Source organism: Monomorium pharaonis, chromosome 7 (genome assembly GCF_013373865.1).
Source record: "Monomorium pharaonis isolate MP-MQ-018 chromosome 7, ASM1337386v2, whole genome shotgun sequence".
Classification (NCBI taxonomy): Eukaryota; Metazoa; Arthropoda; class Insecta; order Hymenoptera; family Formicidae; genus Monomorium; species Monomorium pharaonis.
Window position 1 is genome coordinate 2727425 of NC_050473.1, and position 121896 is coordinate 2849320.

At 38.1% G+C, this 121896-nt stretch overlaps 7 protein-coding genes across 22 annotated transcripts; 5 read left to right on the top strand and 2 right to left on the bottom strand.

Moving 5' to 3' along the window:
- Positions 1–45375: 45375 nt before the first annotated feature.
- On the bottom strand, positions 45376–56108 carry LOC105829547. Its single transcript, XM_012668508.3, has 13 exons — positions 52436–56108; positions 51855–52043; positions 51349–51584; positions 50865–51076; positions 50714–50790; positions 50406–50602; positions 50165–50325; positions 49689–49857; positions 49432–49625; positions 49228–49357; positions 48978–49167; positions 48748–48890; positions 45376–48447 (listed from the first exon to the last, which is right to left on the bottom strand). Exons 1-13 carry the CDS (start codon positions 53703–53705, stop codon positions 46399–46401), a joined length of 5217 nt encoding a protein of 1738 aa, XP_012523962.1. The 5' UTR covers positions 53706–56108; the 3' UTR covers positions 45376–46398.
- Positions 56109–56845: 737 nt separating this feature from the next.
- Positions 56846–63741, top strand: LOC105829545 (probable cytochrome P450 6a13). Of its 9 annotated transcripts, none has more exons than XM_012668498.3 (6): positions 56846–58323; positions 59715–60115; positions 60229–60805; positions 60868–61089; positions 61211–61462; positions 62652–63739. In XM_012668498.3, the coding sequence occupies exons 1-6, from the start codon at positions 58305–58307 to the stop codon at positions 62816–62818; spliced, it is 1638 nt and encodes a 545-aa protein (XP_012523952.1). In that variant the 5' UTR covers positions 56846–58304; the 3' UTR covers positions 62819–63739. The 9 variants fall into 9 exon arrangements, with proteins under 9 accessions (XP_012523952.1, XP_012523954.1, XP_012523953.1 ...); XM_012668500.3 differs by having other exon boundaries at positions 56847–58323; positions 59736–60115; XM_012668499.3 differs by having other exon boundaries at positions 56847–58314.
- Positions 63742–63857: 116 nt separating this feature from the next.
- On the top strand, positions 63858–76971 carry LOC105829544 (phosphatidylinositol 4-phosphate 3-kinase C2 domain-containing subunit beta). 6 transcript variants are annotated; one of them, XM_012668490.2, is made up of 26 exons: positions 63858–64881; positions 65015–65262; positions 65423–65626; positions 65882–66119; positions 66262–66303; positions 66586–66838; positions 66973–67193; positions 67262–67370; positions 67441–67599; positions 67683–67912; positions 67993–68092; positions 68190–68609; positions 68683–68884; positions 68959–69132; positions 69267–69533; positions 69610–69798; positions 69881–70112; positions 70256–70402; positions 70483–70731; positions 70827–71263; positions 71389–71545; positions 72486–72721; positions 72857–73057; positions 74909–75105; positions 75445–75695; positions 75846–76971. In XM_012668490.2, exons 2-26 carry the CDS (start codon positions 65015–65017, stop codon positions 76017–76019), a joined length of 5337 nt encoding a protein of 1778 aa, XP_012523944.1. In that variant the 5' UTR covers positions 63858–64881; the 3' UTR covers positions 76020–76971. The 6 variants fall into 6 exon arrangements, with proteins under 6 accessions (XP_012523944.1, XP_012523948.1, XP_012523950.1 ...); XM_012668494.2 differs by having other exon boundaries at positions 69881–70106; positions 75846–76019; XM_012668496.2 differs by lacking the exon at positions 66262–66303 and having other exon boundaries at positions 75846–76019.
- LOC105829546 lies at positions 73329–74902 on the bottom strand. Of its 3 annotated transcripts, none has more exons than XM_012668507.3 (3): positions 74510–74884; positions 74275–74314; positions 73329–73911 (listed from the first exon to the last, which is right to left on the bottom strand). In XM_012668507.3, exon 3 carries the CDS (start codon positions 73883–73885, stop codon positions 73448–73450), a length of 438 nt encoding a protein of 145 aa, XP_012523961.1. In that variant the 5' UTR covers positions 73886–73911; positions 74275–74314; positions 74510–74884; the 3' UTR covers positions 73329–73447. The 3 variants fall into 3 exon arrangements, 2 of the variants coding, with proteins under 2 accessions (XP_012523961.1, XP_012523960.1); XM_012668506.3 differs by lacking the exon at positions 74510–74884 and adding an exon at positions 74068–74148 and having other exon boundaries at positions 74275–74503; XR_001138510.2 differs by lacking the exon at positions 73329–73911 and adding an exon at positions 74068–74148 and having other exon boundaries at positions 74510–74902.
- A 2620-nt stretch (positions 76972–79591) lies between the features above and the next one.
- Positions 79592–102539, top strand: LOC105829550 (homeotic protein antennapedia). Its single transcript, XM_012668511.3, has 3 exons — positions 79592–89360; positions 99242–99387; positions 99468–102539. Exons 1-3 carry the CDS (start codon positions 87968–87970, stop codon positions 99840–99842), a joined length of 1914 nt encoding a protein of 637 aa, XP_012523965.1. The 5' UTR covers positions 79592–87967; the 3' UTR covers positions 99843–102539.
- An 8198-nt stretch (positions 102540–110737) lies between these two features.
- LOC105829548 (transmembrane protease serine 11D) lies at positions 110738–115514 on the top strand. Its single transcript, XM_012668509.3, has 6 exons — positions 110738–111604; positions 112434–112659; positions 112862–113027; positions 113229–113873; positions 114247–114617; positions 114955–115514. Exons 2-6 carry the CDS (start codon positions 112450–112452, stop codon positions 115222–115224), a joined length of 1662 nt encoding a protein of 553 aa, XP_012523963.2. The 5' UTR covers positions 110738–111604; positions 112434–112449; the 3' UTR covers positions 115225–115514.
- Positions 115515–115856: 342 nt separating this feature from the next.
- LOC118644153 (CLIP domain-containing serine protease B15-like) lies at positions 115857–120773 on the top strand. The gene is made up of 7 exons (XM_036289257.1): positions 115857–116458; positions 116533–116619; positions 117659–117875; positions 118397–118556; positions 118917–119363; positions 119460–119824; positions 120162–120773. The coding sequence occupies exons 1-7, from the start codon at positions 116379–116381 to the stop codon at positions 120429–120431; spliced, it is 1626 nt and encodes a 541-aa protein (XP_036145150.1). The 5' UTR covers positions 115857–116378; the 3' UTR covers positions 120432–120773.
- The last annotated feature ends 1123 nt before the right edge of the window (positions 120774–121896 follow it).

Genomic DNA, 121896 nt, shown 5'->3' on the forward strand with positions numbered 1-121896 from the left:
CGAATCCTTTATAAATGTTTCCTTCGCTCTCGACAAACAATGCCCATTTTTTTTTGTGCGCAATAACAATCGGGCTCGCGCCTTTGTCTCCCGCGCTCTCGCGCGGCTCGAATCGCGAGGAGGGAACAAATGCGAGTTAATAAAATGTCTGAACTGCATTAGATACATATTTCCCGGTTTTCCCGGCCTCGCCCTCTCGCTCGGTTCGCCCCTGTCTTCCGTTTCCTCTCGCGTCCCTTTGGCCCCCCATCTCCTCCGCGGTCCTTTGCCTTTGAGCCGCCATAGCAGTTCAATTGTCCACGAGAGGCGGGAGAAAGATTCTATTAAAAGTTGACGGGGACGACGACGACGACGACGACGACGACGACGACGACGACGGAGGATCCGGACTTGTGAGTTTTAATGCACTCGTTATAATCGGCCCTCTTACCGCGAAATGCCTAGCGAGCGCGCGCGCGCGCGCGCCTTCGTTCGTTACCCTTCAGCGTTTCTATCCTCCGCCAGCCTTTCTCCCTCCTTCCCTATTCATCCCCCTCGGTAACTTTCGTCCCTACACTTGCCGCGCCTTCTCGCGCGCGTCCTCATAAATTGGGAAAATAATTTGCTGTTTTAAGAAGCGGCGCGACTCCTGCCGCTCTCTCACCCTCCTATCCCGCGCCGCCATCTCCGCCCACGGCGCTAAACGCGAATCTTCCTTTTTAAGTACAGCAGCCTCACAGCGGCCGGACATTCGCCTCGTTTTCGTCGCGATGCATTTGACGCCGCTGCTGTCACCGACGTCGTTCCCGTCGCTCCGCTTTTAGCGTAAGGCGCCGTTTTCATCGCTCGTCTCGTCGGGTAACTAATTTTCATAATCTTCGGCCGCGCGAGAAAGTCGCCTGGGAGAGAGGGACTTGTGCGACGGATGGCTCGTCTTTTTATCCGAGTTCTTAAAGTTTAATTAAATTTTAATTTATCAATAGCCGTCCACGGCCCCCAGCAAGACTGATGGATTTATTCTTAATACTAACGGGATTTTCTCTTACTTTTTGTTAAAAGATGTGTTAATGCTGTATCTTAATCTACCTGCTGTACGCATAAAAGAATTAAATAATCTATCTATCTTTAAGAAAAATTGTAAAAATTTGCTTCCATCAAGTACTTGTTCTACGAACTTTATTGCACAGGCTATAGTATCGAAAGTGCAGAACTGTTAATTTAAAATTTATATGCAATTAATTTGATCAATAAGTATATTTTTTGCCCCAATTGCTTAATTTTACATAATTCTGAATAATGCAGATCTCTTGACGTTCAGCACAAAGCGGCGAAATTCGCTAATTGAAAAGCTTATCCGTATCTGATCGCGCAACTGTTGAGTTACGACGTTGTAAAAAAGTAGCGAATAAATTTTCAACTTGCAAGAACAACGGGATCTCAAACCAAACCGGGGAGGGGGGGAAAATACACCGACAGCGGGGCAGAAGGACGAGGAACGGCGGTGAGGTAGCTTAATAATACAATCTGAGCATCATTAGCCGCGGTAATGGTGTGAACTTTTAATTAGTTGTGCAGTTTCATTCGGAAACACTTGCCCCAGCAGCGAATCCATTGTGTTTTTATTCATGACCCGTGAGATAGGCAACGCAGTACTATCTTCTCTCTCGAATCGTTGGACTTGGAATCCACCTCATCTCAACCCCGCGCTAACCAGAAAACCCTAAGGGAGGGCAGGAAAACTTTAACTTTCTTTCGCCTTCCCTGTCGGGGAGAATTCTAAGAACGAAATGTTATGTATTTGTCCATTAACACCCATGTACCCTCCGACAATCGACTTGATATCTTGACGACTTAATCAAGGAACGAAAGATTCGTATTTCGAATACAAAGCAGTTAAAAAAAATTGATTGAGTACGATTGTATTAATATTTAATATGATATTTGTTAAAGAAGTTCTTTACATTATTAACATTAAAAACTGTTGAAAATATTACAAAAACTTTTATGTATATTACACATAGAAAAATATCGTTCTACTGCTAAGAAAAGCGATTACTCTTAATTTTACTTTTCTTCTAAGCAACTCTTCTTTTCTTTTAGGTAAGTTATTTCTTACAAAGAATATCCTTCATAATCTTGAAATATACTCGTCACCAATTTTTGTTTTAATTTAGTATTTTTGATTAAAATATTAAATTTGTCAGAATTCAAAATATATTTTGAATAATTTTGGTGCTAGATTTGTGTATTATGAACTTATTTAATACTTCAAACAAGTAATATTTATTAAAATACAATGTATATTTTTTGTGTGTAGTACAATTGTCATTCGACTTACCACATAGAAAGAGAGGATATCAGGAAATTTATTAATTGACAATAATAACTGAAGGGTACAATTCTTATAAAAGGGAAAACACGCTAGAAATCGACAGGACAGGAGAAAGGCTGAATGGAATAATTTCTGTTTTATTTCCCATTAATTTTATCAGGAAAGGTATCTTAAAAGCTGCAATTTATTTCGGCGGACATTAAGCCGCTTCACTCGCGATCGTTCGGCAAACCAAATACTCATAAATATTCTCTCATTTGCGATGAAAGGAGTAGACACTTTAACGTGCTCGTCGCAGCGATCGGTCAGAGCAGGCAGGCATACCCTCCCTAGATAATGGTAGAGATCCTTAAAAGGATTCGGTTTACTAATCCCTTCACGATCCGCCTATAAACTCAAACACTCTTCGCCTCAAACCACTGTGGGTCATTCAATAGAACCGACGGCATAAAACGGATTTGGATGGCTTTAATTACTCAGCTCTCGACCGGCGATGTAAATGACGGCCATTAAATCGCTTAGTCCGATGTTTACCCCGAAACCGCTAAAATGCGGGCGATGGAGCCCGAGAAACGACTGTGGCCGCATGTTAAACGAGTGTTTTTTATGCCGCGGGGGCATTACGATGCGTCGATAATCGTGCGCATTTCAATCGAGTATCCGCGCAATGTATGCGAGTGGAAATCAGCATTTCGAAATCTTGCGTGCGCAAGCTCGGCAAATTAGATTCAATGCTGTTATTGAAAATGTCGCAGTTTCGCGAGAATAATTGAAACGATAGCAGGCGGGATTATCTGCGCGCTAAAGTAATTGACTATGTTAGCGATCAGCGACAGCATCAAGTGTAATCGCATTTTAATAAACTCGCTTTATTTGCTTGTACAAGAGCCGCGCGGTAGCCTCCGCACGAGCGTTTGACAGAAGCAATCCTAGAAATAACAGCAAACGACTCGAGTGCCAATTCCGCTTGATTAAAGCGTTGCGGGATATTCCGCCGTGCAAAATTGGTTATTCGCGAGACGGCGCGCGCGGCAGCGTATTTTGCAAAAAAACACGCAGAAAAAAAATGGCCCGCCGTTTGCTTATAAACATGCAAATCGTGGGCGGCAGAGCGAAATTTTCATTACGCATCCCCCTCGTGCGTTCTCCCGGTTTCGCTTCGCGGCTCGTCGCCGGTTTTTGTCTCTCACGCGCTAAATTCATCGATGGTTATCACCGTTCATCCGTTTTCCTTTCCATTCCGCGTATATAGGACTCTCTGCGCCGAGAGTCGCATTCGCTATCAAATTCCGATCGTGCCTTTCTAATCCGTATTTTTCGGGGAAGGTGTGAATGAATTTTACTTTCCCGTTGAAATTTCACCGGCACAGTTGCAAAAAGTTTTCGGGGGGGCTTTATATAATGCACTTTATATAAATTAGATTGCCACGTCTCTGATTTCTTTTTCCTCGTCGTTTCGCCTGTCCGGTGTGAGACGCGATCGCGAAAATTCGAACGCCCAGAAGCCGCGCGATATATTTCTTCGGCGTTCACGTCGATTTGGCGGGTCGCGTGATTGAATTCCCAAGTTTCAGAAAATGACGGCGACCCTTTATCCGGGGGTCTCGCCTCGGATGAACCTCCAAATGGTGGTAGATTATAGTGTCACGTGGTCCACAGGTTCCTCGGTATGGGCGAGGGGAGCCAGATATATTGTCTGTCGCACGCATCGCGTACGCGCGTATACGGACCTGGGACCGACGAGCGTAACGCCGACGCGACAGATTGGCCGGGATAAATTAATTTCATTTACCGGTGATTTAGACGATCCGCGATGTTGAAGGGAGCGCCATTTGACATCCTCCACGCTCGCAACGTCGCGCCGGGGCGCGACTACGAATGGATGCCCTTAGCGTGTCTCGGGCATCGTTGTGCAGTAAGTTAGGCGAACATTAACCACAATCTCTCTCAGTGGCAGTCTGGCAGTTGATCCCGAAATATTGAGAATAAGTAATTTTATTTCGAATTTTTCAACTTCTAACAATTGTCATACGCTATTAAAATTATTATGTGCTAACAGTTCTAACGATTCTTACTATTTCTGATAATTTTTTTTTTTCTGTTGCGAAAAGATCTCTTTAAAGATATTTTAAAGATTACTATATTGTTCTAAATTCGAAATTCTATTTCATTATCTCGAGGAGATATATTTTGAAGCATTTATTGAATTGCGCGCAACGGACAGCGCTACATTCATCCCTCATCTATGGATTAACAAGCGTTTACAGGCGATTAAGTTCGAGTAATGGAAGTACTTGCAAGAAACTTGAGGAACAACGACCTTGACCATAAGCACGCTTGGCCGAACATTACATTCATCATCCGATGGCAGCGGAAATGTGTTGGCTAGCGGTATCCCGCAACTTTCCGGCTCCTCTGTTCCGGTTTTAATACAATTACGGCAAAATCTAATATCCCACGAGAACCGGGCGCTTAATACAAAGGATGCGAGAGCATCGTCGTAAGCGAAACGAGGATTTACGCGTCAGGAATAGTAAGCGGCAAGAGTGTTTCACAATGGATGGGTGAAGAAGCGACGGGAAAACAAAGCTAGATTATAAATTACGGCTTAAATTACGCGTAGTTTTAACAGCACGCGAGTCTACGTCGAGAAACGATCAATACCACCGTATACGGTGATTTGTATTTAACGCGAATCTCCGCTCCAATTTCAATAAGTAATTCCAATCGTACAGTTTTAATAATTACAAGCCAAAAAGATATTGAATTATACAACGTTATATTAACGACAAATATATCGCAAAAGCGATTACTACATAATGTTATGTCCGAAACATCATCGTATACCGACCAATAATAATTGCATTCCACTCCACAGCCTGTAAAGCTCAATCAACTGAAAAGCAATTTCCGATTTTGAGGTCAACATTATAACAATTATCATCGTAACGATATACGTCATATTTTTCTTCTCATATAAATGCGCCCTTCGTCGGAACACGAAGGAAAAATCCGCCAACCGTTCCCCCGAGAGGCTCCGACCGCGTCGGATGAGAGACAGGAATTTTTTCTTGAAAAAAATCTTACGACGCAAAGTCGGGAGATTGTGCCACTTCGCCGGGGTGTGCTCCTCCCCGAGAAACACCGTGTAGCCGCGATATTTTCCACGTGGAACCGAAATTATGCGGCGGCATCGCGTGTAAGGAGGAGCTGGCGCAATTATGCTTGAAAAACTTTTTTTTTGGAGGAGACAGAACGAGGGGGAAGAGGTGGGAAACACGGCGAGTTTAAGAAGTGACATTCGTCTCCCGAAATTAACCTCGGCCCGCACGTGCTTGCGATACGAAAAACGCCTCGCAATTTTCCCCGTGCCTCCGGTCCATCCCTCCGACCCGAAGACAACGAACGAATGCGACGCGCGGAGAATGAAATACGCCGACAAAGAGAGACAGAGAGAGAGAGAGAGAGAGAGAGAGAGAGAGAGAGAGAGAGATCTGGCCGAGCGAGTCGCGTAGGAGCGTAACAACGTGAACGCGAGATTCGCCAAAAGTTCCGAAAAATTATGTCGCGTTGGTAGAGATGCATCTCCAGGCGGCTGGCTTATGCAACCGAGTTAAAAGGCTTCCGCCGAGAAAGTTGCGCTACGTGTAGATTTTACGAGTTGCGCTATTCAGCACGTGTATCCAACCGTGTGACCATTTATAGTCGTCGCTCTTAAATATCCGAATCTATTATTTAAGTTTCTTTACAAAAGTGGAACACGGTCTCGTGTAACACGCGATCATAATTGATTTTTGCATCAAGATGTCAAGAAACAAGATAATATTCCCTGCATGGGAAGAACGCTGTTGAAGTTTTCAAAAATTCGGACTATCGAAATAATTATGTAGAACATTCACCGAATGCTGAAATGTCAAAACTTTTTGTAGCATTGCTCGTTATATTTGAACATCCTTCATAATTATTTTAATGGTCCAACAAAATTGCTTTCATATCTGTATATTCAGCTAAATTTTTAGATACTCCAGGAAAATCATTTTGTCTGTATAAAAATGCGAAGTGTGCATTTGTTACATGCTTTTATTTAGGAGCTTTAAATACTTTTTTCCTATTACTAAAAGTGAGATGTTATTTACTTTTAAAATATAAATGCTTTGCTTTGCTTTGCTTTGTGTTTTTATCTGCAAACTGACATTTTCTCATTCGATTATTTCCGCATTTAATTTCTGCCGAGTACATACTTCAATTCTATTTCAATTTTTCATCATGTTGCACAAAGCTGTAAAATCGATCTCTTCATTTTTACCCGCAAATTAGATCAAATTAGCTTGCCGTTTTATCGCCTCTCTCGCATCATCCGGGACCGCTGGGTCTGGTAAACGCCAAATCAGCCACGAATTATAATTAAACTGGATCGCGCGGATCTAGCACGGTAGCTCATTTTGTTCCAATTTAGGATTTTCCACGAGGCGAGCGGGCACTCTTGAACAGCCAGCCAGCCAGCCAGCCAGCCAGCCCGCGCGCCAGGTAGGCTAGAACAGTGTAACGTGAAATTGGTACTTTGAAATTTCATTAGTGAAGTCAGGTGGCGTCACAGATTCAATTAGCTTTTTATTGGATTTCGAACTGTGCGAACTGTCAAAGCGGTAACCGCGCTAGCCGGCCGATTCGCTGGCTGGCTTGGCTGTGTGCTGCTGGATACAGCAGCGACGAATCCCGAATTGCAGCAACGCGCGTACATCGCGCGTGTACGCGCGGGCGATCGCTTTGCCACCGAATCGATATTTTTACACCAACTCGGATAATCGCTTGCACAACTTTGCCGTGCCTTCGAATACCGTCGAAATAACTGATGGCTTTTCGAATGCCCGTGCAGTTGGTTTTACGCTTTTGCGGAAAACGCGCGGCTCGTCCGTCCGTTTATCTTCTTCGTAAAACCCCCGCGTCCGGCTCGCCGATAATTTATTTTCGCTGCGCGCTCAGTAAGGTTTAAATAACGAACCGCTAATCGAATAGTTATTTTATTCTTGCAAACGTAATTTCGTACAACGGCAAGAAAATTGTCAAAATTATTTAATATAAAAAAAAATATTTTATATATTCAAAAAATTTTTTTATTTACTGATGCATTTGTAAATAAATTAAAAGATGAAAAATTAATAATTAGCAAAAATAGATTTCAAGCTTGTAGATATTAATTTTTTTGCTATTTAATAAATTTTTTTGCATTAGTAAAAAAAATGACTTTGCTGACATCTTTCTATTTCGATCGTTGCTGTCGTTTACGGAGTTCATGAAATACGAGAGAGAGAGGAGCGAGCAAACTTGAAAGTCGGCAGAATTCGACCCCCATGGTGATCGGTACCACTCGTGCATCATAGGTTTATGGTTCCACGATGGCATTTATAAGGTTTGCTCGACTTGGCAAGTAACTTCCACCGCCGAACTTATCCCAGGCATTTGGGGTGGCGATGCCGTGGAGCGCGTCATTACTGCTATGATATATGTACGGGGAATATCCGTTAATGCGTTTTTGGGGTTCCTTATTGAAAAATATTGCGTTGATCCTACATTAAAGTGGCAGTTCATTGTCTTTCCCCCCTTTTCCTCGTAGTCGCTCGATAGCTTTATCTTCAGAGTTCGTTCAACGTGATGACATAGAGCGTCTCTCTCTCTCTCTCTCTCTCTCTCTCTCTATAATAACAATTTATTGTACTCGATGTAATTGTTGGTTTAATCGAGATAATTATATTGTGCCGCGGAGCGAGAAATTTAAATTGAACGAGTTAATTTAAATATCTTAAATTTCCATCTTGCTGTTGCAATCGTTTTGCATGGCAACAGCAAAACAGTCAAAACGTCTGAACCGCATCGTTTATACAGTTGACTGATTACACCCCTTTCGTCCCTCCGTGCTTTCCTTCTTTCCTCCCATCGGTGATCCCATAAATTAGGGTAGCTATTCTACCGCGCTTACCTGCCCGCGGGGAAACGGGACGATTTCGAAACGCACGTCGCTGGCCTGACGTCGGTGCTCGTCGATTCGACGGACCCCGGACGTCCCATCCCGCGATAAATCAGACCGGACGCGTTACACGCGGATGCAATGCGTTTTCTCTACGTGCAGGTGAAACCAGATCGGCCGGTAGTTTTATCAAGCGCGGCAACGCCGGTTGCGCCCGTGAACGGTACGGTTACGCAGGTCCCAACGCGGCACTAAATTCACCGGGCAAAAAGAAAAAAAAAGGGAAATGGAAAGACATCTTTTTTATCTCTCACGAGAGATGTCTCGTTAAGTCTAATTCCACGTCCGCATAAAAAGAGAAAGAGTTACGTCCGATCGAAGTGCGCTAACAGCCGAAAGCGCACTTAACTAAAACGCGCGTTTGACTAAAGGAACCTAAGTCTAACTCAACGGTTTAACTCCAGTTTTATACAAATATTCGGGGGAATTATTTGTAGAGAAAATAGATTTAGAAGAGAAAATATTTCTGTGTCCTTGTTCCACGGAACTTCAATTACCTATGATAAAAAATAGTTTTCTCTTTTCAGAACAGCTGAGATTTATTCGCGCATCAATACGTGCCATTTGCGAAGAAATATGAATACTTCAGGTTTCTCGGAACGACTTGACAAGCGAAATATGCGAAACCGTCATATCCCATCCCATGATAAAAAAATTCTTTACCCATAGGAACATATCCTAAATCTTGGCGAAAATTCGAGATATATATATATATATATATATATATATATATAATATTCACAAATTCCAGTTATGTCGTTTATTTCTCACTTTCCACCGTCAAAACTACTCTTACGATAACATCGCCAGGCAGCGCACAGCCTGTAATCGACTTTTCCTCTAAATACGTTCCGCTTTTTTTCAAAAATTCAATTACGTCGCGTCACTCCACGGACGCGTACGCATATAACGTGGCTTCTGGATATACATACATACACACACATGCATACATACATATACATATATATGTATAGACATTTTTACGCGTAAATTAGTAGCGCGATGGATGTAAAGAAAAGGAAAAATAGGAAGGCTGCGTCGTATGTCACGGCAGATTAGTTGCGGATAATCCCGGAGATTGTCGCGTGAACCCCCGACCAAACAATTTTCGCAGCCGATATGGCGAGACTGACTAGAAGCCTTAATCAGGCGGTCGGAGGCGGATCTCTACAGAACCGAGAATGGCAAACGCGGGACGTGTTTGCAGAGGATTTTACCTACAGGCAATTAGACGGAGTTATAATTAACCCGGGCTGAGCAATGATTATGGCATATACGGACACCTTAGTGCGCGCGCGGTGCAGGCCGAAGAGTCAACCAAACGTCGTCGTGTATACTCTGGGATGTTTACCGGACATTCATTGGACATCGCGGAGGATTTGTTTGCATTACGGATTACAAAGGTACGCGAGCTCGAACTGGCGGACATTTCCCAGTACACTGACGGTTGACACTGCGTCCTCTTACGGAGACTTAATCTCGTGACGCGGCGACAAATTGGCGCTGATTGGGTTGGATGATCCCATGATTACTGTCTCTTTCTCCGACGAGATTTCTCTAAATCCTGACACACGCTGGAGCAATAATCGAGTGTATCGCATACAAATTATTCGTTCGAATTATTGATCTTTTTTTACATGAATTAGGAAAAAAAGTTAGTGACTTAAAAAAATGTTTAGTAAAGACATTTTATAATAGCAACCAAATATTTTATTGCGATAAATATTACTGTATGGTTGGTGACGTAAATCGAATTGATATGGCAACCGAAATGAGGAAGTTTCATTGGAACTCTGACCAAAATGATTTAATAATTGATATATGAAAATATTATCAAATACAAAGATTTGCTTCGACCAAGAAATCACACTTTCTTTTATTGTTTTTTTTTGTATTAGTTACACAGTCTACTATACCAACTTGTTTTTGAAAATATTTTATTTTATATAAAAAAATTTACTTACCTCACGTCTTTTACGAATGATTTATAAATAATTCATAATATACCAGTAAGGCATTTTGATTTAATAACGTAAGCAGCCTGCGAAAGAGACGCATGATAGAAACGTAACCAGGTTTCAGGTTGAAATTGCAACTCGAATATTTCTGATTAAAGCAGATTTCACGAGAAGAAGAAGCTCGTCTAATATCGATTTCTGTCTACTACTTTTACGATTTTTCTATTCAGTGGCGACATTCTGTATGTGTGTGCGTGTGTATATTCCATTTCTACTCAATAATCTTACCTCGTTTCAATTCTGGACGTTGATTACGAACTGACTTCTTATCAATACCGATGGGATTTTTTAGAAAAAAAGGTCACCTTCATCTTTCGTGCTCGAAATGACATGATATCAAGGAGCGTTTCGCGAGAGATGAGGTAATAATTTGTTTCCGACGAAAGTTATCGATATTGCCTCTGAGATAGTTATCTATATAGAGATACGCGAAGCCTCTATAACTCCCTATATATACCTAAAGACTATTATCCGTATTCATGCGTAGAAGATAAAGAAGGAGGAAATCCGTTACACACTTTATCGATACTTTACCGTCTTTCCTTTCTTCTTTAATAAAAGACCTGATTACGTTATTACTTTACGAAGTAATTTTCTAAAGTTACGATGTGCCATTTTTGCGTGTGCATGCAATAGGATAAGTCCTTTCAATGCCTCAATTTTAATTTATTGGGAACACAATTATAAGAGTAAGTCGTAAGGTAAATCGTAGCATCAATCTCACGATATGTAATTAATGTAAACGCCATTTTAATATTAGGTATTATAATGGTATTATTAATAGTTAATATATCTTATGAAAAGGCAATCTCCTCTTCTATTAACGTGGAAAAAAACACATTTTATTCCTATTAGCCTTAATTATCTTTGCGTTACGGAGAACGAGAGACATTAGTGGCTCGTGATTTTGATTCCGTAATTCTGTTCGGGGTCTCCTTGCGTGGAAACGCGCGCAAACGCGAGTGTGTATGCGTGCACGGGAGCGAGAGAAGAGAAAACCCGTGTGCTCTTTTCAGGCGGGCGAGGGACCAGCATAGCTTCCCCCCCCCTCTCTCTCTCTCTCTTTCTCTCTGTATAACTGACGTTTCATGAATTGGAAATGTAATTTTACCACCCGGCCGTGGCTCGCGGCGTCGTAACTGTTTGCATGATACCCAGGGCGCGAAGTAAACGAGCGCATAATTTCAGCCGCGAACACGTCCGCGGGGCTTGGCAACCCGGGAGGTGCCAAAGAGTATATTTCGCCCGGGTGTGCCGGGTGACAGCACGCGTAATCGCGATCACCGTGCTTTCCACCTCAACGCGCGTTTCCCCTGAAAGATTGCTTTCGACGGTCGCGTCGCCTCTCGTCCTCTCTCTCTCAATTATTAATTCTTTGCGAGGCGATAAAAAATCAGCGACACCAGAAAGTGCAAATATATATACACACACACACGTGTGACGTAGATTTACATAGCATAACGACGAGGTTTACCTACATCTGGAGGTAACCATACTTTTGCGATCTCACGCATTCACAAATAATCTCGAGCAATTTATGCACAGAGATAAGAGTGGGAAAACACACAATGATGAATCCCATTTCTTTCTTCGTCGTGCAGAGTGCAATTATGCTCGTGCAAACACCTGCGATCGGGTTCGTCGTTCTGTCTGCGCGGCTGCTTAAGAGTTGAGAAGCGCTCGCAATTACGAGAGCATCAGCCGCAAATTAAGGCGACGACGGTCGCTGGCGCAACCGAGAGGACAGGGACTTGGGAGACGAAGAGATGAAAACTACGGAGATGAAGGTCTCCCTCGGGCAGCGTATACCCGCGCGAGCGGCGACGCTCCCGAGCCAATAAGAGTCATGTCTTAATTCTTTTCGCACCTCTTTCTTGCACCGGCATTATCATAACCGACCGGCGGGATAATCTTTTATTTGGTTTTTCCCCTCGCTGAACGCTATCCTTATCCGGTTCGCGGCGCACGGCGTGTATACGGGCCGGCTCGTTTCTCCAAACCAATTCCGCGCGCGCCGCTTTTCCCACCGCCTATTCCGTTCTATTCCGAGGGCTTTCAGCCTCTCACGCCACTTAAATAAATCATATAAATACGACCGCGCGCGCGCGTTTGCCATCTTTTGCGAACCCTGGGCGACCAACGGGACCGGGGAGCGTGGAACAGCACGGCACGCGGGAGGGTTATACGTTCGCCGTTTTAATCTAATCTGCGGGCGCATGTAAGAATATATTAAAGAAAAACTTGGCGCGCCTTGCTCAAGACGTACTCGCGAAAATTATACCGTCTCGAGCGGCAGCGTGGTGATGTCAAGGACGTGTCCGAAGACGATGCGGGAGAGAGTATCAAAGAGAGAGGAAGAGAGAGAGAGAGAGAGAAAGGAAGAAAGAAGGCTCCGAGGGAGGCAAAGGAGCGGAAGTAGTTGCCGTAGGCCGAGTACGGTTCTACTCTCCTATCCCGCATGTTCGGTTCTGCGCAAACAAACTCCTGCCGCGGCAACAACTATCTAGACCCATACATTTATTTACATGTAATTACGTTACACCCTCGTCTCGCCTCACGCGAGTTCTCGAGATCTAATAAACATGTAAGATAGTACCAACTCCCGGGGAGAACACCCCACCGCCGCCGCCGTAATTTATTTATGACAACGTGCAGCCTCACTGACGACGATGTCCAACGTATAGAGAAGAAGCGTCTCTACATAATCCGAGCACCTCGGCTCGACTTGGACGAGTTTCCTTCGATAATTTACGGTCGCGCGTTTCCTTCGTCACACGGGAGATACGACGGAGAGTACGGCAAACCCGACGATTCTTCAAGCGCGGATATTTTGTCTTGACTGCGAGGGTTGTACGCCGCGCGGCGCGTGCATGCATGCACTCTCGCAATCCCTCTCGCGAGTCGTCGCTACACGCGCGTGACGAGGGATTACGAACGCTGCCGCCTAATTTGAGATGCACCTGTTACTCAAGTCTACGCGCGGCTTAAGTGGAATCGGAAACCAGATGTGCGCCGGATAGATCGATGGAGGAGAAAGAGGAGGGATAATCTGAAAGGGAGAAAAGGAGAAAATACTCGCGCAACTCGTCGGACTTCCAGGCGAACTGCATACGATAAGGTGAGGTGAGGCGAGGCGTATTGGCACACACTCGCATGAGAGGTCCCAGGGTTGCCTCGTGCAGAGAAGAGAGAGAGGGAGAGGGAGAGAGGAGGAAGCGCTATAAGACGCCTCCATAGAGACGTCGCCGTTCACGGAGTCAGGCTTACTGCAGAGGGATGGGAATCGCTCCGTGAGAGAGCGGCGCTACGTGTCGCGGGAGAGTGAGGGAGAGGAGTGGGACGTTGGTAGCAGGATGACGGGGGGTTGGAAACCGGCTGCTGCCTTATCTCCGCGCACCGAGATTGACTTCCTTTCTATCCATTCAACCGCTCAAATGAGTTCCTTTGATAACTGTTGTGTGATCGAGTGCACTGAATACTGAAGGGTCCGTAGCCCCGCAGCCCAGCGGCGAATATTTCGCTGTCTGACGACGGCGCCGTCGCGGAAAGAAAATTTCAGCCCGGACTGTGGTTCGCGACGTATCCGTACCCTTGAAATCCTTCTTATCTTAAAAGTTAATGTAAAGTTAATGTACAAATGTATATATGACGTTTTAAGCCTTGAAAACTCAATGTCAGTCAGTTAGAAGATATCGCTTTTTTTAATAATCTTATACATTTCTCGATTGATCGAAAAGTGTTTGTTACTTTTTTAGCCGCGTGTTAAAATCGTTCCACATGTCAATCTCGCACGGGTGCAATTTCGAACGGACGTACAACTCGCATACGAGCGTGTGTTGAGCGCGGGATTAGATTTTTCCGTCGACGGTACCCAAACGCGTCGCGGCGTCTCCGTACGGAAGATTGCACCCTTTCCCGTCCTTAGAAGCTCTTAATTAATGGCACCGGCACGCCGACATGGGGCCCTCCAACGCGCAGGGAGGGTAAGGAGAGTTTATGCTGCAGACCTGTAATCTCATGATGCCGTAAGTTATTCTAAATGCACTAGTGGGACCTACGAGATATCCTCTCGGTGTGCTCTGGGAGGTAAGTTTCGACCTTCTCCTCGCTGTTTCATGCGCCACTATGCCACCCCTTTGGTGGTCGGTAGTTAAGTACACCTGACATTCCCGTAGTACAAACAGATAATATCGGGTAGAGAACGTTGCGGAGCTCATTTAGAAGAGAAAGATGACAAAAAGCAGAAAAACTTGTGAGCGAATAACAGCGCTTTATGTTAAAAAAAAAAGCCGTTACCCTTTTCTACATGCAAAACGAATTTTCTGAAATATCACAGTATATTACGAAAACGATAACAACATACTTGAACAAAGTTATAACAAGAAGGAAAAGAATAATTGCACACATAAATTACTTTCTATTATATCGCTAGTATTAGCAATATTTATTATACAATGCAAATACGTGAATACAATTATTTTAAAATTTTATAATATAATAACTATGATACATATAAATTTTCAAGTTTTTCTTATAATTCAAATATTTGTAACCATTTTCCTGTGTATCGATACTAGTTACGCAAACAAGTGGCATTGTAAAAATTCCAGAAATGTTGCTCACAGCCCAAGTGGACGACGTAAGTAGTAAGGGTCGAGGGTTGATAATTGTCGGGATACTTCGAATTTGCCCTTGGCTCCAACGGGGGATCGTTGATTATCAACTTTGCCTCTTCCGTCTTAAAATACATGAATGATACTGGTCTTCTTCACCGCAATCCTTTCACCACCGCTTGATTTATCACACGCAGCTGCGACATGATTGACCCCGCGGTTAGACGAGGCATGAATGCCGCTCGTCTTATCTCGTCTCGTCTTGTTTCGTCTCAAATATGAGCCATCAGCCTTTCGAGAGCTTACAGAGTAAGAAACGCCAAGAATAATTAACGCGCCGCTGTATAACTCACGCGACTGTAATGCATGTAAATTTCAAGCAAGGGTTAAGCACAAGAATGCCCTTTTTCGAGCGATAACTTTCGCCACACGCCACATTCTCCTCTCGAGCCTGTTACTGTTATTATTACATTCTTGCATAAAGGGACGATAAGGGAGAATTATTAACACGGAAGAATGTTGATAATAAAAGTTTGATTTATTTCGTTCGTACAGGCTAATTGAAAAACGTACAAACATTTTCTAAATGAATGTGCAAGTCAAGTATATATTATTCTAAATGCAATAATAAATTATTTTTTATAACTGAAATTATAGAAATAGCATCTTTGGATTCTTTGGATTAGCGAAGTAAAGTTGCACATTATTTTACATGATGTATAATTTTCGTGTTAAATGATAAATATCTCTCGTTTAGTTTAATAATTTAAAAAGAACGTATAAAAATTGCAAAGTATATATTCAATATCCATTCCCTAACAGAATGAAATGGGAAATACGATAGACTGAAATAAGTCTTGTTCACATTTTTATACATGTACAATCGGTTTTTTTTATCAGTCAAGTAAAAATTTATAGAAATCATAAATATTTTGTTAATTTCCGATATCGCGCTTTCTCTAGCGATTCTTCGATTCTTTTTTCGCGTTGCGCAATACGTTACGAAGGTTTCAAGCTAATAAAGAAATCTCGCGCGAGCACGCCGGCAGATTTCTTATTATCGGTACTGAGATTCCTCCAAACCCGATAATATCTCGCGTACGAATCACAAACGACTTTGCTGTTACATGCCGGGAACGCTAAACCTGCGCAAGAACAAGGAGCAAAAGAGAAAGAAAGAAAAAAGTCCTTCATCCTTCCGCATCACGGCGGATCGAACGTCGCGGCCTGTTGCGTGGCTCCTTCGCACGCACCGCGATATGCGTGCGCGATCACGCGTCGCGACGCGGAAGGAAGCGGGCGCGGCATCACAAATTCCGAGAGGCGTATTTACACTTCAATAAACATTATTACTGAATGTCGCGCCGCGGCGCGACGTGCTCCGTCGTCTTTCCTCTCGCCTCTTTCGCTCTTTCTTTCCCTCCGCACATTCGTTTTATATTGTACATAAATAAGGAGAAAAGGAAAAAGAGCGAATATAGACGCGAGTTAGATATCTTTGGTTCTCTGATTCGCTCATTCTCTCTCTTTTTCTCTCTCACTCTCACTCTCTTTCTGATATCAGCAGCATTGACGGGTCCCCTCCATTTGCCTCATTGAATACAAAATACATTACCCGCCGCACCGAACGAAGAAATTCAACAGCGTCAAGCAACCGTCGGTCGGCCACGTGCCACGACCGGATATTCTAAATCATTGCGGAGACGCCGGGGACCGTCTCTCTCGGGCCGTCGAAAGTTATTTCTGCGGCTCGAATGCCGGATGTTAACGCGTCGCACCGTCGCGACCAGACGCGGAAATCAAACCTGTCGATCAAGGGGACCCTGCTCGGGAAATGCTCGTCGACAAATGTCCCTCTTCCGATCGAATGCTCACCTGATGACTTTTGCTTAACATTTCTGCACGACATGCGGTAACATGAGGTTTGTAATCCCGAGACGAGCAACGTCGGGACTTGTTCAATTAACATGCAAAGTCTGATGTTAACGTTTCGTCTGCGATAATATTTTTACTCTCTCCGTCTAAATTCCAGTCTACGTTCTTGTCACTGTTGTAGGCTTTCAAAACTCTGGAAAAGTTCAGGATTACTTTTCAACATTTCTATTTCATTACTAAATAGTGTTTTAACTCGATGTTAAAACCTCTGTTTAATTAGTCCTACCTTTGTTTCGGACAAATTTGAGAGTGAAGTTTTACTTTGTGCCAAAAAATCTCAGATTGCAGAGGGTTAAACTTACATTTGTTTTTCCTTTTTAGTTATAAATGTTCGGAGCGTGGAACGACGTCACACTTCGCGGGTCCCATCAAGGATACTCGCCCTCCCCTCCGTTGTACATTTTGCCGTCCGTCTTTCCCGCGGCCATCGGGCAGGAGGGTGGAACGGGTGGAACCGGATGATATAGCGCGTGAAATTTGTCGCCATTGTGCAGCGACAGAACTACGCGGGGGTAATACGGCGCTACCGCTAACTAGCCCTTGTTATAACGCCATTCGTTCGTCGTTGTTCGTTCCCGTCGCACTCCCCTCTTCACGTCGACCCTCCACGCTATCCTGCGCCATCCCCTTCCAACCGACGCCGGCGTTTCATTTTGACGGACCGACCAGCCAGTTTCACTCTGCCGAGACGTCGAAACTATAACAGCTCTAAATGTCCCACGCTCCATAGATTTCGCCGAAATCTGGTAATTACCTCTATTCTGAACGAGGAGAGGAAGGCGAAGAGGAGAAGATAGAGAGAGAGAGAGAGAGAGAGGGAAGGAGAGAAGAGAGGGCAGACGCGGACCAGGCGAGTGAATTACTCGAGATCGACGATTTCGTGCCGCTCCGCCGTCGTCGACAAATGACTCTTTTTTTTTTGGCTAGTCACGCATTACACGAGCTCTTTACTCGTATCCTTCATCTCGTAAACGAGAGTTCGGCTGTAAAATACGCCGCAAAATTCCAAGTAAAAGCTCATTTCTACAAGTACTGTTTAAGTTACGTTATATAAGTCTTACCGCGGGCGCCACTTAGACTTCTCCTTGAGTAGAAAGGCTTGTAAAAGTTCCATCGGGGCTCCGCCGAGCGGGCTAGAGTGCGGCAACTGATTTCGCATCGATAGATGCACCTCCGGTTTGCCGTAAAACTACGTAGAACATTTGGCAAGCACGCGTCGTTGCTCGCCGCGTGATATAACGGGGGATGGGGAAAGTAGGGAAGACCACTGGAACCCGGGGCGAAGGTGCGCGGAGATGGTGGGTATTAAATTTCATTTTAAATGGCTGAGACCTGTCAGTCCCTGTGTTTCCGCAGATGTTGCCGAGGAATGCTTTCTATATTCGATATTTCGCGTCGCGCGCTCTCTTTCCGCACTTGGCACTATATTTCGCCGTCACGGCATGGAAACGATGATGTTAAATAAAAAATCGCCGCGGAAAAGTCAATAAATGATTTTATTCGTAAGAAAGATTAACGCGAGAGAGAAGGAGAAACGATGTTTCGATAATAAAAGTGATATCGTGACAAAGTCAATAACTGAAAATAAAAATTTCTGTTGAATCTTATTGTACGAGCAGCAGGTAATAATACATAAGCGGCGAGGAAATTGCGGATAAATCTCTCTTTTCAGGTCCTTTAATAAAATTAATTCACATTATTTACGATTCGCCGACCTTTGCCGCGGAGGGAAAAGCGTTCGAAAACAACATGTTTTCTTTGAGCAATAAAGATTTATCGTTCGTCCTTCTTTTCAACCCGGGGAAGGAATTCGAAGAACAGGGAACAAGAGGTTTTCAAGGAGAAATTCTACCTGCGTGTCCTTTGTAAAACTTTAACTCACTTGAGACAAAGTCTTTGAATGAATCAAAAGCAGGTGCTTCGGGAGAAAACCGAATAACGCCGCGTCCTTAGTGGCAACCGCGGAGCCGACAAGAAACTTGTCAAAGAAAAGAAAGAGATTCAGGTAGACGCCATTAACGATTCATGATTACCATCTGCATTCTACGACCGGCTGCATTCTATACAGAACCGAAGGACCGTACGAATAACGAAACGAATTTATCGCGAAGCGATATTCTACCGCTCGCACGGATTACGTAACGCGGACGTTTCCGTATGGGCTACACGACACCCCCTATTTCACGGCGAGTCTCGAAAGAGCGCGATTTAATGCGCTGGATATTGGAGAAAGCGGGAGCGCGTCCAATAAGATGTCGGCGAAAGAGGAACAACGGACACTCTCTCCGGGCCCGAGAAGAGAGGAGCAGCAGCAGCTTCCGGAGCAGCGGCGGCACAGTGACAGGACAATTTGCTCGCATAAATCACCGAGTCGTTTCTTCATATCGTTTAATATGAATCGTCCCGCCCGCCTGTTTCGCTCGTAGGGTGCGTGCGTAAGGTACGACGCGTCGGGACCAACGGTTGTGCCGAGATTGATTGCGAGTTACGATTCCGTTAGGAACCGGAGTAACATGAATCGAGGAGAAAAAGAAATCAGAGTTAAATTTCCAATGTGTTTCGTGTAGAAATCATCGTAGGTAGATATGCACGCCCGAATTACTCGGGCTCGTCGCATGTAACAATAACAGTTGCTCTCTGTTCTTGAAAAATTTTTGATAAAACGCAAAAGCGTTTATCGTGATGTCGCGGTGTGCACATCCAATATTTTTCATGCCGCGAATAAATGCAGCGAGAGAGAAAGAGGAAGGAAGCGAAAGAAAGAGAAGAGAGAGAGAGAGAGAGAGCCAGCGCTGCTGAATTCGGCTCACGTACGCATTTATCCTTTTTGCGGAATGAGTGATAATTCGACGAAATCGAATTACCGAGCCGGTCCGGCGTGAAAAGCGGCCAAGTTAGCCGCGGTGGACGGTAACCCGGCGGTGCGCTGCGCAGCGCGTTTTCAAAATTTAATTATGACGTGCTGCACGTGCGCGAGTATCCGCGCTCCGTGCCGCACATATATGATACAAGCCAAAGGAGCACGTATTGAAATGTAACTACCTCGCTCACACTGCTGCCGAAGGCAGATCGCGGCCCGATCCAGAGGCTGTACTCCTCCCCTCCCCCCTACCATACCTTGGAGCAATCTTCGTTATTGGCAGTACAAAAGTTATTAAATAATATTAACGTAATTTGAACTGGAATTGTGCACAAATTTTAGAATGATGAAAGTAATATAAATATATTTAAAACACGTGTGTGTATTTTATATTAGTAATGTATTATTTCTAGGTTCAAAATATTTTTTTTTTTTTTTGGTATACATATTTTTGGGGGAGAAATTTTAATTCAGTATGTTACATTTTATGAAATTCTTGCGACATTCGGGTTATTTTAATTTGCTAAAAGGTGGAATTTGGAGATTTAAAAGCGCTTCTCGTTATTTTGACGTTAATTGCACTAATCCCGTGTGTTTTGCCACCCTCAGTTTAGATGCGAGCAAAATTTTACTCGGGTAAAATTCTAAAGTTAAATACGCCTGACCGACGTATTGTTCACGCCATGAAATGTACATTCCCGGAAATTCGTCTGTCGTACGACTTCCTGTCTAGAAGAGATACAGTTGTTAGTCAGACGAACAAAACTAAGTACCGATGTATCTTAATGAAATCTTTTAGAATTCGGACATTTGAAAGAGTGATATATATATATAAACATTTAACTGGATTCCGTACATTGCGATATAGAAAATTCTTTTTGTCGAATTTTTTTTATTTATCATTTCGTTATATTAGATTCACTGTCTTTTCGATGAAGTTATAGAATCTTTTCTAAAAGATTTCTGGTATCTGTCAAAGGCAAAAAATATTTCGCAATTTGCCAAATTCACGCGTTCCCTTTTTACGCGCATAAATAACGTAAAGTGGTCTATCCAGATATTCACTTTATAAGATTGACCGTCCGAATGTACGTCCATAAGAAACACGTGTCCCACTGAGAGACGCATAAACGTATGCGTCAGGGATATTTTCACGAAAAGCGCGTGAGAGATGTGTATCCAGCGAATCGCCGACTACGACCCTTGAGAATTTATATCGTCGACTTACATGCGCCGACGATACGAAAGACAGGGACCCCAGGTCGAGTATTCGGAACGTCGGTTTGATCCCCCTAGCTTTTCACGAGCTCGATTTATTACAAAACCCGGATCGTTTCTAGAGACGACGCATTATCGATAAGGCGACAGAGAGAGAGAGAGCGAGAGAGAAAGAGACAAAGAGAGAGTGGCTTAAGGTTCCCGAAAGCTTGCGTATAATTCCCCAGGCTGTATCGCTCGATCGCTCTAGTCTTTCGTTTCCTTCCCTCTTTCCACGGTATAGTTCCACGGTAGTTTCTGTTCCCGCTCCAGTAGAACAAAACCACCGATGGTCAGACCTGTCGCTCCGGAACGTCAAAGAATACTGCGCGTTCATTCGTATGTAAATAATTACAAAAGAAATGGATAAATTTCTCGACGAATTACGTAATAATTTGAAGTGTTTTATAAAACTGGTAACACGAATAATTTTTCATTACAAAATCAATTCATCAATTGTAAAAGTAATTTCAAGAGATAATTTAATTTAACCGTTCAGAAAATCATGGTTTACTTTTCCGCTAATTTCCGTATCAAATTTCCGCAATCGTATCCATACAGTTAAATACTAAAATCGACGATAAAAGGATCGTTATGATAATACAGAAATAAATAAAGAGAGAGCTGTATATCTGCCAGTTCAATTAAACTCTGACCGAGCCCAGCCGCGTAGTCTGTCCGTAGGTCGTAAGATTATTTGAACAGCTGAGGCCGAAGAGAGAGAGATAACCGGCGAATAAGCAGACTTCGCGATCCCGCGACGTAGGTTGAGGCAGAGAGATTTGATTCCCGGAAACGACGAAGAGAGAGATGAATTAATCGGCCGTGGAAACGTGAAAACGGAAGAGAGAGAGAGAGAGAGAGAGAGAGAGAGGGAGGGAGGGAGAGGGAGAGAAGAGGATATCCCGCGATGCACCGCGGTGGCCGATAAATTTGCCGGAAGTTTAATTTCATTTTATAGGCGCGATACTTTAGCGAAAGCACCTGCACTTTACACTAACGGCGCCGCGCTGTCGTGAGAGTCGCGAGAGCGAGAGGATCGCCCTCGTCCTCCGCGCCGTCGAGGTCTAGGAATTATACATTATACCGCCCTAAATCATGGCTCGAGCGCGCAACCTCATGTAATTATATCGTCGTTTTTAGAGCCCACCCTTAATACGCCGTTATGCGGCCCGTGAGTCTTACTAACGTTTCGCGCCTCCCTCTCTCTCGCTCTTCTTGCGTCACATACACGAGAGCGCACATGGCTCGTTGCTTCCCCGAGAGCGAGGTAACGCTACTTAGAGCACCGCCAAGTAGAAGACACTTTAGATTATATGAATGTATAAAATTAATTAACCTGAAAGATACACGACTATATTCCTTCTTATTATTATCTTGCAGATGCATCGCTGATTATAATATCTGTATGATTGTGATAATAACTTCTGTCGCCGGTAAGAATTTACAGTACAAACATTGTTGGTTTTTTTATAAATTCTTTATATAACAAACGCGAAGGTTTCAACGTTCCTTTAAATCAAGGCAAAGCTTACCACCATGCAAACAAATAGCGTGATATATTTGTATCATCAATCGGTTGCATTATGAAGCGACGCCCATGGCGGGGGCTTCTCCGCGGCCAGATTGCCAATCGAACGAAGACAATGAGGGAAAGGGAGGTGCTGATCAAACACTTGATTAAAGAAAGTTTCCGATAGCTACTCCACGCGAGAGAACCAACGTCCCGACCGCGGTGATTGGATAAGGTAGGGCACCAAGAATTTCCACGTACTCCTCGCCCCTCTCGTCACTATCTATCGGTCCATCGTCGATGCCGTCCCGACCTTCCTTCGTTCTAAACTCGAAAGTTCCTCGAAGCGAAGGCGGAAGTCTAGTAACCTGGCTTCCTCGCCACTGAACGATCGTTTCTTCACGATATTGCGCCACAATCTTCATGGCGGTTTAATGATATTAATGCGACTTCGGTCAATGTTTATTGCTTCTCACGCATTTTAAAGACGTATGTATCACATCTTATTAAAAATTTAAAATTTTCGTAATTATTCTCATTACGTTTGCGTATCTGTGTAAAAATTTGAGCATAATTCTTTTATCGGTTTAAAAGTTATTTTATTTCTTGTTTGCACTTGGTAAAATTACGTTTTGCAGTACCTATTTGCACATTTGATGAAGGAGTAGCGTTACGAATTAAATCAAATTTTTTACATATGCCAATAAAATTCTCATAAACATTCATGCAAAAGTTTGTTTGGATCCACTAGCTTGTTTTAAAGTTATTTACCTAAAATTGCGAAAAAATAGAATTATTTTCACTGTATAAATCACATATTAAATGTTTTATTACTTTTTTCTTTGTAGTTAATTGTAAGATTAAAATTCTAGTATTTACGATCAAAATTTTTTGTCAATCGTGATAATTTTTCGTGCAGCATAATTTGCAGTTTTCTGAATTTACGAAACATTTTTACTGTATATCTATACCTATTTAATTATATTTTTATATATAGTAGTACAATTTATTTATACATAGAATTAATACGATTAATAATAATAGAATTATATATAATTATTTATAGTACGTACATTTTTAACTTGCTCGTTAACACTCTCTCATCGAAAAACGAAGACCAATTAGAATTATATTACCTTTCCCGTTGTCCTGGACGATTTATGCGGTCTGCATAAATCTCGTGGAAGACGGTTATTAAAATATTAAATATTCCAACGAAAGGCGAGCGCGCCTAAACGTTAAACGAATAATCCGATTACATATATATCTAATATCGACGCGTTTGACGATATTTCGATCGGACGAGAACAGTTTAGAGGAGAAGTTAACGACATGCAGATACGAAAGGCCGCAGTTTTTAAATGACTCAAAAAAAAAGAAGGAGGAAAACCAAACCATATCTAAAGGAAGGGGGGGGGGTGGAAGCGGAGGGCGAGACAATTCCGAACGAATGAAATGTAAATCGAGGAATGAAGGTAACGTTGCGGAAAATTAAATACCATTTGAATAACGCAAATGCTAATAGAATTATCGGGCTGATCGATTAAAGCAATAATACCGCCTGTCTTTCTGCCACTCGTGTCTGCCACTGGTTCTCGCCTTCTCATTCCCTTATCTATCGAGGGCCCCATTCTCTCCCTCTCACCCTTTCGTTCCTTTTTATCCTAACTTCCTTTCGTATCTCTTCCGTACCGCTGTCTTAACGAAGAAAAACCGTCCTCCATTCAAAATCCTTCCGTTTCCGAAAAGATCTTTCCTCTTTCCCCGTTTTTTTTTTTTTATCCAAACCGTTATTCGTGCGGTAACGAGATCTCTCCCTTTCACTCTCTCGGAAACGATGATCTTTTTATTTCTACGAATACGCGACGTTGAAGAAGTGACGTAGCAGAGAAGTCGAAGTGGAAGGCACGACTGAATCTTCAGGCAGTATCACGGGAAATCCCCTCCAACCTCGGCTTTCGTTAACGAATGCTACGCAGGTACGATTGTTTAACGCAGCAAGCGTGAGGAGCGAAGCTTTTAGCCAAGACGAATGAGACGACTGACTCAGTCTCGGCACCAACAGCAGGAAATTGCGTTTCATTGTAGCGAAACGGTGTTTGCTTCTAGGGTACGATACCTACCGTTCCCTTACCCATTCCATCAACCCCCTTTTCTCGTTCTCTACGAGCCTTGGCTGTTTGCAATGAGATACGAATGACAATTACACCAGGTATGTAATAGTCGTCTCTCGCCGCGAGCGACGGTTATTTAAGATATGTCTAGGTCTATTCTGCGGAGGATTAGAATTGTCAAAGAACGTTTATCGTTTTGAAAATGGTCATAAAGGGAAACGGTTCGGTCGCGATATACAAGTTTTTGAAAATAATTTACAAGCGTCTTATATTTTAAAAAATTTCGAAAAGACCCGACACACGAATATTTATTATATAAAAACTTAAATAAAAACTTTCATAACTTATGGGAAGCGATAGCCTCCGCGACGTGCTATAATCGTCTTATAGAAACGCGAGGAACTGAATATAGGAGATATAACTCCTATATAAAAGTAGCAAAAAATACTGCCAAGCAGATTGAGTGCGATAGCGGGCCTGTCCCCGTGTGGCCGAGCCTCGGTTATTTATATTCATATCGATGCATAGGAAAAGTTGGTAGCCTTCTTGCTTCCGTGATCTCCCTTTCCCGTTCCTTCGCAAGCCTCCAGCGCGCCAGTTGCATCTCAGCACTGTGGCCATAAATACAAAAAACTCGTACAGTCAGCCGCTCGCCGGCGATTTATTGCATATGAGCTCTTGGATTTGTCAATCGCGTGCCGGTTCTCCTTCCCTGACCGCCTCGTGCTGTCTCCCCGATCGATTTTTTCGCCGGGATACTACGAACGCTTATTTCAAAGAACATACACATCCTGTAAATCATCCCTCTCACTGGATCCTAGAAATCGCGGTGAGCAGCCACTATCGTCTGTGTCAGACGATAATGCGTTTCGTGCGATTTAATTAGCGATAGGAAACACGATCAGGAAAGAAGCTTTTAATGCTTTAATTCTTGACAATCGCCATTCTGAAAAAAATTTTTTCTCCTATAAACATTTTTTTTTTAACCAAAAGGAAAGATTATCGATTGGTAGAAATTAAATTTAAAGAATTAGGAAAAAGATTAAATAAAATTTATTTACGTATTTTATTCTATAACATACTGAACGAAAAGTTTGTTAATAATAATCAAGTTTCGCAATAATTTTAATTAAATGTTTGGTTGTTAATGTGTATAAACAAATATTTAATAATTATATTAATAGTAATCAAATGTAATAAGTAAATGATTACTATATATTACTAAATATTTATCTAGTTACATTAACTGAACATTTAAATGCAATTATTTCACCGAAGCTTAATAACTAGACTTGATTATTACTAAACTGTTTGAAAATAGTGTTTTTACTTATCTTCAGATTAACTTTAATTTTTCAACATATTAATATATTTGTTTTACATGACATATGTTTTATAAAATTATTATTGTAAATATTATATCCGAAAGAGGGGATATTGATTGTCGAAGTGGATTTTATTTGCAAAGATACTCGTCCAATTTCCAACTGTATGCATAAAATCTTTTTCTCGTAAGCTCTTGGTTCTCGTTCAAAAGTCTCGATGAGAAAGAGTGTTGCTGGTATTATATAATACACATACGGGATGCCCCGTTAACCGATCGATTTATCAAGCGAGACAACTTACGAAGGAATCGCCCCATGGAGCTCGTCTCAAAGCACGGAGGTGGCAGATCGAACTTGCGGCCAGCCAGAAAATCGAGTGTCCTGAAACAGGCCGAGCGTGTCTACCAATTTATGACACGTAATTAAAAAGTCGAGCTCGTCCACGACAGTCGTCATCTCTTCAAGGCACATTTTATTGGCGATCAAGTACGTGTGACAATAGTTCTGTCAACTTTTTTTTAAATCTATAACAAGACAAAGAAATGCTTCTGAATTAATGATTGTTGAACCATAACTTTTGATTCATATACATCTCGTAGAATATGTACAATGAATTGAATTTAATGAAGATTTAGTTACATGCTATAATAGTGGGCATATACTTAATAAAATAGCTGATACATTCTCGGATAATATTTGCCCAAGGAGAAATCAATACTTGCTTTCTAAAATAATTGTCACGCAAATCCTTCTATATAATTTCAACGACTTATCCATATTATCTTCCACGCGTGTCCATAATTATCTGTAAATAATATCAATTAGCCCGTGACGTCAACATTAAATACTTTAAATGCTGCGCGCAGGCGGCGACGTTCGATCTCGACTCTCCCAACACGAGAACGTTTAAATTAATCGAGATTTAATTAAATTTCATGTAAATTAATATCCGCGCTTCAAATTACATTTTATTCGCTTTGCGTATGCGAACAATATTTCAACGAAAGCGTACATCGGGAGTGTGTGCTACATTTGTACAATCTCGAAACTGTGTCCTTTGTTGTTTTCCGGCTCGCAGACAAGATACTTAATACTGGTACTCTTGCTTGCTCTGCGCTGTGCGAAATTTTGTCTGTTAGAACATCGAACAAATACTCGAAATAACATGGAAACGGACAGTTTTGACTTTTCAAAAATATTAATCGCGTGCAAAATTTTAATGCATAAAATTTTACGTCTATTGCAATGAGATATGTTTCCTACAAAAATTAAGCATGGAATTTGGATGGAATTAACAGAAACATCGATACGATATCGCTATATCAAATTGATTAAAAAACCTGTTTTACCCGTGAAAAAATTTGTGTTAGACCTAGTCGCGTTTTATACATACAGTCTTGTTAATTTTGCCTTACCGACGGATAGAATAAGAAAAAAAATGGAAAGAAAAGAATACTATTCTACTTCGTGAAGAAACGGCAAAGGAACAGGAAAAGAAAGAGACAAGTCGAGAGGGAACGACGCGATTGTCGCTCTCTTCTCATTATACATAGAACTCGGACGAATGCAAGAGCTTGCTTCCAACGGCAAACTTCCTTGAAAATTCAGGCTGCAGGGAGGAAAGTTCTTTTAATTTCATTTACTCTAATTTGTAAGGTAACTTTCCAATAGTGATTCTCTCTCGTAGTCACGGCACCGGGAATATGGGTTGAATTGGCGCAAGGGTGTATCGGCAAACTTGAGCAGTTTCGCTGTCCTATCAGCTCCCGCTATTTTGATTCACTTTGTAACTTTTACGTTCGGATTGTCCGTCCACGAAGGTGCGCGTATTTATCTACATTCTTGAGTGGCATTACTAGATAAAGATTGTGAAGGTGATTGCATATGTAATACTGAAATGATAATCAATATGCGCGTAATTAAAGTTAACAGATAAATAAATAATACATACTTCCGATTGGATATTGTTAAATAATGACGAGACGTCGTGATATTACAATTTTATTGAATATTAAAATTAATTAATTTGGTAGATATCCTTTCATAAGATCAAGAATAGCTTTAAAGAGTCTCTCTCTCTCTTTCTCTCTCTCTCTCTCTCTCTCTCTCTCTCTCTCTCTTTGCCGTCGGCTGGTATTTATTAATTAAGAATAATCCGAATTTGTGCTTTAGTCAGATTCTCTGTCCTGAGACGCGCGATTCTCCACGCTATAACCTTTTCCAATTCATTTTCCAGCTTTATTTCTTCTACCGTTTTGACTATTGTTCTCCTTACAACATTAATAGCTTTCTCGCATGAGGTTTTAAGAGCCGAAATTTTATTTGTATACTGCTGTTATTTTTATTAGTATCCTCAATAACTACCTCCTCAGAAGATAGAAATACTTTTAGTTTTTTGTTAAATGAACAATTACGATATTTTGATTTACGTAAATCAAAATTTTCAATCATTTCATTACGTTCAAGGTGTAGACGTTTATGTCTCATTAAAATATACCTAGTATATAATAAGCCGAGGAATATGAAATATTGAAGATTGCTTCATCAATCTTTAATAATCGTTAGCGAAACGATCGGGACATTTTTTGCACCTCAACGGATTGACTTTTATTACGATTGATATTTCTTGGAAACTCCAGCTTGAAATTCACGAGCCAAACCACTGTTATTTCAAGTAATGGGGTATGTTTATGCACGCGAAGTAACTAAACTTACCTACTCCTCAAACGAGGGAACGTAGCCTTCTTCAGCGACGGGCTCTCCTCCGTCTCTCGGCGCGTCTCTTCTTCCGCCCGCCTCGCTCCATTCTGAATGATAATAAGATTTGACTCGTTAGAAGTTTCATTAGAGCTTTGTTTACCGCGTCTATGGGCGACAGCGGGCGAGAAACGGAACAGGGGCACAGGAGAGACAGGCTGACGCTACTTCACGAAGATGCTGTTCGTATCTTGAAGAATACCTGGTACTCGTAGCACCTCGAGTGCCAGATTCGCGATATCTAAAAAGCATATGGAGAGTCTCGGAATTTCGTGCAAACCGTTAACAAACTATGCCGCCGTGCAAAACTATCCGGTTTTGCATTCGTGTACGCAGCGAAATGCGTAATCAGCTGTGTCATACTTACATAATGACTATAAATTAACATTAATACAGATTACTTTAATATAAAATTAAGCTTGTTACTGAATTAATTCCGTCGTTTTCAGCTTTTTTTTTTTCTTTTAATTTTAGGAAAAATTTTACTAGCTGAGGCTCGCACCTTGTGACTTTTCATTTCTATTTTCGCAATTCGAGTCCTTCCATTTCCTGCCCATTTCCACGTAAGCTAAATTTATAAAAAGTATCATCCTACACTTCAAATAACACTTTCTGAAAGTCGAACACCATTTTTAATTAACTCTTTTTCTCTTTTTCTCTTTCTCTCTTTCACTCTTCATGAGTTTCTGCTAATTTCATTAAAGTTTCTCTCATTAAGGACCTAGACATTTTTTTTAAACCGTCTGAGGCCCACGAGAATATGACTGACAGTGCAAATACGTATTTCCATCCTTCGACATTGGCGCTCGAAGCAGCCATAAGTGCTCACTCACGCCGACATTTCAATTTCAGGCGGAAGCCAGTTCCATTTTTACGTGGGGGGACTGCAGAGAAAAAGAGAGAGAGAGAGAGAGAGAGAGAGAGAGAGAGAGAGAGAGAGAGAGAATGAAAAAAAGAGCGCTCTTGCTTTAACTTTGCGGACTAATTGCGTCCTACGTTAATCACAATGATTTCTTTCTTTGTTTTATTTTATTCCATTCTCCGCGCCGCGCGCCGCTCCGCTCTCGCGTCACGCTTTTATTCAGCCGTAGACACAAAACAGGCCATTTATAATCGCGATAGAGACCGCACTTAGCTAAGAGACAATCGAGAGACGTGGCACCGCGTCCGTACAGTCACCAAAGGCGCAGAATAGAGATGATACGATAGCACACCCCGCAGATTCATCGGATTCGCGTAAACGTAAGCTCATCCCGCGTCGCGTATCGTCTCTTTTCACTGTCGTTGCGTATTTTTTTGTAATAGTCACAAATTTATCGTGAAGTCGATACTTCTCACTCAGGATCATTTCCTTTTCACGCGAGTTTATACTGAAAGTGCTTTCAAATAGAGACACTTGCATTGCGATTGAATTTGAAGCCAAAACGCGTGACGTGTGGAGTCGTGCGAAACCGCACGATTAAAATTTTATAAAAAGTGTCGCGAGAGGAAGTTGCGCGCCGGCGAATCAATTACGTAAAAAAAAAAAGCGATCGCGCGCGCGACGGAAATGCGCCTTTGGAACAGATAGCGGAGGGAATGCGGGCGCACAGGCTGACTTATTATCGCGAGGAACGAGTAGATTGACCCGCAGTATGAATGATAAATCCGACTAGGCAAATACAGTGATTTAACATTCGCTAACGAGTCATCTATATGGTAAACAGAGGGGCTGGCTGCCGGTTTGAAACCCACGGTTCTCGCCTATAACGCCGCCGTCCTCTCCACCCCCGTGCAGTGCCACAATATCAAATACCCCGTCTCTTCCCTATACCACCCCCTCCCCTTCTTCCTCCCTCGTCGCATGGATTTAACCGATGAGCTAACATTTGGACGAGTTCCCAAATTCGCTTTTACCACGATACCGGCGCGGCGCCACGTTGAGTGCCAGAGGTGCTATTTCGCGCGTTCCCCCGCACGCGGTTGCTGGGCGAACGATAACGATAACATTGACGTCGGGATCCGATGTAATCGTGAAACGCTTTAATTGTTCGTCCTCCAAACTGTGGACGGTGACGACTTCCGCAATATCTTTTGCCTAGGTGCCGTGAAGCCAGCGCGTCGGCCCCGTTTTATTCTATTATTATCGTCTCAAACACGAGAAAAATCGTGCTGATTTAAAAAAAAGTTTTTAATGAAGATTTTCGATACCTAATATCTGTATCACGGGTGAATAATGAATTTATTCCGTGAATCTAAACATCTAATTTTATAGACCGAAAGCATATTGCGTCGCGTCCATAAAGATGGAGCAAATACTCTTAACTGAAGATGGGAAGTAAAAGCGTTTCCTTTAAAGTAAGAACACGAAACGGCATATTCTATATTTTGTGTGTATAATACCTTTTCCTTTTACCGCAACGCGTTTGCTTTTGTATTTTAAAGTATTTGCCTGCGAACGTCATCACTTCCAAAAGATTCTAATATCTTTACTCGCGCGCTCCTCGATATACTTTCTTCGATTTGGTAAACCAAAACACGTTCTGTCCCGTTTTATTTTCGCGGATATATTGTGTTATCGTTTTGCAGACCGCGAGAGGAATTGCGCCTGTAATGTGGTTCCGACGCACACGCACGCTTTCCGAGGAGCGGATTTTTCTCTTGCGGCAGGATCGCGAAATATCCAGCGGAAAAAGAAACTCTGTCATCTGAAAATTTAGAAGACAGTATCAATTTCAAGAATCGTGTCCCAGGTCGATTTCCCGACGTCGCAGGGAGCGTCCGAGGAAGTCTCTTATTGAACGGGGAAAGTCAGCCTGGTACGCCAAAGCCATTTTTCCATAGCTTGATCTATGGTATCAATTTGGCCGCGGCGAATTCCTGGTTGACGTTTGAAATCGTTATTTATTACTCGTAAGTCCGCGGGAGGTGGAGCGTCCGCTTGAACCAAATTGGATCGAGATCGAACGAAAGTAACTCTCGCTTGCAGCGCGCGTCCCTTTTATATTCAGTAGCTCTCGTTCCCTCTCGCGCGTTTAATTTCACGAAAATAAAGATCTGTATTAATTTTTCACAGGCGCGCAAAGTATTGTTCATGCGGATGCGCACGGCGCGTCTTCCTCGCGCGAGGATAATTGCAATTAAAATGAGTGTGCCCGATGCGCCATTCTAACTTTCACCGCAGCCTTATATTACCGTTCGTATATATTCCGCGTCTACAAGAGGCAAAGATGCAGTCCAAATGCGTATTACAAACACTGCATAATTGGCAGAGAATTCAACAGGCAGCAAGCAAAGTGAAATCGCCGGTCCGTGAAGCGACACCGCGCTTCCGGTTCGCGTATTCGGCTCTGAAGTTTGAAACGATATCTCGGCTACACCGAGAGCCTGTCTCGAAATATTTTCAAGAGCGAGCGCCAGACATCCCGGAGATATCGCATGGTTGCTTTTTCCATTTGGCCCTCTGCCAAATTCTCCCGAAAGGATAAAAAAAGGGTTATTTACTATTTGAAAAAAACTGACATTATTATATAATTCTGTTAGATATCTATTTTTTAAACATATTTAATATATTTGTATTTTGAACAAAAAGAGATTGTCATTGTTAAACGAATGTTATCTTGACGAATGTAGGCGAGTGATAAAAATGAGATGAATGTGTAAATAAAAATTACACGCGCGAACGAGAGAAAATTGCAATGACAATAAGTCGCGTTAATGTATATCGGAAAGAATTATGAAACGCGTCGGTGCGAGCGGGAAGTGCATGCGACTCGAACTAACGTCTAAGTATTAGCGGAAGGGACGAATCCACTGCGCCGCGGATACTCTCGTCGGATGGAGAACCCTGCAGGATTTCAGTAGGTTGGGGTAAGAGCGAACTGCTGTACCGTGCAATGGATCGGATTAAATATTATTATGAGGAGGAACGAGACGTGTCGTGCCGCGCGGTACAGTCCCCGTTCTATCCCCCTTCGGTCGGTCGCCGCCCGCCCTCTCGCCCTCGTCCCGCCGACTCTTTCCTGTCCCGGACTCCCGGCAACCACCGTCAACGCCGCCTCCCTTCCACGGGAGTGCTGTGCTCACGCTCTGAAACCGAAGTCTCGAAAGTTTGGCCCCTTCCCAGCGGCGCTTGCCGCCATCGACTACGCCGCAAGGAATGCATTTTTCATATCCTCACGATATTACCGCCTCCCATTCTTCCGTCCGTTCTATTAATCGGTCTGGAAAAGGGACGGAGGACTAGCAGAGGGGAAAAAAAAGTCGCCCGACGCGAATTCGGAATGGCGATTCGCGCCGCGAGTCACCAACGAGATAAGTGGAGAAGGAACGCTTGTTAGATATATCGTTGGTATCTTAATCTTCTTAGTAGACCCGCGTACGCAGCTTTTTTTCTACCAAGTCCGACGGATTTACCGCGACGCGGCTGAAGAATAGCGCACAATCGTTACAATCAAAATGTAATTAGCACCCTTACGACTTACCACTAGCCACGCCGCGTCCTGGCGCCGAAGATACGCTCGACGGTGGGAAACGAGCGGACAAAAAGTACCATGGGCCAGGTAATTAAAGCCGATCGTAGAAAGAGAAAGAGGGAAGGAGAGAGGCACAGCGAAGACGTGAAGACGACTTTCTTCGACGACGATTTTTCCATCTCTCTCGCTGATATCGGCCAACGACCGGGGTATTTCTCGGAGACACCTCGTATTGGACATTGGAGAATCCTCGACGAGCGCCGCTTTTGTTCCGGAAACGACGGTCACAGACGGTAATCCTGCCCGGGAGAGCACCAATAATTTTGATATGTAAATACAGGGTGGAACCCTTGCCTCTCGCGGTATCGGTCTGATTAAAATATCCCGGCCGCTTGGATTAACGTGGACTCGTCGCGGAAGCTGTCCCGGCCAGACATCTTATCTCTACTTAGGGACTTCTTTCGATCGAAATAGCCGCTTCGATAGACCTCGTTATCGAACTGTCCGATAATATTTATACAACGAAAGTTCCTTTATCTTTTTACGTTTAATCCCAGATTCCAGTATTACAGACTTTTAAAACTCTTTTTAGGAAAGTCAAAAATCTATCATACATTGAGAAAAATGAGTATATCAACAAGACGTATATGATCGAGTGTGTTTTGGTGAATCTCTGGTTATTGTAATAGACAATTTTATAACTAAAACGTTTGATAAACTTTATTATAATTTCTATAAAGTTACGCTTCTCTATAAATTTGATTTGAATAGTCGGCTATATTTGTGATACGAATAGAATTTGAAATTGAAATAAATCAAGCACGCCACACACGCATACACCTATTTGAAATAAATTTCTGCACATCCTTCCAGGATGTAGTGTTTCACGCGACCACGGCAACGACCGCGCGCTTCCGATAGTCTCTTTGGCATCTCATGCGCGTGCAGGTTGCATCGGCAGGCGAGCGTTACCATTACCATAGGTCGCACGAAGCGTTATTGGCCTAATTGGCGTCGGTCGGCCGAACGTTTTGCATTCGGTATAGCCGCGCAGTTGCGCGCGGCCACGCGTGATTTCCCTGTGCACGACCGTCTGCACGCATCACAAACCCCGAAAGGGTGCTCTTTCACCGGGCTACCGCCGCCAGGTGGGATGGGAGTCACCATATCGGATGGACGATGGGAGGGCGGCGGGAGATAGCAAACGCCGCCACCACCACCATCACGGCCAGAGGGGGTGAGACTCAGTACGATGATATGACGGTAGGAGGGAAAAGGGAGGAGGGACGGCCGGGCACATTGCGGCTATTCCAAAACAAACATACGACTTGGACAGGTCGAATCGCTTCCTGGTTGGAAGCTTGCCGGGAAATCGGCTACGTGGCTCGCACGCGGAAGGCGCGAGTTATTGTTGGCGTTTCGGTCGGCTGATGCCGATCGACTGGTACCCCGTGAATTTCGTTCCGCGCGTTTATTACGATCGCAGAGTTACCGCGGAAGGGCCCGTAGATTTGGGAATGTTGTAATTCCGCCAATAGTTGAAATTATACCGAGCGAAAATGATCGAAGTTAAAAGTAAAGAAAAGCAAAAATTTTAGAAGGATACGAGTAACACAAACGCTGTTAAAACTACGCGCGTGCCATAAACGCCAGCGACAATCTGTAGATACATATAAGCGCGCAGAATACGTCCACGGAGCAATTGTCCCGAAATTAGATTCGATGACGAAGGTGGTTGGCTGATCGGTCGATTTGTGAAGCGCCACGGGGGATGCGCTGGACGACGGGTCGGTATGTTCGGTCGAGTCCCCCCCCCCGACTTCGAGGTCGAGGAGGGAGGTTCCTCCGCCTCGTCTTGCTCTGCGGAGGAGAGATAGCGCGGGCATTATCGAGGAACTAATTAAACTGGAGTATAAGAAATAAAACAAAAGGGAAGCGCGCGCGCGCGCGCCCAGCAAGGGGGAAATTCTCTCGTCTCTCCCGCGAGTAAACGTAGTGCCACCCTCTGAGCTGGCCAGGTGCTCAACTTGGATACGTCGTGCCTATCTACTTACCTTACCTATCTTGCCCCTGTGTTAGAGGTCGGAGGTTGGCTCGCTGGGGGGGGGGGGGGGGGTAGGTCGATAGAGGTGGCCTTACCATCCCTTGTGCTCACCGTCGCTTGGTTGCTGACGCCGCCACCGCCACCGCCGGAGGCCGGAAAGTAATTAGGCTGGAAGCGAGAGATGTGGCGGATATTGTACCATGGTAGCTGTTTCCCTACTTGCGCGGTGTGCCGGCAGGATAGCTATAGAGTCATTGTTATCTAACTTAAATGAACCGCGTAATAATATCGTTAGTGGCGTTTCGGTATCGCCGGCGTCCGGGGCTTCTTCGTGGCCTTCGGGACATCACGGCCCGAGCTCGATGCAACCTCCGGCTTGTAATCGGGCGTGCAATTCGGGCCGTGCCTGCAATATTCGAAGCCTCGCCGGCGCTGCATAATGTTTAAGCAATGTCGACAAAATTCTGGGAATGCAGTAGAACGATCGCTTTCCGCTCTATATTATCGGACAGGCTTTGTTTGGCTAGGATTCCTGGTCCACGCGCGCAATAATTTCGCGACGACAGCATCAAAGATCTCAAAGTGTCTCGCGCCTGATTATACGTCGCATTTTCTTCTACGATATTCAAATCACAACTAGCGCGTGATAAATGCGGACATAAAATATACAATATAAGAAAACACCCCCAGGAGTGGGAGAGGCAGAGAACGAAGAGCTTACTGCGATAAAAGAGTGCGAAGGGAGATAGATTCTCAAAGAGAGACCGTTCGCGACGTTATCGAGGACGGTCTCGAGAGTGGAAATTAAACGGGACTCGGCAAGAGCAGATGAAACAATTTTTCGACGAGCGGGTGCTCGGTGCGAGAGAAAGAAAGGGGGGAGGGGGTGAGAAAGAACAGACCCGAGAGGGAGGGCGGAGGAGAACGAGAAAGCGAGTGGGTGGGATTTCAGAGGGGTGGGCCGCTATCTCGACTTATTTTCACGGATCGGATTTCTCCGGGCCGGGGGTAACGGTATCAGCGGTTTTCACGTCCCGCGGCAATTACATTAAAAGTTTCTGTAAGGGGCGCGAGAATTGAGTAGGAAGACGAGGGCAAAGAGAGAAAATGGGAGGAGCGTGGCGGTGGGTAGAGGACGACGACCGGCCGTGAGAGAGAGGAGAGGAATATTCGACGTGGAGCGAAGGAGCAGTCCATTTCGCATAGAGGTCGGCAGAGAAGAAAAGAGAGGCGGAGGTAGATCGAGCGGAGAGAGAATAAGAAATGGCCGGGACGCTCGCTAACGATCCACGAAGGTTTTTATCTCGTCATTCCTTAACGGTCGCCGCTGTTATTTAGTGCCTCGTCATTATAACCCCGACCGCCTCGCGTTTCGCCACTCCAGAACCCTCCCCCTGTCCTCCTCCGTCGATTCGCCATGCAGCGGCATCGAGTCACCCCTTCTTGCTCTCGCACTATTAATTGTCCATTCACCCTCGTTGAAGTCAGCGCGCTCCCTTTTTTTTTTTTTAATTCTGTCGTCGCGCGCGTTCGCGCGAAACAGAGGGAGGGTAAATTCGATATCTCGCGAAGAATCGCGGGATGAAAATCTTGGATTCTCGCCCGAATATTCGACGAATTGTCGGTGCCCGGATGCTAATTATTATTCAGCGGAAACAATAGAATACAGCACTTTGACGCTGATTTCAATTCTCAGAGAAGAGCGCGAATATTCGAGTCATCGAATATAATAAGGAGCGTAATTGCAACGACGTTATTGTTAATTACAACATCAATAATCAAACAATTTATTAATTTTTGTGAAGTAAATACTCCGTTTTCACTACACACTGAAAAGAACATTGTTGAATAAATTGGAAATTTGATAGTTTTAACCAGTCTGTTTAAAACATGGACACAAATCAGAAATTATTTTGAATTGAAATTAGAATTTCGTTGACAGCTGCTTTCACATCAAGTTGAAATAAGTGGTAAAGAGAGATATACATATAAAAAATGTTCACGTTTATCGTACAGAAGTATGTAATTTAGTTTTTAATGTTTAATTTAGTTTAATCTTTTTTTAAATTTAATTTACTGGCATCTCTTTTCTAAAGCAGCTTTAAGTACAGTTGGTTTAACCGGCGTAACTTTGAAAGCTTCTTTTAACTTTCTTTATAACGGTTACTTTTTCAAGAGATTTATTAAATTTATTTATGTGCGTGGAAAAGTTAATTTTATAAAATGAATCCATAAAAGGCTTAGAGGGAAATACAAAAACTCTCGAGACATGTGTAGATAATATGTTTCCCGTAGATAAAGGGTTAAGCGTTATATGAAAATATTTTATATGAAAATACTTTATATGAAAATACTAAAGCGCGCCTCCCTATTAGTACACCTATTATGGGCTATGTTTAAAATTCAGTTGTCTACACAGTCTTTATCCGCTTTGTATCGTAGAAAATTTGTGTGAACGCGTGCTTACATTATACAAGATATTAAATTCCTTACGTTAGTTGCTACGAATAAAGAAAGCTAGATGAAATGTAAACGATGAAATGAAAATCTCGTCATTTTATAACATATCACAAAAGATTAGCTATACTTTTAAGATTCTAATTTTTTTTCTTTCTTTTACTCTGTCTATCGCACAAATTTTCTTGGACTCATCCCAAGGAATCTTGCCAAGTTTTCCGAAGACATCTTTATTATATAACGTAATCATTTTATCTATTATATATAACGAAATATTAGAATTTCGTGCGTTCATATAATCGACATATACACGATATATCAACCTGTTGCACACTATTGAGTCTTCACACACTATGTTCATCTATATTCTGCATATTTTCTACATATTTTTAGTATAATAGAAATATTGTAATTTATTAGGATTATGTTCTGAAGCAAGGAATGTTTTTTCAAAGATCAGATTTGAGGGCAATTACACTCAGGACAGCCATCTTTGTTACATACATTAGCGTGATGCCAAATATTTAAAATTAGCAGGCAACTTACACTGAAAACAGAAACGAGAATAGTGCAAGTGAGCGACACATTGATAACACGTAGTTATGTAACGCGTAGATAAGATGACACCTCACTTACGAAGTGCGATAAGAAAATTAGAATTCCTGACTTCGTATGTGTTCGAGATTGTGTCTTGAGCACACGCGTGCTCTCGCAACCGTACTCACGCGATAAGACAAATGTTTCATTTTTACAATGAAATAGAGAGAATCCCTGATAACACAGTCGAATTATTATATTTAAATTGCAATACAATTGCACAGAAAACTGCAATCTATACAGATCGCAAAGCGTGACTTTTTATTATTACGTTTTTTTTTAATGTTGCAAACTAATTGCGATAACATTTCTATTTTCTTTTTTGTTTCACAGTAAAACCGTAAATTTTTTGCAACATAGTAATGTTTAAAAGATTATTATCTTTTACATTTTATAAGTAAAGTTATAATCGAAAACTTAAAGTTATAACCAAAAACTCGCGAGCCGTATTATTTAAATATCGTTAAATATATATTTTGTTGATTCACCGACCTTTTTTTCCCCACGTGTGAAAACTTTTTTCTTCCCGCGCGATATATAATAAAAGTTCAAAGGACTGCCCATAATCATATTTGATTTTATAAATTGTGACATCGTAATTCGCTCCTGTAACAAATTAGCGGATATTTATTGATGAGCATACACTGCGGTTGCGAGGCATCGAAGTAATTCGCTGATTCCAGCGCAAATTTAAATTTAATTTCGCGATGAAACGCCGCGAATAATCCTCCTCTCTGCGAGTGTTCCCGCTTTACAATTTTTCCGGCTGCGATATTCAAAATATTCGTCGGAAAAATTGTTCGTTCCTGCTGGCACGTCCGTTTCAGTGACGGCGGAAGGGCGCGAGAGAGAGAGGGCGAGGCGGCGGGAAGGGGCGGGGTGAGGGGTAGGGAAGAGGGACGAGGCGAGATAGGCGTACGTTTCAATAGCAATGAGCCGCGAAATTGCTTTACGCAATCGGCCATTATTTGCTTGAAAATTTTGCCGCGTATCCGCGAACGGCATTGCCGTTTGATACGAATATTATTCAATGTGCATCGCCGAGCACGTTTGATTGCGCGCCGATCGCGCAATTATTGATAGTAGTCGACGTGGCCCTTTTACCTATGTAATAAAACGCAGCCGTGTGTTTACGCGCGAACGCGCGGGTTGCCGCATCTCTCCTCCGCGTATAAACGCAAACCAAAGGAGCGGACAGTGTGTGCCGCAGTGGCGCGATCGAATTTTATCGATACTTGTCGATATTCTCGCGGTAGACGAAAACACGAAAGAGGAGAGTGGAATCGTGGATAAGACGCGAAAGGAGAGCGCATTTTGCGTTTCAGGAAGACGCGGAACGGGCATAACTCGCGCGGTAATGCAACATCATCCGGCGGCGATTATGCAAATAGCGGCGATGTTGAAAAAAGCCGCGAGGCTTAACAGCCTCTCCTACGGAACGCACATCGCGAATGATTAAATATTGATTTGACGAGCTTTCAGCCGGGACATTTGAAAGTCATCGCTCTTAGATTTATTTCAGGCGCGTCATCAAAACACTTTAGTCCCCGCTATTGTCAAAGATAATTCATCATTGTGCGCTCTCTCGTCGTTACCTCGATATCGCGGGAGGAAAAAAAAAATTATTTTTACACGTGACGAAAGAAGATCGGTGAATTCACAAAATGTATATTTAACGATATTTAAATAATGCGGCTTGCGATAAGTTATCGATTATAACTTTATGAAATTAAAAAATTAGGAGGATTATAACCAGATGCAGCTTTGTTTTTCCACGCAGCGCGTCACTCGTCACGCGCGGTATGGTTCGAGGAAACTTTGGTTTTTCTACGGAAGGCGTCTTGTCTCTCTCTTTCTCACCGGTGCGCCTCCCTCGATAACGCCAAGTTCGAGGTCGACGTCGGGAGAGGAGGAGAGAAAGTATAGAGATGCGGTTCTCTATAAGGGAGCAACGACGGGAACCGACGGGGGCGGGTCGGGCTGAAAGGGGCGAATACCTTTTAGGAGCTTAGAGATTACGCTCGGGGACGAGCTAGTAGTAATGCAAAGGTGAGTCTCGCGGGCGCAAGCCGCTCATTCCCACGAAGGATTCGACTGAACTTATAATACCTACGATGCGGTATCGGTTGCGGCACGCTCCGTGCGAGCTACCCTCTTTCCTTTCCCTCTCCCTCCCCGCCGTTCCATCCCGCCGCGCCGTTCCATTGACATCGCCGGCTCATCACGTCGCCACCCCATCACGCGCCTGACGCGCATTCATAATTCAATATCAAGTGCCTCTCATTGGGCCGCCGCGCCGGCAGAGAGCCTGCGAAATTACACACGGATCCGATTTATTGCCGTTGAACGGAGGAGCGCTTCCTTATCCTTATTGATTATGGAATAGGAAGGCAATTGGAATCAGATCGCGCTCGGCAGTCGTAATAAGGATAAACGTAAATAAATTAAATGAGTGCTCCTTGCGACGATACCGTCAGTATCCTATACAATTAAATGTTCTCGCGGGCGGCAACGTCCGCCTGCGCTGATAAAGCTTAATCGGCAAAAATTGTCTCGTTAAAATACTCGCGTACACGTTACGCGTTTTTTTTCTTTTTTTTTCTTTTTTATAAAATAAAATGTTCATTACGCCCATCACACGTTTCATGCTTCACATGATTTATTTAAATTTGCTCAATCTTGGTTTTTTTTTTCTTGGGACAGATCAAGGCAATTTCTCACCGTTCATTAATTAAATTGAAAGTGAAATTGGCTAAATCCTTTCTCCGCGTGAAGCATGGCCGCGTCACACTTACGATATCCTCTTCGTCGCTGACAAAGTCGCGATGAGACTTGTCATTTAATGCGAGAGATACTCTGAATAGCAATATCCATTATCGCGGAATTACACTCGAACGGACATCTCGTTTCCTCATGATCGGATTAGGCTTTACGGGAAGGCGCACGACGAAGGGGGGAGGCGTACGGGTCGCGCGTGAAAAAGGAAGATCTCTCGAAAGAGGAGGAGGGAAAGTATCTCTCGCGTCTCTCCTGGGGGAGAACGAGGAGGGGGAGGAAACGGGAGTGATATCGCTTTAATCTGCCGCGAGGAAATCTTGTAAATAATCGAAGCAATTATCCGGCTCGCTGGCACGAAGACGACGAGGAAGATTCCGTAAAGAGACCAGCGCAACTTTTCTATCTTCGCGCGACGCGAAGAAAGAAGGAAAAGAGGATACCCAACCCCCTCGTCTCGTCGAGCACGACGACGAATCGGTTAGCAATACGTCGTATAATTCGAGAGAACGACTTTTCGCGAGCCTCGTGGAAGGGGTTAGGATTAAGATATCGAGGGGATAGCTGCAGCAACGGTCGGCGATTAAAGACAACGTCAATTTAATTTGGAGCTCGCTCGGTGCGTTTGTGTATCCTCGGGCTTCGGGAAATATTCGGCGCGCGAAAGCTTCCTGTGAAACATTGAACGACGCTCCGATTACGTGATGCGCGAGGCGCACGTATCTCACAATTTACTTACATCAAATACCCCGCGATCGCGAGTCGCAAATACCCCCGGCCGCGCACACCTACTCGCATTAACAATGTCTCCTCCCGGCGGCTCTTTGCTGTTCTCGCAGCCGCTTCCCCAGACAGTGTCGCGTATTCACGTGCAACAATCCCGAATCCTGTAATGTGCCGGCGAAAGCTTCCTCTGCATGAATACCCAAGTATGCAAATGTCTCCGTGGCGTTAGACGTTTCTCCTTCGCCTTCGAGCGTCACTCGAGAGTTCTTGTTGTGCTCAGAATTCTCTCTCTCTCTCTCTCTCTCTCTCTCTCTCTCTCTCTCTCTCTCTCTCTCTCTCTCTCTCTCGCTCTCTCTCTCGCTCTCGCTCTGTCGCTCTTTGCTTTGCGCCGCTTGGAATCTGTTTACGATATGGCACAATCATTTAATCGTAGGAGAAAAAAACCGTAGTGTCCGCAATCGCGGAAATTATCTCGTTTGAACAGTGAGATAAGCGCCAGATAATCGATTGTAACTGGATTCTTCCGATTATTTAGAGAAGTAATCTCTGGTTCTGGACATAGCTTGCATCGCCATTGACTCTCAAATATAATTAGGTCAACTTTTCCTACACCTACTAATGAGCTTTAACGAGCCGTGTACTTTGGAGGTTTAGTACGTCCACTGCTTCGATTGTTCAATACATTTTTGTTACATAACGGATTAAAAATTTTTAATTCGCGACAACGAACTTGGACGAAACGGACTGCAAGCTTGCCACGAAAGGAGGGGGGGCTGCAGCCACACTGCAGCAGTGGGAATACTTGCGGGGTTGTGCTTTGATTTCGCGGTATTTACGTTGGCGAGGTGTTCTTTGGTTGTTCGACGCTACAGGAGAGGTGCATGCCTCTCGGGAGGCGCCGTTACGCAACGGCATTCCGGATGGTGCACACCAGGGAGAGCAGAACCGGATCTTGAAAGTCGTGAGAGAAGAAGAGAGAGGGGGAGAGAGAGAGAGAGTAAGCGCTCTCGAGTCGGGGCACGTCGGCAGGCAGGATAGAGGGTTGCGCGCGGACTCCGCGTCGTCGTCGGCGGGGTGTGCGCGCTCGTGTGGACACGCGTCGCCGTCGTGTGCGACGCGTGTGCACACGCCGCACGTGGACCGGGCCGAAATCAACGACAATAGAGGAGAGAAACGCGCGGCATTCACGTTGCGCTCTCGGGGAACGGGAAAAGCGGATAAGCAGCCATACTAACGAGACGATGCGCGCGGAGAGAGATCACGTCCGGCGCGCGCGCGCATTTCCGAAGAGACTACGAAGAAGGGTCGGAGGGGGGCGAAAGGGACGGAGGAAAAAGAGTTGGCGCGTACACGGTTGGTGCCTGAGGAACGGGGGTGGCCGCGGGGGGGGGGAGAAGAACGTGGAAATCGTAACACACCGGAAGCGCCGCCCGCGCGCGACTCGCCTTTCTCCCGATAAAGTAAATAAGAACGTACCGACACGTACGTCGCGCGGTACGTGCGAGGCAATAACGGCCGGGCTCGGACGAATATTTCCTATTGTATTCCCTCTTCTGTTACCTCTTCAACTTCCACGTCGCTTCCCGTGCGGCGTGTCGCCGCCGCCTTCATCAGTGCCGAATCGCGATATCACTGTGATCGCGAGAAACCCGAGAGACCAGAAATCTTGTATCCTCGTTCCGGGATAGGAATTTTGTTTCATAAAAACAATATTTACCGCGTTATCAATATTAATTATGGAGATATAAATGAAACTAGGAAGTATCATATATATTTTTTCCGAATCGCGCGACAGAACTAAAAAAGAAAGAATTATTTTGTAAGTAAAAGCATATATTTTAATATATACTTTATATTGAAAATATTCTTTTATATTCAACATACATTAAAAATATATTTTATCTAAAGGCGGCTGAGTTACAATGCGATTTATAATCGACTGCATCTTTTTGTACTTTTTGTAGAATTTTTTTATATACTATTCCCTTCTTCTTTTGAATAATTTAAAAATTTCGAAATAAAGACATACAGGTAAGCTCGTAAGAGGATCGTAATTCGAGAAGGGACTTACTCGGAAAAATCCGTCCCTAGCCGTCTCTCCGGTAGAGAGATCCGCGTACGACGGAGACGTCAAGGATGCGGAACAGCCCGCGATTCGGAACCGCTATCGAATTCCTGGCTTATGAAGACCCATGCTGATCCTCGAGATCTTGAAGCCTAGAATTTCAAGGGTCCCGTTCCAAGGCTTTCGCTCACGGCCACGATCTCGCAGGGCATCGTAGTCCAAATTGGTACGAAGTGATCCGTGGCAGGTCGTACCGTTCGCGCTTCAACCGTTTCGGATTCCTCGGACGTCCGGGATCACGTTGACTATGCAATTTTGCGGCTTCATACCCGAGAAAGCGCGGGAACCAGAAGCACTCGTCGAAGTCTCCGGATATTCGTAATGTATTTTACGTGAGGATTCCGCCGCGCGTAATAACGCCGGACCTCATTCTGTGCCGCGAAATATTTTTAAACACGAATCAATAAATTATCATTGTTTCCCGCGCGATAAAACTACTCCACAAAATTATTTTACAAAATTATCTAATTAGTTAGATTTTGTAGAGATAAATAAAAAATGTAATATTCTAAATTCGATACCTAACGAAATATAATTTAATGAAATAAATTGACGTCAAATATCTACAAGTATAATGTTTAAAAAATTTTGATTAAACGTTTTGACCTCGCAATTCTCAAAATTATTTCTTAAACATTGACGTTAAAAAGACGTGGAAACTATCTGGTGAGATAATCTGTTTACAGCTGATAACGTTTCACGGCCACCCGGGTGTGTCACGGAGAATGCCGTACTAACACTTTAATAACGCGGTAAACAAAGGGCTAAGTAATTATCCGCGCGAGATGTCACGGCCAAGCGTTGTCGCACAAGCACTCTCTCTCTCTCTCTCTCCCTATGTCGACCGGCAGGGAAACTGGTAATTAGTCTCAATGTAGCCGCGACATAAATAAAGCGGTCGGATCGTAAGCATGAAATATGATCGGCAACGCGCGCGCTGATCTTTTCGTCAGTTTATGCGGTGCGTGTACCCAGGGATATGTTTACGCGAGGGGATATAAAGCCTTCGTTTACCTCCGTGTCCTGTGTGACAGGCATAAACGAGGCAAACCACCGCCACTGCCGCGGCCGGGCGAGGGCAATGAAAACCGCCGCCGTCGTGAGCGGTGGCGGCGCCGACCACCACCGGCAGATCCGTAGGCATGGCGAACGGAAGTAATCCCCGTGGCACCATAAACGCCAGGCGTAGATCACCTCACGTGGATAACGCATCCGGCCAAGGATCGCCTACCACCAGCTCGCGCGAGCGGTGAACATTATGCGCTCGCGCACGAGCTCTTTACGAGATTTTGTCTCGTAAAGTATATCAGCCGTGGCCGTTTCTTCTCTTTAGCCCACTAATGCCGTCCCTTCGCGAAAAAAAAACGTAAAAGGTAAATCAAATTAATTGGGAGCACGCGCGTTTGGATCCTTTCGACTTTCGAGCGATTCCTAATTGGCAATGAAGGTGAGTGAAATCGATACCGCCATTAGTGACGGTAACTTGATTTATTTCAACTGAAATTACGTGATATAAGGCTAGGCAGGATTTTTTTAATTTTTATATATTGTACAAAGTACTATGAATGTATAATTGTGTGACGTATACAGAATTCGACACACAAACTTTTCTCCATTAAAAAAATATAATACCAAAGTCTTATGCGTAAAATCTAGTTTTTTTTTAAAAAGCTTATGCAGAACCTAATTTTTTAGTATTAATTTAATATTGTATAATTATATCCAAGTGATCTTAATTATAATTAAGATGAAAAGTGATATAAAACGTATGCTTCACACTAAAATCATATCTTTGATTAATTCGTCAAATATTCTCATTTCCTACGAATCTAAAAAAGATCTAATATTAAAAAATTAAATATTTGATAGAAGATTAAAATTATGTGAATAATAGCTCCTAACTTTTTCAACGAAATTTTGTAATTAGCTTAATGAGAGTGTTTAATCAGTGAATTAAGAATTATAGAAAAACGGTGATGTCGACTATATAATATGCTCTACATTGATTCTGTTATTGATATGTTAATTTGTCTTTTAAATTAACTTTTTGAGAATAAAATAATGAATTAACTCTTTTAATAATATTAAGAAAAACAATCTTCGTACATATATATAAAATTTAACAATATAATTAACTCTAACACATTTATATTCTATGGACTTTAGAATGAAAAATTAACAGAGATTTGTAAATAACTCCAAAATCAGTGTCGTGAACATATAATGCAAAATACTTATCAAAACGACGATAGGAAACACAATGAAAAAAAAATAGAAAAAAAGAGAAACTATATATAGAATATATTTTTCATAATTTATTACTTTATATGGTATAACCGTTATTGTAAATTTTGATCGATTTTTTGTCAACTTATCTTTTTTCTTGTATATCGCACAACCCCGTTTGAGCTCGCGATCCGTTCATCGTCCTTACTTTCAACCGAATTTGAAGGTAAGATGTAGTCACTCTGTACAGTCTAAAGTCTTTTTCGTCAAGTTTCCTCGCGCTCCCAGTCCCAGTCCACTTCCTCCGACTTCCCTCTCCGGCCATCCCCGTAGATTTTATCTTCTGTCGCTTCTTCTTCTTCTTCTTCTTCTTCTTCTTCTTCTTCTTCCTCACCGGGCCAATTAAATTTCGCGGAATCTTCGTCGGTCTCAGATTTCGAGTTCTGCCTGTGTTCTCCCACACCCGTAGCTCTACTGTATTCCGTCGAGACTGAATCCGTTTCCTCCGTGCCAGATCTCGTCGAGCTAGTTCTCGCGTCCTCCGTGTCAGTGCTTCTACCTCGTAGGACCACGGTGGCTTCGACCGATTCGTCGTCGGCGAATGACTCGTTATCCTCGGACTGTTCGCCGCTGCGCTCGCGTTTGATCGATGGCTCCTTCGTCTTAGTCTCGGATTGCTGCTCCTTGGAATCTTTTATGGCATATGCCGAGGAGCCTTCCTCTTCCGATCTAGATTTCTGCATCTGCCAGGCTTTCTTGAAGGGATGCTCTCGCTCCTGTTGAACCAGTTTGGGTCTTTCCGGCAGTAGATACTCGGGATCCTCCTCGCTCGCCTGACTCTTTACGATGGATTCTCGTTTGAATAAACCGGTCGACGTCGGTTTTACCGAGAGATCGCCCTCTTTCTTTACAACGTTCCATCCGGCACTCGCCAATTCTTCCTGCGACAATTGCGACAGATCTTGCAGGGATTCTCTCTTGCTTTCTTTAGTCAAGATGAAGTTGTAACTGTTAACATCATCCTCCTCTTCCAAGGACGTTTTCTGACTACCACTAGTGTAGGATGGTCTCCTCGAGGTGTTTTGACTGCTCTCTTCCTCGCTTAGGCTTTCCTCTCTTGACGGTGGACCTTGTTCGCGGTATTCCCTACGTCGCATGTAAGTGTCTTCTTCGGGCTCGCTTGGTTCCTGAGAGGATCCGAGGAGTGCGATTCGCGGGCCGACACTGACGGTCCATGAGTCCATGTTATCATCACCTGAAATATCATCTCTTAGTAAGGCTATCCGGCCTTCTGCTGAGGATCTACGTTTCAAGGCTTCCGCGCTAGCCTCGCTCTCTCCCTCAATTGATGACTCGCGCTGCTGAGCAATCAGTTTCTCCATAAATTGTTTCCTCCGTATTCTCAATTCGTATTCCCATTCCTCCTCGTCGCTTGTTCTTATTTCAGAACTTGGAACGCTTACCGGTTTTATTCTTCCTTGAACCAACGGTTCCTCCTCGCTCTCGGAAGAAAACGTTTTTCTTGCGATATCCGCCGATCTCACGAGGGACGGTTTCAACTCGTGTTGTTCTCTGGCGGATGAACCTTCCTTTCCGACAAATTCCCAAGAACGATAATCGTCTGCTTCCTTAGCCGACGTCCTTCCTCTGGACTCGGATCTCTTGAACTGCCTCGAGTCATCCTCGATCTTTTTCCTGCGTTGCCATTCCTCTTCACTTTCGCTATTCCTTGGCGATCTTTTGTTATCTTTGGTTCTGGATGACGAACGCCTGTTACGTTGAGCCACTGCTTCGTCATGCTGTCGCTGTCTCCTCAGAAATTCGATAGCTTCTTCTTCAGAGTCATCTGTTGCGTATATTTGGCTGTTTATGCCTATCTTACGATCCATGTCTCTGGGTGATCTTCTAACTGCTAGCTTGGCTCGGTCTTTGCTCGATACCTCTTCAGAATCGTAATCGATGAATGACATTCGCTTTCCATTCACTTTCTTTATAGTCGGTGCGTTTATCTCTTCCGTCTCGTGCCCCTCGAGAGTAGTCGCGTTACGAGCTATATCTTTCTGCCAGTCCCATGCGGTGGACGTGATTTCGTCATCCTCGAAAACGTTCGCTTGATTGACCGCCACTTTTATGGTTTCGGCAATTTCGACGGTTTTATCTTCGCTCGTGGATGTTTTTTTTTCTTCGGAAATTTCGAGCGCCAAAACGTCCGTGCTCTCCATTAAAACGCTCTTCACCTCCTGCATCGGAAGATCAAAAAGTAACGTCAAAACGACTGACGCGGCTATCACTATTGCTACTTCCAGAGGATCAATCTGCAAACGTAAGAATAATTTATTCATGCATTCCCTGTTGCGCTTTAAGTAACCCTGCGGCCATTTTTTATTCAAAGATCCGCATTTAAATTATTTTTTTACATTTGTTGATAGAGAGTTTCTTCTTTTGCGAGATATATTGTACAAAAATTAATAGTGTAGTATATCATGAGAGGCAATAATTAAAGAGATACATTTAGCGCTAAATGTGCGGTGAGAATATAAGCGGTAAACCTAATAAATCCGCGGTTTCCAGACGCTACGCGGCTTAAACCTTCACTTCGTTCATTTACGACTTACTGCTCTATGAAGCTGAAATTCCGTGGAGAATCTCGTGGTCCCAACATTGTAGAAAAATACTGCGAATTGCGTCAGGTACATGGCGTACGATATCCTGCTGAGGATCACCAGCCAGTAACTGGAGAGGAATCTGTTAACAACGCCTACAAAGCGAGTGATTATTGCGTCAGTGTCTCCTGTCTATTTACACGCCTAGCCGGTTGTTGTTACCGTAGCGCGTTACAACGGACCTCCGTGCCCCGTGAAGCAGGCAAATATTGACCAGCATAGAGCCGCGGCCCACAGCACCGGTCCGATTACTGCATAGTGAGTAGCCTCTTCAACATCGTACACGTAGTCCCGCCTGGCTTGACGCCAGGGTGAAAATAACGACCATGAACCCAAGGCCGTCGCAATCAACCAACCCAAGATCACTAACACCTGAAATTAGAACGCTGCCACGATCACGCACGATTATAATTTACGCGTTGGGGAGAGTACCCTGTGAATCCTGACGTTCTTCCCGGTGTAATGCAACAGCACACCGAGGCCGACGCCGAATATGTACGGCGTCGCTCTGTGCAGCGGCAACGCGTAAGTTAAATTGGCAGTCTTGTAAAGGCGCTTTAATCTGCAATCGAGAATATACCGTTAAAAATCCGTGGTGAGTTATCTGCGGTGTGATATCTGAAATATTGTACTCACGATATCCCGTGGTAAATGACCATAGATAGAGAATTGTTCACCGTCGCTACGTAACGAAGGGTGGCAGATAATAAAATGAGAAAGACCGTCAAGAGGATACCGATGAGAAGCTTGTACTGCAGGAAGAAGACCAAGATAGGCGCCAAGAGCGACAGTTGCATGTCCAACGCCAACTGATACGTGTGCGTGGCGCACTGTAAAAAGAAATCCATGCGAATTAATATTGTTCTTCGATACGTCGCTCGCTATCTACTCACCATCTCTTCGAAGGGGAAAAAATTCTGCACGTACAACAGATTCGTCCACGCGTTGTATTTGCACAGTTCCGCGTTTGCCGTGACGACGCTGTTCCATTGCGGGCCCGAGCCGACGTGTTCCATCACGAACGCGTACCAAAAGACCACCGCGAGCAACGGCGGTGAAAGTCTGAAGAACACATGCCGATCATAGAACAATCGATGCAACTCTTCCTTTTTTTTTTTTTTAATTGAACAATTACACTGGAACCCCGCGTTAGCGTACTCCGCGTTAGCGGAAACTATCCCCTCCATATGCACTCGGCCCACATGAGTAGCGTGTGTGGGGATAGCAATGAGCAATGCAGTCGCGTATTTCACGGAGTGGGAGTGAAACCAAGCAATAGGAGATAACCCCGCGTTAGCGGACCAAAGCCCCGAACAGTCCGCTAACGCGGGGTTCCAGTGTACAAGAACTTTCTGTTTTTCATTGATACCTGATAAATCTGGCGATGAAGCGGCAAAACCAACGAATTTCACCGCGATTCTTCAGTTCTTTCGCCATATTGTAAGCAGTGAGAGCGCCACTTAGCAGTAGAAACGCGTCCGTGTAAACTGACGACACTCGCAGAATAGAACTGATCGGACTGTTGGCGATCTATATTTGAAAAAAGTTACGTTTAATCGACGGTACGAGACATCGAGGTGTTCTAACGTAAAGGCGAAGAATCTTTATACCTCGGTAAGAGAAATCCGGTTGCTAAACGGTATTCGAGAAATTGTTACAAGCTGGTGAGCAACGTAAAGAACGATCGTAGCCAGCGCTCTTATTCCGTAGATACACGTAATATCCGCAGCGTCCGTCACTTCCTTCAATAAGGCTTTAATCGTCCTCCGTAAGGAAAATGACATGATTATCCTCTCAGAATAATTTCCTGCGAAGGAGAGACGCGTGCATTATGCCATAATCTCTGTATTGAAATGTTCCGGCAAACCTAATTTCAGTTTCGTGAGAGATTAATCTATCGAGTCTCCCTGTCACGTACCTTTCCCCCGCGCTTCCACAAAGTAATCTCTCACTGTCGCTACAATAACGAGACAAACAATCATAGCGTAAAAATACCTACAAAATAAATTAGCAACATGGATTTATCAATAGCGCGTTTTTCTTTCGCGATACAATAAAAAGATACGCACAAGACACCGATCGTCTCTTTCGAGTAGGTCTGAGATTTTTGCTTGACGTAACACATACTAGGATTAACGTCCACCGTAAATTTAATTCCGACGGTTTCGTTGTAATCCTTTAAGGTACTTTTCAAGGTACGCTCAGCGTCCTCAGCGGAACACGCCGCGGGTAGACACAGCGCCCAGTTAAATGTAGTGAATTTTGGAACGAAATGTCCTGGCTGAAACATTCAACGGATTGCTGGAAAGTTTCTAATTTAAAAGAATGAGTTATTTAAATTTTAAAAAACGTAAGATTATTTTAACATCTTCTATTGTAAAAAGAGTACCAAAAGAATTTTGAAATAGTCTCCTGATTTTAAAAAAGGTATGAATTTAAATAAATTTCTGTTCTGTCTTAATTTCCTTCTCTTTCTTACACGAGGTACAAATGATATAAGTTTTTATAATTTATTTTCATTTTCACATATAATTTTAACAAAACTTCTCTTACGTCGTATATACTTCCTCGTATAAAAGCGCGGGCTTGCATTAGATTGACCGGCAACCTCATGTCTGAATGGGAAGCGTGCAGTTCTATAGTAGCCAGGCAATATTTCCCTTGAATTCTTATTGTCTTTTCGTCCATTTTAACATGCGCCAGCACACCCAAACATTGATCGTAATCCCCGAGCTGATTCACGTTTCCTCGTAACAAGCTCGACGGAATCTTTGCGCTCGAATCTAACACTGGAAACAAGACAGGCCAATTGGTTCGATGAAAACGACGCAATTTTTCAGAGATCAGAAATATTCGAATCATTAATCTACATATAAATAAAAATCGAAAGCTTTTTGATTAAGGAACTTTTGATAATTTAATAATCTGTCAATCTTATCTTTTTTAGAGGCATAATTATGTTAGAATCGAACATTGAACACTTCTTAGTCGAAACGATCATAACTTCGGCTTCTCTAAATGAAAATAGAATGAATAGTTATTTCGGTCAATCGACTCACTTTGCAGCGCCCACAACTTGTAACCTCTCAATTGTCGCAGGAATATCTTGCCATGTTGCTGACATTCCGGATTTTCAACGTTCGTAAAATTTGGCACGAAGGTCGGCACACGCAGAATTGCATCATTTACTTCGGACAATGTGATAGACGCATCTGTATGTTTTATCGTTTTCGGTTTCGTTTCTTGCTCTAAAAAAATATCGCCTGATTAATCACACACACACACACATAATGAATCGCGAAATTTTTTCTATTTTAGTATTCTTAGATAAATCTTCGCTTGTTTTCATTCAACGGAGAAATAAAACTGAAGAATATACATTTTCCAATAATGGGCTATTTAAAGAAAACTTTTTTTACTTTCTCCTCAAAACCACTCAAAAAGAAATAATGTAGAATTTCCACGCCCAAGAAAAGATTAGCGAATAAAAGATTACATGGCCGTTGGATATTACCTTAATTAGATTATTAGTTAGTATACTACCACCAGCGCAATACTCATACTTATTCACGCGAAAACACTATAAACATCTTCGGATAAACTCGCTTTTCGTATCGAACCGTTTTCACATAATACTCACTTTGCGCTTGCGAAACTTCCTTCGAAGTTGGTTTCGTTGTTACTTTTTTGACATCCGCCTTCTCCGGTTGTTTCGCTTGCTCCTTAATCTTCGGCGCAGCTGTTGAAGTTTCCGGTTTCACTCGGGTCTTCGATTTTTCGTCTACCTTCGTTGCAGTTTCAGGCACCTCGTTCTTAGGCTTAGGAGTAGCCTTAACCGATTCAACTTTTTTCGTGCCTTCAGTTAATTGCTTGACACTTTCGACTGATTTCTTCGTGCTTTCGATCGATTCTATTTTCTTTGTGCTTTCGATCGTCTTCTTCGCGCTCTCAACTACTGGTTTCGCGACATCGGCTGATCTTTTATCTTCTTGTTTTGGTTTTTCTACATCGTTTTTGTCAAGCGACATTTTAGTTGCCCTCGTTTTATCTTTATCAGCGAACCTCACTTTCTCCAATTTTCTGGGTGCTGGAGTGATTTCTTCTACATCAGGCTCCTTATTTTTAACATCATTTTCTTCATCTTTATCTTTTTCTTGTTTTTTATGTGGTACACTGTGTTGTTTTTTAAATGATTCTATTACTTTTTGTTGATCTACTTTGACCTCTTTCTTTTCGTCTTTGTTCTTATTATCTTCCTTTTCCTCGTCATCATTGTTATCATCTTTAGTTTTATCGTATTTCATCGATTTAGCAATTTTTATGGTTTTAATTTCTTCTGCTTGTTTCTTTGAATCTCTTTTACTATCATCTTTATCTTCGTCTTCATCTTCATCCTCATCTTCATCTTCATTCTCATCTTCATTTTCATTTTCATCTTCGTCTTCATCTTCTTTCTTTCTATCCGTCTGATCTCTCTTTGACTCTTTCACTGATTCTTCAACCTCCTCCACGCTTTCCACAACTGTCTCCTCTTCCTCTTCATCTATCTCGTCACTTTCTATCCTGCTTCTCGGCGTAGGTCCAGTTGTATCTCTGTCTCTCGAATGCTCGGTGATCTTGTCAATTCGAATTCTCTCTGTTCCGACGTCTGATGTCTCGGCAGGTGGTTTCCGGGCACCAGCGATGGTCCGCGACACTGTGCTCTCGTGCCATTTCCGGGCTGAGTACATCGGTCCACCGGTTGTCACCGTTTTTTCCGCTGGGCAGGCTCTGCCATGCGCCGGAACGCAGACGGCCGGATGATGCGTCTGCGGCACGATGTCGCGTATTCGGAAGCCATAGCAAGTGGCGTAGAGCAGCACTATGAGACCCAGCAGCGCGACGCACTTGCCCAGAAGGGCGACAGCCATGACAGGGCAACCTTCACATCGAAGATGCGAGAACCGGACGTTGTTCGCGAGGCTCGACCTACCGTCTGCCGATGATGCCTGTCGCTTGACGCGCAAGAGCGATTTCCCGTCCGAGATAAATGGTTTCGGGTCTTTTCACTCACGACCCCTCTGATTCCTCCGGAGTCCTCTACTTCCCGCTTCACGATCGCGAAGAATTCGTAAGATCTATCGGAGATCTGTCGCGCTGATCGCCCTCCAACGTGGCAGACCCCGGGCCACCACATCTACAGCCGGCCGTGCCTTCGCGGAAATTAGAGCGCATGGCATCGGCCCAAACAGCTAGAAGTTTTATTTAGCATCAACATTTCGAGGCGGTCGACCGCCAGCAGCAGCAGCAGCGGCCTCTCCCAACCGCAACTCCGACTGCATCAACGCTGCCGGATCCGCTGCGGCCCGGTCGACGCGGATTTATTACGCAAGATACCGGAGGTACACGGGCGGTGGTCCACGCAATTTCAGGGATGCTCGTGGCTCAATTTCCTGCGTTATGTACACGCAAGAGTAAGCTTTCGCTGCTTTATTATCACCGCGAAGTAATTCGGATTCAGGAAGCAGCGCACTGTTGTAAAAGTTCAATTTATTACAATATAATAATAAATACTATTGCGCAAAATGTTTTAAATTAATAATTTTATATTTGGATTTCCAGAGGTAAATAAACTTTCTTGTATTATCATTGTAATATAAATATCTTTAATTTAGTTATATAGTTATACCAAAATGCACAACATGTTTTTCAAACGGAGAGAAACGCAAAAAGACAATTTTTATTAAATAAAGGAGAATTTCTGTCCAAACTTAATTGAGATATTATATTTAGATTTAAATGCAGTAAAAATTTATTTTTATAAAATCTTATTTCTCAAATTTTTATAAGAAAAAAATATTTTTTTCTTCAAACTTACAATTAGTTGAGATTCGTTATAGCGTGTTATGGCAAACTATTTTCAGAGTACAGATCTCTTTAACTTCGTACAAACTATAAATGTTTGTAGGCTAAATCATGTACTCTATGGCCGCGAAGAACCCGTAAAACTATTTAAGTCATAAAAAAGATTAGGTATACACTGAGAACTTGACATATCAAATCCTCAGAAAATTATTTCTCTGAATATTTCAAGCTTTGTAATGATTTGTATAACGTTTACGAGAGGTCGTGATAAAGGCATGTGGTCGAACTTATAATTGAGATGTCACTTTTAACGAGGTGTGTGTACATATATATATGTATATATAATTGTGCTGCAGTTTAACTGCTTTACGTTTTCGCTTTGCGTGTTAATGGTACATGAATTTCTATCAAATAAAGAGCTTAATTCGAGAATTCATTGACTTTATAAAATATCTTTCGTCACGTTCGCGCATTAAAAACTTCACGTGGATAATAGATTTAAATACAGTGCACGAGATAATCAATATTAATTTTAACCAAAGTTAATCTGCCTTTTTTATTTATTTTTTTCTTTTTTTTTTTACTATTACTAAAATATGAATAATGTCTTAATTTTCCGGGCAACAAGTAATAAAATTTTAATGTGACTTCCGTGGCAATGATTGCATTCAAATGGATACGATTGCTGATTATTTATTCATAGTCCTATTTAGGTCGTGGGACAGCAGCAAACGAACACGATGATCCGCTTACTGCGAATTTAGTCAATCTCGGCGGACAACGGTGGCGAAATTTGCGCACAAAGCTCACACCGGCCTTCGTAACCAGTAAAATCCGACATGTATTCGGATTAATCGTGATCGTGTCTGAAAATTTTGAAGCACGACATGCCATCACTATTTTTTCAATAGAATACATTTAGCGAAACGTTATTTCATCGAACTAGTCAGACATAAAAATATAACACAGTTTGAAGACAAAATTAAAAAATAAAATAATGTATACATATATACAGCGATAATTTAACAAGCTAAATTTTTTTCAAATCCATTTTTCTCGTCCTTTAAAGATTGTAAACTTGTGCTAAACTGATAACAGTCGCCTGATTAAGTAGTTTGCAGAACGATATGTGAATACAATGAAGAATTATTCGAATTCCTAGACTTTGCTGCCAAGTTTAGTCAGCGAGACTGTCACAATCTACTTCTCGGGCTTGAAACTAACATATGCTACAAAAAGATAATTCCAAATTTTAGAGAGGATACAAGATCGATAATAGTTTTAAAAATGTGCGATTCGTGATTGCATGCTCGGAATCTTTAAGTTGCAAATCTAAATTCTTCCAAACATAAATACGTACAAATTAATTTTTACAAGTATACATAATAGTTTGTATTATTTTTATATTATATTTATATTTATTTAATAATTTATTTGTAAATATGTGTATAAGAAAAGCTATTATTTTAAATATACATGTTATATAAAAAATTGTACAACAAAGTATGAGTTAGCTACATGTTTCTCTCATAACTTTCGAAATCTTAATTACTGGAGAATTTATATAACAACATTTTTTCAACAAAAATAGAATATTCGGAAAATCCGCACCACATACCGTACAATTCGTGAAACATTTCCAGCAACATAACCAGTCGCTTCTATAGCAGGCAGCAAGATCAATAGTCGGCGAATTATCAACGGCTGGTCATTGATTTGGTATCTTTCTTTTTTCAAGTTCATAATTTTTTGTCAGTTTTTTAAATTTAAGAATATATAAAATTACATTTGACAGTATAATAATGTATTATTTATTCTTTTATTACGTTTACATCTTAAAGAAATTTTTTATTTCGATGGACTTAAAAGGATTTTAGTACGGTATGAAAGAACTTTTACGACTTAGATTTAGTTCTCTTAAGGTAATGGTTGATGCAAAAGTTATAAAAAAATTTATCGAAATCAGAAAGGAAAAGGGTAGTTTGGAAAGAACATCAGGGAATTTGTTATAGCAAGCTGACGCTATATTATAGTCACTCTGACTGGAGTAATTTAATCATTTTTATATATATTCTCATGTCTCTTTTAATATATTTTTATTGTATCTCTTGATCATCTTTATTATCTTTTGATCAATTTTATTTATTATGAGAAATAAAGAGATACAAATATGAATCTAATAAAAAATTAATATTGATTGTTTTTATTAGATTTAATTTATTTCTTTCTCAAATAATTCTATAAAGTTACAAAAATTTAGAATAACTGGTCAATTAGTTATTTATTTTGATTTTGAATATTGAAGTATTGTTACACTCTACTATCACATTAAGATGGAGATCGGTTTTATTATAGGAATAAACGTGAAAGAAAAAACTATTTTTATTTGCAATGCATGTCACAATATAAGAAAGGGAGAGATGAGTAGCGCTATAATATCTAGATTCTAAGCAGTATACTTGTGCATTTGATATTTTATCGGTGTCAAAACAAACGTGCAAAAAATTACAATTATTTTGTTGTGAAAGGAAAGTATTATACTCTTGTTTCTCAGCTGCGCGTCATTTTCTGCTTTGTATGCTTGTTTAATCAAACAAATATACGATCTTGTTCAAAACCAGGGAAAGAAAAAAAAGTTAAACGATATATTTTTTTAGTATATGTATTTACAAACAATTACAAAAATATGACTGAAAGATAGTCCCGTATTGTTTTATTTACATGAGCTAGAAAAATATATAAAAGTATGTTTCTTATCACTACGTTTATCTGCACGCGTAACATATTGATTGTGTTTTAAAGATAGCAATCTGTCACGTTCCGCAGATCCTCAAAATCAAATAAATTCTAGCTAAAGATTAGATTAACCCTGTTCAGCAGAGTTCGTACCAAGTTTCAGAATGTTTTTTATATACCACAGAATTTGGAAAAATTCAGAAACATACAAAGATCCGTGATATGCGTTTTAAATGCTCTTTAATGTCTCAGTCGCTTTCTTTTTCTTATCTTCGTGTCCACTCGTTGGTGTGAGCGACGAATTTTCGTGATGGACGAGGATAAGGCGGCCGCGCGCGAAGAATTACGTAGATTCATTCTTATAGCCAGCGCGCAGCTGATATGATAACGGAGAGGGATGCAAAAACCTCTTAAAGATAACCCGAAGCTATCCGTGGAGGTATCAGATCGGGCCGTAGTACGTGGACTCGGCCTCAAAGCCGGCCTCGAGGTCTCTATAAATGCATGACGTTCGTTCGAGCCTTTCAGTCGGTGGGAGGTCAGCCTTTCCACGGGGAACGATACGGCACGACGACACAACGCGGCCACACGCTTGGAATACACGCGTCGTTTCTTATTTTCTCTCTTCCCCTGTTGTTCCCCTTCCCGTTCTTTTTTTTTTCCTCCGGCTGTCTTCTCTTCACGAGCCGCCGCGGTCGCGCGAACGGCCGCGGCTCGATCGCGCCGCGTGACGAGAAATCGCGACCGGCGCGAACGAAATTATGCCGCGGAATGTCTTCTAGTGCATCCGACTTTCCTTCATGTTAAATTGGACAAACCGGTGCCCCGCATTTGTTTGCATTCCTCCGGAACGCAAACACCAGTGAGTGTGTGCGCGCGTCCTCCCGGCGAAGAAACGGAGTGCACGCCGACAAATCGGCGCGAACTGCATGACGCATCGTAAGCGGAGTAAAAAAAAATAGCTTATTTAAACGTGCGAAACTTGATGTAATCGCGTTGGCGTAACAGAACACCGGGACAAATTTTACGCGCATAGTTATAAGAAACCTACAGTCTTAATAATCGAATATTCTTTTTAAGAAGCGTCTTAAACTCTCTGATATAACGATAGTAATACGAAATAACAGTTGAGTCATCCCTAATTTATCCTCACTTTCCATCCGCTTTTATCGTGTTTGCTTACTGCGTTCGTAACACCGAAATTCTAGGAATTATTTGTATGATGGTAATGAAGAAAAAATATTTTTAGCGATAACTAAACAAATTTACTCGGAGTGATAAATAAAGTTGTATTTTATAATTAAAAATGAAGAAACGAATGAACAATTTTGGGGAAATTTATACTTTTCGTTTAATTATACTTATGTGTATATTATTATATCACAAATTAAAGGTGTACGTTGAAATACAAATTTTCGTACAAGCTTAAAAAAATACTTGTGTCCCTTGTAGGGTTTTTACTTCAACGATTAAAAGTATATGACATCGAAAATTTTCATTATAATATTAATAAAATGGTTCTTTTTTGTTTCCTGAGCATTTCCCTCTCTTTTACAAAAATTCTATACACTCGAGTCAGACACGATAAAAGCGGATGTCGATGAAAAGCAGATAAAAATGACTCAATCGTTATTTTATATCATTATCGTTATCACATGGAGAGTAGAAAGCGCTTCTTGAGGAAAATATTGGAATCGCAAATAGCAATAAAATTTGTACAAAATTTTTTAAAAAGATGCGAATAATATTCGAATTATTTATTCTATTATTTGTTTTTAAAAAGCTCTTAAGATATTTGAAATACATCTGAAATGTTCGTGCAACGCGCGACATTTGCACGGAGATCGACCGTGGCTGACGATGGGAAAATGTTTTAATGCTCGGTTAGTGTCGTTGAAAACAGCAGGTGGTTAAAGTAGCAGAAGCGCATGGGACTCTGCTAAACATCTGTGCGCGCATTTTGTGTACGTATGACCGGAGCTGGCTTGTAATCGGATCTGTCGCAAACACGGCACGAGCATGAGCATCGTAATCTCTCCTCCTCGTGGTGCTCCTTTGCGCGGTCGAGTGCTTACGTTTATAAAACGGCTTTAAAAATAGACCTCGGTATAGCCAAACAGCCACGCTTGTTGCACGAGGAAAATTCAACAACGTAATAAATCGATACCGGACGCGAATGACGCTATCGAATAACCCACTCATGTCGAAGAATTATCGAATGTAATAGAAACTAAAGATTACGGGTTACATTAATCGTACGTCTTTATCGACGATAAAACTTAAAAAAAAAAGAGAAAAACTACTTTTTTCGTCATAAATTAGTTGCTTAAGCTTTTTAGACGAAAGACTGCTCTTTGAAGGGAACCTGCACATCGAGCAGAGATCGAAAATGCTCGGCATCGTAGCAATATTGTTGGACCCTTTTCTGCTTATCGGGTTGATCGTCGGAAGCCTGTACTTCTATCTCACGGCCACCTTTGACTTTTGGAAATGCCGCGGCGTACCGTTCAAAAAGCCGACCGTGCTACTCGGGAATTTCGGTCCCCTGCTCCTGTTCCGGAGGTCGCAGCCAGAAGGCGTGAAAGAGATGTATCAGTGGTTCAAGGATGAAAGGTACTTTGGCGCGTTCCGGGTAAGATCGCCCGTGCTGATCCTACGCGATCCTGATTTAGTGAGGAGCGTGTGCGTCAAGGATTTCGCTTGCTTTTTGAATCGGGGGATTCCGGTCAATAACGATCAGGTACTATAGGTCTTTCTCGAGCGTTGAGATTACTAATTAGATATTTGTTAAAAAGAAAAAAAAATACGCGGAAACTCTATCGACATTCAAATTCTATTTTAATCGTGCACTAGGATCCGCTCTCCGGACACCTGTTCAATCTCGAGGGGCGCAAGTGGAAGGGCCTCAGGTCGAAACTGACACCTGCGTTCTCGTCGGGCAAGCTGAAGCGGATGTTCTACTTGCTGGTGGAGTGCTGCGAGGAGCTGCAGAGGCTCATCGACGAGGCGTGCTGCAACGGCGACCGAATGGTCGAGGTGCGGGAGCTGGCCGCGAAATTCGTCATCGACGTCATCGGTAGCTGCGCCTTCGGCATACAGATAAACGCGCTCACCGACGAGGAGTCCGAGTTTCACCGGGCGGTGAAGAGACTCTCGAAACCGAGTTACAAGGCCACTCTCTGGAGGATGCTGCGAACGGCCATGCCGAGGATGTACAGGCTGCTGGGCGTGCAACTCGTCGATCCGATCGTCACCAGGTTTTTTATGCACGTCGTGTCGGAAATGATCAGCCAGAGAGAGAATAACGGCACGACCAGACACGACTTCATGGACCTACTTATTGAACTGAGAAACAAGGGTTCCCTGGAGAACGAAGTCGGCAGCCCGAGGATCTGCAGCGACGAGGACGTTCAAGCGGCGAAGGAAATCGGTAAGCTAAATTGCGGCATATATTTTACTCGAGCGAGGACCAAAACGATCTGTTGTTTATAGAATTAGATGAGAACACTATCGCGGCGCAAGCGTTTGCTTTCTTCGTCGCCGGTTACGAAACATCGTCGAACACGATTGCGTTCTGCCTTCACGAGCTAGCCTTGAACCAGGAAATTCAAGATAAGGCCAGACGAGAGGTGCGCGACGCTATACAACGACAAGGTGGAACGCTAACTTACGACGCGGTGCAAGAAATGAAGTATCTCGACATGGTAATATTAGGTACGAATCTGATGTCATTGATGGAAATAAAAAATAAATAATAATCTTTATATCATTACGTATCAATGAAAATAAAATTGTCAGAGATAATTTAATGCTAATGGAAATATAAAATGTGTAGAGACTCTCAGGAAGTATCCGCCGGCCCCGCTGTTCTCTCGAAAATGCGAGTACGCGTACAAAATACCGAACAGTAACGTGGAGCTGCCGGCGGGCATGCGTGTCATCATACCAATTTATGGTCTTCATCACGATCCGACTTATTATCCCGATCCAGCAAGATTTGATCCCGAGAGATTCACAGAAGAAAACAGACGCACGAGGCATCCGTATACGTATCTTCCATTCGGGGAAGGACCACGAAATTGCATAGGTAGGTATCGAGTCTCACATTCAGAGAAACGAAATAGCAACTACACGGGGAGAAGTTTCTCTTAAAATTTACCCTCAAAATCTGTTAATTGTGGGACAATGTGACCTCGAGAAATTTTACTATACTTTTTAGTAAAATTTACTATATTTTTAGTAAATTTTATTGAAGGTATAGTATGCTTTACTATACTTTTAGTAAATTTTACTAAAAAGTATAGTAAAATTCTTCGAGGTCACACATTATCCTACAATTACCAGATTTTGAGGTAAATTTTAAAAGAAAATTCTCTCCGTGTAGAGGATTGAAGAGAGGCAGCACTTGAAATAAAAATAAGAAAAATGAATAATTTATCGAACTAAGAAAAGAGTAACGTTATTAGTAAGTAATAATAATTGATTAAATCATAAATTGAATTGTAGATCAGATCTAATAAGAACTGTTGATCATCGTTTTTTCTCAAATATTTTTAGATTACATTATACGGACTCTCGCATTGTTCGAACGAACAGTTTATTAAAGTCTAAATTTTTTAATTACTTATTTCTTGCCGATGGCTATGAATGATACCGCGATATAATTGCAAGTAGCGAATTAAGCAAATAGTTAATCCGGAATTCGTTGACTCAACACGCGATATTGCATCACGTGCTGCGTCATTCGTTCGGACCAAAAAAAGCTTATTGATTCCGGTTGGCACTTAAGAACCATGAAAGAATTATTTGCGATAAGAAATAATATCTATAGAATTCGCAAACACGCCGTACAGTCCCGCTTGTCTTATCGATTCGTGCATTCTCTTCTTATCTCCTCCATGCAAAAGTATGCCAATGTTTGAATCACATTACGATAATATTCCACTCGTTATCTTTGACCGATCGTTAATTCAACTAATGATCGACGGGTCCATAGATTGGTTATTGTTAAAGTGTCGCCTTGCGTGCGAACTTTGCCGTTCAAATAACACGCTTAGCAATTATTAACTCAAGAGGCGAGACGCATCGCTCGCTTGCGCGCGCAAATTTATACGGCGGGCGGAGGGCGACGACCTTGATAATGTACCGTGCGCGTTTTATGCAAAAACGCCTCCGTCCCGATTTGATAAGGCTGCCTCAAGCACGTTGTTAAGTCAGCAATTAAGTAACTGACGCACAGCTGTCGCGACGCATTTGACGATTTTGTAATTTTCTAGGCATGCGGTTCGCGTTGCTGCAAATCAAGATGGGAATAATATCGTTCCTCAGGGATCATCGAGTGGAGATATGCGACAAATCGGCGATGCCGATCAAATTCAGCAGACGAAGTCTCGTGACTACGAGCGAGACGGGATTTTGGCTTACCATTACTCCATCTTCTTAGATAAGGATTATACTTAAGATTTTTTTTTCTTAAAAGAAAACCAGTGATTAAAAGAATATACGCGTTTATTCTTAAAGTTTCTTCAAATTCTGAAACTCTTAATCAAAATATGATCTCTAAAACCGTAAAAGGATAAGTAATTCTTGTTGATTAAAAAAAGGGAGCGAAACAAAAATCGTCGAAGTGTTGTCGATGATTTATGTTACCTCGATCCGCTATGTAATAACTTTTGCAATTGCGCAAATTAGGGGTTTATACCGTGCGTATAAATAGCAACCCTTAATACAGTAATATTTGTAAAGATTTATTCTATTCAATCAAAAGAATAACGGGTATACTTCTGAATTTCTCAGAAGCCAAACGTGATCGATTTATTTTTTGACAAATTTTTTGTTTTAGTATAGAGTTTAACTTTGATAATTTGTTCTATTTTTTTATTCGTAGAGCAATGTGTTTTGATTCTGAGAGACTCACGTATCAAACCATCCTATAATGGTACTATTTTATATGCTTAGAAAAAAGAATATAAATTTGCAAGTCGATTTAAAAATGTACTTTTTTTAGTTTCTTATTTTTATTGATCAAATCAAGAAGAAAAACTATATATAGGATGATACAATTCGGAAATATTTAATTGAATAAAAACAACATGTAAAAAGCCGCTGGTAACGGCGATTTAATGTCAATTATGTATACGTATCTGCTATAATTACGAAAATATTACAATCTGTTACCAGCGGTTTTCATTTCTATCTATGTACTTATATAATTTTCATCGCAAATTGTATCTCACTTCGCGTCGGATTCTAGGAGTGACTCGCTTTTACACGTGAGACAGTTATACTTTATTTCCGTACTTGTAAAATATATTTATGTACACGCGACGCTTCGAAATAAAGTATCGACAAATTTTACGTGTAACACGTCCGCGTTATGCAAATTGCTTCTTTCTTTTTCACATCGTCTTATCCATATGCCGCATTCTTTTGTGTCTCGGTTCGCGCGCGAGGAGCGCCTACTTCGTGAGTCACTCGGTATAAGAAGACAAAGTCGCGTAAGCGACTAACGCTAACTGATGTAGCTATTACGCATTTCCATATACGCGCTGTCGCGACGCGGGTATGGCAAGCGGAACTCCCAACTCTGGCCGCGCGTGCCTACGCGCTCCGTTGATTGAATCGGATAAGGCATCACGCGACGATCGGCGCGCGAGTCTGTATGTTGTCCCTGGCGAAGCCACTTCCTCGTGACGACGCGCGTAATAGCGGCACAGTGCCGTCGCGCGCGTTGACCACCGTAAACAGCACCCGAGCGAGTCGAATTTAGTACGCGCTGTCGGCAGTTTCGGGCGAGTTCTCCGGAGCGAAAAACGCGTCGAAGGCGTGCCTCGTTAATCATTAAGAAAACAGCGGAGAATTGAGAGAGAGAGAGAGAGAGAGAGAGAGAGAGGAGAGAGAGAGAGAGGTGCGAGAGCGAGACTTGCGCCAGCGAGCGTGCTCGGGGAATAATGCCGCGCCGGCGGATTGCCAAGTCATTACTCCAAAAGTGACCGTGGCGACCGGACCCTTTTAAACGCACTCGCTGCGCCAGTTCCGGATCTCTCCTCTTCTATTATTGTTATTGTAGTTGTCCCTTTCCCTCTCTCCTCTTCTCCCTTTCATTTATCGAAACACGCGCGTACGCACATACTACTGGTGCTACTTGCTGGCGGGCAGGCAGTCGTCACCAGCAGCAGCGCACGCGTCGCTACGTGCCACCATTCGTGTCGGAGAGACGTACCCCCTCCCTCCCTACGGTCTCACAGACAGCTGTGTGAGAGAAAGAAAGAGAGAGAGGGAGATCTGTTGCACGATACGCGGTGACAGGTTTGAACAGGGTGACACGAAGCGACGCGGCGACCCGAGATGCGCGACAGCCGATAGGCACCCTTTCCCCGCCGCTCCGAGGGAGACTCCGTCTTCGAGGCCACACGAGCGATTTTACTCGCCTCGTACGAGCGGAAGGCACTCCGCTCCCGCGCTGTCCTCCTCCCGCTGTCGCTGACACTCCGTGCTCCGTTATAGGTTAGAACGTGCGATTTGCTCCGATCCCGTGCGCTCCGAACTTGCACGCGTATTCCGCGTCGCGTTTGGAGTTGACGTCGCCGGAGTGTACGTGACAGCGATCACGAGCGTGATCACGATCCGATGATTCCAGATGTCACACTACGCAGGTAGAAACACCTACGATCAAAAGACCGCGGTGATTGACCATGAAAGGAAATATCAGGAGGACTTGGAGCAGGCCAAGGCCCTCAGTCTGGAGAGCCTGGCTCTGGAGAAATACAGGTTGGAGAAGTTGCGGCTGGAGCTCAGTAACGTGCGGCAACAGACGTGTGTCACGCAAAACAATGTGTGCAATACAAACAGCACATCGGAGACGGATAGTAATTCACAAGGAGAAAGGTGCATATTTCTACACTCGGCATTTTATTCATTCTGATCAGCTGTTCTTACAAAACTTGTGATTACGTTTTTATAATATGTATTAATTTGACAATCTTGATGGAAACATAGCAGTTTACTGTACGATGATAATTAACTAATTTATTGTGTAATTGTACAGGTCTCAATGCAGAAGTCGACCAAGGCCTTCGATTAACACTAATCAAAAGAGTAATACAGTAATACTACCACCTCCAATACCGTTAAGAAGAAACTCGACTACTGTGTCAAGTCAAGATTCTTCTACTGATCTAATAAATTTCACAAGCCCAGTAAAGCAGGATAATCTCGTTGAATATTGTACAGCTCCACCTCCGCCACCGCCGTAAATATGCAATAAATATATTTATTTGAGAGACGAGACAGTTAAGAAATTTGTCTAAATTTATGAAACATGTTTTTAATTATGTTCTTCTATATGAATATGCTGATTATATTATTTTTATTTTAATATTTAAATAGAATATGAAGCTTAAATAATAGTAATACTTTGAATAATTGCTGACAGATTTTTTTAAAATTAAAACTACTGCAAGTTTTTGTTTTTAAGAAAAAAGATGCCTACTGAAAACTTTTACAGAAAAACACTGGTAGAACCTAAATGGGATAGCCATCCCTCGTTATTGAAGAAACAATCAAGAGTGTCTCGAAGCAATAGCTCAGTCGGTGCATACCACTCTAGGGACTTCAGGTATCATTCCCTTTCCCCAGGCCCGCGATCTTCCACAGCACCATGTACACCGGGAACACCGGGAATTAGCCCCATCATGTCAAGAGCTAGTAGCATTAGCAATAATGTATCTGACGTTGCACCACAGGTAATATAGATTTCTATAAAATCTTTGTTGAAATGAATATTCTGAATTCTTACGAAATTATTTCTTTTTCTTTTTTTTTTTAAATGTGTTCTTGAGGGTGATTAATTCAGAGCAGTCTGTTAAAACACATATTTGTTTGCAGCCTGCATGGAACTCTATCTTTAGCAATTTTTTCTTCTCGCAGGTATATTATATCTGAAAATTTAGGTGCTCATTTTTTTCTTTTTTAAGCATAATATTACCAAGTTTTCTGTTTTATTTTTATTTTTTATTATATATATTTATATGTAACCTATGTAAACATGCATACGTGTATAGAAATATATTATTGCTTTTTTCCTTATAAATACAAAAATATTTAACCGTGTAAATAAAAAAATATATAAGCCAAAGTTAATTAATAATAAACATTTTAGAGAAATATATTGTCTTTATAAATATATAAATTTATATATTTCTTTTTCAGATTCCTCCATTGCCTATGAATTATAGACCAACTGTTGCACCTGCCACAAGTGCTTCATTTTGTATGGATGATGAACAGTTGAATGTATTAAAAGTGATAGAGAAAAAGCCAAATAGTAATCTTATAGATCTAAATAGTTTCGAGCAAACCGAGGATAAAACCAATGTACGAGTTAGCGTATTGGAGGCATTTGATCCATTACTTATTAAAACTGACAATGGAAATAATTCCACGCAGGAACATCAAGTAAAGGGTAAATTATTAAAAATATTTTATCTTTAAATTATTAATATTGTAATATTATTAAAGCAACAATATAGAATTTAACATATGACTGAAAATGCGATTACATTCCATTATTCTAACACTATCATTTAATTTTTGTAGATTTGCAATCACAAGTTAGTGGCAGTGTATACGATCCATTCGATCCGTTTGATTATATGTATAGCACAAACGAAAGTGTCAATTCGGATCCGGTTTATGCCGCTGTGGAGAAATCTGCAAAATCACCAGCTGTATCGCCGGCTGCGCCACCTCCACTGCCACCTCGAAATTCAGCTGCATGGAATACCATAGAAAGACGAAGAACTTCTTTAGATCGCCGAGTAAGTTCCAAAGCAATTTTTGTAACTTTTGATAAAATAATTGTTATACTGTAATACTCTTTTCACAGCAGAAACGTCAAACACGATTGTATGAAAATGTAACAGTCATTAAAGCTAGATCATCTTTGCATGATTGTGATCTGAAGGCGTTTCACAACATGATAAAGTCTATACGAAGTTAGTAAAAAACACTATTTTATTATAACATATTGATATCTTTGTTGCTTATAATTTGATTCAATTTTAGGCGATTTTCCATTTAATAATCCTAGTACAAATATTGGATATGTTGTTAGCCCGATAATGGAGAATCTATATCCAGATGGTACAAGTATAAAATTAGTAGTTCATCCACAATTACCTAATAACGATAAAGAGACACCATCTATCACTTTTACTTGTAATGGTAAGTTAAACGGATAATCTTTTTCAAAGTGAAATTGCTTTTTCTCTTTCTCCATTAAAATTACCTTAAATATTATGTTTCAGTAAATTGCAGTGTCGAGCATGTTATCTTGAACGTCGCCTGCTCCTTGGAGGATGAGGATACAGTAAATGTAGAAAAATATTGTTTAAGAGTATGGGGATTAGCCGAATATCTTGCACCTAATACAACCTTAGCACAATACGAATACATACATTTGTGCATTAAATTAGAAAAAGATATTGAATTAGCTATAATGACCAGAGCACAAATTAAACAATCCATTGCTAGAACGGTCAGTATTGTGCATATACGTTATACAATTATTACAACGTATCGCAGCAGATTGTTTGAACCATTCTCTTGCTTTTCTAGCTGCATGATGATAATTGTGATCAGTCTCTAAGATTAGAAGACATTTTACCAAATGAACCATCGCAGCCTATTTCATATGATACATTAATTATTTTACTAGGTATGTGTACACACATAAATTTTATACATATAAAAATAAATTTTTTGTCTATGATGTACTTACGCTACACATTTTATTATTATGTTACTTATGATAGAGACAGTAGAAAAAGAAATGGAACGCGTAGAGACTGCAGCATTACAGTTGGCAACCACAAATCAAGGTCCTACTTTATTACCTCAACTTCAACCGCATGGCGCAGTGCAGGCAGTGAAAGCAGTGTGTGCCTTGATGGGAAATATTGAGACGTTCGAGATTACGGAGGCTATTGATAATTTTGTAAATGCTTGCTGTCAATTTCTGCCGCAAGTTCACACAGCTAATATAGAATGTAAAAAGCCCGAAATTATACACGAAGATGGCGATTACGCTGTGGTTACTTTGAGGAAAAAGTTCCCTGACGTGATTGCCTCTCATTGTCACAAAATTCGCGATGCTATTCAGGAACTCGTTGAGACGTACTGTCATGCATTCAAAGTCGATTTTCAATTAAATAGTAAAGGAGAATTCCCGACAAGTAAGAAAGTGCTTTGTCTTATTACATATTTTATAAGATTTAATCACAATATAATTATATTTTCCCTTAACAGATACACTGATTGCAACGGAAGTGATTGATACTATTTTGGTACGTGTTGGAGCTCTACACAGGCTACCAACAACATGGAAACATGACGATTATATAGTGGCAGCTCAAATCTTTCATGGAACTAGACCGGTCGGAAATCCAGTTTTATCGGAACCAATGACGGTTAGCACGAATTTTCACCCAAGAATCTTATTTAACATATGGTAAGTCTGAGAATGCGCTTACAATGCTCGAGAATGCTAGTTGGGTTTAATAAAAATTATATAATTTATACAAGGTTGGAATTTCGCGGAATAAGTGTGTGTCAAGTACCACGGGAAGCCAGACTTGTATTAGTTCTTTATGGACGCACGCTACAACCTGCAGAGCACGAATCCAATTCGTCCGCGGAGAATGCAATGGAGAAAGAAGAACTCGGATGGGGTGCAATACAATTCTTCGATTATGATGGGTAAATGATGTGCCTGTTACATTTCATACATTGCTCTTTGCACTCAGCTTTTTATCTTCGAAACTTTTACAGTCTTATCTTGTGTTTTTGTTGCTTCATACGCACCCTTTTATGTACTTTCATTTTAATTCTAGCGTTATGAGCCAAGGGAGTTTTTTTCTGTCTCTCTGGCCAGCTATTGCAGACAAACGATTAGGTCCGGCGCCGGCGCCTGGAATTCACCCTGGTGGTGACACTCACCCAATCATAGGAGTAGAATTACCTGATTATGGAGGAAAGGTGTTATTCCCCAATTCCTCGGAATTGCGAGATTATGACGTAGATTCGTTAGACTTTAATTCGTTAGATCAAAATACGCAGGAATTATTAATAGGTATTACACAGCAAGATACATTCTCAAGGTATGTTATAATGATGTAATTAAAAATATAGATTTAAACATTTAAAATATAAATGAAAGTCAATTCTTATTTCCAGACCACCTATTGAAGACAGGGAAATTCTGTGGGAGAAAAGACATTATTTGCATGATAGACCTGAAGCTTTACCGAAAGTATTACTAGCTGCACATAGTTGGGATTGGGCGTGCTTACCGGATTTACACGCGTCGCTTAGAATTTGGAGTCCATTGCCACCAGTACAAGCGTTACAATTACTTTTACCGTGGTATATATTTTCTTTATCGATCACTTGTATTTCTTTTCAAGAACTGTCTCGCGTAAAACATTGCTTTTTCTATTTCTTACAGCTTCCCAGACATGAAAGTTAGAGAGATGGCGGTTGACTGGATTCGTGAATTAAGTAATGACGAACTGGTCGATTATTTGCCACAGCTACTTCAAGCGATGAAACATGAGACGTACGAAACGTCACCTTTGACTCGATTCTTATTAGAACGTGCCTTACTATCGCCGAGAGTGGCTCATCATATTTACTGGTTGCTAAATCAAGCGCTGCCGGGACAAAGTCCCCAGGTACAGGTTGGGTGATCAGCGTTGGTGACATTATTACATGCTTATGTATTTATTTTAAATGCTTAGTATGGATTGTAGAGAAAAAATTCTTTTTTTTAAATATGGATGTAACATTTTTATATTAATTAATAAGCATATTTATTTTATAGAATTCTGCTGAAATTGCCGCGGAAGATGACAAAGCTATTAGTTGTGCTCGTTATCAACGAAGATTGCAATTAATGTTAAGAGCGCTATTAGCAGTTATCGGGGGTGCACTGAGAAAAAGTTTTCTCACTCAACAGCTACTTGTTAAAGTACGCCTTATCTTTTGTAACTTGTTTCTATTAAATTGTTTTATTTATTTCAAACGTATTCTAAGTTGTAATCTGTACAGAACTTGCACGAAGTGGCTGAGAATATCAAAGTTACAAAGGAATCATTACGATTGGATACGCTTAAAACCGGTTTACAAAATATACACTGCCAGTTAATGGAAGATGATGGAACATGTTTACCATTATCTCCCAGTAAACTAGTATTCGGTATCAATGTACAGACATGTGCCTATTTCCCGTCGTTTACTCTTCCGCTGAAAATTAATTTTATCAGTTGTGACAATGTTATAAACCCGGCAATCTTTAAGGTATGTTTTTAATCGGTAATCTATAATTCTACAAAATGCTATTTTGTTTGAGATTACGTTTGATATTAACACGTACATCATACTTTCATTTTCAGGTTGGCGATGATTTGCAACAGGATATGTTGACCCTCCAGATGGTACGCATTATGGATAAATTATGGTTGAAGGAAGGTCTCGATCTGAAAATGGTTACCTTCGCCTGTGTACCTACCGGTCATAAACGTGGAATGATAGAAATGGTAACAAACGCGGAAACATTACGGAAGATCCAAGTCGAGTTCGGACTAACTGGGTCTTTTAAAGACCGACCAATTGCGGAATGGTTGGCAAAGCATAATCCCTCAGAACTGGAATATGAGAGAGCGGTGGAAAATTTCACCGCTTCTTGCGCCGGCTATAGTGTTGCCACTTATATTTTAGGAATTTGTGATAGGCATAATGATAATATTATGCTAAAGACATCTGGTCACTTGTTTCATATTGACTTCGGAAAATTTCTCGGTGACGCGCAAATGTTTGGAAACTTTAAGAGGTGATGCGCTATAATATATTATATTTTCTTATTCTTAAATTTGTGCTGTCTACTATGTTTCTATCTTCATTTTAAATTAAAAAGATGAGAAAGATGTATAATTATAATATTATATTTTTAATTAGGGATAGGACGCCATTTGTGTTGACGTCTGATATGGCATACGTTATAAATGGTGGTGATAAGCCTTCAGCGAAATTTCATCACTTTGTGGATTTATGCTGTCAGGCTTTTAATATAGTGCGCAAACATGGAAATCTTATTCTTCACCTTTTTGGATTGGTATGTTTTAAAATATTTTTATGGCTAAAGAAAACTAATTGATTATTACATAATGAAATAAACAATTTAAAAAATTTTGACATAATAAGGTATTTAAAAACAAATATTTACAAATAGTTTCATAAATGCAAAAAATAGTCTTCAAATTTTCTATTTATGATAAGATAACCAGATCAGATTTAATCTTTTCTAGAAATTATATTTTTCTATGGTTTTTATACAATATATATAATTTCTTTAATTTACACTAATTGTGTATCACAATTTTTATTGACTATAACAATTTTCATTAATATCATTAAGTTATGCACTTAACATAAATAAACTTTACGTAGTTCAATTTTAAAAATAGTATTGAATAAATTATTTTGAAAAGATGTATTTTTAGATAAGTGATATGTTTTGAGTTAATTATTATTATTATATAAATGTACACGCATTTTATGAAAATTTGCAAATAATTAGGCCAAATATATTGGAAATAAAAATTTATGAGTTATGCGGTCTAACCATATCGCTATGAAAACAATAAAACCACAACGGAAGAACATATCCGTGTGCTTTTTATCAGCGGACCGCTATCTCACTATGTATATGCGATGTAGTTAATTAGTATTTATCGTCTGCGGTCCCATAATAATATCGTTACAACAGTCTGAGTCAATCGCGTTAAGAGTAAAGTACTGTTGGTAGTAAAAAAGTTGAAGAATTACTGCAAAATTCAACAATACATAGTATTTACGTAAAAACGCGCAGCTAAAAAATACATTTGTTTACTATTTTAATGTCCAATAAATAAATCGCAATGAATAAGTTAATATCACGGAAGAATTTTCTTAGCGATCTGGACAAGCAAAGCGTCATAGCGCGAAAACTGCACGATATCGAGATAAAAGATCATTTAAACAAAGCAAGAATGAACGAGTACACGACTTCGCAGATGACTTCGTCTGGTATCCCTGGAGTAACCGTAGACGCAGTCAGTTACGTACAAAAAGCTCTGCTTCCCGGACAAACAAATCCTGAAGCGGCGGCGACTTTCGCTCGCATGATAGAAAGTTCACTGAAAAATTGGTTTACGCAATTCAACTTCTTTCTGCATAATCTGGCGCAGATGAGATTTTCCGGAGACCACAGTGAGGGAGAACTCTTATCCTTTGTTCCACGCACGTACACGTGAGTTTTTTTACCTTTGCTAAACATTACAAGAAAGCATAAAGCTGACAAAAATCTTAAAAGTGTGACTTTCTATTTTTTTGCATAGATAGCGCAATTAGTACGCACTAATAAATACATTTATAATTATTATAGAATGCAGCAAGAAGGTGAATTAACGAGTGTTCAAGTTTACGGATATCAAAAACGCTATGATCCAGAGAAATATTATATGTACATTTTACGGATACAACGGAAGGGCCAACCGGATCCAACATATCTATTCCGAACGTACAAAGAATTTTGTGAATTTTATCAAAAATTGTGCATACATTTTCCACTTGCTAAAGTAACCAGGTAACTAATAAGTATTATATGTACATCAGTCGCATATCCTTCTTTTCATGTACTTATTTATTTTCAACTTTTTATAATGCTTGATATAAGTAATGTAAAATTATCACAATCTTAGACAAATATTCATTTCAACGCAAAAAAGCTTACGATTAAAATTTTCTCTTCTATATTAAAATATTTTATATAAACATATTAATATATATTACATATTCTTCAATTAGTTACATATCTCAATTTTTTATATGTGTGTATAAATAATAAATGCGAAAAGTATGTATACATATATATTTTTTTTAAATAGTGTAGAAATATCCGAATTGAGACAAAAGTATTCGTCTTTCGCGTGTAAGACACCTTTATGTACATACATTATCTAACATTTTCTCCTCATTAAATCACGAGCTCGTTATCTAAGATAGGACTTTTTGTATCATTTTGATCTTTAGTTGTCTTATTTGATATTTCGCCGTGTATCGATTGTTCTTTTACATTTGGATCTTTAATGGAAGTAGAAGGCTCCGCATTTTCAATCATATAATTAATTATCTGCGGTTTTTTAACATTTTCTTTTATCATCATTTCTTCCGAATCAATAATTGACGATGATGTTTGACTTGCAAGATCCGTTTTTGAACGATCATATTCAATTGTTTCGTTATCGTCACTTGAATCACTTGCGACTGAAGAAGGTGTAGCAATTAAGACTTCCACATTTTTTTTATTTGTCGACTCGGAATACGAAAATCTTCGATATTGGCCTGTCATTTCCGGAATTTTGGACTGTTCTTTCTCTATTGACAGACGCGCTCGAAACCATTTTAGGCCCATTTTCTTCTAATATAAGCACTAGATTTCTAGAAATCAATTACTTTTTATTGAAAATTTTTAATCTTAAATTAATTCTTAAGTTATTACATATGGAAAACATTTTCATACTTTTAATAATATTAAATTATTTTACAATTTTTCTAAATATTACGAATATAGTAACATCATATAAAATTACTTACTCTTATGAAAAAAAATTTTTAATATATGAGTAAATTGTTATTTCTTTTTCAAGACTGAAGTGTATTTGTCGAATTTGTATCCTAAAAAGTTACGTTATATTTTTTTCTTTGTTATCTTACAATATTATTTTTTTATACAAAATAATGTGCAATCAAATATCATAGTTTTATTTTATTGTAATTTTCTAAAATATTTTATGTACTTACAATAGAAAACTGTCAAAGCAACTGTCATCGCCTGCACTTGCTTTGGAAGAAAAAATAGTACTAGATTAATTTGATTAGCAGAGTTAATCACTACTTTAAAATGAAAACTGTCTGCGTTGTGACAAAAAAACTTTTGTGATGTATTCTAAAAACACGTCGCAGAGCGAAGACAATATCTCATATGAGACGTAAGAGAATATCTTAAACGCACAGCTCTGCGCAGACAATGTCGTACCTTTTGATATGCGTTATCTTCAGATCATCTGATATTAGTGTCAGACATATTTAACAGCCTTAGTCATGCAATGATTATAACTGGCGAAAGTAACAAAATTCGTTAAACGTTAAAAGAATACATTAATTAATACACTTTGGTGTTTTGAAAACACTTGAGTTTAAATTCATTCCTTCTTTTGCTACACAGAGAGGAATACAAAAAGATCTCACCATGTGACTACTGCTTACTGCGACCATTTCGCCTTTACTTTGATGTTTATTTACAAAACGATATCATGTCTACTGTTATCTATGTTAAGCTTTCGAGTGAAACGCGAATAACGATGTTTGCGAATACAGAAACATTCTGTTCATTTTAGTATTGCGAGAATAAGTTTAATTTTTCTCTTTATTTCAGTTTATCAAGTGGAATCAGCGTGGGACGATCTAATATTCAGCAAGTAGCCGATAAACGACGAGCAGATATAGAAAAGTTTCTTGTAAGTCTATTTAAAATGGCGCCGGAAATATCTCAAAGTGATTTGGTGTACACTTTTTTCCACCCGCTACTACGAGATCAAAAGAATGCTGATATTCATTTACGTAAAGTCAAAGGTATATTTAAAATTTTATAAATATATTATTATTTGTAAACATTATTAATCACTTCGAAATAAAGCCCCTTGCAACAGTATTTATATATATTTGTATTAGTAATAAATTTAAATTTTAATTAACGAAAACTGAACATTTATTATAATAAAATATTGGGATGATAAGCGTAAATACATTATATTTATGTAAATAGAATAAATATTTAAAAGATGTCATATCGAAAAAATTGTGTTTACAAAAATATAATTTATCTGTAAATATTATATAATAGTTTTAGTAAACGTTTAAAACTTATGTAATAAAATTAATAATTTATATGATGTCATTTTTATATAACAGTTGGAAATAATTGGTGGGCCGAAAAGAGAGTTAGAGACAACGTCCAAAGTGGTCAGATTAAATTGGCTTTTCACTACGATCGTGGCACTTTATCTGTTATGGTTTATCATGCCCGAGGACTGCCGAAAGTAGCCAATGCTCAAGAGCCAAATACATACGTGAAAGTATATCTTAAACCTGATCCTACAAAAGCGACAAAACGGAAAACAAAAGTAGTAAAGAAAAATTGTCATCCGTCATTTATGGAGATGGTAAAGTCAGACTTTTATGATAAAACTCTTAGAATATATTATTAACTATAGATGCAAAGATATAATCTTTTATAATTTTTTATAAAATATAAACTATATTCTTTGCTTAATTAGATGACAAGTTTTGTAATAATCCATTTTTTGTACTAGTTGGTGTATAGAATGCCTCTAGAAGTGATTAAAGAGAGAATACTTGAAGCAACGATATGGAATCACGATACTCTGCAGGAGAATGAATTTCTCGGTGGTATAAGTTTGCCGCTCGAACGTTTCGACTTGACGAACGAAACTATTGAATGGTTCTCATTAGTTAATGTACGATGAAGCAAGTATAAAGACTGCCCTGGAGTATACATATAGAAGTCCCTTAATGCTCACATAGATATTCTTTTTAAGATACATATGACATAATGTTAGCGCACAATATTAAAAGTTCTTTATTATGCACAGCCAAGTGCAATAATCACCATGCTTTATGGTATAAAATTAATTTTTATTTATATAATTTTGTGCACATCTATACAGTTTCGGTTCTTTTTGATGAAGCAAAGATCCGAAATGATAAATGTGAAAACTCTCGTGTGATATCTGAAAGAAAATAATTATATGCAGAAGAAGGAACTTCTATGAATAAGAATTGCTAAAAGAGGTAGTACGTCTTTATCGAGTCTGCATAAAGGAATAGTCGAATGAAAAGAGAGAAATACTACAAACGTTTAGAATTATATCTCGCACTTGTGCATATTTCTTTAACTGTACTTTTGACATAAAGTATCTGAAAATATGACAAATTCAGCATGAATTTAATAGATTTATATTGGAGGGGATTTACTCTTTTATACAAAATTTTATACATTTTATTTATTTAAATATATCACTTTTTACTGAGACTAATGATCACTAATTGTAAATAGAATGTATTTTATCATATTTATATCACATAAATATGATAATAAAATTTATTTGTATAACGAACTGTCGAATTAAGCTCTTTTACACCGAAATAATCCGAGTGAAAAAGTTTGCAGTTTTCTATTACAAACATAATCTAATCGTGTGAAAATATATATAAAAATAGTATATGAAAGTTAAATTTGATATACAGCATACAGGATCATGTTTTAACGGACTTTTACAGTGTTATTTTATATTATTAGGAGAGAAATCTATATAATTGCCTGTTTATGTAATGGCCTCATAAATGAATGTACTATTGATGAAACTATGTAAATATGCTATTAAATCTGTGTAATAAATTCATTTTTTAATTATCTTATATTGTTCATATCACACGTTTTGGATATTTTTTTTATTTTTAACATTTTTGTCACAAATTGTAAAGAACAAAGATATTGAGAAAGGAACGCGTGGTTGTTCGCGAGAGTTACAAAGAAAATCGCAATAGTTGAATTCTAAATTTCAAAATTGTTATGCAAATTGTTTAAATTATTTAAATAATTCTGGGACGCTTTGTCGAAGAGTTGTGGTTGCTATGTTTTACATACATCTTTGAAGAAAAAGAAAATCATTTTTTAATATATGTAATTTTCTATTCTAAACTAATTTTTTATCAATGACAACATAGTGTTTATAAAGTATATATATATAAAAATAAATATAAATATAAATTATCGATAGAATTGCCATGAAATTTAGTTCGTAATCCCTCCTAAATGAGGCGTTACTAATAATTTTAATAATATGATCTCGAATTTTCTGCACGACTAACTGATCCGCACAGTACTTGAATTTGAACCCGATACATTAAGGATACATTCACATATACATATTAGAAGGTAATAATGCAATAAAAATTTAAGGAAAAAAAAGTAATATATAAAATCCTTTATTTAACATTTGGGATTATTTATTTGTCAATATTTTGGATTGCAATAAACAAATCTAGTCGCACACAACAATAAAAACTATTAGAAAATTGGAATATTTTAAAATAAGTATTTAATAACTTTAAATGCTATTATAAAGAATAGCTTTGTATATAAAGCGTAATTTCGTGCCTGTTAGTGTTAAGAATATTTTATATTGCTATAATTGGACGCTTCGCGAAATGTTCGTCACATTATCTGCCGCAAACATGATACGTCATTTTGCGAGACATGCTTTATCGGTAGGAAACGTGCTAACAAGTTATTTCATAAAAGTGGCTCCCACTTCGCTTAGAAAGTAGAGAGACGTACAGTAAGGGAATCTAAAACTAACACAACATTCTATCAATATAAAAAAAAGTAATTAGAATTCTAGTAGCACTTTTCAAAGTTGTCAAGTATATTTTTTATTCTCCTTTCTAAAAAAGGGCATGGCATCGATACTCGCATCTCTCGAAGTATTGTTGTCGCTTTTCCGCGATTGCGATTGAATTTTGACAGCTGTCAAATTTGTACAAATGGTTATCTATACCGGAAGAGACGGAGAGAGACCGGGAGAGACGGGGAGAGACGGGGAGAGACCGGGAGAGACGGGGAGAGACCGGGAGAGACGGGGAGAGACCGGGAGAGACGGGGAGAGATGGGGAGAGACGGGGAGAGACGGGAGAGACGAGGAGAGACGGGGAGAGACCGAGAGAGACGAATAGAGACTGGGAGAGACGGGAGAGGACGGGAGAGACAGGAAGAGACCGGGAGAGACAGGGAGGGACCGGGAGAGACGGCGAGAGACCGGGAGAGATGGAGAGAGAACATATAGAAATTAATAAATTTAAAAAATAACCAAATAAAAAATAATCAATAGAGAAAACTAACTTTCGAAAATCTTTCGTTTGAGTAAAATACTCCACAGTGTACACACGCACGGATGCACGCACTTCTCCCCCCCCCCCTCTCTCTCTCTCTCTCTCTCTCTCTCTTTCTATTTTTTTTTTCTTTTTGTATATAATTATTTATTTATATAATTATTATTGCAATTGTTATTTTAAAACGTAAAAAACTAAATAGCGCGCGTCTGTGTTGTTCTAGTAAAAATAAAAAAGAATTTTGCATTTCTTATACTTATCAAAAAAATAAAAATGAAAAATGTGTTAACTTCACGAAGTTAGTATGACACTTCCTTTCTAAAGTACAAGACAAGAACGTAATAAGTATCATTTTTAACACCAGTTCCAGACAGCACTTAAAGTTCTGCTATTATGTGTAATATAAAATTTTTTAAACAATTTCGTTTTTTTTTAATTTTAACATGAAACATGGTATTTGAGCAAACAGTCGTGCTGAGTATTATCGTAGTTCTAGTAAGAGTTTTATGCTCTGCAATCGTTTTTAAACAGAGGATTAAATATTTTTAAATAATTTTTTAGTACTGCAATTAGCACGACACTCAATTTTTTTACTGTTTTTTTTAAATGTAATTTCCTAGTTTCCTGTCCTTTTGTTGTATTGATTTCATGTTCAGACCAGCAAAAAATAGAGAAAAAAAACGTAGACGTTTACCTGCTATAATTCGAACATGTGGCACGTCAAGTAAACGCCAGTAGACAATTATCTCATTAAAATGTCTAAATCTGAGAAATGTTTCTATCCGGTTCTTTTAACGTAGGGATCAACCCTTTCTCGTAATAAATAAAGTGTCAAGTACGAATTTTACGTATGATTTTTGTATGCAGTAAAGGAATTTAACAACCTATGCACGTAGAAAAGTAGACAAAATAATTTTTTCGATGCATAATTATTTTCGTGTACGATGTCTCATTGTACGTTATTATTTAATGTTAACTATATTTCTTAATGGTTTTATTATTTGTTTATATAAGTAGATATAAAATATATAATTAAATATAATACAAAATATTATTTTAATGTAAGAGTCTATATTTTATAAATACTGGAAATATAAAAATATTAAATAATACAACAATCACATTAACATATTTACAAAATACGTAGATTTAATTATATATATTTGATATTAATATTTTTTAAATTCATTTTATATGTGTTTTATATTACTTGTGATCTTTTTGTCGGATGAAGGAAAGCAGAAGAAAAAACTGCTTTTATCAGTGTCGGGGCCCGTCTAGCGACCCTGTTAATGAGTAATTTTCTGGCAAGTATCCCGCAACGCATGCGGAACTTCACAGGAATGAGATAGAGCCGCTATTCGAGACGCCGTCGTAAATATTATGCAATCGCAATTAATAGCTTTCGTGTGCTTACCGAGATATCGTACACGCGCGATCGTGCGACAACTGTGACACATATGACACGCATATTATAGGCATTTAGTCGTGCGTATAAAATTATTTAACGTTATTTTAACGTTATTTTTCTAATCTACCTCTTTGACAGCGTCAAACTGCGATGTACGTAAATTTGTAAATATCATAAATGATTTTAAATATCAAAAATACATAGTCCAAACCATCGTTCAAAATAAAGCGCCAACGCGTAACTATTAAGTTAGAACAATAAGCGAAAATATAGAAAGTGACACTATTATATCAAATACATATATTCTTACAAATTATTGTTCTTACTAAATTTAAAAAGAAGCCTATTATTTCGTCAGATATAAAAATTATTTCGAAGCATTAATGTAATCGAAATAGAATGTAAAACACAAAAAAATCTTTAAAGTTTTCTTTTTACGCGCGCCCACCATTGCTATTTCCTTCTTCCGCTTTATAATTTAATTTATTATCGTTTATCTTGAATAACATGTGAGATAACATCTGGTAATCTCTCGGTTACGTTATTATGCGCTATGAGAATCTAATGTTATGCTTGTCGATTAAACGTTTGAACTTCCGACTGGTCATAACGCCAGTGCGAAAGCTTTCCGCGGCCCTCGAGGCCGAAGGGCTTTTAGGTACTAATTTTATGTAAAGTTATGAGACGTTGCGGCGCGCTCCGATGTGCCATCATGTTTCCCGCAGGTGCTATAATCGAGAGGTTGCGCTTCACACAGACGCCGCGCTGCAGTATAACTAAATATTCAGACTCCAGAAATTCCGTTTCTTTTGGAGATGATAGAGCACCGAAAATAAGCTACGATGCTTTCAAGCTCCATGAAAAGTTAACACGTAGGCAAGTGAAAAATAAATATATAAAATCGAAAGCGGTGAAATTTTAAAAAAAGTTCGAACAAAATGAAATAAAGAATATATGGGGAAGAATAATTTAATTGTTGCTGTAATACCGTTGTATACCACTTTATATTCGTGATTTGAGAGCAAACAAGTTCTATTGCTATATTGTTATAGTAAGATCTTGCTGACAAAACAGGAAAATTTAGCTGAGTAAATTTGTTCATATGAATTAATTTTGTTGTATCAACAATAATTCTCAAAACTCGAATTAATTACAAATGCCACGAAAAGATATCGTCGTATAAATAAGTTGCAACAGACACTATGCGCGCCTTCAGCGGCGAAGTGTTTATGGCGTCATAAAAAAATAAAAATAGGAAACATTTTTACGGGCTGATCATTAAAGCCGACTCGGCGAGGCAACGAAGATGTCCGCCAATTAATGTCTGTAGCCTCACGTAACTATAACTCTCCGCCGGTACGTACAACGCGATGGGTATATCGAGTTATCCTCGTCTGTTCAAGTTTTCCTTTCTTTTCGCGCGTTTATCGTTGTAAGAGAGAGAAATTATTTATTCTCCCATATTCAATGGCACGAAATTACGAGTCATAAAATTATAGAAGATACAAGTTATAAATTAAAGGAAGAAGGCTAAAAGTCACGGCAAAAAGTTATAGAAGTAAACAAATTTTTAAGTCATCAAAATTAAAAGTTCTTGATGAAAATGATGAAAACTACGTATATTTTTAATTATATCAAGGTCTTCATTGAATGCGATTTTAATAGCATTCAAAATTATATATTACATTGTTATTTGGACAATTATTGTTTGATATCACTTTCTACTGCTTCTTGTGTTTTATTATGATTATTCGCTTTTCTAATTAAGAGGAATTATAATTCTTTATGGAATCTTATTACAAGTGATGTTTAAAGAAGTGAATAAATCCATTTACTGACAGGTAAGATTATCATGTTATATGGTATTACAAGGAGCGACTTTCAAACGCTTATAATGGTTAATGATAGATATTTTCGAACATATTGAGGGTATTATGAAACAAAAATTTTACAGCTAAAAATAAACCACTAAATCTATAAATCAAATCCACAAATCGGTAATAAAGGAATACATAATTACTATACAAGGCAAGTGTAATAATTATGTGTTTTATTGTCTGAGACATACGGTATAAGCTCAATAAATTGATGTTTTTACCGTTCAGTCTGTTGGTCCTTACTGTAAATATTGCTGGTATGATATAAAGTTTAGTGCCTGTTTGAAACTGACTGAGAAGAAAGACTAATTGTAACTGACTGACATGATTGTGACTGAAATATTTATTACTGACCTAGGATAAACCCTTTAATAAAGACTGACAAAAAAGAAGACAATAAGGGGAAGAAGAAATAAAAACGGTCTTGATACAAAAAAATAAAGCTGCGTGGACATAATCATAATAAATAAAGTGAAAATTTAATGAAAATATTACATTTATTGTTTTTATTTAAAAATATAACAATAGAAATTTGTGTTTGGAAAAAATGGTTTGAAACTAAATGATTGAATAAAAGATGTTAATGTCTAGTCGAAGAATAATAAAATTCGTGGCTTTTTTTTTTTTTTTTTTTTTTTTTTTTTTTTTTTTTTTTTTGTAAAAATGAGAAGTCTCATCTTCCTAGTAAACCGTACTCTGAGTAGAAATGTACCCAATGTTACCATGTCTTGACAAGGTTTCCTTCGGATTTACTTTAATAGGTTTGATATGAATAGGGCACAAACGGGAACGAATAAATTTTTTTTATTATTAATTAACGATGTTATTTTAGTCGGGATTTGATAACGAACTTCTAAGGATATTTTAAATAAAAGTTCAATAAGGTTGCAATCGTATACGTCTTTGTTAAAACTTGATCATATAAGTAATATTGATCTAATCTAAGCAATATCTGAGCATTGAATTTAATTTACTCTCAATTCAATTCTTGTATGATTGCATTATTTAAAAAATCATACAAACTTCCTGTTAACGTTGTTACATTTTCCAGTGATCCATTAAGTCCAATGTTGTAAACAACACTATACTTTTGCATTTCAGATCTATTGTTACCTATTTATTATCAATCGTGCTTTACATCATTGTGAAAACATTATCGCAAGGTTCATTTGAGAGATAAAAGTACAAATGGAATTTAACTCATTTAATCGGTAAATAAGGCTTGCATGAGGCTCAGTTTCTAATCGGGATTATATCATTTGTACTTGAAATCAACGTATTGGATAGAAGAGCAAAAAAAAAAATTATAAAGAAAATTAACCACACGCACTCACACATAGGAAGTAATATTACTATCGGTGGTAATATTCTTAAAAAAAGCGCAAAAAGGAAAAAAAAAAGAAGAAAGTGGCGAAATAAAGAAAAGAAAATACTTGCATTTTTAAAATTTTTCTTTGATAGTATGTTAGGTGTTTTCGGATTGAGTTCTATAGTACAACCTAGACCGAACCAGGAAGGTACAGCTCAATTTTGAAAAAAGAACATGCATATCTTGGTTGGCTTGGTCTTTTTGTCAGCAGTTCTTTGAGTGGTCTATGTCTATTCTTTAACAGTTGGTCACGATTTCTTACTTTAGTATAGGGAAGGCTCGCTTCAGTTGTATAGAACTCAAAGGGTTTTCGAGAATAATAATGTGATTCTTTTCAAAATTAAATGTTGTAGAACAATTTTATTTTATTCTTGAAAAATTGTTCTTTTTTAATTTTTTACCCCTCATCCAAACAAATATAATTAATCTTCTCTACTTCCTCATATGACTCGTGTACGTGACTCGAAAAATTAATTTAGCCAAAATTTACAAGAGAAAGTTATTTCTTGTGCGTGTATCACACGGTTTATAGAATTTTCTTTTTTTTAGTGCATATAATGAAATTGCTTTTAGCTCGCTAACACGATAGGACGTTAAATTTAAAATAAAACGAATTTAATACAATTAGACAATTAACGTTTAAATCAAAATTATATTTGAATTTTGCGTTTGTAGTTAGAAATATTTAAAAAATAAAGAAAAACGGAAATAAACACGGGATAATGAGTCATATACAGTATTGCTGTGAAAATGTATTTGTACTGAATGTATATGTACATAACTGAACAATCACAAAATATACGAAATGTACGTTTTGCCCTATATAAGGGCTCTTATTCGAACCCTTCTCAGCAATCTGATGCAACGTAAAATATCAAAGAAAAGTTGTAAAATAAATTATTTCAACTTAATATATCGTCAGTAATGTTAAAATTTCCATGACAATGAATTCATTTAAGCGAAACACTGGAATGCGCGTAAAAGATGTTGGACAAAAAACACGCAATTTCCTTTAAAAAAAGGGTTTCGTGACTAATTTCTATACAAAGAAAAAAATTTTTTTGCTTTATTGAAAAAATTACAGAATTTTAATATTTATTGGGATTTTAAGATTTTTAATAGACAAAGAATCTTTCTTTTGAAATCAATATCCACACAGTCAAAACATTCTACATAAATAATCTCTCAATTTTTCTTTTAACTTTGAACATCAAACTTCAATTTATATTTGTACATAATATTGATTTTAACCTTTTACATTGAAGAGACATAGAATCTCTTGAAGGTGCTTGAATTTTATTTTTTAATTTTTACATGCCTAAAATAAATAACTAATACTTTATTAGTTGCAGAAATAACGACAATATTATTTATTTTAGTCTAAAAGCTTGATATTAATATCGTTTTTTAATTTTTAAAGTACAAAAGATTCGAAAAATTTACTTGTCTTATATTAATTTATATATCAGAGTTAACATATATTTGAGTATATACTGAGCCTTGCGTCCTACTGGACATGAAAAAATTAAAATTTGTGAACTTGAATTTTTAGCATTTAACACTCTATTGAAGAGCGTTACTGTAAAAAATGTATTGAATTGAAGATAATTTACTTTTGAGAAAAAACTTCGGAGTATCTATAAAAAAATAAAAATGCAGTTGTGTAATAGCATGACAAGTCATTTAGCTAACGTCCTATTATTAACGTTAGTGTCAATGCTTTTAGTTATTGCGCGATCGATTAGACCCAACAAATGGACTGAGTATATTGCTCTATTTAGTAGTATATTGCCGCAATAAAAATAAATATAAAGTAGTAATCAAATGCTTGACACCGCAAAATGGTTGGGTAGTGAGCATCTGTTATTACAACAAAAAATTAATTCATGTCCAATATCGTGTTAAAAAAATATTATATTCGTTAAAATTGTAATACTATATAGAAACATTTATTTTAATTTTATCATTTATATCTTGATATTTTCTGCCTATATTAATATTTGAAAATTGTAACTTTAATAGTAAAATTTTATCATAGTTGGAAATGTAAATACGGATTATTATTGCAAACATTATAATATTATAATAATAATTATAAAAGTGGAGTTTTTAATTATTATTTTACCAATTATAATCACAAATCTAATGTTTTTCTTTTTCTTAGTGCACAGGCGTATAATCTTATTACATAAATGAAATAGAGAAAGAGTTCTACACATCATTTTGTAAAGCTATTATTTAATACAGACATTAATATCATATTCATGGAACGTAGGGGCACAGAATGCTTTATTTGCAATAACATTTTTTAGTAAATAGCTGTAGGATGAACAGCGTATAATCGCGCGTAATAAATTAAATTACGAAGAAATGAAACAAGATTCAAAAAAACAGAAATTAAGAAGCCATTTTAATTATCTAAAAATATATTCAACTGTCTCACGTTATCAACAAATTATTGTAGAAAAATTTTTGAAAATAGCTTTCAAATTTAAACTTAGGTCTGAGACACTACATGAGACCTACGACACGTAATAGGTCACGCATTTTGAATCAAGAAAAATTTATCGTTCTTTGTTTGAAGTGCTTCCAATTTTCTTCTACGAAAGGCAAAACTAAAGCGATGGAACACAATAGAAAGTGTCATAACTGTGGTCATAATTTGTACCTCGATTTTCATGTCCATCATATAAATCAAACCTCATAATACAACAAAGAAAAAGGAGTCCGTAACAAATTCCTGTTTCAATATTTTTAACTGATGTGCGCAACAATGTCTAACTGTTTCTTAAGACCAGATCTTCTTTAACCCTTTCGAGGTACCTTCTATTGAAATTACATACCACGTCAATGATTCAATTTCGTTTTAACATTAAAGCTCGACGAAGATTTTTAAAAGAAAAAAAAAATTAGTTGCGCTACCTGAACTGGCAACAAGAATTTATAAATAGTTGAAACAGCTAAACTTGTGTACCGCTAAAATTTAGTTACCACACACAAATTTTTGCTGTTGTAATTAATTACAACTAATCTTTTTTTCAATTAAGAATTATATATATATATATATATATATAAAATTTTGTTTAGACATATATGCGATCAGCATTAATAGCATTAAACTGTACTATGCATGAGCGACTTGAATGCGTTACGTAATAACATAACTTTCAAGTATGTGACGCGATGAAAAAAATTATTATGTGATTCTAAAATTAGGTAGTTTATTAATAGAAAATGCGTGAGCTTTTCTCAAAACATAATCAGAAACTTAAGATTATATCGAGTTATATATCTGCAAGAGTAAAGTAAGAAAAGTCATTGACTTATCAGCATCATTCAGCATGAGTAGTTTGTTACACACTCGCCTCTTATTAAACACATAGCGTTCCCACTTCAACTTAAGTAAACGTAATAAACAATGATTATCGATCTTAATCGCAATGGCGATAAACTTGAGTTTTCGGTTCTAAATCATCTAAGCGGCGAAATGATTTATGAACCTCTCGTATATGCGGTTTATAAGTGTTATACATCCCGGAATCGCACACGATTTTGTTACGACCACGCAATAAAATAATATATTACATGAATGCACTGATTAATACTGTAGATACTGCGGATACTGTAGATATACGATACGTGTACCGTGCCGTGATTTATGTGCCACTCTGTGATATCAAAGTATCATTTCTTATTAAAACAAGATCTTAAAACACGATATAAAAATATAATGTACAAATTGTGTTTTATTAATAATGATGTATTAAACTTTAAAGTAAAATATTTTCTTTTTAGAAACAATTACATTTTGCTATACATATTTTTAGCAAATACTATTCCGATTTAAACAATAACAAAAAGTAAAATTAATTTAGAATATTCTTTGGATATCTCTGGATATCACATTTTGTAAATAATAAACCATCCAATAAATTGTTCAATAAACAAATTTAAATAAAATAAGCTATTATGAATTGCTGAAGATGAGGTATATTTATGTTTCGAATATTCACACACACACATTTCATAATATTAGATGCAGTATTTTTAATAGAGGAACAAAAAACATATAAAAGATCTCATTAAGTATTAAATTTAACTCGAAAACTATAGAATAAAAAGATATGAAAAAAATATAAAAAGAAGAAAATGTCATTTTCTTACTATAATCTAGGTGTCTTTTATATTATAATTGGTTCTAATTATTACCGCGACGTCACTTTCGTCAGTCCGTGTCAAACTCAATATTAAATTTTAATATGTAATAAACAAATAATTAATTTTTGTTTATTGCATTAGAAGATTAAAGATGAATTCTGTCTTTGCAATGGAATCGACAAGGAGAGCAATCGATTAATTTTCTGAAAAATATATGTATAAAGATCAGCAACAGTCTTATCAAGAAGGTGGAGCTACTCGAGCCGGCTTCCCTCTCTTGTTCCTGGTTCTCTTTTTGTAGGCGGGCGACATTCCTACTGTTCGGCGACGTTCTCGTTGGACACCATTACGTTGGGTGCCGGATGTAGATTGGTCGTTCGATGCCGCTCGGCAGGGGCGGAGCCTACAAGCAGATCCCCACCAAACCGAGACTGTTGGATTTACTCCTCTAGCTAGTAAACGTTGGAGTTACGTTGGCAGTTCAATATCGATATCGGACAAAATGCATTCGTCGGGAATTGGCAACAACAACATTCTTATGTTTTAACAGTGTCGTTGTTTTCATTGTTTGTGCTAAGTGCCGTGAATATATGACAATTTACATTTGTCTACGATTTTTTTCAATTAATGTGACTTAAATTATTGTGTAATTTGAAGAAACAGACGTTTGTTTATTACATAAGCTAAGTCCAATTTGCATGAACCGACATGCCATCGTTTCGTGACGACATTATCTCTGGAGAACCCTCGAACGCCATATCGAACCTCAGCAACATCACGAACATGATGCCACATTATAATCAAACGAGCCTTGCATATCGCCAACAACACCAACAGGTCGCTGATAACCAACAGCAACATCAACTGATAATGCAACAAACGCATCAGCAAACATCAGCGCAACAGGTTCAGCCACACACCGCGGTTGCGGTTGCGGCTCCCGCCACCATTGAAGGTACCCAATACTGGTATGGATATCCATCCAGAGCTATACCCGCGACACCGGCGTTGCATCCTCAACATCAGTCAAGTTCAATTCCCCCGCAGTTTTTTAATCATCCGGAAATGCTGCCCGGATGGCACTACACGACACAGTACTCGCCATATCTACAGTATCAGCCGCAACATCTACATTTTCAGACACAATCGCAATCGCAGCATCATCAAGCACAAGAACTGGAGCAACATTCACCGTCGGAACAGCGCATCCAGCAACATTTATCACATCTACATCTGCACAATTCGTCGCCCGAACAACTCTATCAACATTCATCTCCACAACAACATCTCCAACATAATTCGCCGCCTCAACAAGTCTGTCAACAGCATCCGTCACCCCATCAATTACAAAATTCACCACCTCAACAAATCTGTCAACAGCACAGTCAACAACTGACCACTTCATCGCCACAGCAATTGCAACAAAATTCTCCGCCTCAATCGAATTCACAGCAGCGGATTCAGCAACGGTTGCCCAAACATCAGTTGGAGGAAAGTTCGCCGCCGCAATTCTTTCAACAAAATTCACCGCCAATTGTGGAATGTTTCCAGTCACAAATGTCATCAAGGGAAAATGATATTTTTTACAAACGACGGATGTTAAAATGGAGCATCAAAAATATGAATATTGATGTGACCATCCGCAATCAGTATCCATCAGCGACCGCACGAATGAACGGCAACGTTGCCGTGGACGGTAATATGAACGGTAGTATAAATGGCAGTTTGAATGGCAGTCTGAGCAGTAATCATAGCAACAATAGCACTTCTCCTACAACATCACCGAATTTCCATATTGTACCATACGATGACTTGCCCTGTACGTCTCGCAACATAAACGTACCATCCACATCTAGCAATACAAACTTGCTGCCTACGAGCATGACTCTGCCGTCCACATCTAGAGATATGCCATCCGCATCCAGAGATATGCCGTCCACATCCAGAGAAATGCCGTCTACATCCAGGGATATGTCCTCCACGTCTAGAGAAATATCATCTGTCTCAAGACGTCATCAATTATACACGCATAGAATCCAAGGAAGAAGGAGTCCATACGAATGGATGAAAAGGCCATCGTATCAAAGTCAACCTAAACCAGGTTAGTAAAAGTTCTAACATCATACTTCTAGCACTATTAAATTTTCTTTAAACTCGTTTTTAGAGAAATTAAAAACTCTGTTGGCATATGCAAAAGTATTAAAAATTTTATCTTAATTTGAAAAATTTTCAATTGTGCATAAATAACAAACGCTGACAATATCGAGCACTGAAAGAATACATTCTTAACATTTTTTGTTACCTAATATTTTCTTGAAAATTCTACAATCTAAAAAGTCTACATTCTTACTGAAAGTACGAACGCTTAGAATAAACAAAATTATCGAAACATTGTGAGAAAACTTGAAATTAAAAAATTATACGTCTTTCTTCGTTAAATGATCTTTTTGCTGAAAATTCGACAATATACAAAACTGAAAAATTAATATAAAATTTTTATCTATGCTAGAAAAAACAAACTCGTTTATTGTAAAAAAAATGGCCATAATTCTTTAATTAATAACAAAATTTGTAATGTATGAGATAAATGCGAAGAGAACTTTTTCAATATTTCTTCTAAATATAGCAAAGTTTACCAAAATTGAATCAAATTAATATAAAAATTGGCGAATATTAATTTGGCTCGCATTGTATAGCATATAATTAATAGATATGGATTTATTACTTTTTGAAACTGAAGATCATATATGGTAAATACGCTGTCTGTGTACGTATTGAAAATTCTTTTCTTTTCTTTTTTCTTTACAGAATTTGTTTTGTTAAAAATAAATTCAATAACGTGAATAATAAACATAACGTCGCGTCGGAATCATTTTATACTTCGATTCATCTCTTCTTCTTTCAGACTTTATATTTTTTTGTGATTGTATTCTATTTTTATTTTATTTGACAAATAACTAAATATGTTAACACGTAGAAATTGCTATAGATCACAATTCAACAATGTAAATGTTAATTTAACAATGAAACCAATTATTTAATATAGAATATTCTTACAAAATAAGACATAAATTTAATTAATTGTAAATTCTGATCCCAGGAAATTGAAAAATATTGTCATTAAAATAATAGAAAAATTTAACAAACGTCAATAAAGAATATTATTTAAATTATATAGATGTTAATTTATATAGATGTTCTTTCAACATTATACATATATATTCGTATTTTCTGAGATTACGTTTACTAAATTTTGAAATATGTATATACTGCAAATTCATACCAATAAATTTTTTATCAGAATGTCAATGAAATTTGAAGAGGTTCGTCATCGTTGGGGATGATAGCGAATTGAACAAACTACTCACGCGTGTCCGAGCTCTGCCTATGAACAGTTAATCTTTCGTCAATTTCAGTGAAATCGGACAATTTAAAAGCCACGTGATAGAGATTACACATCTAACGAGAACTTCTTTCGTGCATATCGTGTGCTATCATAAACACGTCTCCAGCGGTCTAGATACGGCAAACCATGTAAACACGGTAACGGACGAGCAAACATCTAATTGCTCTCAAATATTTGTGAGATTATCCCCCTCTCTCCTTCGTTCCCTCTCGTCGTCTACCTCAATTTTTCACCGGACTCGAATGAAAGTCCCATCCGTTCGCACGGAACGCATCCTGAATCAACAACATCCGAGGAAGAGATTAATTCTCACTGTTTCGCGACCCCGTAATTCGATATACATGAAATATTCGAAAATCCGGTTCGAAAATCAGTTCTCTTATTTGATATAAACGTATATGAGGAGATGAAAGAGATGTTCTTTTCATTGTTGCAGTATGTAACGCCGAAACTGTCGGCGGCGCAGATTCAACGTCGCCAATTAATGAACTCTGTTGCCGGCTTGAAATTCTCGGTACGAATCATAATAAATTGATTGTCATGTTACAATATTATATTTTGATGTTTGCATGCGATTATTGTACTGTGCATGCAGCTCCCGTTTTTTCCCATGTTTTTTGGTAGAAACGTACCTCATACGTGATGTTTTCTGAACTAAACGTACTAAATGTAACTTCCTCTCGTAAATGTCCATGGAAAATAAAGACTTACAATGAAGACTAAGATATTTCAGAGAATTTGTTGATTTTTCTTAAGTATATTTTTAACAGATATACTATATATATTAGAGAATAATACGATATATTTTATAATGATTGGCATTCTAACAATGTTGTATTTTAAATTCAATTGTCAATCTGTGAAATGTTTAGTAATAGTATATTGTGTAACAAACCAACAAGTGCAGTGAGTCGGCTCATAAGTGCAGGAAATGGATGCACTTGCCTTCGACTCATGCGTTCACCCGCACAAATGAACAATAATCGATCTCCACATGTTGCACACAATACTTTTTGTTGCCTGTGCGTCGAAGTATATGGTTCTTGAATGTGAACTGACAGATGAGAAAAGAATCACTTTTCTCATGGTACACAGGAAGCGAAAAGAAAATTTTCGGTCAATTTATATTGAGAAAACTGATTCAAAACAGAGCGTACGTGTTAGTTACGCATTACGCTATACTACATTCAGGCATCCATGGTCGTAAATTTTCTTGAAAATTTATGAATTTTAAGAATTCAAGATTTCTAATTTGTTTCTGTTTTTGAACAGATGTGATACTGATTGTATCTATAGATTTTTTTTATTAATGCAACAAGACTTTTTTCAGTGATATATTTGTAATGAAAAGAGTTAAGACTTATTAGAAACATTAATTAGAAATCTGGCAGATTCAACAGTCTGTATTAAAGAACGAATGAATCAGAAATCTTGTTTGTATAATTCAGAAAGTCAAATGTTCTAATTATACATATCGAGTTTAATTATAAACCAGAAATTATGCTTTCACCAAAACGCATTCAATGCATCATATATGTCTTGATGACATAATTGAATCATTTTTCTCAGTGTACAATCATCCCTTGAAATTAATGTAAGACTCTCGAAGAATGGAAAACAAATGAAAGTATTCGGGTACATAATTATCCTGTGTCTCTAAAAAAAAATGTATTAAAGGCGCAGAGTCGTGCTGAACCATGTGGTTATACTACTTAATTTTCAGCCGCTATCGAGGGTAACATGTGAGTTTAATACGTTCGGACCCCCAAATTCTTATTCATCGCCCGGTGCATTCATCGTCTTCGTCAGTGCTTTGCAGAATCCGTCCCAATTCAACTTCTTCGTCGCCATTATTTTTTCTTCCGTTCTCTTATTTGCATTTTAGCTCACGCGCGTGCAGAAAGTACGCGCGCCTTAAGTACCTTGAAACGAGCGTCCTGTACCTTCCAGCGGCAATTATCTGCGTTTTATGGTTATATTGCGGGCAGAAGCCGCCACGGCAGAGCCTCTCACCACGACAATACAAAAACGCGAGGCGTGCATTACAATTTCGTGAGGGACGGCCTCGTGTATATGCGCTTTCTCGTTCGCGCATTGCGAATCGCCGCCGCGCCGCGCCGTTCGGTTCCGTTCCGTGAGAGTGGCAGCCTACGATGGCAGCACGCGATTTCTACCACTTTTATGGCACCTTCGTCTGGCCAGGATCCCCTTATCGGCGCGATTAAAGGTAAACAACGAGGAGGAAAGATTTTCATTCGCTGCAGGCAAAGACATCGGTCGTTGTTACTCCTGCCGATAATTATGGAAAGTAATTGTTTGGAAAGTGGAATAATTAGTCCTTTTTCTCACAACTTTTTTTTATCTCACAGTCAATAAGACTCAAGACCTTCTCTTTCAAGATATAGTGCACCTTAGGCGCCACCCTCGTTATTCATTCTGTGAATTTTAACATATCTTTTCAAAAGAAGAGAAACCCGTGAAATGGACAGTCTATCGTATCTGGGACTCGAAAACCTTCATTACGGTCGAGTGTTTTGACAGTGACAAGATCAACGGTGGGATCGAGTGAATTGTCGAACCTGTGTAAATAAACTTGTCATCAGCCGATCCACCCAGACTCCCGAGGTCATCGCGTTTCGGTGTTACGCGATTCGATTCGCAGCACGCCATCGGACACATCGATGTTTCTTCGTCGTTTTAAAAGAAGTTAAACGATTCATCATTGGCGTCGCGAGCTGGCGTCTCGGATCGAGTGGACGTGAGTTGCACGATGTGAATGAATGGCACCCGAGAAAAACTAATCAGGTGAATCGGTTTGGCCGGATATTCAACTAAAAGTTCAATTGAGACTAGAAGTTTATTGAGAGGAAACCTAAGCGTTGAGAGATTTAAGGAGCAACAGAAATCTTTGAGCAAAAAACTTCGACGTTTTTTATTTTATTGTTTCCTTTTTTTTTTGGTACCAGTCCCAAAAGCTACGTGCCAGCCGTATGTCCAAGGTTACACCACAAAAAATATTTTACATCCTTTACGGTAACATTCTTGTCGTCACTCGACATAGGGTTCGAATATCGACGTTGCAGGATAATAAATCAATTATTGTATGGAAGCTGTTGAGTTTCGCTTGACCACGCGCTCTGCAGGTATACGAGAATGAAATTTTCCACGGTACAATCAAATGTGCTTTTGTCTATTTGCGATTGGTCACTTGTAGGGTAAAAGAGACAAGCGGATCAGCTATCAGTTTATTAACTTAACGCATACGTTTGTTACTTTTTCCTATCAACTAGAATGTACTGTTAAATGTTTTATCTTTCTTTAATTTTTGTCATTATTTCTTCTTTATTTTTTTTTTTTTTTTTAGTTTCTTTCTGTTCATAAACAGTCAAATATGAGAAATAATTTAAAATATTTAAATTTGCTAAATACGATTACAATGAAGATTATAATTTTAAGTTGTATGAGGCATTCATATATACATTTTTTTTCTCTTAATAAATTAATTAAAGCGCAACGCGTTACAAGCGTTACAAGGATTTTAATGATTTACATAAACTATTAGTAAAAAAAAAAAAAAAAAGGAAAGGAATTTTCAAGGGCGCTAAAGAAGAGCAGGCAGACGCAGCTACATCACGACCAGATTGTTACCAAAAAATCTCTCTTTTTCCTTCTCTCTTCATTCGCGGGCACTTGATATGCGATATACAAATGCGAGGTGGCACAATAGAGGTAATTGTGACGCCGCTGACGAATGGCACCCGCGCGAGTCGGCGCGCGGCTCCGGCTTAGGCTCCGCTCCGACACGAGATATTGCCGGGGGTTGTCAAACGCCCGCAGGAAAAGCGGGGCACGCGCTTTTGCCATTCCGCGGCGTGAAATGGAAGAGCAAACGCTATAATGGGGTGGCAACGAGTCCCAGGAGCACCGTTTCTTCACCCCCTACGCTTGCGTCTTTCTCTCCTTCTCTGTCCTCCCGCATCTCGTGACGTTCATAAAATCCCGTCGCGCTTCCTCTCGCGCTCTCACCCTCCTTCTCCGTCGTGCTCGTTCGCATTTCGCGCACGGATACTCGGGAGAAATAGCTTCAGCGGATTCGTTCGTTCGAAAGTATAGACAATGATGGGTCCAACGAGCTAGATACATTTTAAGAAATCGTTCCCTATGCACCGCACGCGGTGATAAACTTTAGCGAATAACAGTCGGTGCGTGTTAGACCGGAGAGTATTATTTTTGAAATATAAAAACGATTAAAATTAGAGCTAAAAGACAACGTATGAATATGTTCAAATAGTTCAAAATTAAAGAAATGTTTTGAATATTTCGGACAGTTCGAACAATAAAGAGGTCGGAAATGTATTGTACTAAAAACAAAAGAACAGTTTTTCAATCATCTCTTCATTGATATATCAAAAAATTAGGTTCAAACTATAATAATTTTCAAATTTCAAATCTGAACTACTTGACGTTCGATCTTGACTATCCAATCTATTCGAACACTTAATGTTTCCAAGCACTAGTTAAGATATCGTTAAAATATTATTGCTTTTCTTTACTTTAAATTATCGTTGGTTATATTAAAAATAATAATCGATTGTATTGAAAAAAAAAAAAATACAATCGCACGCTATTGAGAGCATCTGTATTAAGAGTCGCGATTGGCGCGTCACCGGGGTCAGATAATCGTGCGATATCAGCAAGATGAAAAACGCCGACCGTAATCCTTCCTAACTCATACGCTTACGTGGCCCGTGCGTGAAACGAAAAAAAAACCGTCGACTTGTCCTCTCGAACAACAGCCTGTATATCGCAAACCATTCGAGACTTGCCGACGGACTCCTTCGAAAAAAGTAAAAAGTTTAACTTGGAGTTGCGCAAAGTTGCTCCGTTAACCGTGAAAAAGTTCCAGAAAACTAGAAACGTCGATTTCTTTAATCTCCCCTTCGTGTCGGATGCTGCTACGATGAAAGAGCAAAATCATTCACCTTGGATATTAAAACATTTTAATTCAACATTAATTTAACTATATTTAATACAATATTAAATATAGCTCAATTTGACTATATTGATTATTTTTTTCTCACAGTTAATTATTAGATTTATTTAACTTCAATTATAAAACTACTTAATGTATAATAGATCTGGTTAATTATTAGATTATAAGAATCGTATAATGACGGAATTTAATTTGCTACCTCTTTCTGTGTTGTTAACCTGTGTTGTTTTTAAAACAACAGAGGTTTTTTTTCAGTTCTCGTTATATCGCAAAGATGAATGGTGCAACTCTTTCCCGCGATAAAAATTGATTCGGAATCGCGAAATTATCTTTGCGCGGCCAGTCGCGCACGCACGAAGAATCTATCGCAATTAAGACCAGTACCGCATACAGTTTGGAATTTTTTTTTTATTCGATTACAATCTTCAAAGATAAAGAGTCTGCCTTTTGATAAGGTTTAAGGATGTTTCATGTGTTTGTTTACGTGCATCAGGCTACGCGACGTTTGCTCTCAACGCGTCAAATATTTGCACATCTAACAATGTGCGCAGCGTAACAGAAAAAAAAAGAGCGAGAGAAAGGGAAAAATCCGAGCGACATTACGTGATATCATATTGACAAAAACCATGGCGAGTACCGTCTAATATTTATTTCTCGTTTATCTCGTATAACGCTTTATTGATATAACAGAGATTTAAACTAGGCGTTACACAATCGCGAAATAATTGATTATCGCAAAAAGAAAATCTGTCCTAACAATATTTTTTTTAAGAAGCGAAAACTGTATTGCATGATTATTGATTATTTTAGATTTTTTATTATCACGAATTAAATGTAATTTGCAAATGTGCTTGGCTAGTATCTTCAAGTTGCACGATATCTATTTTATTTATAAAAATGTTCTCTTAATTTGTGGGAATTTAAATGCCCCTTTAAATTATATTCAATTATACTTTGTAGATGTGACAACCATACTTTGTTACTTATATTTCGAAAACCAAAATCGATTGGAAAATCCGGTAGCAGACAAGATATAGTGGTCGGTAGTGAACACGTCGATTTATTATACGAGCACTCGTCTCCCGCCTGGGATATGTAGTAAAGGCTGTGATTCAAGCATTATCATAGATACCAGAGAGCTGGAAGTGCCCGCGATAACAATCTCTCAATCTCAATCTAGGCAGATGAAAACTCGAAACCAGACAGTCCGTAATATATTGCCGCGTTATTTGAACAGATTACGCGGATTTGACCATGAACGCGCATCGCATACGTCGACATGTGTACATCGTCTAAACGTCAACATATCGCCTAATTCTTTGGATCCTCATTGTTTGCATGATCTTACATGAATTTTCTACACAATCTGCGTGTGTGCAAGAAAGATGACGTCTTACAAACAAGATAAATCTTTCGTAAGTGATTTAAAAAAAGACGTAGATATAAAATTTGTTTTCTAAAACACGTGTAACTAGCGATTTTATATTCACGCTATATTTAAATGTGTATTTATAATGTATAAATAATTATGTAATTTGATATTATTTTTTACATAGAGAAGGTAAGAAAAAATTTAATATAAAGTTCTTTCTTGCTTCGTAGATCTCTGACCGACGTGATATTTTCATAAAAATTCACATTTCACGGAATTCTCAATCCAAAAAGTAATCAGATAGAAGTTAATTAAAAATTTATTTTGTAAATTACGAGTTTATCTCTTGATTTCTCCTTGGTATCAAGCTTTAATTTCGCAATTGATTGATCTAAAAAAAGAATATATACAAAGAAAATACGAAAAAGAAACGTTCTTAGATCTCAAAGATTATCAGATATCTGATAAAATGAATGTCAATTCGATTCAATGAATTTATTTCTCGGCTTCTATGAATTCCTTTGACTCTATTATTACATCCTTGCGCATCCTCGCCATGAGGATATCCTGCTGACCCGATATCAGCCATGCTGGCTCAAACTGTAGCCATTCTGTGTACCGACGAAAAATTCTAAGGTCGCTCGCTTATTCGTAACGCCGCGAAGGCCTCGGAGTTGCCTTATCGAGGAGTGGTGGATTAACGTGCACGCCTTTGATCTCGCCGGCGGAGCCTTATCTAATCGTGTCCCTCTCTCTCGAGCCATCTCTCGCCGTTCCCACATGCACACACACCTACATCCCTGTTTCCCGTTTCTTTCTCTCTCTCTTTCTCTTTCTCTCTCTCCCTCTCCATTTTGTATTTTGTGCGCGTGTACCGCCAGGAACGCCACGTCGTAAGAAACGCATTCACACCGTGCGATTGCCAACGCACCTCTTCTTCTTTTTGCCGCTTTCTGGCGCGTCGTTTCTTCCCATAAGAAATAATCGCGCGTCGCGTTATTCACCGCGAAAATCGTAGATGCATCCATCTCTCATTCTGAAAGCGCTGTTGCTTACCGCAATTTTGTGTATGTGTGTATATGAGTGCGCGTATGTGTACGTTGCCTTTTCTTTTACTTATAATAATCATGATTATCATGAAATACGATTATCATGAATTAATCCGCATTAGAAGTTAATAACTGTCTTCCTTCTTTTCCTTCTTTAATTTTTATGTGATTGAAGCATGATTATAATCGTTTTAAATCCAAGTTGTTAATGTGGCAGTATATTTGATATACGTATAGCTATTAATGTTGTATTAAATTTGTAGTATTTTAAATTGAAATTAATTTTAAGGTGTTATAGATATCATAAAAGGCAATATAAATCATTAATTATGTACAGTTATCTTTTCAATTGTCATATTTTAATATTTTGACAAAAAAGACTTTAAAACTTGCTTATATTTCTTAATCGTATTCTATGCATGTATGTTTTTTATTTAACATTTCCATAATATTTTAAATAAATAAAGATACTTTAAAAATTGAGATTTTATACATTTTACAGGAGAATGAAAAACAAATAATAAAAGAGAACTTAGAATTTTTACAATCATGATAATCGTAGTATAACATAATATTTCAAAAAATATTTTATTATTATTTTAATCAAATTATTTAAATTCTTTTATATTTTATTGCGAGAATTTTTAATAAATCAAAGAAAAATCGTATAAAATTCTTTTCCACGGTCATAATTTTGATTACCATAAATTTTAAGAGAAAATTCTTTCTATGTAGAATATCCTCTTTACGTTTTAACACGTTTCTTTTAACACGTTTGAGGGAAATCTTAAACGAATTGCTCACTAGCATCAGAACAATTTTGGTAAAAGTTTATCGACTGCATTCTTTTCTATTACATTGGATATGATATATCTTAGATTTGCATATATTCATGTGTTAGTCACAATTACAAGATTGGCAAGTTATTTATTTCAAATATAGATCTTTTTGCGGAATGGCTAGAGCAAATTGCTGTTGCCTCTTACGCTCTTTAGTCCGAACGTGAAATTAATTACGAAACATCGTTTACTTTGTTAATGTCGCCACGCGGTATACGTGCTTGCTGAAAAACGTTATCTCTTTAACGTATTATTGACAAGAGAATCAGTACGATAGATATTAACCGCGTAATAACACCGGCCGTTATCTACTTCTTTTTCAGGAAAGACTCGCACAAAGGACAAATACCGCGTGGTCTACACGGACTATCAAAGACTAGAACTGGAGAAAGAATTTCATATGAATCACTACACTACCATCAAACGCAAGGCGGACCTCGCTGTTCAACTCGGTCTCACGGAACGTCAGGTAAAGTCATATCAGTTTAGCATTGAAGATCTTCAAATTGTTGGATCGGACGAACGTTGAACGTAACCATCTCTTTGCAGATAAAGATCTGGTTTCAAAACCGACGGGCGAAACAGCGGAAGCTGGCAAAGAAGCAGGAAGAGCAATTAAGAGAGCGGCAGATGAGAGTGCAAGACGTCACGACGGCGGCGGCCTCGTCGGTAGAGGTGGCTGGAGGAATGATGGGTTACGCTGTTAACGGAGCGGAGATGGGCGGGATGCTGGGCGGACCTCACATTGGTATGATGCAGACCAACGAGAGCACCTCTTCCGCGCCGCTCTCGGCGACGTCGACGTCGTCGACGTCTCTACCCACGTCAACACCTTTGCCCACGTCGCAACTTACGTCGCAACCCGCGTCACTGCCCACGACACTGCCTATGCAGCAATACCCGGGCCATTCTAATTCAATGTAAAGGGATTTACACGGTGTGCCGAGAATCCCGAACTTCCCGGAAGAGAACGGCGAGGTCCGCCTCGCGTTTGATAGTGCAGTGATTCATACAAGATTGGGCGATGTAAGTGGGAAGACGGTGAGATAGATATATTCATCGTCTACCATTTCGAGCACAACGTACGCTGCCCGACAAAGTTTTTGTTCCTAGGCACTCTTCGCGAGGTAAGGGGAACGTAAAAAATAATCATGGTGCTATCAGCCGGTAGCGGTTGACTGGACATATTTATCGATCTAATTATTGATCGCTGTAAATTAGTCGCTAGATCGAGAGAAGTCTACGTCCTCCACACCTCGTGAAGGGGGTACCTAGGAACGAATCATTGTCAGGGGCAGTTTACAAAGGGTTCATGAACAGATAAGTAAATTGACCATACCGTCGCATAAGATTAATTAATATCGCAGGCACACAAAAAGTGGTCTGATACCCCACTAACCAATCTCTATCTATTTTGACGTGCTGACTTGGATCCCAGTATCGGACAACTTCTTTTGTGTGCCTGTATATTTAATAATTAGGACGCGTAAGGTAATTAAATGTAGCTCACACATGATACAAAACGGCTTGTGATAAGCGACCGTTGTTAAACGGATCGTTCGTGGATTGCAGATCGTGGGAAAAACGCTTTGATCTCACACTAATCTCTCGTCTCGGATTCACGTCCACGGCGATCCCCGTTAATATGACGGTCGTGCTTTCGATATTTTACGTTTTTACACCGCTCGGCATACCGTTTATTCCACAAGAGCCTAAACCGAAAATAAGTGTCGAACGTAGACTGCATGTGAATGTCTTTGCACTTGGCATTTCCGAATAAAATCTAAGTGTACATTTGTGTCGTGTATCTACTGTCTCAATTGTAGAGTGGAACGTCACTCTAAAAGAGTGAAAATTGTGCAGTGCTTGAATAAAAGAGTTCACTCTTGTAAAACTAAATAAAACTTGTAGACGCAGCTATACCATTTAGTTCTACATAAGTGAATATTAATTTCTAATAGAATGATAAATCACTCATTGCACAAGCTCATTTCTCACTCTCTCAGAGTAACTTTTTACTCTACAAGATTTAGAGAGTAGATATTCAAATGCAGCCTACTACATGATCGCATTTCGTAATTTCGTACCTGAATATTAAAAGAGAAGGAGGGGGGAATTGAGGGGAGAGGTTAAAAATAGAGAGTTTGTTTGACTATCCCGATAATAGGAAGATCCGACCGTCTGCGTGAATCAAGAATTGCGCGCATGGTCTGACGTTAATTTTAAGACAAGGATAGTAGTATCCAAAAATAACCGAGTTATTCAAACACATTTATTAACTCTACTACATGCAAAAAGACTTCTTTGTAAATAACTTACAAAGAAATATATAATTTCTTAATTATAACATTGCACGAATTTGTTTTCCATCGACACAAAATGACGTTGAAAATTAACTGTGAAAAGCAGTTGAATTTTACTTGTCTCTTTACCGTGATTGTTCCAATTATGATCTACATGCACGCATATTGTTCCATATATAAATAAATATGTATTGAGTATATATTTTTTTATATATAAATAATAGGAGTATATGCAGCAATCTCACAGTTGAAGAGTTAATCGGATTCGGATCGAATTTAATTTGGCTTAATTTAATTTAATTTAAAAAAAAAACGAAACCAAACAATCTGAATGCTCGAAAAATTTGGATATCACTCATATATCACTAGTCAACGTAATTTATGCGTATTTTCGCATTTACGGCATCCGTAAATGCAAAACGCAAGGTGCGCACTACGTGCACGAAGACGTGCGCATGTCACATGTTAAAAAAAAAGTGAAAAGTGCGTGCTTGACATCACACAAATTATTCCTTCCATTTGTTGTGATCGTTAGGTTTTTTTTCCGTATCGACATTATCCGCGCGTGCGAAAACACATATTTTCACGTTTGTCACGGCGCGTTGGCGTCCTTTTCATTTTTTTGGGCTGGACAAATCGGCACATCCATAGTCACGTCGCGTCATTCTATTGTAACTCCATACAATTTTATTATATCGAGTGTCTACCCTTTTTTTTTATCGTCGTCGCGCAAAAACTAATAAATGAGTGCTCAGCTTCGATTATAATAATCATAAACAAAGAAAAATGCGGAAAAAATAATTGCCGTTTATGGATAGCGATCGGATTGCGACGATTGCTTTAGTTTGGCAGTGAACTGTTTTTGTTAATTATAAATATATCTGTCGTAAATACATTTGTATATATAAATGAAATTAAGAAAGATATGTGCCTTAAAGTGAAGTAAGTGACTCGAGTAAAATGGATAATGTCGATAAAAGGATAATTATCTCTAATTTCGATACCTTAATGTAATGGCATAATATAATAGCGCTACGTTTGTTAATAGTGAAGCAAATGTTGCTTGAATATTACGACAACGAAGTACGTGAAGTCTATATTTTCCCTAGACTTTTCGTACGTTTCTTATAGCGAGTATATTTACACGACGCAAAAGTGGCGATCACTTCGACAGAACGCCATCTCCGCAATTGTAAAATTAGCAAATAATATTGTTCATTGTTTTGTAACATGAGAAAGATATACCGATGTAATATTTAGACCCCCGTGTAACTAATATTAAAAATAAATCTTGTCTGTTATAATCTTTTTTAATCTATAAGAGCATTTTTTATTGCTGCAATCCAAAAATTGTCCAAAGTTGCTTTAGTTTATAATTATTATAATAATACTTCTCGCAGTCAAAAAATCCCGCATTCTTCATTCTTTTTTAATACACAAAGAAATATTGTTAAAATAATATTTATTAGAATGCGATCCGTTTCTGTCCAGTATTTTAAAATATAATACTAACATGTATTGCAGCGTTTTCTTTTTTTTTTAGATAGCCACGACATTCTCGCAATAAAACTAATAATCGGTGGAACTTTTAATTGTCCAAGATATCTTTTCGTCGATTCGTAATAAATTTTACATCTTTCATTTCGTCTCTTGACAAATCGTATCAACGCATACAATTTTATACAATCAACATTTTGTTCTGTAATAAAGAAATTGACTCACCATTCGACCGCCGCTCGTGCTGATCCTCGCTATCAGGCGCATTTTAATTCTGCTCTCACATTTAATGTATCAGTTTCAGTCGTGTGTTTAACACTAACCCGTGCGCGCACGTAATGAATTTTCAGTTAAAAAACGGAGTAGATCGGTGTGACGTCACCATCATGGCGACGAATGTCGATCATCACTCGTCAATATCGTCTCGCGTCTATGAAGATTAATTTTTTCAATCGATTCGCGAAAACCAACGATTTCCCGATTTTCCATTTGTTAATGCTATCGATACTTTTGCTCAGAATTCGCGTTTCTTGCGTGTAAATAAAAAGATACGCACATTGTTGAAAAGATAACCCCGGAAGAAACCTTGCGCCTTGTGTCCTCGACTCGCCGAGATGATCAAGAGCACCGAGACGATCACATTTGTGCAGGACGATCAACGGATCTCACACACTTTGCCGTCGCTCACTTGTTCTCACACGTCTGGTGCGAGTACGCACGCGGAAGGCAGCTTGCGTAAGTAAAAAGAACGCGGGAATGACTTGTCGCGGCGCGAGGACTCGACCGACGATGCAACGTGAACTGAGCGGCGATTTCGATGTCGATCACGTGACGTCACGCGCGCGCCAAATCCCTTCGTGATTGAAAGAGGTTGTTATTTCTTCGCGTTAGAAATTATTATAATTAAACATAAGCAATGCCAATATATAATTATACATATATATTTTAATTATATATATATAATTATAACATTTTTTGTATTGTTTCTTTTACGAAAAGTAAAGTTTAATTATTTATCTCTTTTTATTATTACTGTTACTTTTTTTATATTAAACACATAAATTTTGTAAAAGAAAGAAGCTAAATATATACATATATGTATAAAATATAAATATATATGGACATATGGATATATAATTATTTCTACACGTTCTTGCATAAAAAAATGTTTCATCGGGCGTTAAAACTGATTTCTCAAACTGATCCGATCTAGATTGTCTTCTCTGTATTTCCTAACAAATTATTAGGATTAAATTGTTTCGTTCATTCCTTAATATCGTTAATTTCGTTGGAGACTGATCGATTACGATTCTGAACGACTGATTATCATAGAAATAGCTTTTCACGTTGATATCGACTGCGATTGGTTCGCGAGCGAATAAATTATAGATTCAAATTTTAACGTATATTATGTCCGAAGCAAAAAGATAGCGCGTTAATTTTCTAATTTTTCTCAGATAATTACTAAAATTATATTTTATATACATCTTAAACAATATCTTCTTTAATAATTACAATAATGCTAATAATATAAAATGTTATTAATATACAGAATAATAGTGAAAACGTTAATTAATCGCGTTTTTTCTTTTCGACGTGAAAATCCGACGGATGCAACTGTATGCAAGCGGTCAGTCCGAGAGATTATCCAATTTACACAGTCGGTCTAATTCCGATTTAGGGATTTACGGGGATGCGGGGGGTGTCCCTTTGGCGGAATTGTTCGTCGACGCGGAGCGTCGACGAAGTGCTATATCCGTTACCGTCGCGGACCCGAACGAGTCTCGTTAGCGATCGTGCATAAACACAAACGTAAAAACGCGTAATGCGCTTTATGCGAGCACGCGAATCATCAAACCCGCGTTTCTCTCTTTCTCTCTCTCTCTCTCTCTCTCTCTCTCTCTCTCTCTCTCTTCCCCCTCCTTTCTTTCCCCGTTCCAGATCGTATCCCCGTCCGCACGCATACCGCGAGCGCAGACGAAGGTGGGCAACGAGTCCCGCGGGAGCACTGAAGTTAACTACCAGATCGATGTCCGACCCCAGTCCACCCTGTTCCCTCCCTGTGAAATCAACCCCCGACACTTCAACGCAATCGAGCGCTGGTCTGTCGTGGCGAGCCGAGAACTTTGCGCGGTTTACGCGACACAACTCGAGCCCCGTGATTTCTTCCCGACGGCGAGACGTCTCTCAGAAGGTCTCGCTCCGTAAACATGACCGCCGTAACCGTGGGGTAATGCCTTTAAAAAATTATTCAATGATTGTTTCATGATGACCGTGAAAACAGTGAAAGCCGCACGCAAAACGAAGAGACTAAGAAAAATGCAATTTTTTTTACGGATGAGTATTTTAGTAATTATTTGGTCAAAATATAAAAATTTATGTCATGTTAAAAGAAAAACAAATTTACAAGGCAAAAAGCAAATTTTTTTATTAAATAATTTTTCAAACAGTAATTTAATTAAATTTATATAAATTGATTACTGTATATAACAACATAAGAAATTGAGAAAACATAAAAAATATTCTATCTTTCAATAGAAATTCCTGAAATTATAAGGAAAGTTCTACTTTCAATTGCAGATAAATAATAAACACCCGTAAATAAAGATAATTTTTTATTGAAAGATCTGCTATTCAAATTTTTTATATAGAAATATAAAATTTTAAATATAAAAATATATTAGCTAAATAAGAAAAAAATATGCAAAGGATACAAGTAATAATGAATAAATAAATAAATATATTTGATACATATTTTATTCTACATGTGCCGGAATAATTTCGTTAACAAACAATGCAATGCAAAGTCTCGGATGACGATTGCGCCCGACGGAATGAGAAATGAGCGCTGCGGGGAATTAATGGACGTGCTGTGCATAACCGTATCTGTGCTCCAATTATCCCTAGTGTCGATTACACGAGGGTTCGATGTAATAACTCGCCATTGGCGATGTATCATTGTTTCAGCGGAAGAGAAATGTGAGGGAATGCCACCGTGATATTGAAAACGCGGATACCTCGTAATTTTGGAATTGCCGTGTTTTGCTTCGAACTTATTTGTCAAGACGAGTATCGCCATAAAGGAATCGCCGATGAATTATTTATTTACACGTCTAGGCAGAAACGGATATCACGAGAACATAAAATTTTTTTACAATAACATGCATCTCGTAGAATTTCGTAATCTAGATTTTGACGAAAATCTGATTTTTACTCATTCGCCTCGCCTATACACTTTGCGGTGTATTCCGGGAAATATTAACAGCATAGATTTGATGTGACATGTTTTATGTATTACGCGCGGTGTACAGCTAAGATAGCGAATATTAGGTAAAGAAGAAACACACGGATTAAATTTATTCAGCGACGTCGTGCCGACAAAGGCCGCTTGCTGTTCATTCTAAAACTGTGACACAATAAACAAAAATGAATATAAATTCTAAAGTGTATACTCATGCTTAATTCATTGTGTTGATAAAGGTATTGATACGACATTTAGTGACATCGTTTATCTCAATAAGAAAATGCGAAGAGAATTAGTTGTACATTGACACATTCTAAAACGTTTCTCGCCTACATTCTGAATTTTATACGGACAGATATATTTTTGGTAAAATATTTATTATATATACACTTTTAAGTTGAAATTGTTACGTTTTGAAGTAAAAAGGGTACAAAAGTCCTATTTTTGTGGCACATCTGTCTACCATTATGCCGTATCGATGAAAGGTAGAGCCCCGCCATATTTTTTGAGGAACGCGAGTCGACTACAAAAGAGGCCGTAGGGACTGTCATGATATTCGCATGTGAAAACACAGGCGTCAGAGATAAGGGGAAGGAAAACTGGGTAGGATAGAGACAGGATTGAATGTATGTGCATCGGCGTCATCCTTTGGTCATCCTCCAGGATTAAATTCTGAAAAGGAAGGACACCCGGTCGCGCGGCAACCTGCGTGTAATTGGAGACCCGGAGACACGTAACATAGGTTTTACCGTGTATACATGGAAATTCCTCGGATCTACGCCAACGTAGAGGTGCCTTTTTGTTCGATTCTTGCCTGAGTCCAGTCGGCCCAAGTCGGAAACACCAAATAGATTTTATGAGGGGGCTATAAACTGCCGGAATCTCGATTCTCAAGTATCGATGGTTCCAAAGGGGCTAATCTGCGGATGAAAACTGTAATAAAACGTTCGCCCTACGTACGTACTTCGGAATCCTTTTGCGCATCCTTACTTAACGTGAGATAGACCAGGTATCTTCTACTCAGCACGGTTCCCAAAAAACTTGATGCGTTCCTTGTTCGAATGTTTTTTACGCAAATCGATTTTTTATTTTACTTATCGACGATAATACTTCGCTTATTTTATTGCTGCCAAATTTTATTTAAAGAATCTTTTTATAAAATTTTAAATTATTAAGAAGTTTACAATACATATGTTACTTAAATAGATATAGAAAAATTATTTGCGAAATACTGTATTCAATAAATAAAATGTTTATAATATGTTGTCAGTTTAGATAGCCAAGTTTGTTGGAAATAGATTTTATTACTTTAATTATAGATACAGTTGGAAAAAAAGCAAAAGGAAATATTGATGGGATTTATTATTCGTAAAATTTGACAAAATATCAACAGAAATATAAAAATCAGTTAATAGCTAATTTGTCTAATGCGTTTAAAGACGGAAAGTAAACAGATCTATTAAACCATACTCAATTGAAAATTGATGACAAGAATCGAGTAGATTTTGTTTAAATTTGCCATGATTATTTGAATACAAATGTATTTTTTATTGTCTTTGCATGTTTTTGCATGCATGTTTAAAATATGTTTCTAACATTTATTTCTACTAATGTAGATACTAATGTAAATATTAAACTTTATATTCATGTATCCAATTTAAACAAAATATTAAAATTTACGTAAAATTCATTATTTATGTAGGAATCTCTTTTAAGTTTCCTGTACACTACCGCCCACTAAGAAAGTGGAGATGAACTACATAGCCACGTCTACTTCTCTAGTGTGTTGATAAATCTTCATGTAAATCTTTTATGTACATTTGTGTTATATTCACAATTTGTGGAAATATGTTCTATTCATTTATAATTATATATAAATATACACATATTTATTATTTAAATCTTTTATTATGCATAATAAATATAAAATTATAAAAAAATAACTTTAAATTTTACTTGAATAATTATAGTCTAATATTTAGTAATTTAATAACAAAGATATTTTTAACTTTGACTCAGAAATATATTATAAATTAGAAAATTATGAGCAAAAAAATTAAATTTTACTTAAAAGAATTGATTTGGGGAATTGCTTAAAGTAAATCCGAATGATTTTAGACACATTATATAACTCTGTCATAACAAAAACAATTATAGATGCAAATATACATACATACAGAAAGAGAAAGAGAGAGAAAGAGAGAGAGTGTGTTTTACTGATTATTTATGCCGGGATATTTATCCGTATTTATCATTAAATCATTTCTATTCTCGTATCTCTATAATTGTGCAAATATACATCTCAATGAAAAGCTATATGAATTTTGTAAGATGATTGAATACACGTAAAACGCAAAGATTTAAAAGATTATTTGCGATCGTCTTTTTTGCATGACGTTCTTAGAAACTGAACAGACCTTTTCTTTTATAAAAGAAAAAGATTTTGCCCGTCAAGAATTAAAAAATAACATCTTAGAAAATATGATTATATAATTTTTAATAAAAATATTAAACAAATTGTTAATAAAGTTTAATTTAATAGAATTGGTATTTTTTATTATATATATACACAAGTTGATTCTAAAACAAATCGACAAACATTTGTATATATTCTATATTTTATATTTCTGAATTTGAAATTTTTGAAATTTTACTAATTCTTTTAACAACAAAATATTTAATCAATCATTAAAATTTGAAGTAGTAAATGTATTTTGTACGTTTTGCATATTTAATTATAAATTTTTTGATTGGATATGTTATAATTAAAATATATGTTAATGAGAAAATCCCGATTAATTTATTATGCAAGTGAAATTACAGTTTTTTTTAACTTAGTATTGATTGCATTAAGCGAATATACTTTAACGAGGAAACTATATATCTTGTGGAATTTGTAAGAATGCCACACTGATAAATGTATAGAAACAACATGTGATTTTCAAAAAATTTTCAAGAACGCTTAATTGACAGACGTCATCGTGACGTGTATTGCAATATTGTGATGCGAAATTTTTTAATGTGACGTCAATAAGGAATGCAACAATCAAAGTAGTAATTATATTTGATACATAGTACATAATGATATCTAAAATTTAACATAATATTAAAAAATTATAGAAAGCTTTGAAAAATGTTATACTATTATGTTAAGTTAATCACAGTTTTATAGATAATGTTATCAGTGCTATGTAAAAGGAGGTACTACATTATATTTCTGCAGTAAATATTGCAAATTTAATTTTTCTTATGAGAAACAATACAATTCAATGTTTTTTCCAGAGAGTTTTCGCTAAATACTGTTGATATTGTTAATCTTGTATGATATGCAGTTTATACAAATGGATAAGTTCAATGTGTTTTGTCTTTTTATGTATATCAATTGTTGCATATTAGACCATTTTAGAAATATTATCTCATACATTATCTTACATTCTATTTTTGGAGTTAAACAAGTAAACAGATGTAATTTGCATAATTAGTACAATTTAGAAGCAAATCAGAATCACATACGCAAAGAACAAGTTACAGATGCATTATTAATCTCGTTATGGTAGGTAATTATAACTTGAAGTATAAGTTCCTCAAACTTACCTAAAGATTCGAGTAAACGAAAACAATAAAAATCTTTTCGATTAATTATTTTTATATGGAACATTTTTTTAAAGTCAAATAACATTTAAATAAGATTAAGAATTTCTTAAAAGCATTAAATTATACGACTTTGAAGTTGTTTAAAATTTGGTTATTATTCTAATAAAATATGATATATAATAAATAATATATTAATAATATTAATATTATTGTAATACGTATATATTAATTTTTGTGTTATAATTTTTTCGAACATTGAATATATCATAAACTCGTAATAAAAAATAATTTAGGTACAAAACCTCCTTTTCCTTAATATAAAATATAAAATAAATAAAAAATTTCTAATTGTATTGCCTTCTTTCCCGTTTGTGGTGGAAGTACAACCACGAGTTAATCTGTATCTAGCTTTACCGGAAATATCAAGGAAATTTCAAATAGAATTAATAATTCATACATTATTTTTTGTAACATTATATTTAAGTAAAACTAGTTATATTTTCTCAATGGTACATATTACGAGCATATAACGCGTTTTATAATATATCTCTGCATTTCTTGAATTTTTCGGCCCACTTGGGACATTCACGTTGTTGAGCATTTTAGTTTTCTTCTTTTCCTGTTCTTCACCAATACTCGCTGCAAACCAGTTTGAGCAATGGGCAATTCCAAAAAATTGTACAAACATGTTTTGCATAAGAAATGCTCACAAGTACATTTCTTTTTAAGAGCAAAATTCTTTCAATTTTTTCGAACACGATAAACACATTATATGCTTCATACAAAAAAAAAAGCAAAGTTTGCTTGTGGAATTTGAAGCAATTATGTAAAATGTTATCGAAGATAATGTAGAGAAATTTTTTTAAACAAAATACTAAATGAAAGCCTTATTTTTAGATTTTGGCACATCTAGTTAAAAAATGATACGATTAACTAAAGAATTTTTTAATTCTTTGATTGATTACAGACGGCGAAATTATGTATAGACATCAATGCAAGTGTAAAAAAAGGGAAGCAAAAAATAAACAGATTAGAATAAAGAAAAAATTAAGAATTATTGATAATAATTTTTAACGTGCGCTTGCATAACTAGACGGACATCACACGTCATTGCGCGAAACACTAATAAATCTTCGGTTTTGCTTTGATCATATTCGCAATGACGGCAAAGCGATACGCGAATCGGTCAGTCATGATTCATTGAATGTGCGTCCACGGATTCCCCGGCTTTCTTCCTTCTCCCGTAATATCGTCCAGAAAGAGAGGGTAGTTCGAGCACACTTAACTCCCGTTTTCCTCGTTGCGTTCGTCAGCCTAAGATATTCTGCGTATCGCCTCGGAGATACTGAATGTCCTTACTACCGCAACATCCGACCACGTCTTTGGCGAGGAAACTGTAAATATGTTTTGAGGCGTTTTGGTAGAGGACTCGTGTTCAGTGTTGATCAGTCTCGTGTGAAGGTTTGGCAAGGCCGTGGAAGAGTAACTTCCGACAATTTGCACGTTGAACAACCGAAGCCGGGACTTCGGATCGTTGAGAAACGCTTCAGAGTGGTTCGCCAAAGAGTGCCTGGAAAAAGTGCCTCGGGAATAAATAGGAATAAATACCAAATAAGAATATGTATGAACGAAAAAATATTGAAGTATAACTTTATTACGTTCTAGCAGTTGATAAGAAAATGCAGCACGATATTTTAATAAAATCACGACCCATGATATTGACAGTAAAGAAATATAATAACGCAAAATAATAAAGTGAAGGTGAAGTCTAATTTAATGAAGCGATGGCTTGTTATGTGATCCGCTATTACCGGTTAGACAACTGTTAAATGATCAAGGTGCAAGATGAATATTGTAGAATATTGAAGATATTTTGATTTGCGCGCAAGCGCCGATTTGCCTTATCGTTCATTTTTTGATTATTATTGAAACGTGATCAAACGTGATTTAAATAAATTTCTATTTACCATTTAAAAAATTAATATCTTTTGGACCAAGATTGGAGGGCGTTTCTCCCTCAGTAAAAAGGTTGCCGAATTAGTAAGAAAGTGAGTTGCTCTATTAAAATTTTCATTATTTGTTTATTGAATACATATAAATGTATATATCTGTTCAATTGTCACACATTTACTTTCTGACTCTAATATTTTAAACTTTTTGTTTAGTAATATGAGATCTAAATATTCATCATTCGAATGTCAGTGTAAACCTACGTAATTTTTCTTTCCTAAATGGTTTTACATTAAAAAATATTTTATTTGAGCTGATTTGAATAAGATTGTTGAACTTGAATAGTTAGTTTTTTTGACAGATTGAATGCAATTAAGCAATTAATCTTTCAAACGTAGATTAATTTGAAATATTGTCATTAAAACAAAAGTGTACAGTTGGAAAGTAATTAAAGTTAGAAAGCGAAATTATCTTCGTTGACCTTTGGTGACGTACTGATATTGAAGTGTTTAATCTTTTGAGAATTATCGAGTAAAAAATAAATACAATGTTTAATAATAAGCGCAACTAATCTGAAAATATAGAGACTGATCAATCCGTATTAATACAATTTTAGTTCATTAATTTGTTAAATTTAATGTATGAGAAATACAATACATAAATGTATATGAATATTAACTATGTAAATCATATGTCAATCATATAATCGCATTTGATGAATTTGTAAGTTTAAATCTTTTTTGAAGCAAAGGACTTACTTTTTCTTATCTTTTTGAGACAATCAAGAATTTTCTTTCTAGATGGGAAAATCTATAGAACTAATGATTTCTTTAATTGAAATAGTTACTTCGAGAATTATTAAATAAAATATTTAAAATAATTTGTGTGTAAAAGTAAATTATTTTTTAAATTATGTATTTTGTTAAGTTTGTAACCTCACAAGATGGCTAAGCTGTGTATTTTGATGGCGTTGCTGCTGCAGTTGGTTTGCACGTTAGTACAAGGACAAGAATCTCCGTGTCCTCAATACTTCACATATATAACCAAACCCGGAACAGACGAAACAATAGGACAGATCGAAATTCAATCTCCACCAAAAACTGGCAATCTCCATTTGAAAGTAGCTGTAAAAGTTGCCGCAGAGTTGCCTTCGGTAAGTATGCTCTTTTTATATTATTTATAATGTAAGAGAAAAGTTTGCATATACATAAATTTGTACCGTTAATATAAAAAATTTCTAATAATTTCTAGCACATTAAAATTTTTTCTTTAAATTTCTCTGAATTTATTTGTCATTTTTTTAAATAATAAAAACCTATATAAATAAAAATAGCTTAATCATCGATGTGTTTCAGAGATATGTTGGTCGACTAGAGTTGGCACGATCAAAAGAGGAATCTGCTCAAGATGTTTATCAAGGCAGGAATTTGTTGTATTATGTTCATTTTCCCTTACGCCATCCAATTCCGACATTGTCCGGAATATGGTTTAACGATGAACGATATTGTTCAGGTTACGAAGGTAAATATGATATTTGCTTAATATATGTATATTTAAGGAGCAAAAATCAAAGATATGTATTTTTGAGTCACAAATTAATTCTTATCTTGTATTTTATTAAGATAAATAGGAAGATAAAGTTTACTGAATACCTAAATTTTTCTTACTCTAAATTTTAGAGTCTAAAAAAAGCGTAGTTCGACTTTGTCATATTTGTTTTAGCAACGGGAAGTATCATAACTACTATCACGTTGGAACATACGTTGTTCCTGCCTGGAAATACACTTTCCAGCCGCAATTTCCAGCCAAATCCATCACACCAAAACCCGAGACCGACACCGATGCGTTTGCAAAGTACTTCAAAGAAAACTACCAGCATCTCCCTCTCTCAGGGGATTGACAGCAACCCCTTTCTGAAGCCTATGATACCAGGCCAATCAATCCCACAATACAGTTACAACAATATATTTCTGAAACTAACGCCGACTCAAACAATTCCACATGATAATAATAATAATAATAACAACAACTTATTTCTAAGACTAACTACAGTTAAACCAAATTCACAAAACATTAACGATAACAATAATATCTATATTAATAATAATAACATATTCCTGAGGCCAACCCCTGTTCCCTCGCCGACTCCAATTCCTATCCCGGCGCCTAAATCACAACACAATGATAGCAATACCTATTATGAATGCGGTGTTAGCAGCACTTCCGGGAGTACAAATCTTCTTATCTCCCACGGTTTAAAAACGTCGCCAGGCCAATGGCCATGGTTGGTGGCACTCTTTGTTGTAAGGGCACAATATGAGTTTCAATGTGCCGGTACCATTTTGACAAACAAACATGTATTAACAGGTATATTAAAGAAAAAAATTCTATATTACTATATAGTTATAAATCCTATATTATTTTATATATTTCGATGTGTAAAACAATATAATTCGATATAATAAAACGATATAATAAAGCATAACTTTTTGCGTTATGCTTCTTTTCTTGGATTGCAGATTTAGTTCTATTTACTTATATTTGTATAATAAAATATGACTTTATAAATTCCCAACTATTCACAACAATTTGATTAGAGAAATTCGCTTAAAATATTCAAAATAATTGTTATTAAAACATGCATACAAGAATAGCTCAGGAATATCTCTAAAATTTATTTACCTTTATTAAAAATTATTATTAAAAAAATGAATTTTATGAATACTTTTTCTTTTTTTAGCGGCACATTGCTTGAAGTTAAGCCTAACTAGCAACGACACAATACACCCCAATGTGCTGTTGGTGGCCTTAGGTCGATTTAATTTGACCCATTGGCGTGAAAGAGGTGGCTTCAATCATGAGGTCGCAAGCTATACGATTCATCCCGACTATGCGCATTATCACAACGGTGATTCCGATTTGGCGATTATGATTCTCAGGAAGCCCGTCGTATATAATCCCTTTATCAGACCTGTTTGTCTTTGGTTCGGTCCGAGCGATCTTCAAAACGTTGTTCGTAAAATGGGATATGTTGTGGGCTGGGGCCAAGATGAATACGGTAATCCTTACACCGAAGAACCACGAATGACGAAGCTACCGATAGTCAGTCAAGTAAGAACCTCCAAGAGAGTTAGTTTGTTACTTTCTGTGAATTTTGTTATTTGATTGATATACAAGTTGAAATCTAATTACAAGCAAGATTCTATAAAAATAAATATCCGACATGTGATATTTTGATGACAATGTAATCGGGATATTTATATTGCAAAAATTCTCAGAAATTTTTTACGTTATTACCGTTAACAATGATACGTAATATTGTATTTGAGTTTGCTGCAGTTATAATTATACAAGTACATACATTTACATAATTAATGTCGAATCGACAGATTTCATCTTAAAGAAACAAATTCAACAGATAAAAACTATGTTATTACATGAATTATAGGAGGAGTGCCACTGGAGCTTTGAGAGTTTCGTCACTCTCACCTCGAACCGCACCTTTTGCGCTGGTATGAGAGACGGAAGCGGTCCTTGCAACGGTGACAGCGGGAGCGGACTGGTGATTTTTGACGAAATCACAAAACGTTTCCAGTTGCGTGGCGTCGTTTCGCGATCGGTGCGCGGAAACGAACCAACGTGCGATCTCACGAAGTTTGTTGTCTTTGTCGATGTCGCCAAATATACATCTTGGATTCAACAGAAGATTTCTACGTAATGCTAATTTCTCAAAACGCAAGTTGTGCTAGTCGATAATAAAATTTATCTAAAATCTCACACACATATATACGTATTTATATAATAACGTAAGAATTAAAGTGACAAATTTTATTCTTGATTTTTTATGGTAATTTCTATTCGTATCGTAATGTATTACGTTAACAAAACGGAATATGAAAAATAATTAAGAATTTATAAATGTAATTATCTGTTACATTGTGGACTTGATTTGTATGCGTTGGTTGCAAACGTCAGTATAAATCTTGCAAATTCTTGCAAATACTAAAATGTTTTTTAATTAATTTCACTATATTCTTACTTGTTTTTTATTGCTTCTAATTAAACGTCCAAAATTTAAGTTCTCCTTGAAATTATTACTTTTTTATTTAATTATTTTGAAAAAATTATATATTTTTCTCTTTTGTCGGCAATATTCGTGATCCTTAGAATTATATCCAAAAAATATTCTATCAATAAACTTTTAAGCAACACGCCAAGTTAATCTGACCTACTGATAGACGGATTTCAAAATTCTTATTTCTCTTGCAATATCAGGAAAAACGGATATTCCAGACAAATCTCTTATTTTTGTCATTACAATCATCGTTCTAAGATGTTTTGCACTCCGTCTTTATCTAGCAAGATACGCCTCATCAATGATCGTCCCAACTCACAATGCCCCACTACCACACTATCCAATCGCATCTTCTAAGGAAGAGCTGCAAACGTGTTTTGGTAGAGTAACTCATCAGTCTTGGTTATTAGGTTTGACAAGGTCGTGGGGCTGTAGCTCCGAAGATTAGCATGCTATACTTCCGGAGCCGGTCGTCGCGACATTGAATTCTCCTGGAGACTTCGGATTATTAAAAACTATTGCAGAGTGATTCGTCAAGAATGCCTCAAAAGAGTGCCTCGGGAATAAACAAGAATAAATAACAAATAAATAAATAAAAATACATACACGGGAATATATTGAGAAAGTATAATTCAACATGTTTAAAGAATTTTAGCGATTAATAAGAAGATAGTGTAGTATTCCAATAAAAGCGCGAGAGATAAAAGACATCATCGAAAACATAAGTGAAGTAATAAAGTGAAGGCAAGCAGTTACACGCGTGAATTACGGCGAATCTCACTTAAATTCTAAAGTTTATGCAACGAAAAAGTGATTATATATGTGAGCTATATGATACAATAGACTGCACTAGTTCAACGACTGTTGAGTACACAAGGTAAATCTATGATAGAATGCACGAAATACTCTAATTGAGATATAATTTACTTCATGTAACAATTTTTCTTTTAGACATAATTATCTGAGAAAAGTGATTGGCGCGATTAAAACGCAAAACCTGTTCTCCGATACACTCCGGTACAATACGCTGGAATTTCCGTACATTAAAATAATTTGTTTATCACAAGATAAAGCGGATATCTGTTTGATGAAGTTCAATAAGTTTTTCAATAACGATATCAAATTTATAAGAGAGATGCGCTATTAAAACTCTTATTCTTTTTATCTTTATTCTGTATCACTCTATTCTGTTATTTTATATACTGATTTAAATACTGATGTGATTTTATATATATTATTAACATGTAAATCTTTAATTTAAATTTTATTTATTAATACAACAATTTAGAAATAAAAAATTAAAATAACGACTTAATAACAATTTAAATAAAAAATTTAATTATTACTTATATTATTAGAGCCTCAACATGGATCTATGTAATAATTTTTCTTTTTTTCGTATAAAATATTTTTCTTCCTTCGAGGCTGTTTATCAAAATAATTAAACACAAATTATTCAAATCTTTTAATAGGCTGAACATTATTAGATAGATTAATCTTTTAAATTAATCTAAAATACTACAATTCTCGTTAAAAGAGAAATATTCATTTTAATGGGATGCTAAATGAAGTACGATAAGAGCGAAGTTATTATCTTTGCTGACCTCCTCGTGACGTATCAGCATAGGAGGTATCTAATTTTTCAAACAACAAGGTTATCGAACGGAACTTATGTACAGTACTTAATACTAAATCCATTTAGTACACTTAACAGATTTTAATACAACTTAAACTGTTTTATTGAGAAAATAATTTTGCATTAATAAAAAATATTGCAGTGCGAGGAAAGAATTGTTGGTATGAACAGCTTACGACAGCTGTAATCAATTTTAAATTACATATGCAAGCTGATAAGTAAAGTGCCGACAGTACAGAAATTTGCCAATATGATGTATCGATAAAGATTTAATAAATAATAAATTAATATAAAAAATTCCTTTCACAGGATGAAACATGGAATTAAGGATACCATTATTTTGTTTAACAAGTTATTTCAAAATTGTGTTAAACATCTACTAGCAGAAGTTAAGTGATTTTATTTAAATTTATAAATATGTGTTTTCTCGGCATGCCACAGAAGACTTCTCGAGATGGTTAAGATTTCCATTTTGATTGCGTTGCTGCTGCAACTAGGCACGACGGTAGAAGGAGCCCAGTGTCCTGATTTCTACTCACTTATAAATAGACCTGGGACAAATGAAGTAATAGGACAGATCCAAATTAGATCCTCGCCAAACACTAATCAACAACACACTTTGAAAGTGGGTTTTAACACGAATTCTTTGTTGCATAATGTAAGTATTCTTTTGTACTACTATTAAATGTAGAAGAAGTTTACACATATAAGTGTGTGATTATCAATACATTATACAAACTAATATCTAGTATGTTAATCACAGATGATGAACAGATGTCTCTTTTAAACAAATTCTAAAATATAATTTAATTAATTATAAAATCTTGTATCGTTTTTGCAAATAGTGCCTTAAAAAGATAAACCCTTTTTTGCCTTAAGAGAAGGGCGAAAAGTAAATTTGAAAGTAATCATTAATATTTTACTAGACTTGTCCTTTAAAAAGAACAGATTGTTTTTTTATATATTTTGCACTATATAAAATATATTTTTTTAATATATTAAATGTCTACAAGAAAATTGAACAAATACATAGTTGTCTCACGAGTTTAGTTAGCGGAAGTGAATAAGAGTAAGTAAGTCAGGAAATAATTTATAGGTGTTGTTTAAAATTTCTACTCGATTTGTCATTTAGTAGCATTCTTTATTTATATAACAAATAAAAGTGTCTTTACGTTTTAGAAACCAATCGCTCGAATAGAAGTAGCACAAACGGAACAGGCACTTTTTCAGGCTGCTAAAGAAGGCAAGCCTTTGTTGTATCACATTTTTTTCCCTGTGGGCCGACCGATTCCAAAACTGACCGAAATATGGTTTAATAATGTACAACTTTGCAATCAAGGTTCGAGATTTACTTAAAGGACTACATTTATGTAAATGCCATATACTTTTGGAAAAACAAAAGTTAAAGTTACAGTCATCCTATCTTTCGAGTTACCTCAAGTTCATGTTTTATATCTAATTTTACAGAATTTTTATACTAGGACAGCAGCAAAAATAATAAAATAATAACGTTCACTAAAACATTTGAATTTTCTTCTTTATTGGATATACTCATCATTTTCTTTATTTAAGTAAAAAAGAGACTTTTATGATCTCTGTGTTCTTGGGGGATTATTGTTTTTCTCAGAAGAGAATGTTCTTTTTTTTTACTTTTAAACAAAATAAACAATTAAAGCTGTAATGTTACATTTTATTTAAGGAACATTAAATTTTCAAACTACTAAAGAGATAGAAAAAATTGTGTACTCATCGAGCACAGAATCATCTTCGACCACTGTTGCATCGCCCACTCAAAATCAATCACCTCCGTCAATTTCTATTGGAATTGGAAATAATCCATTCTTAAATCCGACACGTCAAAACTTACCAATGCGTCAGGGGCCACCAATTCAGCCAGCTGCAACAGTGCGCCAAAATCTACCAAACGTTTCATTACAAAATGTTACAACGGTAGTTAATGACGTCATTGAATGCGGTGTACCATCCATCAAATATAGCGAAAGTCCAAATCCTCTAGTTGTCGGAGGAGAGAGGACAAGCGAGGGTGAGTGGCCGTGGTTAGCAGCACTCTTCACTGCAACTAGAATAGTAAATTTCGAGTTTCAATGTGGTGCTTCCATTCTAACAAACAAACATGTTATAACAGGTACTTAAAAAAAAATCAAAGAAAAATTCGATATTACTGGTACTTCTTCCGTATTGCAAAATATATTTTATGCATATGCACGTTTTCTTTTTATAGCGGCGCATTGCTTGAAAATGAACAACAACGACACTCTACCTCCCACCGTATTACTGGTGGTCTTAGGACGATTTAATTTAACTCATTGGCGTGAAAGGGGTAGTATGAATCGCGAGGTCGCGAGGTATGTGATCCATCCCGACTATGCACATTATCGAAGCGGCGACTCCGATTTGGCGATTTTGATTCTCAAAAAGCCCGTCGTATATAATCCCTTTATTAGACCTGTTTGCCTTTGGTTCGGTCCGAGCGATATTCAAAACGTTGTTCGTAAAATGGGATATGTTGTGGGCTGGGGCCAAGATGAATACGGTAATTCTTACACCAAAGAACCACGAATGACGAAGATACCGATAGTCAGTCAAGTAAGAACCTCCAAGAGAGTTAGTTTGTTACTTTCTGTGAATTTTGTTATTTGATCGATATACAAGTTGAAATCTAATTACAAGCGAGATTCTATAAAAATAAATATCCGACATGTGATATTTTGATGTCAATGTAATCGGGATATTTATATTGCAAAAATTCTCAGAAATTTTTTACGTTATTATCGTTAACAGTGATACGTAATATTGTATTTGAGTTTGCTGTAGTTATAATTACACAAGTACATATATTTACACAATTAATGTTGAATCGACAGATTTTCTCTTAAAGAAACAAATTCAACAGATAAAAACTATGTTATTGCATGAATTATAGGAGGAGTGCCACTGGAGCTTCGAGAGTTTCGTCACTCTCACCTCAAATCGCACCTTTTGCGCCGGTAAGAGAGACGGAAGCGGTCTTTGCAATGGTGACAGCGGAAGCGGACTGGTGATTTTTGACGAAATCACAAAACGTTTCCAGTTGCGTGGCGTCGTTTCGCGATCGGTGCGCGGAAACGAACCAACGTGCGATCTCACGAAGTTTGTTGTCTTTGTCGATGTCGCCAAATATACATCTTGGATTCAGCAGAAGATTTCTACGTAATGCTAATTTCTCAAAACGCAAGTTGTGCTAATCGATAATAAAATTTATCTAAAATCTCACACACATATATACGTATTTATATAATAACGTAAGAATTAAAGTGACAAATTTTATTCTTGATTTTTTATGGTAATTTCTATTCGTATCGTAATGTATTACGTTAACAAAACGGAATATGTAAAATAATTAAGAATTTATAAATGTAATTATCTGTTATATTGTGGACTTATTAATAATTAAGAATAAATTGTATATTATAACATGTGTTATAATACGCTTATCGATATGATTATTCAATGTTCCGTCATATATTATTTAATTTATTAAACGATTTATTAATGAGTGCGTTTTACACTGTAATTAAATTAAATTATAAAAGATACAAAAAATATTACTTCGCAATATTACTCTTGATTAGAAATATATTAAGTATAATTTTAACGAGTTAAGTTTTGCTTATTTAATGCATATTTAAAGATATTTTTTAATTTTATAAAATAAAACTATAAAATTTAAAGTTATAATTTATGTATTTTTTGTACTATTATATTATGTTATAAATTCTAAAAATTATTTAGAAAAGTAACAATAAAAATCTTTTTTTAAATATATGCATTATTTATTTAAGAGACTATTTCATTAAAATCACTAAATTTGAATCAAATCTTTTAAAAAATTAAATGTTATTAAATGTTATCAATCTTTTGAAATAATCTAAAATATTATAATTATTAAAAAAAATATTTATTTCAGTGAGAAAGGAAATAAAATGGGATAAAAACAAAATATTATATTTGATAATCTTCTTATGACGTATCAATATAGATGAAACCTTTAATTTTTGAAACAACAAGACTATCAACCATTTAGTACACATAACACATTTTAAATTTAATTTAAATTGTTTTATGAAGAAAAAGATTAATAAAAATTATTTCAATACCAGAAAAATATTGTTGATATAAGCAGCTTATTATTGTTTTCAATTTAAAGAATTACGTGTGCAAGCAAGTACGACAATGTAAATCTTGCCAGCTTGATGTATCGATAAAATTTTAATAAATATTAAATTATTCTCCAATAATTTCTTTTTCACACACAGGATAAAAAATCCATGGAAATAATGACTATTTTGTTCTATATATTATTTAAAAAATGGTTAAAAATGAATATTTGTTCATAAAAATTAAATGTTCTTACTTAAATTTATAATTATGTGTTTTCTTGACTTGTAACAGAACTTCTTGGAATGACTAAGATTTCTATTTTCATCACGTTGCTACTGTAGCATAACACGATGATAGAAGGAGCAAAAGTAAAATTTTTTATGTAAAATTTCAATAATTTGATCTCTAAATCGTGATCAATAACATCAAAAATCCTTAAAAACACCGAAGTTTAAATTTGGAAAATTTCCAATATCTGTATTATACTGTACCAGATCGGGGTGGTTTATGAGCTAGCA

Coding starts and splice junctions, on each gene's coding strand:
- LOC105829545 (XM_012668498.3), top strand. Junction 61,090..61,210: donor TCTCGACATGGTAATATTAG/GTACGAATCTGA, acceptor TAAAATGTGTAG/AGACTCTCAGGAAGTATCCG. Junction 61,463..62,651: donor AGGACCACGAAATTGCATAG/GTAGGTATCGAG, acceptor GTAATTTTCTAG/GCATGCGGTTCGCGTTGCTG.
- LOC105829544 (XM_012668490.2), top strand. CDS start 65,015: ATGTCACACTACGCAGGTAGAAACACCTACGATCAAAAGACCGCGGTG. Junction 68,610..68,682: donor TAAAGGAGAATTCCCGACAA/GTAAGAAAGTGC, acceptor TTCCCTTAACAG/ATACACTGATTGCAACGGAA. Junction 70,113..70,255: donor GACAAAGTCCCCAGGTACAG/GTTGGGTGATCA, acceptor TTTATTTTATAG/AATTCTGCTGAAATTGCCGC.
- LOC118644153 (XM_036289257.1), top strand. CDS start 116,379: ATGCAACGAAAAAGTGATTATATATGTGAGCTATATGATACAATAGAC. Junction 116,459..116,532: donor ACGACTGTTGAGTACACAAG/GTAAATCTATGA, acceptor TTTTTCTTTTAG/ACATAATTATCTGAGAAAAG. Junction 118,557..118,916: donor TGTACAACTTTGCAATCAAG/GTTCGAGATTTA, acceptor ATTTTATTTAAG/GAACATTAAATTTTCAAACT.
- LOC105829546 (XM_012668507.3), bottom strand. CDS start 73,885: ATGGGCCTAAAATGGTTTCGAGCGCGTCTGTCAATAGAGAAAGAACAG.
- LOC105829548 (XM_012668509.3), top strand. CDS start 112,450: ATGGCTAAGCTGTGTATTTTGATGGCGTTGCTGCTGCAGTTGGTTTGC. Junction 113,028..113,228: donor ATATTGTTCAGGTTACGAAG/GTAAATATGATA, acceptor TATTTGTTTTAG/CAACGGGAAGTATCATAACT. Junction 114,618..114,954: donor AGCTACCGATAGTCAGTCAA/GTAAGAACCTCC, acceptor CATGAATTATAG/GAGGAGTGCCACTGGAGCTT.
- LOC105829547 (XM_012668508.3), bottom strand. CDS start 53,705: ATGGCTGTCGCCCTTCTGGGCAAGTGCGTCGCGCTGCTGGGTCTCATA. Junction 50,603..50,713: donor TGTGGAAGCGCGGGGGAAAG/GTACGTGACAGG, acceptor TCTCCTTCGCAG/GAAATTATTCTGAGAGGATA. Junction 48,448..48,747: donor AATTTCAGCTTCATAGAGCA/GTAAGTCGTAAA, acceptor TTACGTTTGCAG/ATTGATCCTCTGGAAGTAGC.
- LOC105829550 (XM_012668511.3), top strand. CDS start 87,968: ATGCCATCGTTTCGTGACGACATTATCTCTGGAGAACCCTCGAACGCC. Junction 89,361..99,241: donor TCAAAGTCAACCTAAACCAG/GTTAGTAAAAGT, acceptor CTTCTTTTTCAG/GAAAGACTCGCACAAAGGAC. Junction 99,388..99,467: donor TCGGTCTCACGGAACGTCAG/GTAAAGTCATAT, acceptor ATCTCTTTGCAG/ATAAAGATCTGGTTTCAAAA.